The 120,096-nt window shown below is 36.6% G+C and overlaps 6 protein-coding genes across 6 annotated transcripts; 2 read left to right on the top strand and 4 right to left on the bottom strand.

Moving 5' to 3' along the window:
- Positions 1-8,804: 8,804 nt before the first annotated feature.
- On the bottom strand, positions 8,805-21,257 carry LOC128245574 (4-hydroxybutyrate coenzyme A transferase-like). The gene is made up of 9 exons (XM_052963772.1): positions 21,041-21,257; positions 17,638-17,790; positions 16,856-16,982; positions 16,015-16,127; positions 14,849-15,037; positions 12,988-13,203; positions 12,266-12,403; positions 11,525-11,653; positions 8,805-11,019 (listed from the first exon to the last, which is right to left on the bottom strand). Exons 1-9 carry the CDS (start codon positions 21,201-21,203, stop codon positions 10,835-10,837), a joined length of 1,413 nt encoding a protein of 470 aa, XP_052819732.1. The 5' UTR covers positions 21,204-21,257; the 3' UTR covers positions 8,805-10,834.
- Positions 21,258-21,358: 101 nt separating this feature from the next.
- LOC128245573 (4-hydroxybutyrate coenzyme A transferase-like) lies at positions 21,359-48,413 on the top strand. Its single transcript, XM_052963771.1, has 8 exons — positions 21,359-21,636; positions 22,600-22,752; positions 23,499-23,738; positions 25,027-25,215; positions 26,721-26,936; positions 31,421-31,558; positions 34,035-34,163; positions 39,295-48,413. The coding sequence occupies exons 1-8, from the start codon at positions 21,468-21,470 to the stop codon at positions 39,483-39,485; spliced, it is 1,425 nt and encodes a 474-aa protein (XP_052819731.1). The 5' UTR covers positions 21,359-21,467; the 3' UTR covers positions 39,486-48,413.
- Positions 48,414-54,659: 6,246 nt separating this feature from the next.
- LOC128203343 (macrophage mannose receptor 1-like) lies at positions 54,660-62,271 on the bottom strand. The gene is made up of 9 exons (XM_052904724.1): positions 62,225-62,271; positions 61,859-61,945; positions 61,213-61,406; positions 59,832-59,913; positions 58,675-58,830; positions 56,731-56,796; positions 55,763-56,035; positions 55,280-55,429; positions 54,660-54,767 (listed from the first exon to the last, which is right to left on the bottom strand). Exons 2-9 carry the CDS (start codon positions 61,929-61,931, stop codon positions 54,727-54,729), a joined length of 1,035 nt encoding a protein of 344 aa, XP_052760684.1. The 5' UTR covers positions 61,932-61,945; positions 62,225-62,271; the 3' UTR covers positions 54,660-54,726.
- An 8,006-nt stretch (positions 62,272-70,277) lies between these two features.
- Positions 70,278-73,847, bottom strand: LOC128246478 (C-type lectin domain family 7 member A-like). The gene is made up of 4 exons (XM_052964701.1): positions 73,796-73,847; positions 73,280-73,345; positions 71,045-71,316; positions 70,278-70,358 (listed from the first exon to the last, which is right to left on the bottom strand). The coding sequence occupies exons 2-4, from the start codon at positions 73,323-73,325 to the stop codon at positions 70,314-70,316; spliced, it is 363 nt and encodes a 120-aa protein (XP_052820661.1). The 5' UTR covers positions 73,326-73,345; positions 73,796-73,847; the 3' UTR covers positions 70,278-70,313.
- A 14,820-nt stretch (positions 73,848-88,667) lies between these two features.
- Positions 88,668-93,848, bottom strand: LOC128203344 (uncharacterized). The gene is made up of 6 exons (XM_052904725.1): positions 92,708-93,848; positions 91,840-91,890; positions 91,350-91,403; positions 90,798-90,932; positions 90,228-90,284; positions 88,668-89,927 (listed from the first exon to the last, which is right to left on the bottom strand). The coding sequence occupies exons 1-6, from the start codon at positions 93,675-93,677 to the stop codon at positions 89,626-89,628; spliced, it is 1,569 nt and encodes a 522-aa protein (XP_052760685.1). The 5' UTR covers positions 93,678-93,848; the 3' UTR covers positions 88,668-89,625.
- Positions 93,849-94,728: 880 nt separating this feature from the next.
- Positions 94,729-118,853, top strand: LOC128245537 (D-2-hydroxyglutarate dehydrogenase, mitochondrial-like). Its single transcript, XM_052963736.1, has 10 exons — positions 94,729-95,127; positions 96,190-96,284; positions 99,244-99,346; positions 100,094-100,287; positions 100,968-101,136; positions 101,241-101,417; positions 105,577-105,686; positions 113,323-113,494; positions 116,084-116,177; positions 118,331-118,853. The coding sequence occupies exons 1-10, from the start codon at positions 94,857-94,859 to the stop codon at positions 118,485-118,487; spliced, it is 1,542 nt and encodes a 513-aa protein (XP_052819696.1). The 5' UTR covers positions 94,729-94,856; the 3' UTR covers positions 118,488-118,853.
- Positions 118,854-120,096: the final 1,243 nt, after the last annotated feature.

Here is a 120,096-nt window from a genome sequence, read left to right as displayed (position 1 = left end):
AGATGATTAAAATATAATATGTCGTTCTCTCAGCTTAGTTTACCCGTTGAATATAGAGCAAAATGGTTAACCAGTTTATAGTTTGTATATTAAGCATGTAAAAGTGGTTTTGAATTTAATGGTATTTACATGGTAGACAAACCCAGTAAATTTCGACTTGGAAAAATCTGCAAAAAATGCGAAATATAAATCTGTCGTAAGCGATGTGATCCATCAGTATGTAAGATTCAATGCGTTGCAAAGATATCAATTTTATGAAAGTTTTGGACATTTTTTTCTTTGTATCATCTGGTGTCTAATTAATTTTAATAAATGTCTTATTTTGTGGTGGGCTTAACAATATATATATATATATATATATATATATATATATATATATATATATATATATATATATATATATATATATATATGTATGTGTGTGTGTGTGTGTGTGTGTGTGTGTGTGCGTGCGTGCGTGCGTGCGTGCGTGCGTGCGTGCGTGCGTGCGTGCGTGTGTGTGTTAAGCTTTGATTCATTTCCTTCTTTTGACAAGATCACTGTTTTATTTCTATATGTTATTTATGGCTATCAGTAATTAAATAGGAAAACTCACTGCATAAATTTATGAACAGCTTATCAAGTTCACAGGTTAAGTTGGCAAAGTTCTACAATACGTATATAGAGCGTCTCACATGTCATATATCCCATCACAAAGCTTTAAATTGAGAATACGAACAGGACAAATGTTCGAATATCAGCTGATTTAACTGACAGCCTTTCAAATGACTTTAACAAAAGTAAATCAAAATTTTGAAATCAAGCCAACCCAAAAGGGATATTTTATTACATTAGGTGAGGGTAGTTTGAGAATATAATAAAATATAACAGAACATTTATTAACCAGGAGCATAGCGAATCCCTTTGTCGCATATTGTACAAAATATTGTCATTTGTATACATTTTTATAAATCGAAATTACAAAAATATATACAAAATAAATTAGGGGTTGTACAATATAATACGTAATATATGAAATAAAAATGACACTGTTTAAACAATATAGCAAACGATACAAGATATTAAAATAATATAGAGAGATAAGAGAGTTGACATCCAACTTTTCATGACATGTCGGCCATTCAATACGGAAATTATTACGATCGACTTTTCTCAAATGGATGAAAACGAGCCTTAGTTAGTTTATGCCAATTATAGTACATTTTAACGCGTTCAACACATTTCCTATTTTATGAAAAAAAAACAGATGTGATATTTGAATTATATCGTTAATACAGACTTTGCAAATGCTGTAACGCTAATGTTATAGAAAATGAATACCATTTTTATTAAGCTGTAGTAAATTTAGACACTTACGCTTAAAAGATCTAGGTAAATACCATGGCCAAATTTTAATTTGTTTAAACGTCTAATGTAAGCAAAAGACAAACTAAGATAGCAATCTACATGAAAGAAGCCATGAATTTAAGAAATACTTTCCTTGTACAATAGTAAGGCTCATTATGTTAACCTTTGTTTATTTATGTTTTTTTTCCTTCTAAATGTTTAACAATTTATATCGTCATATTTAATTACATAATGCATATTTATTATTATTCCGTTACTCTGTATAGTTGATTTATGTTTTTTGCCACATTTATGTTGTTAATGGTGAAAGGCTATTTTATGCCGATCTGCCAATAAACTTAGAAACTTGAAACTTGTTAATAATAATTTGATAATTTTAACACAACCCTATCAAAGGTGATTTATTAACAATGCTAATCATTTATAAATGCAGTATAGAACGTTATAACAACAACTAGAACAACAGGATAAAGTCAACAGAGACGTTGATGATTTGAATACATAGTAGTAGAATTACATGGTAGTGACATCATTTATGACATAAATGAATTGTAATTTAATAAACATACTTCTGACCAACAACACATCATCAAAATTACACAAGACAACCATTACACAGTATACATTAGCCGAATGTGCAACAACACAAAAAAACAAGATTAAGAATAAGGCCGGCTAAATATGCACATTGTTATAACTCTAATGATAAAACAAACATGTTAAACACTTTGCATCAGTTTTTACAATTTTGCAAAATAATAAGTCCATATATGGACACGTGTGTCTTTGTCAACGGAAGTTAGTGGATTTTTCATTCTACTCCTTGCCAAAGCTGAATGATAACATTGTTATTATCGCCTAAAATTCAAGTATGTATGTCTGTAATTTTCCTCCACTTTTCACGTTGTTCGAAACTGCAATCTTTCTCTTTTTAGTGTCAATAGCGATAGTGGTTGGTTGCGGCATTTTAACTTCGAGCGTTTTAACTTGTTTGGTCAAAGAAATATGCGCAATACAGTTGGTACCTTCACAGCAGACAATGATGCAGTCACTAGGCCCCACAGCTATTCCACGTGGTGACTTGATACCCTCGTGGGACACCACAGACTGTTCAGCGATCGCTTTTCCCATATCGTACAATAGAAGTCGGTTTTTGTATTTTTCACTAATGACTGCGATATCTCTTTCGACTATGAAAGAGGAATCACATTCACCGTATTTGTATTTTCGTTCTGGCAAACTTGAGTGAAAATCCTGTTCTTTTCCATACGTGGTAATTTTTCGAACAGATCGCTGGTCATCGATTGCAGTTCCACAGAGAAGGCCTTTCTTAACCAGACAAAGGCTAGTGAAAGGGTGAACTTCATATACATGCAATGCTGTGATGCTGTTGGTTTTCGAAATGTTGTATAGCTCCAGAACGTCTTGACTACTAACAGCAAATTTTTTTTCATCGAGTGTAGCAACACTGTAGGGAATGGTCGAAAATTTGTGATTTGCAACAACGTCGAGCTTTTCATTGAAGACCAGGCAAGAACAGTTCATCGAATCCACTGCCACCAAATTGCCACCATTGAAGTAAGACATGCTCGCGAAAAGGGGCTCACCAGCATCCCCTCTAAATTTCTTCAGATCGGTCTCCTGTTCAATGCGTAAACGAATCGGTCGGTCGTCGAAGCACTTCGTTATCTTAAGTTTACCCAAGCATCGTTCGTCCTCAATGCCTTTTACTGTGCTATTAAAAGTTAGTTTAAACTCAACGGTGTAATTGTGCGCCGCCTTTTCCTCAAGAGAACTTTTGTACATCATTATTTTTTCGACAGTGTGCAATAAACCACCTCCTCTCGATGTTATATCTCCTATCGCATTTAATAAAGGTTTCACGGATTTGATGTCGCCAATGATAGCACTGCAGTCTCTCATGTTCGAAGCAGTTTCCTGATAATTAGAATCATTGAATTTTTTCATGTCTTGATCGCACTTTGCTTCAAACTCTTCAAACTTTTTGAGCACCTCAGCTTTCAACAATTTAATTTCATTAGGAATAGCATTCGATTGAGAAAAACACTTCGTCTTTCTATCTTCATACTGTTGATTCAGCCTTAACTTGTTTTGTTACGGCTTCCAGTCCCTTTTTAAAGTTATGAATTTCTTTGCAATCTTTGTGATCCTCCGAAATACAGTCGATGCAACACAGTTTGCAATGATCCACACAGAATCGTTTGTATTGCTCATCGTGTTTTGAACACGTGAGCACATCTCTTTCTTTGTCCACAATCTTGTGCTCTAAAACCTCTACGAGTGTGTGAGATGATACCAGACAATTTTTGCAAAACCTTTTCGAACATGACTTGCACTCGATGGTTGGCGTTTTGCCGCATGAGCAATGACCAGATGTAAAACAATATCCCGAATCACTGGAATCACTTGCCCGTTCCATAACTTTGCTATTTGGCTGTTCCTGTCCTTAAACCTTCTATCGCATGAATCGTCCCATCCGCTTCGATAATAAACTGAGCTTACTGTTAGTTTAAACCTTACTGCTCCAACGTACTAACTTAAAATATCTGACTTCGAATATAGAAAGGAAATCAATAGATTAACACTCGAAAGCAAATTAGGTAATTTCATATATCTTTTCAAGGGCTTTGAAGCGTATGACAATATTTATGAGATATCTTCGTGGCATCATGGTTATTATATATGTGATGTTGACATATTCTATAGCCCTGAAATGTTTTATTTTCCATATTAAAAACCAAATGTTTGACTGAAACTTAAGTCAAATTAATTTTGTATCTTGTATTTCAAGCCTTCTTCAAATGAATAGGAGCACGGCGGGTCCTCGTCGCATTTCACAAGACTGTGGCAGTATTGTGCTTTATTCCTTTGATTCTTTTCTTTTTATATTCAGAGTGCCTTAAGGACGTGTTAATTGGATTGTTTAACCTGTATCGAACTTGCCTGTGTGTAAAGAATTGACCACCTTTTAATAATATCATATTCATATTGTCAAAGATGACAATACCTATAGGATCCAAATTGATAGCAAACTGATAGTCACAGTAGACAATCAAAAATAAGAATGTAAACAAACCTGTGAATTGCACATTTCTTCTTCGAAAAAAACCCTGCTATACCATAGATATAATTTATCTTAGAACTCTTCATTTCCTATCTTATGACAAACGTTTAAATGCTGAAGTACATGCTGGATTTATAATCAGATTTTTGGGGAAACAAAACTTACTGTATCCACAAGATATATAAAAGGTTTAACTTGAGGTTAAAATGTAAATAGATACCTATACCCAATAGTATAAAATCACAATTGGCCAAATACAGCACTAAACCAAAATTTACAGCCGGGTAATTCATCCTTACACAACGGGAATGATGTAGAATGCATTGCCGATGACAAATTGTCCGTCGCCAAGGTCATGAGTTAGTGTGACATTTGGTCTCGAGAACAGTGTTTTTGGTGAATGCTCTATACGAATGTTACGTTGTAGACGCAAAAAGCATGGACATACGTCTATGAACAGTTTGAAATACACTGTATGCCCTTTTTTCTGCCGGTCGGCCGGTAGATAACGTAGTATTACTTATATTAAGCTTTTGTGTAAACTGCTGTTCAACAGTATATATCTTCATGTTGTATGAAATAAAGATGTTTGTACTGTATTGCACTGTACTGCACTGTATTGCACTGTGTTGTACTGTATTGATAAACATGTGTTGTCCAAGCAATAACTTAATGGTTTGACCAAGGAAACTTAAGTTGTAGGTTGAACTTGACAAGTAGATGATCCCAAACGTTTCGGTTAGTAGTCAAAGTTCAAGGTCACAGTTAACAGCCTTATGCACACTTTGTCCGTGCAATAACAGCATGCTACAGGACAATATAACTCAACCAATAGGTCTTGACCAATAGATGACACGTATTTTTATTTCATTATTTTAGAGGACCGGAGTCTCTAACTCAAATGTCAACAGTCTTACGAAAGCGTTATCCACACAATAACTCGAGAACGGATTGTCCTAGGACCATCAAACTGGAACACTGCCCTTGACTAGAACATGAGCCCCACTGTTTTGAGATCAAAACGTCAAAAGTCAAGGTCAAAGCCAGCCCCCGATTTTAAAACTTTGTCCGCACAATAAATCGAGATACTACATGCATTAGGTTGTCATTAATCAGTAGTTGACTACTATCGTTTTGGGGGGTCAAAGGTAAAGGTTGCGGTCTACAGTCTTATGAAAACTTTGTTTGCACAATAACTCGGAAACGGATCTTGTATATGTTGTGTTTGAATGTGGTCTTGTTTGTTATTGTTTGAATGAAAAATGTATACTTATACGTTTGTAGAATCAATTGAAGACCACATTTTAAACAAGATAAGTACGTAACTTAATGTGTTATCATCATGAAATAAGTTCTTCTTCTTCTTCGTTTTTATTATTATTCTTCTTCTTTTATGATGTATTGTCTTTAGTTTAATAAACACTTTGTGTTAGGACTTATAAGCAATGAATTTCTCCTTAAAACACGTTTCAATCATGCACATAATTCTAACAAATCCGCGTTCAAAATATGCTGTGTCATTGCATATCATCCGCAGAACAGGAAAATCAAGTCAACTAAATTTGATTTTTTACCTCGCTGTTGTCAGTTAGAAAATTTGGTATGGTCACAATGAGCAACGACAAGGTCAACAGTTATTAAGTTGACTAGCTTTTCCTGCTCTACAAATGGTATGCAATGACAAAATGTGTGAGGTATTACCTTTCACATTTTCAGGGATTGCACATTTAAGAACCCTGTTTTTTGAATGATAAGAACATTTCATATGTTCAATGATAATGAACTTTTTGGTGATATTTGCGGAATCATAATAGTGTTAATGCATTTTTAAGGCGCTATGTTCTTCAGAAGACTGCAAAATGGTTAACAGGCCAAGTTTATAGCATTTCAAGGGCATAAGCATATAGTAAAGATCGAAAAATGTGTAATTTCATTGTTTACTTGTTGCCTTCCGACGTAGAATTTGTGACGCAATTTGTCACGTGGTATACACATACTGTAATTGCCTCCTGTGATTTTACGTGCTGTCGCCGTAGCTAAAACTAACATCTCTGTTATTGTCTGTCACTTGCCAATCAATGTTTGGAAAAAATGTTTATTTAGGTTGTTTGTTTCGCTAAATCGCTAATAAAAGCAAAAGGTATTTTTCGCATTATTTTGTAACGGTCCGCTGTAGGCGGCGGATGTGCGTTCATAGTATCCACTTCTATGTGCTTGCTAGAAAGCTCAGCTGTCCTGTGAGGCATAGTAAGTTGGAACTTCAACAATTTTTCAGAGAAAGCTTTGCATGGTTAATATTCCGTATAAAACGGAAGTACGTTCATACCGGATGTAAACTTGGTTGGTTATATGCAAATTAGCAAAGCCCGGGCTATGTGAGAGTTAGTGTATATAAAGTTTCATTACGCCAGAAAGCTCGGCCATCTGGTGTTTGTTTGTTTCGGTCGCACGTTACAATTTTAATTAAGTGCGTGCCTGTTGAATGTTAAGTAATGGCGAAGTCGTTCGTCGACTGTCAGACTAAGAGATTCTGAATAATGGTGTTCATGATTGTCGCAGATGGATGACTTGGATACTTTTGGTACGTCGCTAATTATTAACGTTATAGCTATTGGATCCTGGTGCATCCCATCCCTGTATTCTCATTCTACATGTTATTATTAAGACCTTCCAAGTTGGTTTGATAGTACCGCTATCCTTCGAGTGAAAATGTGATTTAATTCGTGTTTAGGTCAGCATCTTAAAAACAATTGGGGCAAAAATATTACTTGTTCTTATTTTTTTTGGTTTTTCACTAACATACGAATACGAATTTTATAAACACAAATCCAGAACCTCTGAGGAATTATCAAGTCTCTGTAAATCTAAACTAGGTATTTCACGAAATGGTTAACCAGAGGAAAAAAGGGCTTTATAAAGTTTGAACATGCCTTCGTGTTGATGGACTTGTGGTTAAAAGTTAGTAAATATTTTAGAGCCAATAGTTTATAAAACTGGTTAATATTTTGGTTGGAACACAGATAGCATTTATTTATTGGCTGAATCAATATTTACCATTAACCAAGTGTTTTAATATGCAAACCAGCCGAAATATAACATACGGTAGCCAATTGAATAAAGCTGTTCAACTCTTTGGTTTGGTCAAAGTTAGCAAAAAAATATTGATTGATCAATATTTGTCCAATAATAACTATTAACCATTCAAATAATTTGATTCTACAAACTAGCCTCATAATAACCCTTGGACAACGTATCAAATGTTAAGTGGTTTATCCGTGGTCTAGTGGTAACACATTTGACTGTCAATCCTGGGGTGACAGGTTCCACGTCCCGCCGCAGCACTAAAGGATACTAATCGTCTTCCGGGAGGGATGTGAATCGGGGTCCCGTGTGACAGGGTTGAACATTGGCGCACGTCAAAGAACCAGGGTAGCTTTAAATAGGGTTACATTCTGTCTGTGCACTTTGGTCCAAAAACTGTTTATGTCTTACAATCTTATTGGAGCACTTGCCGAATGGGCCTTGCCCGAGTGCGAGTATTAATAAATGTACACACCTACCTCAAAGGCTAAAACAATTGGCTACAGATAGCATTTCAAGGTTGTTTACAATCGTCTGCTGATATTGGAGCTTCTTGTTATCTGCCTTTCTTTTTGTCCAAATATCATATATTAAATAGTATGATTGTATTAAAAAATCGTTGTCAGTATGCATTTGTTGAACAGTATGCATTCACATATATATCCTGCATATTTCGTACAATTTGTAGATATTCACATGTACATATATTATGTATGAAGATTTTAGTGCTGCCATTAGATATACAGAACTAAAGGAACGAGTGTTTATGGACAGATGAACAACCTTCTTAAGAACATATAAACAAAACCTTCACAGAAAACAGATACAAGAGAACAGACATTCAAAGCTGTGCTTATATATAGCTTATCTGTTGATGAGTCCCCCCCCCCAGAAAAAACTGTTAAAAAAGAGGACCATGATAGCCTATGCTCATATGGCAACTTTTTTTGGTAATTTTTAATCCAAAGCATGTACATTCTACTACTAGTAAAAGCAATATACTGAATTCTCATTCAAAGGGAAGCAATCAGTAGACCATATGTTTTCCTGCTTATTTTAAACAAAGGGCAAAGGGAGAGTAACTACATCATTCCAAGGGCCATAATCCAATCATGCATTGACAGATCTTGCTGTTTAAGGACCCACACTCTCATGGATATCTATCTTCTGTATAAGTTTGATTGAAATGCAACCAAAACCAAAGACTATTTCATCTTCACAAGCAATTGTTTTCGGATGCACGTACAGGCACAAGGACACACTTTGGTCAATAGAGCTAAAAACTGCATCATTACTAAAATCAAATTATTTTTATTTTAATTTTTCACATTCCTGCCCTGGAAGATAATATATAAGGTATATCAGTACATTCTAATTATAAAACATTTGCTTTATAAGCTAATAATAAAAATAACATAATTTAATCTATCATAAAAACAAGGCAAACCATGAACATACAGCCAAAAATACCTTCAAAAACATTGTACCAGTACAACTGATATAAAGTACATGCATTAACACTGTCAGAATGAACAGTTTGACAGAAGCATAATCTCAATAATATCATCAAGTTATAACGGTATAAGTAAACAATTATCTTTAATGCCTTTTTGTAAACACAAGCAGAAGTTGTACAAAGAAAAGGACTTTTAGAGCTGATATTCACTTATGTTCCAAATGCCAAAGAATATGCGGGGGGTTCCAATCAGGAATACTTATGTTTCAAAAACTGTAATTATTTAAGTTTCAGTTATAAAAGCCTACAAACTAATGGTTACCAGTATTTGAGTATATCTAAACTAGATAATTGTTTAAAAAAATCCCAATTTTGTAAAAAAAAGGCCATTTTTTTAAAATACCTGAGAAAAACCTGCAAGGATGAAAGTGCATGTATACACATTTTAAAGACACTTGAACATTAACCATTGTATGTGGTAAAACATAAATACATTTAAATTGGGATATATATGTCTGTATTATCATCCTAGATTAAAATCAGACGTTCACATCTGTCTTTCTTTTAAGCTTTTAGTGAAAAATCAGACAAGCTCTACAGTGAAAAATTAAACAATTACTGACTGGTCTTAATGACATTTTGCCAGAGAAAATCAAAGTCTCTTGTTTGCCATGTGACTCTCTGAACCCCATGAAAATAAAAGAAGTATACTAAGCATATAACAAGGGCAGCACTTAAATGAAAGAAAATAATGTTAGCAGAATGACAAACGTTTAATTTTTTTTTATAATATTGCTTAAAGATATCAGGCTAATTAGTTCATCTACAGCAGACATAGATCCATCATTTCAAATTATATATACCAGCTATATAATAATATACTACTTAGCATTGTTTGGAATTATAAATCATTCACATTTTTATAAAATTTATTAGATATTCAACTAGAATATAAACAATTTTGCTAATTGTTTGCTTCAATGAAATCATGCAAATTATCGATCTTTGAAAAATATACAAAATCATAGTTTAAAAGCGCTTATATGCATTGAACAAATGTAAAAAATCTATAATTCTATCATTTACAATCAAGTAACAAGAATATTAGTAAACAAATAAGGCTATCAGGGAAAGTTTTTAGATTCTCATCCCGATCACTATAATAGATGTGAGGGCAGATTTAACCTTTCATTTTTTAGATAAACAAAAGTTCCACGGAGCGAGCCCTACCAATCATCTGATTTTGTTCAGATGAACGAGGGACATAACTTTACAATAAATGAAACCAGAGTTAAACGCCTTGCTATGAACATGTGTGTAGACAGGTGTATTTTTTCTCCCCTACTTCTAAACTGCAGTAATATTTTCATTATACACATCACATGACAACTGTAAAAGTCACATGATAACTGTCAAAGTCACATGACAGCTGTCACATGACAACTGTCACATGACAACTGTCAAATGACAACTGTCAAAGACATGTGCATATTATCTCTGGTAACATGGTCAAATTTTGTTTTAATATCTTGAACAGTTTTTGAGGTAAAGGCATGGTTTCAGTGTTCGCACAACAGCACAGACAACTCAGACAGCACAGACAACTCAGACAGCACAGACAACTCAGACACCAAGGCTTTCACAATACCTCAGGTTTTTTCGTAAAGAGACCAAATACAAATGATCGAGCAAAACGGGTGTGATAAATTCTAATTTCTACACAGATTCCTTAATTTTTGACCAATTACAGACCAAGGCTATTTTTTTCTGTCAAACAAAAAATGTTTAGACTGACCGGGTACCTAGGGGATGAGACTCTAAATTAGATGGCCTACAAAAAGGTTTAAATTATTATTAAGATCCCCTTAGGGTGATGGCATGCATTTAAATCTTTCAAAGGCAGCTTTTTCCAGGTTTTCCCGCTCATTAGGATGGGCGATTTTAATGAGTTCGTAAGCTCGTTGTCTCAAGTTTTTGCCAAAGAGGAAAGCAATTCCATACTCGGTTACGATGTAATGCACGTGAGCGCGTGTTGTCACAACTCCAGCACCTGGAAATACAAACACATCTTTTGTTTCCACAAACAAGTACAGAAAATTTACAATGTAATTGGATATTCTTATCAAATATTTAATCACAATTTAAAGGAGTTCCTAAGTAATGCATCTGGTGCGAACCCATGCCAGATAAGTCATGAAAAAAATAGAACCTTAATGCCTAAACCACAAGGCAATAAGTACTTTAACAAAAGAGGTGGATATTTTGACCTCTTCACAATACATTGATAACATCATGTGATAATGTCAATCATCCAATAACAAAGCTATAATTAAGTGACCAATTGCGTTGTCAATGCAAATGAAAATTGTGTTCTTCAAACACAATATTTGAGCAAATATCAACATTTGCAGAAGGGTTCCAGCTTTTGGTATCTTAGTTTTAACACTCAAAATGATTTGACATACTTTATTTCGTCATACAAAAAAAGTGGATATTACCAAAACATCAGCGAGTACCTTTAACAGAATATGATACTGAACAAAATAAGAGCTTACCGTCTTTCAGCATGGGAACTATTCTGGATATTCCATCCTCAGTTGTTGATGTACAGGCTATGATAGGCTTGCCTTCTCCATCCAAACTTAAGGCAGCTCCTCGCATAAAGTCAATCTGTCCACCAAAACCTGGAATGAAAATGCGCAGACTTAAAATGAGTAAGTAATCGTCGAAAAAGCTTTAAATGATGATTGAATCAGCAACCCACTAGCCCTATATGCCAATCACTTAGACTTGCAACCATTATTAAAAACAAAAATATTATCAAAATGTCAAATATTTTTTATTAACAGGTCTCTTCTAAGCATTTTGGGAATAAGAACTTTCAAAAATCTTTGTGAAATTCTATTGTTACATTCATCAAATTGGAAATGGAAGAATGATTTAAAACAAAATCCCTGTTGGGAATTGGTCAGCTTGAAGACTAATGCCGTAATGGGCTGCCTAGAAACAGGAGCCCCACAAGAGGCTGGCAGCACTCGCCCATATTATTATTTCTGTCTATAAAGGGGAATAACTTAACTATTATTAAGGCCTGAGTTATGGGCATTGATAAGCCTATTGGCACTTGTAACCTGTATATCAAACCTCATGTAAATATCTTGGTAGCTTTTAAGTTATGGCCAAGTTTTTGCACTTATGATTATACAGAAGAAGACTTGAGGGGTGTCACAAGCTTTTTGCAAGATTGGAAAAAAAGCAGCTAAACAGCCAGAATTTACAATTTCAAAATTACTTACCTGAGTACATCTTGGTACCGATAGAGTCGGAGCACACCTGACCAGTGAGGTCAATCTCCAGGCAAGTGTTGATGGCAGTCACACGCGGGTTTTGGCTGATCAGAGATATATTGTTTGTGAAATCACACTCATGGAAAGCTGAAATGCAAATCATGGATGTAAAATCATGAGCCTTTACCTACCGGTAATTTAACATACAGTCTGGATGTTTACTATCATTTTCTTATATAGACATTACCACGAATGTAAAAGATATTCCTAAATTGGTAAGCCAAACTTTAATAAGTCTCATCATAATTGTTCTTATAATTTTAAATATAATTGCTTAATATGTGATCACAAATTAACTACCCTTATAGCAAACCCTGATATTCTAAAAGTCAAAACGGGCGCCACAACGGCTTATACCAAAGCTCATCTGTTCTTAAATTTCCAGTAAAACAAGGGGCATAACTCAATTATTATTACAGCCAGAGTAATGTGTCTTGCTATCGATGTGCTTATTGTCTCTAGCAACATGTGTACCAAGTTTCATCTGAGTATCTTAAAAGATTTTTTGCGTTATGGCCAGATTTGAAGTGTTTGCCAAGCTGCTGACAACACCGATGTAATCACAAGAGCCTGACTTGTTTTTTTTGAAAAACAGTTGAGCTTAAAATGATCAAAATAATTCTACTTAAACATGTATATTGTGGTTATATATTTAAGTTTAAAGAACATACCAACGAAACAGTTATCATCCAGGAAGGAGTACAATTTCTTTGTGCCCATGGCAAAGCTGCAAACAATCTTCCCAGTCTGGATATTCTTCTTGGCATTTGTGAGCGCGCCTTTTTCCACAAGATTTACAACAGTGTCGCTGATCATCTCGGAGTGGAAACCCAGGTCTTTGTGGTTGTATAGCTTGTGGAGGACAGCATCAGGTAGGTTACCAATACCTGAGACAAATACATAAAATACTGTAGGTTACCAATACCTGTGACAAATACATGAAATACTGTAGGTTACCAATACCTGTGACAAATACATGAAATACTGTAGGATACCTGTGACAAATACATAAAATACTGTAGGATACCAAAACCTGTGACAAATACATAAAATACTGTAGGTTACCAATACCTGAGACAAATACATGAAATACTGTAGGTTACCAATACCTGTGACAAATACATGAAATACTGTAGGATACCTATGACAAATACATAAAATACTGTAGGTTACCAAAACCTGTGACAAATACATAAAATACTGTAGGTTACCAATACCTGTGACAAATACATGAAATACTATAGGATACCTATGACAAATACATAAAATACTGTAGGTTACCAATACCTGTGACAAATACATAAACAAGAGCTGTCGTAAGACAGCACGCTCGACTACGCCGCTTTGACTTAGAAGTGAATACAATAATTATGTATGTGCCTGTTAAAAGCAACAAAAATCAAATTAAAAAGTTAACAGTGACCATAACTCTCGGGGGCCCAAAACACAATCACATGAAAGGCCTCTATTAACTCTTTATATATACCTGGTTTGCTTACAATATGTCAACCCTTACTTAAGTTATTCAATACCATATTTCTATTAAATGTAGCTTTGACCTTGACCCTATGGGCCTCAAAGGCAATCTCATGAAAGGTCTCTATAACCTCTTCCTATATACCAAGTTTGGTCACTAGATGTCAAACCTAGCTAAAATTATTCGATACATAAGGTGACTTTGACGCTGCCCTCCTACCAGCCTGCCCAAACAATGACACAAGTCATTCAAATAACTTGTTTTCCCTTTGTGAAAATCTGGTTAACAATATAAAAATGTGCTTGTCAAAAGAAATAAAAAGAAAATTTAAAAAAAAAGAGTAAATCAAGGGCCATAATTGGTATTTAGGGTTTCAATGGAGTTATGTAACCTTATTGTAAGATGGTCTTCATTAATAGTGCAAAGTATTAAGTCAATTGAATGAAGGGTATAGAAGTTTTTATTAAAATCCAAACTTGACCTTAAACTTTAACCTAATTTCCTAAGTCAATCTGGAGCCATAACTTGTATTAAGGATAATATGGAGTTATGTAACCTCATTGTGCGATGGTACTGAACAACTGTGTGAAGTATTAAGTCAATTGAATGAAGGGTATAGAAGTTATTAAGAAATATCCCAACCTGCCCTTAAACTTTAACCTAAGTTCCAAAGTCAATCAGGGGCCATAATTTGAATAAAGGATAATATGAAGCTATCTAACCTCATAATGCGATGACCCTGAACAGCTGTGTGAAGTATTAAGTCAATTAAATGAAGGGTATTGGACTTATAAGAGAAAATCCCAACTTGCCCTCAAACTTTAACCGTACGCCGACGCTGGGGCGAGTAGTTTAGCCCTCCTTATTCTTCGAGTAGTCGAGCTAAAAACTAATGCCAATGACATTTAACTCACCTTTTTCAAAGCGGCACCATCCTCTTCTAAGTTGTCATGAGTCAGGCAATCTATTGATCTTAGTAGCGCAATTTAGGGCTTTGTTAATAATCCCATATTAAAGTTATGGGCATGATTTCTGGAGAAATTAACCCAACTCACCTGTTTGCAAAGTGGCACCATCCTCTACTAAGTTATCAGCTATGAGACGGGCAATCTCATTGATCTCTGGGGTGCGGATCATTGGGGCGATTTCAGGCAATGGTGCGTCATTTTCCACCATACAGTCTATGTGGGACATGTGAATTAAGCTGTCTCCGAGGGTCCTAGGCATCTGTTTGTTCACCTGGGCTGAAATGTAAGTTCCTGTGTATGTAGTCTTTGACTTTAATTTATAGTATAAAAATGGCATAAAGAAGGAGAAAAAGAAGAAGAATAAAACATGACAAAAAGTAAAAAAAGACAAAGTTAAAAAAAACATGACAGAGAAAGTTAAAATTAGATAGAACTTGCACTGTATAACCTTTAAGTGAATGATGTAGGTAAATGGCTTAACAAAGTGTACTGATTTGAAAACTTTGTATTCATTATAAATATGGATCATCCACTGGTAGCATTCAAACAGCTGAACAAGTATGGGGCTCCTAGGCTCAAGTGTTCATCAGTTATTGATCTAGACATGACCAACCTGTCAACTTAACTTGAAATGCCTGTCTCCCAGCATTCTTTTCATAAGTTCTCGATCTGAAAAGGATGGTCACCACAACCTTGACCTTTAACCCATTGACCTCAAAATCAATCTGGTTCATCTACTGGCCAAGTTTCAAATTCTTGAGCCCCAGCGTTCTTTAGATATTGATCAGAAACTGGTTTCAGCTCAACATCATATACTGATAGTGACCAACATGCCTTACAATTTTGAGGTCCCTGTACCGGAATGTTATTCAGATAATGATGGGAAACAGATTTAAGGTCAATGTAACTGCAACCTTAACCTTTGACCAAGGGCAAACCTACCGATGATGAACTTGTTTGCAAGACCACATGTGTACATTCCATGCTTGAAGAATATGGTCCCTAATTACCCTTAGCGTAAGAAAATCCAAGGAAAGACCTACATATGATGTACATATCCTACTGAAAGGCTGCTGTAGTATAGTCCATGCTTGCAAGATATGGCCCCTAATTACCCTAAGCCTTAGTAAAACCAGGTTAAGACCTACCAATGATGTTTAAAGCATGTTGCCGGGCAGCACGTTTACATTCCACGCTTGAAGATTATTGTCCCTAATTACCTTAAGCCTTATTAAAACCAAGGGATGACCTACCAATGATATATTTAGCATGTTGCACAGCAGCACGTGTACAATCCACACTTGTCCCCAGTGAACAGAAACCATGCTGGTCCGGGGGACTCACATGGATCAATGCAACATCAAGCCTTGAAGTAAGAATATTAGTGTTGTTTATACAGTTGCAATTTGACCATCTTTAAAGATGGATATTTCTTTGATATCAATTCTTTTTTCCCCAGAATCAGCAAGCATTAACAAGCCTTCACATGCTGTTTCCCAGATCACAGAGTTAAAGTTTTAAGAAATTAAATGATGTCATAAACATGGAATACATTTAATAAGTCAAACATTATTCTGATTGTACGAGTATGTATGCATCAAATTTTGCATTTTATCATTTTTTTTAAAATTAAGCATGATATCATGGAAAAAGAAAAAATGTATGTACCTGAATCTAGATCCAAAAGATCAACATTTGGCCCAGTATAAAACTCAATTAACCATACTCACTGTTTATTTTATTTTTTATTTAAATCATTAAGACTGATATTTCAACTAGAGCGCAAGCAACACATTGAATGCCAATGTCAATGCTTGTCTGTTTTTTTCTTCACTCAAACAAGGTACATAATTTAGCATTTATTTATGCCAGAGTTATGGGCTTTGCTATACATGTGTGCATAATTATTGTCTCTAGCAAGATGTGTACCAAGTTTCATTTGAATATAATGAGTTTTGTGTAAGGTTCAAGTTTTTGCATGCTGTATCAGCGAAAGCCAATGATGATCAGGTACCAACAACAACACCAAGACTATGACAATTATTGGTAATCATTTTTTTTCTTCAAAAAATAGACAAGCTAAGAATGTTTTACTTGTAAATTTTCCTATCAAACAGCAGTGGGATTTCACTGAGGAAGATTGGAACAGTGTCTGCTCTTCCTTCGGCTATGGCCTCTCTGCAGTTGGCGCCAATAAATAGAGAGTTGGAGCGAAATATACCTGCAAAGACAACAACCAAATGAACCCAACGCAAAAATGTTGGAAGATTGTCATACATGTTTCTCAAACCTAGAGAGTAAATTTTTGTCAATTATTCATGACAAATATTGGATGACGCATGACTATGACTGACAAATAATCTATGACATTAGCTCTTTCTGAGAACTTTGTGAAATTGTTTATCTAGAAAAACAAAAAAACAGTAAAACAACAACCAGATAACAGTAAAATGGAAGTAAACTTTATTACAAACTATACTTACACTTAAATCAGAGGGTATTGTTTTCAAAATTGTATACACTTACAAAGTTATAAATATTCATAAGGCAAACCTGTTTTGATCTATGACATTTTAATATATTTGAATATGCCAAAACCGAACTCGAACCAGCAACCCTGGCCATGGATTTGCCTAGCAGTGAAACAATGTCAACCTTACTGACTAAACTAGCAGAGCTTAAAGCTAACTAATGCATATACGGTTGACATCGTACCATGGCAAGGGAAAGATGGAGAATTGTTGCACATGCTGATTTATGTAATCCTCATTGAGAATAATACCAGAAATATGTAATAGAGCATAGGATATATTAATTTTAAATCTTTTGTTTATACATAAAGAAATAGCATTGAAACATTATAAAGTTTCACTGACCCTCATACTCCGGATTGTTGTACAAAGCTGGACCAACAGTTGGGATGTGTATTAGTTGTACATCTTTCAGGCCGGCTTTTTTCCCATGGTTAGCGAGATGCTCTAGTAGGTAGTTTGGGGTGGCAGCACAGCCATGGACGAATACCTTGAAACCTGAAAGGGAAAGGAAAGGACTCAGTCAAGATGATTTAACTTCTACTTTTATTCACAGCCACTGAGGTGTTTAAAGTATACAGTAATGTACACAAAGAAATAACTAATGCATCATGAGTTAAGTTAAATATGTCTAATTGAAAGGCGATCCCAATTCTAAAAGACTGATTTTGACAATGCTCCATTATTGTTTTATCCTAGTCCAAATAATAGTACGTTGACGCATTTTATTTACGATATTTGATATGGCAAATCCTTTACGTACAAATTGTTTTGTATCAAAAGAGGGTAGTTATTCCGATCGGGATTCCGGGTTTAAGCATATTGCGTCCACAAAATATCATAAAAACAAGAAATATTTAGGGATGGAAGCGAATATCCGATTATCTGGATATCACACAAGTATTCGGATACCAAAATGGGTATTCGAATATTCGTTAAGAATTAAAATTTCAATGAAATAGCTTAGCAGAGACATAGCAATTGTTATAAAACTTTTCAGATGAAATATTTCAGGTGATCAACAGTGTCTGTCGCGAAGCGGGTATGTGTCACAAATCGTCTGCTAATTGGGTGTTTGCACAAGGCGTGATATTGTGTCCTTGTGCAGCACCTTGTAAAGTTCTGTGACCTTGTTTACAATGACAAGTGTTGTTTTATGATCTCAGATGTGCTTAATTGACACTAGTTGATATTAAACGGATTGATCATTAATCTGTAGGAATTGATCGTCCAATCACAAGATAAGGGTCGTGCAATCAAAGCTATTAATGACCAATCATATTTTTGATGAATATGCATGAAGAAATCATTGCTATCTGAACAATAAATACAAAAACAAATTTGTTTATCTTTTCACTTTTCCATCATTTTGCATCTTGTAATTTCTTTTTCATACCATATGTAAACACGTTTAGTTTATTCGATAAATAAAAAAGTACAGCATGTAAATAAAGAAAAATCAGATCTTCTTTTTGTCTTCTTATCTTTTCCGCAATTATATGCTTTATTACAAAACACTGCAGAAATTGTAGGTATTGCATTAAATCAAACAATGTAATGAAATAAAATTACAATCGACAATCAAATAATCAAAGCGTCATTTAACATGAAACCTGCTGATAAATAACAAACTCGAAAGCACGTGGCAGTAACCAAGCAACCACCTCGGCCGAAGTGACTATCAAATTAGCGAGGTGTTTATGTGGTATTCATCATGAGTTTTATGACGTAAAATGAGTTGTTTAGCTTTAATTATAACATTATAAATTATTAAGACTGAGAAAGAATGAATGAAAAAGTGAAATTGCCATATGACGAATTATAAATTAAGAGGACAATTATGTCAAATAACAGAAGGTGGGTGACATATAATAGGAAATTTACATATTATGAAAACAATTTGATACGAGTATCCGGATGGTATTCGAATACTTGATACGAATATCCGGATACCGATTTGGTATCCGGTTTCCATCCCTAGAAATATTACCAGATTATGTTATTTTTTTATATTAGTTCCGTAAACAAACAAAATAAATATCCAACGAATAATTATGAGTTTGCCGGGTTTTTCTTCATTTCATTCTGTCAAAACATAACGATATATACATGAAGGGCACCTGCAAGGCTGCAGTTAACAATTTTACAACAATCGGAACTCTTCAGCCATGGCCGAGTTGTTACGATTGTATTTACGAGGTCTATCTCGAAGCTTGTCGGAGGTGGCTGAGTTCTTCCGATTGGGTCAAGTTGTTACGCTTGGCATAATTGTTGTCTGTGTCAGTCAAGTTTCGTTTTATTGGAAAGGTAAATCATGTGTTTTAATGCATTTAATGCTTGTTTTGTGCAAAATAGCTTTACACTTACATGGAAAATATGAATATAAACCTTTATTATCCATTTTAAACATAAAATACTTCTCTCAATACAATTTCAATATTTTCAAACACCCCCGTTTTTTGAACAAACCCGTTTAGACGTTAGGGATTAGAAGAATCACGTATAACATGTCTATTATTTTAGACTATGTTTTATCCCTACTGTCTGGGCATTACAAAATATATAAAAAAGCGAGAAGTTAAGGAAGCTTCATACAAGGCCATGGTCCGCCCCTCACTTGAAAATGCAGCCACCGTCTGGGACCCACACCAGCAAAACCACATCAAAGCCATTGAGCAGGTCCAGCGTAGAGCAGCCCGCTTTGTCTTTAACGACTATTCTACAAAGACCCCAGGATGCGTCACCAACATGATAAAAGACCTTAACTGGGAGTCCCTCGAACAGGGTCGAAAACACAGCCGGTTGTCCATGATGTACAAGATCCGCAATAACCTTGTAGACATCAACGCAGACAGGTACCTCCAAAGTGGCGATGCGCGAACCAGGGGCCAACACCGGCTATTCCAGGAGCGAATAACAGACCAGGTACTGGCAAACTCCTTCTTCCCACGGACAGTGCGTGAATGGAACCTCTTACCTGCTAGCACAGTATCTGCGCCCACCATGGATGCATTCAGGTTGCTCTTAGCGGAGTAACCTGACACTTCTTCACTAGACATGACACTGTATATAGTTTTAAAATTTTTAAATTTTAAGACACTGTGCGAATTTTAACATTGAGACACTGTGCGCCACCACAACGCCTAATCTTGTTGAGCTACTTATACTCTTTGAAGAGCCCAGCTCAGTATATGGGAGAAGAAGAGGAAAATGAATTCTGATTGAGTTGCATGGATTACATTACGGTACTAGTGCCAGTATTGAGGAATAGAAAGTAATTCAACGCATTAAGTTTTACATACTGATGTCAACAAAAAAGCAAATTGCAGTGAAGGTCAATGACCTGGCAATGTAAACATAATTATGAAAATACCTCAACTCCTGGGAAGTCCAGTATACTGCTCCAATTTTTTTTTATTTGATCATTTTCAGAAGTAAACTATGGCTTGTCACATCTTTGAAAGTTGATAAAGCGGTAAAGACTAAAATGCCCTACATGTGTACATGTACTTGTCATTTAACCTACATCTGATATGTAAGCTGCATGATTTGCAATAACATACATGTACATATGATAAATACAAGTTATTGGTCGCCAATGGAGTAATAAATATACTGGAATACAGTAAAGTAGATATCTTAACTTTGCACTGCATTATTACCAAAAACTACCTATTAAAGATTAAGAAAATTTACGTGCGTTCTGCAAAAATAAAGTATTTATATTTTATAAACAACGTATCCTCACCGCTTTCAATCGCTTGAACTGCATCTTCGGCCTTTTTCCACGTCGGTTCGCGGTCAACCTGTGGTGTCAAAGCGTTAGGTGTATAAATGAAGAAATTCCGACGCCCGACAACTGATGACACTCGAGGAAACAACCGACAAACGGGTTGAAACATCGCTGACATTTTTAGCCCTGAAACTGAAATTGATGCATTAACAAGGTCAAGGCCGCCAAACAATCAAGGTTACATTCCCGTAGCGATATTCAATAAGCGTCTATCCATGCGACGAATGATTTGTCATGTTTGGCTCCCAATATTAGCACGCATGACATATAAATAATAGTTGAGCCGGGTAGCAACTTCACCTTCCTTTATGTCAATGTAAGGTCGGTTATGTTTTGGAACAAACTCTTTACATTTTCGAGTTAATTCCTGAATTAAGAAGCGATGTCACTCCGAAATTTATCTCGAGTGTTGCAGGGCAGTTGCAGACGGCCCTTATGGAAGAGTGTAGAGCGCGGTTACTACCTATACTCCCCGGAACCCATCCATCCATTACCGGACAGGACCCCTGACTGGAAAACAGCTGAGGAAGCCGTGCAAGTGATTCAGTCCGGTACGCGGTAGGAACAATGGGGAATACTGTAAATTCGGTTGTTTTGACCTTGTTTGATTGCTTTTGTTTTTGCAGAAATATGCATTTGAACATGTGGAAAAATAATATTGTGCATGGGTGCACTAATATACATGTATATATAGCATAAGGTTGATGACTTGTTGTTTGCAGGTCACCACCAGGTCAAAACTAATGACTTTTACGTGAAAGGCATAACAAATTGTTTCGGAATGTTATCAGTTTCCATTTCTGTGTGGTAATGTTTTAACAATCTAATGAAAGCTGAAGTTAGAAGTAGTCCACCAAAATGGCCGTCAACGAGTCTTTTGACGACTATTTTTACTATGACTCGACACAGGGATTCACAAGAAATGTTAAAATAATTAAAAAGTATCCCTGATTTCTCATTATTGTTGCTAAAAACAGAACTAGTCAGACGTCGAAATTAAACTTCTGAATGAACAAGCCGGAATTACTTCATATATCCATTGTACTAGTAGATATTGCAGCAGTGCTTGTCATAAGTTTATCATCAGCGTTCAGTTGTCTTTACAATCAAGCAAAAATGAATTAGTAAAACCAACATGTGGGCTAATTTACTTATTTCTATCATTGTGTTGTATTATCTTGTATAGGAATAAGGGACATTTTGTAATTTGATTTGATTCGGGCTCGGTTCGGGTAACCCGACTCTACCTACGAAAAAGATGCCGACCCTACCATTTTTTAAGTGTGTGTTTCAATTTAAAGTTTAAAACCTTTAAAGCTGTTCACCAAAGTTTTATTCCAATCTTACATCAAGGTGTCATGAAATAACATGTGACGTCTCTAGTACACAATATCCTCATTGGATTCCATCCCAAATAAGTGCATTGAAATGATTGTTTACTGCTTGTATTGGCCTTTTTATGCACATGATATGCACAAAAGTGAAGGTGTTCAAAGATTATTTTCCTCATTTAGGTCAGCGTGTGTTCATCCATGGTGCTGCAGCCACCCCTGTACACCTCATCCAGGCGATGTGTGATCATGGCAAGAGAGCTGACATTCGCGATGTCGAAGTCATGCATATACACACAGAGGGACCAGGCCTGTACAATGAACCGGAATATGATGGTTAGCAGATATTTGTTGTTATAACAGTTAAACTACAGCTTTTTCATGCCTCCTTTTTGTCATGAATTAGTGTAGGTTTGGAAATGTGGATAGTTGGTGGTTATTTGTATCAGTTGGTGGTCAACAATGTTTTGTCTGCACAATAACTTGAGAAAGGACCATGAAACATTAGTGGTCGGTTGCCCTTGACCAGTAGATGAGTAGTAGTTAAGGTCAGTAGGTCAAATGTCACAGTCAACAGTGTTATAAAAGAAATGTTCAAAAAATAACTTGAGAATAGTTTGACCTAGAACCAACAGTGGAAGGTTGCCTTTGACCAGATGATATTACCTATATTTTGTGAGTGTGGGCTGGTCATTAGATCAAAGGTCAAGTTCACCAGTCTTATGGAAACTTTTCCTCATTTCATAGGAAGAATTGTTTTTCTTCCTTGTCATGAAAACTTTGTTCAACCATTTAAAATAAATTCATTTCATCTTAAAACCCCTTGATTCGATATTCTCAGCGTCGCTCAGGAGACATGATGTTCGACAAACATCTCTTGTTTTTGCTACAGCAGGAAGACCAATATCAACATATCCATCAAGCTAGGAATTTAAAATAATGTGAAAACTGGAAACTTGTTAAAAGACTTAATCGTTACAATACATTCATAATTATCTTACCATGATGTGCATTTTGTTTGTTCAAGTAAGAACTTACTTTCATATTCTCTTACAGCAATAACGTATTTACTTGCATTGCAGATATGTTTCGTTCCAATTCCTTATTTGTTGGTGGAAATTCTCGTCAAGCTATCAGAGAGGGACGTGCTGATGCCATCCCTATATTTCTGAGCGAGATTCCCCGGTTATTCAGGCAACGCATCATAAACATAGATGTTGCCCTTGTGTCCGTTAGTCCCCCAGACAAACATGGATTCTGCTCCCTTGGAACCAGTGTTGACTGTACAAGATCTGCCATACAGAATGCTAAGTATATCATTGGTAAGGACTGTTTAGAAATGTTTTACCCTTAACAGTTTAAACTTTTAAATGATTTTCTAGATTATTTTTCAAGCATGAGGCTAGAATTCCGACACACAGAAGTTTCATTTGGTCTGTACTCAAGTCAAAGATATAAGTTGAAAAATATAAGTTGAAATAGAATTTCCCTGTTTTTCTGCTTTATATGTAAAACCAATAATCATGGTCATTTCTAAATACATGTTAGTAAGAATTCACATAAAAAAATCCACTGATTGCTAAAAACCTATATCTAAAAGAAGACATTCATTACATGTGTAGCAATTAGAAATGTTTGGTTTTATTCTCTGTTTGAAAGATAGTCTTGGAATAAAAGTTGGCTTATCAATAAATGTGAAATTTATATTGAGTTTGAGCTCAACATGTTCATCCTGCTCTTAGTCTTCAGTTACAATTATCATGAAAAATAGACTTCATAATTTTTTTATTTTGTCTTGTCAAAATTTGTTGCTTAGTTTTGAATTATGTTACTGACGTTCAAATTACACAAGGTTTAGTAAGTTTTTGATAATAAACTGTCATACAATAAACACTTTCAACTTATAAGTGGCAATGGGGTGGTTAACATAATTGACTATTGATTACTAGATCCATATGATCCAATGGTCCTGGGTTCGATCCCCACTCGGTGATAAAACTTGTTATCAAATATAGCAGATTTTCAAAATTGTTCAAATATTTGTCACTAAATGTTCATCACTCGGTGATAGTACTGGTTATCAGACGTAACAGATTTTTTTTAAATGTTAAAGCTGCACTCTCACAGATATACCATTTTTACAACTTTTTTATTTTTTGTCTTGGAAAGAGCAATTTTTTGCGTAAATATCTGCAAACCAATGATAATTATAAGATTGCTGACAAAAGATCAGAGCGCAGATTTTCATATTTCTGTTAGAAAATTAATGTTTTAAGGCTTAAAGCGTTACTAAGGGTTTAAGAAAAATGAATAAAACATCTTTTTTTTTTCTTAAATATATTAAATCTGCGATCTAATTTTTTGTCAACAATCTTATATAACTGGTTTCCATAAATTTCCGCAAAAATTGGCTCGTTCCAAGACAAAAAAAAAGAGTTGTCAAAACGTTCAATCTGTGAGAGTGCAGCTTTAAAACGGTCACTGAAAGCTTTATAGAGCTTATAAAGTTGAATTTTAAACATTGTGACGTAAAATGAATCTAACCTTTAACATACCTTTAGCTTTGACTTAAACTGATATAAGAAAAAAGAAAATATTGAACCATTTTAGCCCAGGTCAACAAGAACCTGCCCCGCACGTTTGGTGATGGAATTATCCACCAATCTCACGTTGACGCCATGGTCGAATGCGATGATACACTACATGAGATGAAGAGAGTTGAGCTGTCAAAAGAGGAAGTGATGATTGGAAAGCTGGTCGCTGAAAACCTGGTAGAGGATGGGGCCACACTCCAGATGGGTTTGTGATTTTGAAGAAATTGGTAGAATACGGGAGGTTGTTATTATATTTTAAAGATGCACTCTTATACCAAATAATATTACATCATTTATAAAGTTGTTTTAATTTATCAAAAAGGATGAATAAATGTCGAAAACAGTGGTTCTTATGAAGGATACCAAGTTTAATTTTAAAGAAATGAGCATAAAACATGGTATTTCTACCTTATGAGACTATAGTAGACCACAGTAAAAAGCAATCAACAATCATTTAATATTTTTTGCCCTTTCTGCTTTTAGATACACAGTCACAATCTTGTTATCAGTAATTAATATTTTCCATAAATGCATTATTTAGTAAGTAGTTAAAGGTATATCAGTCAAAATTGATTGTTGTTATACATGTGTATGCATGCATTGATTTTGAATAAGAGTGTCACTTTAATCTTCAACTGATCTTTATGTTACCTCTGTAGCATGGCATAATTATAGATAGTTGTTGGCATGGGTGCCTCTTTCAACGGCCCACACTTTCATTTCTGCCCAACACCCATATCGCACAATTAACTCCAGAGATATGGGCTTTGAATTGTAAGAAAATGAGCAAATGTTTTCTGTCAGCTGTCTAACATGAGCATGCATTATCCAATCTTTACCAAACATAAATACAATGTTTTTTGGAGTAATATCTTGACTGAGTTCGACCAACAAGTCAGATGACATTATTAACTGGGGAGTAATGACATTTCTTTTTTTTGTCAAAAAATAACCACTATTACTTTGTCCCCTCCCTTACTTCGGTATTCTTATCTAATATTTTCCAAATTTGGTTACAATGTTTATAAGCACAATCTCTTGACTGACACTTCCATATTGCAATATTATTTCTGAAGAGTACGGTAATGGCCAATCAAAGTGTCAAAACTTCAACAAATTCACTTTAATAGCTAATTTCAGTAAGCAACAGCATACAATCAGCCCATGATTAGATTTGATCCCTTGACCAACCAATGTTTAGTTTTAAGGCTTAAATATTGCTATAAGTTTAAACATATTTTTTTGCATTGCGATACATTTACACATTATTTGATGTCAGATGGTGATAACATTATCAGCAAGGAAACAGAAACAGTGCAATGTAAAAAAGCTTACGTTCATATAAAAAGGACATGCAAAGGACATGCATGCAAACATTGTTATTCATTGAAGTATAGACTGGAAAACAAATCACTCAATGATAAATTTCTAGTGGTACGTATATAATTATCAATGAGGGGATGATGTAGAGGTTAATATTATAATATTAAACAAGAGTGTCATATAATTCTGATATGAGTTGTTTTGACATTATAAAGAATGTTTATGATTGATGTAGAGGTTAAAATCAATACTAAACAAGAGTGTCATATAATTCTGAAGTTTATGATTCAAAACCATTCCTTTTATGAAAGATCTAAACTTTAGCCTAATAATTTCCAGATCATTTTAAGATAATTAAATGTTATTTTCATAAGTGAATTATTTCAGGTATTGGTTCCATACCAGATGCAGTTCTGGCCCAGCTGGGTAACCATAGAGACTTAGGTGTACATTCGGAGATGTTCTCTGACGGAGTTGTGGACCTTTGTGAGAAAGGGGCAATAACTAACAACAATAAAACGATCATGACTGGGAAGATTGTGAGCAGTTTTGCTGTTGGAACAAAGAAGCTGTACAATTTCATGCATAATAATCCGTTTGTAGGTGAGTATTTAAAGGCTGAGAAGTGCCAGTATCTCTATAAAGCTAATACAATACACAATGATACATACTTGTTCTATGGATTTATAAACATAATCAGTGCTAAACTTAAAAGAAAATTGCAAAATAAAGCCGTATAGTTCCCAGAATGCAGTAGTTCTCAGTCAGTTATGATCTTTCCTTCATTTTGGAAACAAGTGTCAAGCATTTTGTGATTATTAATGAGGTGCTTGAAACATCTCTCCAGGTAAAAACACTTTCAAACAGGTAAAGATAAGTTTGAATTAAGTATCCGAAGTTAACCTATGTTTACAAAATCACATTATTCCAACGGGCAGTATTAAAGCCCCAAGTGCAGTAATAGTGCATAAAAATATGATAAAATGCTGATTAAAAGAAAATGTTAACCCAAGGGAGCAAAATCTTGCAATAAACATTTTTTAACATTATTGCAGGTGTTACTCCCCTTGCTATTATTTGATGAACAAGGTACCTGGGATAGTATGAGCATCATGTCATGACGTGTGTGTATATATATATATATATATATTTGTATGTTGTTCTTAACAATGTTATCTTAAGGGGAAAAAATGCTTCAAAGTTAAAATCTGTTATAAACTAGGTAATATCAACTTCAACGCAGATTAAAAAACCTGCTGAGGAGATTTATAACTGTCAAACTAGAATATGACTAACTTTGAATACCTCAGAATCAATTAAAACAAAGTCAAGTGATTTAATTCCATCTTATTTTGCATTATTCAAAAACAAGAAGATCAACAAGTTTACTATAAAGAAACGTTTATTCAGATATTTAAAAAAAATAGGAAAATATTTTAAAATGTCCCAGAATTACTCTCGTACTCATTGATATATACTATTTTAATTGCGTTTAATGTGAATTGAGTGTAACATATACATTGTTCCTACTTAAAAGGTGATAACCCCTTCTCTACATTCAAACCCAAAGCATAATAATGCTTTCAAAAAAACGTATATAAGTTTTAAAACAAAGGGCCAATTGTTTAGAATTTTGTTACAGTTAAAAATGTTGTTGACATCATTGTTGTTTACATTAAAATAGTAACTGCACTGGTATTTTAACGGATACAGTACACAGTTGTAATCTGCTGTGTTTCTTACAAGAAATCGGGTGGACCAATTGAGATTCAAAGTTTTAGAAGCCTTGCTATAAGCATATATATCATTAATATAAACCAAAATATTATCAGATGGCGCATTGTTGCAAGTGATTTGTCATATAAGGGTGAGATGGTCAGAGATTTAAAGGCCTGGCAAAACAGGGAAATCAAAGACATATGAAAGAATCACATATGGGCTTGTCCATTTTTTGAAGAAAAAGATTTAAGGAATTGTCTTATCCTTGGTGCCATCATCATCAGCCTCACTGTACATTAAGTTAAATCTTTGCCTTAACTTCATTAACATTCAACATGTCTGTTATTTTCCTTGCAGACATGTGTGACATGGCCTTTACAAACAACATGTCTGTTATTTTCCTTGCAGATATGTGTGATGTGGCCTTTACAAACAACATGTCTGTTATTTTCCTTGCAGACATGAGTGACATGGCCTTTACAAACAACATGTCTGTTATTTTCCTTGCAGACATGTGTGACATGGCCTTTACAAACAACATGTCTGTTATTTTCCTTGCAGACATGTGTGACGTGGCCTTTACAAACAACATGGCTGTTATTTTCCTTGCAGACATGTGTGACGTGGCCTTTACAAACAACATGGCTGTTATATTCCTTGCAGACATGTGTGACGTGGCCTTTACAAACAACATGTCTGTTATTTTCCTTGCAGACATGTGTGACATGGCCTTTACAAACAACATGTCTGTTATTTTCCTTGCAGACATGTGTGACGTGGCCTTTACAAACAACATGGCTGTTATTTTCCTTGCAGACATGTGTGACGTGGCCTTTACAAACAACATGGCTGTTATTTTCCTTGCAGACATGAGTGACATGGCCTTTACAAACAACATGTCTGTTATTTTCCTTGCAGACATGTGTGATGTGGCCTTTACAAACAACATGGCTGTTATATTCCTTGCAGACATGTGTGATGTGGGCTTTACAAACAACATGGCTGTTATATTCATTGCAGACATGTGTGATGTGGCCTTTACAAACAACATGGCTGTTATATTCCTTGCAGACATGTGTGATGTGGCCTTTACAAACAACATGGCTGTTATATTCCTTGCAGACATGTGTGATGTGGGCTTTACAATCAACATGGCTGGGGTTTTTTCTTGCAGACATAATGATGTTGCCTTTACAAACAACATGGCTGTTATTTTCCTTGCAGACATGTGTGATGTGGCCTTTGCAAACAACATGTCTGTTATTTTCCTTGCAGACATGTGTGATGTGGCCTTTACAAACAACATGGCTGTTATTTTCCTTGCAGACATATGTGAATTGGCCTTTACAAACAACATGGCTGTTATTTTCCTTGCAGACATGTGTGAATTGGCCTTTACAAACAACATGGCTGTTATTTTCCTTGCAGACATGTGTGATGTGGCCTTTACAAACAACATGGCTGTTATTTTCCTTGCAGGCATGTGTGATGTGGCCTTTACAAACAACATGGCTGTCATTTTCCTTGCAGGCATGTGTGATATGGCCTTTACAAACAACATGTCTGTTATTTTCCTTGCAGACATGTGTGATGTGGCCTTTACAAACAACATGTCTGTTATTTTCCTTGCAGACATGTGTGATGTGGCCTTTACAAACAACATGTCTGTTATTTTCCTTGCAGACATGTGTGATGTGGCCTTTACAAACAACATGTCTGTTATTTTCCTTGCAGACATGTGTGATGTGGCCTTTACAAACAACATGGCTGTCATTTTCCTTGCAGACATATTAATGTGGCCTTTACAAACAACATGGCTGTTATTTTCCTTGCAGACATGTGTGATGTGGCCTTTACAATCAACATGGCTGTTATTTTCCTTGCAGACATGTGTGATGTGGCCTTTACAATCAACATGGCTGTTAATTTCCTTGCAGACATGTGTAACGTGGCCTTTACAAACAACATGGCTGTTATTTTCCTTGCAGACATGTGTGATGTGGCCTTTACAATCAACATGGCTGTTATTTTCCTTGCAGACATGTGTGATGTGGCCTTTACAAACAACATGGCTGTTATTTTCCTTGCAGACATGTGTGATGTGGCCTTAACAAACAACATGGCTGTTATTTTCCTTGCAGACATGTGTGATGTGGCCTTTACAATCAACATTGCTGTTATTTTCCTTGCAGACATGTGTGACGTGGCCTTTACAAACAACACTGCTGTCATTTTCTTGCAGACATATGTGATGTGGCCTTTTCAAACAGCATGTCTGCTATTTTCCTTGCAGACATGTGTGATGTGGCCTTTACAATCAACATGGCTGTCATTTTCCTTGCAGACATATTAATGTGGCCTTTACAAACAACATGGCTGTTATTTTCCTTGCAGACATGTGTGATGTGGCCTTTACAATCAACATGGCTGTTATTTTCCTTGCAGACATGTGTGATGTGGCCTTTACAATCAACATGGCTGTTATTTTCCTTGCAGACATGTGTGACGTGGCCTTTACAAACAACATGGCTGTTATTTTCCTTAGTGACATGTGTGATGTGGCTTTTACAAACAACATGGCTGTCATTTTCCTTGCAGACATATTAATGTGGCCTTTACAAACAACATGGCTGTTATTTTCCTTGCAGACATGTGTGATGTGGCCTTTACAAACAACATGGCTGTTATTTTCCTTACAGACATGTGTGATGTGGCCTTTACAAACAACATGGCTGTCATTTTCCTTGCAGGCATGTGTGATGTGGCCTTTACAAACAACATGGCTGTCATTTTCCTTGCAGACATGTGTGATGTGGCCTTTACAAACAACATGGCTGTCATTTTCCTTGCAGGCATGTGTGATGTGGCCTTTACAAACAACATGGCTGTCATTTTCCTTGCAGACATAATGATATGGCTTTTACAATCAACATGGCTGTTTGTTTTTTTGCAGACATAATGATGTTGCCTTTACAAACAACATGGCTGTTAACATGGCTGTTATTTTCCTTGCAGACATGTGTGACGTGGCCTTTACAAACAACATGGCTGTTATTTTCCTTGCAGATATGTGTGATGTGGCCTTTACAAACAACATGTCTGCTATTTTCCTTGCAGACATAATAATGTGGCCTTTACAAACAACATGTGTTTTATTTTCTTTGCAGACATAATGATATGGCTTTTACAAACAACATGGCTGTTATTTTCCTTGCAGACATGTGTGATGTGGCCTTTACAAACAACATGTCTGTTATTTTTCCTGCAGACATGTATGATGTGGCCTTTACAAACAACATGGCTGTTATTTTCTTGCAGACATAATGATGTGGCCTTTACAATCAACATGACTGTTTTTTTTCTTGCAGACATGTGTGATGTGGCCTTTACAAACAACACCGCCGTTATTTGCCAGAATCCTAAAGTGACGGCCATCAATTCATGTATAGAGGTGGACTTAACTGGACAAATATGTGCAGATTCTATTGGAACCAGGATTTACTCAGGTATGTGTACAATATTGTAAGGTTTTTGAAAATCTATAAAATGTATATATAACATTTCATTATACAAGTTGTATCATGTCCTTTTCAGAGTAACTGTATGCCTTCATTTTAAAGCATAACAAATATAAAAAGATCAGATTTGATACTTTTTAAACTTTAAATTAGTTTTTAATACATATATAAAAGTACTTCTTATAAAAGAGTTTAAACTTCACTAATTGATGTGTTTTCAATTTTTGAATGCATGTTCTTACTTTGGCTCGACACTGATGGTGTTTAGCTGACAAGCATCAAGTGTTATAATGTGAAGATTCATAGGCTTATTATTATCATGTAAGACTTCTTTATGTATATGGACACATCAGTGATGTGAATAAATGTGAGTTGACTATGTGTTATAAATGGTATAAGTTGAAAATAATTGCATTGATGTTTACTGCTGCATCCATAAATAATTTCACTTGTTTGCCTTTTTAAAAAAATGTTGTGATATTGTCATAGCCTAGGTGTTGTCACTGGTATTTTTGTGCAAAAGCTAGTTCTAAGATATGATTACTCAAAACCGGGTCAAAACTTTCCCATGAAACTCTGTTTGTATGTCATCAGTGGCACTAAGCATGCTTATCAAGGTAAAAAACTATTGCCGGAATAGCTGCCATGTTACGTCCCTGGGTTTATTTTGAAATTAATCAGCATGATGTACAATGTGAAGCATAAGCACACAACTAATACAGTTCCTGAAACCATACAGCTAACACAGTTCCTGAAACCGTACAGCAAACACAGTTCCTGAAACCATACAGCTAACAAAGTTCCTGAAACCACACAGCTTACACAGTTCCTGAAATCACACAGCTTACACAGTTCCTGAAACCACACAGCTTACACAGTTCCTGAAACCATACAACTTACACGGTTCCTGAAACCATACAACTTACACAGTTCCTGAAACCACACAGCTTACACAGTTCCTGAAACCATACAACTTTCACAGTTCCTGAAACCACACCGCTTACACAGTTCCTGAAACCATACAACTTACACAGTTCCTGAAACCATTCAGCTTACACAGTTCCTGAAACCACACAGCTTACACAGTTCCTGAAACCACACAGCTTACACAGTTCCTGAAACTACACAGCTTACACAGTTCCTGAAACCATACAGCTTACGAAGTTCCTGAAAGCCAATAGCATACACAGTTCCTGAAAGCACACAGCTTACACAGTTCCTGAAAGCAAATAGCTTACACAGTTCCTGAAATCACACAGCTTACACTGTTCCTGAAACCATACAGCTTACATGAGTTCCTAAACCATACAGCTTACACAGTTCCTAAAACCACACAGCTTACACAGTTCCTAAAACCACACAGCTTACACAGCTCCTGAACTTACACAGTTCCTAAAAACCATACAGGTTGTACAGTTCCTGAAACCGTACAGCTTACACAGTTCCTGAAAGCATACAGCTTACACAGTTCCTAAAACCACACAGCTTACACAGCTCCTGAACTTACACAGTTCCTGAAACCATACAGGTTACACAGTTCCTGAAACCGTACAGCTTACACAGTTCCTGAAAGCATACAGCTTACACAGTTCCTGAAAGCATACAGCTTACACAGTTCCTAAAACCATACAGCTTTCACAGTTCCTAAAACCACACAGCTTACACAGCTCCTGAACTTACACAGTTCCTGAAACCATACAGGTTACACAGTTCCTGAAACCATACAGCTTACACAGTTCCTGAAAGCATACAGCTTACACAGTTCCTGAAAGCATAAAGCTTTCACAGTTCCAGAAAGCATACAGCTTACACAGTTACTGAAACCATACAGCTTACACAGTTCCTGAAAGCACACAGCTTACACAGTTGCTGAAAGCACACAGTTTACACAGTTCCTGAAAGCACACAACTGACACACTTCCTGAAAGAACACAGCTTACACAGTTGCTGAAAGCACACAGCTTACACAGTTCCTGAAAGCACACAGCTGACACACTTCCTGAAAGTACACAGCTTACACAGTTCCTGAAAGCACACAGCTGACACGCTTCCTGAAGGCCCACAGCTTACACAGTTCCTGAAAGCACACAGCTTACACAGTTCTTGAAATCACACAGCTTACAAAGTTCTTGAAATCACACAGCTTACACAGTTCCCGAGTGTAAAATTGCTTTGTTATTTCCAAGGCTTTTAGTAAGGTTTAATTCTGTGTGCACAATGTCATTGATGTATTGTGTACAATAAACTGTGTTCGCAAAACTTCATGTAGGCTTTGGAGGCCAGATGGATTTCATAAGAGGTGCTGCATTGGGAACGGATGGAAAAGGAAAACCAATTATAGCTATGCCATCGGCCACCAAACGTGGGGAATCTAAAATTGTCTCCATATTGAAAAGAGGTAATTTTTTGCTTTTAAAAAAAAAAAATGAAAGTTGTTGTTTTATGGTATTATATATTTCTGTAGGATTTGGAGGCCAGATAGACTTTATCCGCGGTGCTGCCCTTGGTCTTGACGGCAAAGGAAAACCCATAATTGCAATGCCATCCACAACTAAGCGAGGAGAAACTAAAATTGTATCGACATTGCAGCGTGGTGAGATAGCTTAAGCACATAGAGGTCTTACTTTGCTTTGCCTATCAATGTGTTTATGCTTTGCCACTGCTCCCAGCTTGTTTTCTATTTAACCATGCTTTGGGCCTCAATTTCATGAAACGTCTGAAGTCACACATAACAAGATAAAGTCTTAATAAAGCTTAAAGCCCAAATTTTTTTTATCTTTTTGGTTAGATTGTGTTTTTTTCCTTTTAAATAGTTTTGAGATCATTATATAAAATTATTTTAAAGATAATAATGATAACCTATTTTTTTTAGGGATGCAAAAAAAATATTCGAATATTCGATCAAACGTTTGGTATTCGAATGTCAAAATCGGTATTTGAATATTCGAAAAATAAGTTCAATAAAGAAAACAGAACACATTTTGCCTTCATCACTGATGTTGTTTATAAAGCTCGTTTATCTTGTTTTTACAAGATTGGCCCCTAATCCCAGAGGTGTGAATGTGATGACTAGACACGCGTCATGTGTCATTTAGGGACATATCGTCAGGTACTATAAAACGTCCCCCTACTATTACAATAACTGGCTAGGAATCGGCTTTAACACCAATGTGTTGTCTTGGCTGCAAATTATGCTGTGCAACATAGCGCAAAACGAGGTGATGATATGAATGCCACAATAATGTACATGTAATATTGTGCTCAATAATGTTGTTGCATATATGTGCTTGAAACTGTTTCCATCTTTCAATACAATTTTCGTGCTTTGAAATGGATTTTAGAATATCTTTCCTCTATTGTTGTACAATAGATAAGTCCAATCCACTTATGTTTTCGTTTTACTATTTTACTAGTTCCCGAGTTGGTTTGGGTTTTCCATAGTTATATTTAGTAAGTTTAGAGGTCAATCTCAGAACGAGGCTGATCATCCTACGGAAAGACCTTCCATTGGCGCAAAACACTGTTTTACTAGGAATCCATCTAATTTCACATTGTTTACAAAAGGCAGCGGAATAATAATAGTAGTTTACTACATCCTCTAAAATATGTATTTCGGTAAACAAATATTCGAATATTCGATCGAAAGAATTACCAAATATTCGAATATCTATTTTGCAATTCGTTTGCATCCCTAATTTTTTTATTTGTAGTCAAATTTATAGGGCCCGGTGATGTTCGAGGTATTAAACATCTCTGAATAAAACACACACCTACCCTCTGGATGTCCATATTGCATAACATTCTGGGAGTCGGGTTATTATCCTTGGACAAGCCATATTTTATTTATTTACCTTAATGCTGCTAAAAAGTGCTTGGGGCCACCCGTAGGGTAACGGACAGAACCTAAACCTTAAATGTTCTTAAAGATGGGGTTACTCCTGGAAATTTGCGATCTTAAGCCTTTCGACCTTTATTGAAACAGGGCCCAAACTGTTAGTAACCATCGAATAATTATTGTGTTCTAATTTTGTACATACCTGGTGTGGCAAGGCAAATGCAATATTTTATGACAATGCAAAATAAAACAAATTGACTAGACAAATATATTTATTCATGCTTTCCATAAAAATACAGAAATGTATATAATACTGGCATGGCACACTTTTATAATCCTAATGCTTGTGCATGGCTCATTATAGACATTGTACACAGACAAAAGAAATTTCATAGAGCATAAAATGTGGAGATATTTGATGACAATGTTACTTTGCTAGGCTATGCTGTAGATTAGAGGAAAGAACCCCAAGTGGTATGCTTGTGACATGTAGATTTCCAGTTATGGTCCCTTAGACAATTTTTTTTATTTTTCTTGAACTGCTTCACATTTTTCTCAATATTTATTAAGCCCCCCTTCGAAGAAGAGGGAGTATATTGCTTTGCACATTCTGGTCGGTCGGTCTGTCTGTCGGTAGGCCTAAGCTTGTCCGATAGAAAACTGGACAATACCTGAACCTATGGTTATCAAACTTTACATGATATTGATTTTAGGGGTCATCGGGTCAACGTTCAAGTCATAATGATCTGTAACGGGAATAGGTTGTCAAAGCTTGTCCCAGTGATAACTCAAGAATGCTTGGACCTATGGTCATCGAGTTAAGGGTCAAGATCACAGTGACCTTTAATACTGAAAGGTTTTCCGGGTGATAACTCGACAATGCCTACACCCATGGACCTTAAACTTGAATTGGAGGTTGGGCCTGACCAGTAGATGACCCCTATTTATTTTAGGGGTCATTTGGTCAAAGGTCAAGAACACAGTGACGTTGAATAAAAAAAGCTTGTCTGTGTGACAACTCGACAATGCCTGCACTTATGGCCCTCAAACTTGACCCTTTGGATTTTGAGGTCAAAGGTCCCGGGGTCACAACTCATATTGTCGTTAAGTTTTACATCATATTTACTTATTCCCTGCTGCTAAGAGGATACATGTTTATCTGCAAATATCAGTCATCATCTGAACATGTTTATTATGCCCGCCTTCGAAGAAGAGGGGTATTTTGCTTTACACATGTCGGTCGGTAGGTCAGTCGGTCCGTCGGTAGACCAAAGCTTGTCCAAGTAATGACTCAACAATTCCTGGACGTATGTTCATCAAACTTGACATGAAGGTTGGGCCTGACCAGTAGATGATCCCTATTGATTTTAGGGATCATTGAGTCAAAGGTCAAGGTCACAGTGACCTTTAATGGTAATAGGATTTAAAAGCTTGTCCGAGTGATAACTAAACAATGCCTAGGCTAATTCCTGGACTTATCGTTATCAAACTTGACATGGAGGCTGGGCATGACCAGTAGATAAGCCCTATTTTTTTTTTTTTGGGGGGGGGTCATTGGGCCAAAGGTCAAGGTAACAGTGACCTTTAACTAAAAAAAGTTAACAAAGCTTCTTCCAGTGATATCTCAACAATGCTTGGACCTATGACCATCAAACTTGACATGGAGGTTTGGCCTGACCAGTAGATGATTTTAGGAGTCATCGGGTCAAATTTTAAAATCACAGTGACCTTCAATGTGAAAACGTTGTTCGAGGGATAACTCTTCAATGCCTGCACCCATGGCTCTCAAACTTCATTTTGGGGTTGGGCTTGACCTGTAGATGAACCCTTTTGATTTAAGGGGTCATTGGGTCAAAGGTCAAGATTGCAATGACCTTCAACGCAAAAAGGTTGTCTGTGTGATAATTTGACAATGCCGGCACCCATGGCCCTCAAACTTGACATTTAGGTTGGGGGTGACCAGTTGATGACCCCTATGGATTTTGAGGTCATAGAGTCAAAGGTCATGGTCATAACTCATATTCATCATTAAAAAGTTGTCATATTTACTTATTCCCTGCTGCTAAGAGGAAACATTTTTATCTGCAAATATCAGTCATCATATGAACATGATTAAAAATTGTACCTACTATCGGCAAACTTTGAATGGTCATAATCTTCAAAATGCCTCGAAGGCATCCAATGTCAATGACAAATCAGCTGTCATTTCACTCCATGCATATTTTGTTCAATTGTCCAAATATTTCTGACAACATGGCGCTCAGGGGGGCATAATATTTGACAAACATCTCTTGTTAAAAACTGTATCACTATCCTCACGCTTTGAATGGTCATAATCTTCAAACTGCCTCAAAGACATCCAATGTCAATGACAAATCAGCTGTCATTTCGGTTCATGCTTATTTTATTCAATTGTCCAAATATTCCTAACAACATGGCGCTCACAGGAGCATAATGTTTGACAAGCATCTCTCGTTTATTTTTTGTCTTGTGAGATAACACATGCAAAGCCTGCATTGAATGTAAAGCTTTTGCTTTTTTCTAACATTTGGGTCTTTTGGGTCAGTTTGGATGTGTTAACATTTCTCTTATAACTACTGCAACATCATTCATCATCTGATTGTTTTTATATAAATGAATAGTTAAAGTCATGTAGCAATCAAAGAACAATTTGATATATTATTCTGTTTCCATACAAAGAATAATACATTTTTGTTTAATTAAGGTTTAACTTTTATTGATATTTTAATAATCAAATTAATGCTTTTGTTCTGGTTACCCAGGCAAGCTTATTTTTTGAGTCCTGTGACCCTTATTAAAAGTTTGAAATTGATAAAATGTGGACGAATACAAAATGTAATAAAAACACAATACAACAGTTTTCCAAAATAGTATTTGACCAAGCCTGGGTTTTTTTTGGTAAACATATAACCAGAACAACAACATTATTTTTGTTTCATTGAGTAAGATTAAGTATTATGCGTACATGATTCGCATGTATGCATTTAAATAAATATAAAATTGCTGCCTTTTCATATATAATTATGCATTTAAACATTGCTAATACTAAGCAAAAATTGTCTTGTAACTTAAAGCTGAACTCAATTACTTTTCAAAACTTTAATTATACTTGTATTTCTCACGGTATGTTTGGGAAACTGTTCAATGGTTCGATATAGGTATTTGACAATTTTACAGATTCATAAATATCCAAATATCTAGATCTTTTTGTAAGGAGCCTCGCTTACAGATTTTGTATTGGCAATAAAAGAAACAACTTACTTTTATGAATAATTAAAGACCAAACAACAAGTGTCGGAGCTACACATTTGAAAAGAATTTGGTAAATCCAATCCTAAAATGATGGAATTTTCAACAGTGTTAACGCTTTTAGGCAAAAGACGAGGTTTTCCTTACACGTTTAAATAATTATGAAGACGAGAACTCTACTTTGAACTTTTGATGAGATGTTTTATCATTGTTATGAGCATTTCATTTACATTTCACATAAACATTATATTTTTCAGAGGCTGACATGAATTAATCCCTTTATGTGATTGTTAAATAGATAACTTTTGATTTTTTTTTAAAAATCTACCATGATGTTGATAGTAAACAATAAAGATTATTTTTTTAGATATTGTTGTTAATTATACAAAGAAAACACCAATAGGATCAATTATAAGGCTTATTCTTGAAGATTATGTTATGAAAAAATTATTTTATTATGATGTTTTTACTTTTTTTGTATTCAAAACCAATAAATTTAATGGTAAAAATACGTAAAAATTAATTTTTTATTTGTAATTTTTTTTAGAAGTTGATGAAATGAATTTTAGGGATGTAAAACATTTATATTTAAATATATTTTGTAAAAATATAATTTCAGGATCTGGTGTGGTAACTACACGAGCCCACGTACATTATGTGGTCACAGAGCATGGTATAGCGTATCTATTTGGAAAGACCTTGAGAGAGCGCGCATACGATTTGATCAGTATAGCTCACCCAGACCATCGGGAAATGCTGGAAAAACAAGCTTTTGAGCGCCTTAAATGTATGCCGGCTCCATTCAAATAAAATATAGATCTGAAAAGTCCATAATGGCATTATTTATAGTTGAAGTAGATTTTATTTTTATAGGATTTGTTCTTAGCTTGTTTGTTTTTACAAATACTGAACTGGAGGTATTCTTATAGCCTTGGTGTTGCAAAGTGTGTGCAAACCTTGAACAAACCAGTCACAACTTCTGTTATAGCTCTAGGTTAAAAATCTTTCAAGAGTTAACATAACATTTATGTGTATCATAATATGAAATGTCATATTAATAAATGAACTCGGCCATGCCACTGGATTCACATATCCACTATGACCCTATACAAAGAAGTAACAAATTCCATAACTCTGGTCTTGCTTTGCCTCTTGGTAGATTATGAAAAACAGAGAAGTGTTTGCCTCCCAGCTTGTGGTGTTCTTGTCATAGTTGTAGAGAAAGTTTGGTGTGAACCCATTCCATTAATTTTGCTCTGAAACTTGAAACCAGAAGATTTGGGAGGTAGAACATTGTTGTATTAGTTATTATGTAGTTGTTACACTTATGTTATAATTCTTATTTAGATTTGACCACAACGAGGGGAAAGCGATATAAGCCAAAAAAATGTTTTCAATTCCACTGCCGATAAAGATAGGGTGGGTTTGATCAGGTTTTATTACTCAGGGTCAGCTGTGTCTAAATAGTATTTCTACCTTTAAAACTGTTTATTGACACTTTATTATGGTAAACTTACATTTTTATTGACTGAAATTCTATTTGCAGTCATAACAAACTATTATATTTTCTAATTATGTCTCCCCCTCTCTGGGGGAGACATATTGTTTTTGCCCTGTCCGTCAGTCCGGTAGTCCGTCAGTCCGTCCGTACGTCACACTTCGTTCCGATCGATAACTGGAAAACCGCATGACCTAGGATCACCAAACTTGGTAGGGAGGTTGGTCATGAGGTGTAGAAGATCCCTATTGTTTTTGGGGTCACTAGGTCAAAGGTCAAGGTCGCGGCGACCCCCAATGTAAAAAACATTTCCGCTCAATATCTTGACAATGGTTTGACCTAGGTTCACCAAACTTGGTAGGGAGGTTGGTCATGAGGTGTAGAAGATCCCTATTGTTTTTGGGGTCACTAGGTCAAAGGTCAAGGTCGCGGCGACCCCCAATGTAAAAAACATTTCCGCTCAATATCTTGAGAATGGTTTGACCTAGGTTCACCAAACTTGGTAGGGAGGTTGGTCGTGAGGTGTAGAGGATCCCTATTGTTTTTGGGGTCACTAGGTCAAAGGTCAAGGTCGCGGCGACCCCCAATGTAAAAAACATTTCCGCTCAATATCTTGAGAATGGTTTGACCTAGGTTCACCAAACTTGGTAGGGAGGTTGGTCGTGAGGTGTAGAGGATCCCTATTGTTTTTGGGGTCACTAGGTCAAAGGTCAAGGTCGCGGCGACCCCCAATGTAAAAAACATTTCCGCTCAATATCTTGAGAATGGTTTGACCTAGGTTCACCAAACTTGGTAGGGAGGTTGGTCGTGAGGTGTAGAGGATCCCTATTGTTTTTGGGGTCACTAGGTCAAAGGTCAAGGTCGCGGCGACCCCCAATATAAAAAACATTTCTGCTCAAAATCTTGAGAACGGTTTGACCTAGGTTCACCAAACTTGGTAGGGAGGTTGGTCATGAGGTGTAGAAGATCCCTATTGTTTTTGGGGTCACTAGGTCAAAGGTCAAGGTCGCGGCGACCCCCAATGTAAAAAACATTTCCGCTCAATATCTTGAGAATGGTTTGACCTAGGTTCACCAAACTTGGTAGGGAGGTTGATCATGAGGTTTAGAAAACTCCTATATTTTGGGGGGTCACAAGGTCAAAGGTCAACGTCGCTGTGACCTCTAATGTAAAAAAATATTTCCGTGCAATATCAGGAGAATGCTTTGATCTAGGTTCACCAAACTTTGAAGTGAGGTTGGTCATGATGTCTAGTTGATTTTGCAATCAGTTGGTCAAAGGTCAAGGTCACTGACCTTGAGGTGAAGAACCGGTTTCTGCTCAATAACTCAAGAACGTTTACACCCAGGAACTTCATACTTGGTATGCCAGTTAGTCATGACTAGTTGATGGCCCCTATTGATTTTGGGATCCATCATTGATTATTTCTCACCTACGACCACACAATGGGGGAGACATGCGCTTTTTCAAAAAAGCAATCTCTAGTTACCGGTACATCTTTCATACTATAAGACCATGTTGTCAAGAACAATGTTCAATAACTAGCATGAATAGCGTTGTAATTTATCAGCACAAAAGTTATAGCACAGTTATGCTCCGCCTATTTGTTACCGTTCCAATATTGGAGTTAATGCATAGACGAAAACAGAGAAAACACTCCATGGTACAAATGTTGCTATAGTTAAAAGGGCATATCTTTTTAGAGTTGTTATAATCATATCCTACATGATAGCCTTCTTTATGCTGTGTATGGTCGGTATTTATAATCATGAGAAACTCGGATGTAAAAATCTATACAGACAGCAATGACTACAAAAATGGATGGCAGTGTTATATAACACTCTAATGAAACATGTGTTTTATAGGTGATTTTTGAATAACATCATGATATAAGGTACTTATCCTTTCAGTTAAAGGTGTGGTTAATGTAAAACAGGCTGTTTATGTTATTTTTACTTTTTTAATGTACATTTAGTGATATTTTAGACTGCATATTAACCATGCAATATCTATTAGGCGATGTATATAGATCAATGTTAAATGACATTGATACATATGTAATGTACATGTTTAGTTTTATTTTGTTATTATTCTTTTATCAAATATGGTTTTTGGTGCATTGTTGGATGTAGAGAAATTCTAGTATAATTTGCCTTGTTTTGAAATGGTTGCCATGTTGTACGTGTACAGTTACTTGTTTAAACTTATTTAATTTTACAACGATTGTGAAACAAGCTGTTGCAACTTATAATATTACCGTAATCACTCTCATTGGCATGATTTTGCTCGGGAGTGTGGTCTAGTGTTGTGGGGGAAACCGGAGTACCCGGAGGAAACCCACTTGTTTGACTTGGTGACCACAAACCAAATGTGCCTAGGCTGGGAATTGAACACAGGTTGCCTTGGTGAGAAGCGAGTGCACTAACCACTGTGCTAACTGGACAACCAGCCTTTTACAGTAACTTGATTGTTAATGTGCACATATCTGCATCTGCAACCAATTTGTTTTATTTAATCGTGTGATGTTTCACCTGCATAGACCATGCTCAAGGTGATTTTAACACAACTGTGAGATTATTCTTTCATAATATCATTTATTAGTTGTTAGGTTACATTATTATTTAATATTGTTAAAGTTTTTTGTGTTGCCTTCAAAGTATGTCAGACATGAATTACTTTGTCTGGCGTTGCCTGCATACTTTTGTTTCCATACTTTTGAATAATGTTTGGTATAGAGCCTTCAAAATTGGTATATACACTGATAAGGCCCAAAGATGATCCCTTTGGTTATGGGTAAATTCCTCCCAAGGACAAGGTCATTGTAAGAATCACTAGAAAAAAACATGTGTGCTTTCGTTTACGATCAATTACTTTTGAGTTATTTGGTGTAACGTCTTCAAACTTGGTATACACACTGGTCATGCCCATAGATGATCCATTGGGCTTTTGGTAAATAGGTCCAAGGTCAAGGTCAAAGTGATATTCATTAGAAAAAAATGGCATTTTTCATTTTATAACTTTGAATGACTTTGTGTCGAGTCTTTACTTTGTTGATAGTACACATTTTAGCCACTTAGTACTTATGATTACAATAATAGTCTTGTCTGCATAATACAGGCATAGTTATGATAGTAGATGTTGCTGGATTGTTTTGGTATGAGCATACTTAATCATTCACTTCGTTGGTATTTTAGAGCATTTTTTTATTGCAGTTTGATCTAATATGTTATTCTATTTAAAGTTCTGTACCATATTGGAAACATAAGTGATTTACATGATCTTTGCATCTAGATTATCTTGTTGAGTTTTGGCTTTTAGTTGACTGCTTGTTCTCTCTTACACAAATGTAGTACAATGCATATACGGGTTGTTTAGTGGTAACTGATCATTTGCTATATAATTTAAAAAAAAGATGCAACTGATTAAAATGATTTTTTTTGTAAGTTGCATTTGTGTGTGTGAACATTTTGTAATAGTTTTGATATCTAGTTGTTAGTATTTTTATGAATGCTGTTATGTTTGGGTTAGAAATTAGTTAATATTTGCCCTTATCCTGATATTAATCGTTTCATCCAATCATCAAGTACATGTACTAGCTATCAAAGTTATTGTGTCAGTTTTCTATTCCCTTTTTAATAATTTCTATAAAATAAACAATAAACTATAAAAAAAAGTCCGTAAAAATCCCTTTAAATATTATGCATTTATTTAAACTTTACTAACTGGTAAACACTGCTTTTCAGAATCGTCTACCTCAAATGGTTTATTATTAGCTCGACTATTCGAAGAATAGGTGGGCTATACTACTCGCCCTAGCGTCGGCGTCGAGATCCAGTTAAAGTTTAAGGGCAAGTTTGGATTTTCACTTATAAGTCCAATACCCTACATTCAACTGACTTAATACTTCATGCAGTTGTTCAGGGCCATCACATGATGAGGTTAGATAACTCCATATTATTCTTTACACAGATTATGGCCCCTGATTGACTATGGAACTTAGGTTAAAGTTTTAGGGCAAGTTCGAATATTTATTAATAACTTCTATATCCTTTGTTCAATTGACTTAATACTTCACACAGTTGTTCAGAACCATCACACAATGAGGTTACATAACTCCATATTATCCAAAATACAAGTTTTGGCCCCTGATTGACTTAGGTTAAAGTTCTAGGGCAGGTTAAAGTTTTAGGGCAAGTTGGGATTTTCACTTAAAACTCCAATACCATTCATTCAATTGACTTAATACTTCACACAGATGTTCAGAGCCATCACATAATGAGGTTAGATAACTCCATATTATCTTTTATACAAATTATGGCCCCTGATTGACCATGGAACTTAGGTTAAAGTTTTAGGGCAGGTTGGGATATTGTTTAATAACTCCTATACCCTTCATTCAATTGACTTAATACTTCACACAATTGTTCAGGACCATCACCCAATGAGGTTACATAACTCCATATCCTTAATACAAGTTATGGCCCCTGATTGACTTAGGTTAAAGTTTAAGGCAAGTAAAAGTTAAGGGCAAGTTGGGATTTTAATAAAAAAGACTTCCATACCGTTCATTAAATGCACTTAATAAAATTTAAAATTATTTACGACCATCTTACAACAAGAAACATTACTCCGTTTTAAGCCCAAATACAAATTATGGCCTTTGAATTTTTTATTTTTTATTTCCTGTGAAAGGCATATTTGTATATTCTTAACCACATTATTCATAATGGGAAATCAAGTTATTTGAGTTGCGTCATTGTTTGGACCGGCTGGTGGGAGTGTAGCATCAAAGTCACCTTATGTATCGAATAATTTTAGTTAGGTTTGACATAAAGAGACCAAACTTGGTATTATTACATCGTAATTGTATTCTAAGTCAAAGCGGCGTAGTCGAGCGCGCTGTCTTACGACGGCTCTTGTATCAACTCTGGTAGAACACATTTTGTTAAAATTTCAAATCATGATATACAGAAGAGAGATAAGAAAAGAACAATTTGATGAATTTCCAATTTGGTGAAACTTGAAGAATTTTAGCCGTATTTTTCATTGAAAAGTTCCTGGTTATAGAGAGGAAAAAAACTGTTGGTTGAGTGGCGGGCAATTTACAATTTTGTGTGAAATTTCATTTTTCGATGTCATATATACAACAGTTTTTATTTGTTCTTAATTGATCAGAATATTTGTCAACATGGTATTTAACAGCAGTGGGAATGTGGGTCCTCTTGGATAAAAACTAGTTAAAATAGTTCACCAATGGTCAAAAACAAGGTCAAACCAGAGAGAATATGGGTCACCATCGGTCAAACTCAAGGTCAGACAAGTGTGAATATGGGTCACCTAGGTAAACAAACAAGGTCAAACCATTGTGAATATGGGTCTCCACGGTCAGACACAAAGTTGGACCAGTGCGAATACAGGTCTCTTCAGTCGAAAACAAGGTCGGACCGGTGTGAATATGGGTCATCATTGGTCAAAAACAAGGTCGGACCAGAGAGAATGTGGGTCACCTTCGGTCAAACACAAGGTTGGACCAGGGTGAATATGGGTCACCTAGGTAAACAAACAAGGTCGGACCGGTGTGAATATGGGTCACCATCGGTCAAAAACAAGGTTGGACCAGAGAGAATATGGGTCACCTTTGGTCAATCACAAGGTTGGACCCGTGTGAATATGGGTCACCTCAGTCAAACACAAGGTCAGACCTGTAAGAATATGGGTCACCTTGGTCAAAAACAAGGTCGGACCTGTGTGAATATGGCTAACCTCAGTCAAACACAAGGTCGGACCTGTAAGAATATGGGTCACCATGGTCAAAAACAAGGTCGGATCTGTGTGAATATGGCTAACCTCAGTCAAACACAAGGTAGGACCTGTGTGAATATGGGTCACCTTGGTCAAAAACAAGGTCAGACCAGTGAGAATATGGGTCAGTAGCATTTACTTTTTCCTCTAAAAATATACATCCTGCAAAATCACACATATCAAAATTAAAAATCGGGCATTAAAACCTTGTCATATGCAAGTAATAACCTTGTTTTATTAAATGCTTGTCATTTTTTTATATCATTTTGTACTTACTTGCATAATCATGTTTTTATGTATGATATAATAAAAATAGAGTTTGGTTAGAATAGTTGAAATCGTAACTATTTCCATAAATTGATATGCCATTTGGCTGTGTTTGTACACTCGTCTGTTGACCTAACTACCATCTCAACAATATATTTCTAAGGTAATCAACTTTGTTAACCATCAAGAGTGAAGATTGTTGATGATAACCTTGCTGATTTTTTTCAGTATTTGTCATTGGCAACATCCAAAAAGTCGAGAGTTATTTCAGTCATGTAAACATGTGTGTATTCTCTGATATCCATTCGGAACTCCTCGGCCATTTTCCATGGAAAACAACCACACTCCTGCTGTATGTGGATGGTTTATGATGTCAGAAATTTCTAATTACACTGCTAGTAGATCGTGTAGTAATTTCAATTTAGCAGTTAAACCTCCAGGTAATATTAGTTAATTATGCAATAAAACACATCACTGGCAATCAATTTAAACTTAGATATACAAAATGCACATTTAAAAAACATAACTATTAATTTATACTACGGGGTATTTTATAAAAAAAATTACCAACTACTTCTACTTATGTTCGGCATACATCTGAGGTTGTTTTCGATGGAGAATGGCCGAGAAGATCCAAATGGTCGTATATCATAATTATCAATTAAGTATGTTATCAATATCTACACATAATCTATCATCTATTTTGTTATTCTAAACCTTCTCATTAGAGTAATATGTATTCTACAGTTTATAAACAAGTTCTAAGTGAACATCATTGATAAAACATCAGCCACTTAATGTCCATGTTTGTTTAATATATTGCCATTAATTGTCCTTTCCTTTTAGTTGTCATTGTGGACAATAAAGATGATATTATCAACTAAATAATGTCTATAGGAATACTTTTGTAGTTTCATCTTCTCTTTTCTGCATTGCTTTTTTATTGTAGTTGCCTCAGGAACACATTCAATTGTAAAAGTATTATACATACAAGTATATGAAAGTTATTATATATGACATGGTTATATTTGTACACAAAGATAAAACATACATAGGAGCCTGTAGGAGTTGCTTTCGTCGCTTCAAGTCACATTGCACACTTGTGTAGCTCCAAAGATATTACCCCCACACACATGAAACATAGGTATATCTGTCAGCATTATGCACCTGCAATTTCTGTCACATTTCACTCAGATTAACAAGAGTTATGGCCCTTGACTTTGTGAAAAATGGTCCGTAAAGTATTCAAGTAGAACCAAAAGTGTTGCACATACACTTGTGAAACTCTACAGGTATGTTGCTCAGTATGAGCTGTTGTATACCTGCCATTTATGTCACTTTTCACTTGGTTTAACAAGAGTTATGGCCCTTGACTTTGTAAAAAGTTGTCTTTGAAGTATTCTGTTGCAAGTAGCGCCAAAAGTGTTATACATTCACTCACGAAACTTCATAGGTATGTTGGTCAGCATGGGCTGTTGTGTACCTGCCATTTATGTCACTTTTCACTCGGTTAAACAAGAGTTATGGCCCTTGACCTTGTGAAAAAAATGTCTTTGAAGTATTCTGTTGCAAGTAGCACCAAACGTGTTACATATGCACTCATGAAACAACAGGTATGTTGGTCAGCACGGGAAGTTTTGCACCTACAATTTCTGTCGCATTATACTTGACAAGAGTTATGGCCCTTGACTTTGTAAAAAGTTGTCTTTGAAGTATTCTGTTGCAAGTAGCACCAAAAGTGTTATACATACACTCATGAAACTTAATAGGTATGTTGGTCAGCATTTCACTCGTGCTAACATGAGTTATGATCCTTAACATATAAACTCATGAGTCTACTGAAATTTAATGGGATTGTTTGTCAATATAGGCCTTTGAACACTTGTCAATTTCCAACATTTCACTCCTATGTTCTTCAACTTGACATTGAACCAAAGTTGTTTGGAGGGAGAGGTTGAGGGTGTCCATCACGACTGTTTCTACTAGTGTAAATTCAAGTGCATGGCATCATATTCTGCTTATAAATGTAACTCTGACAAAACTATGTTATTACTGTATCATTATTCATTTTATAGGTTTTTACAGATCAGTATGCATGCCTTTGTTATAATGTAATTGTGTATTTGTTTATGGCACATCCTTACATGTATTAAAATCTTATACCCAAGAAAGATTCTTTCTTTTCAATGAAAGAGGTTTCTTGATGTACCCTACATTTTTACTAAATGGGACTTTTTCAAAGAAACAAAGTCTAGGTATTAGCATAGCCTTGTCAACTAGGTAACATGGCACATAATGAACTGAAACGGGCCCTCCTGGTACCGCAGCTGGGACACATCAATGGTTTGCCAACAATTGCCCAGTAAACTAGGTAACGTGGCTTATACTGAACTGAGGTGGGACCTCCTGGTACTGCAGCTGGGACACATCAATGGTTTGACAACAATTGGCCAGAAAACTAGGTAACATGGCACATAATGAACTGAAATGGGCCCTCCTGGTACTGCAGCTGGGACACATCAATGGTTTGACAACAATTGGCCAGTAAACTAGGTAACGTGGCTTATACTGAACTGAGGTGGGCCCTCCTGGTACTGCAGCTGGGACACATCAATGGTTTGACAACAATTGGCCAGTAAACTAGGTAACATGGCACATAATGAACTGAAATGGGCCCTCCTGGTACTGCAGCTGGGACACATCAATGGTTTGACAACAATTGGCCAGTAAACTAGGTAACGTGGCTTATACTGAACTGAGGTGGGCCCTCCTGGTACTGCAGCTGGGACACATCAATGGTTTGACAACAATTGGCCAGTAAACTAGGTAACATGGCACATAATGAACTGAAATGGGCCCTCCTGGTACTGCAGCTGGGACACATCAATGGTTTGACAACAATTGGCCAGTAAACTAGGTAACGTGGCTTATACTGAACTGAGGTGGGCCCTCCTAGTACCGCAGCTGGGACACATTAATGGTTTGACAACAATTGGCCAGTAAACTAAGTAACATGGCACATAATGAACTGAAACGGGCCCTCCTGGTACTGCAGCTGGGACACATCAATGGTTTGACAACAATTGGCCAGACAACTAGGTAACGTGGCTTATACTGAACTGAGGTGGGCCCTCCTGGTACTGCAGCTGGGACACATCAATGGTTTGACAACAATTGGCCAGTAAACTAGGTAACGTGGCTTATACTGAACTGAGGTGGGCCCTCCTGGTACTGCAGCTGGGACACATCAATGGTTTGACAACAATTGGCCAGTAAACTAGGTAACGTGGCTTATACTGAACTGAGGTGGGCCCTCCTGGTACTGCAGCTGGGACACATCAATGGTTTGCCAACAATTGGCCAGTAAACTAGGTAACGTGGCTTATACTGAACTGAGGTGGGCCCTCCTGGTACCGCAGCTGGGACACATCAATGGTTTGACAACAATTGGCCAGTAAACTAGGTAACGTGGCTTATACTGAACTGAGGTGGGCCCTCCTGGTACCGCAGCTGGGACACATCAATGGTTTGACAACAATTGGCCAGTAAACTAGGTAACGTGGCTTATACTGAACTGAGGTGGGCCCTCCTGGTACTGCAGCTGGGACACATCAATGGTTTGACAACAATTGGCCAGTAAACTAGGTAACGTGGCTTATACTGAACTGAGGTGGGCCCTCCTGGTACCGCAGCTGGGACACATTAATGGTTTGACAACAATTGGCCAGTAAACTAGGTAACGTGGCTTATACTGAACTGAGGTGGGCCCTCCTGGTACCGCAGCTGGGACACATCAATGGTTTGCCAACAATTGGCCAGTAAACTAGGTAACGTGGCTTATACTGAACTGAGGTGGGCCCTCCTGGTACTGCAGCTGGGACACATCAATGGTTTGACAACAATTGGCCAGACAACTAGGTAACGTGGCTTATACTGAACTGAGGTGGGCCCTCCTGGTACCGCAGCTGGGACACATCAATGGTTTGACAACAATTGGCCAGTAAACTAGGTAACGTGGCTTATACTGAACTGAAATGGGCCCTCCTGGTACTGCAGCTGGAACACATCAATGGTTTGACAACAATTGGCCAGACAACTAGGTAACGTGGCTTATACTGAACTGAGGTGGGCCCTCCTGGTACTGCAGCTGGGACACATCAATGGTTTGACAACAATTGGCCAGTTAACTAGGTAACGTGGCTTATACTGAACTGAGGTGGGCCCTCCTGGTACTGCAGCTGGGACACATCAATGGTTTGACAACAATTGGCCAGTAAACTAGGTAACGTGGCTTATAATGAACTGAAATGGGCCCTTCTGGTACTGCAGCTGGGACACATCAATGGTTTGACAACAATTGGCCAGACAACTAGGTAACGTGGCTTATACTGAACTAAGGTGGGCCCTCCTGGTACTGCAGCTGGGACACATCAATGGTTTGACAACAATTGGCCAGACAACTAGGTAACGTGGCTTATACTGAACTGAGGTGGGCCCTCCTGGTACCGCAGCTGGGACACATCAATGGTTTGACAGCAATTGGCCAGTAAACTAGGTAACGTGGCTTATACTGAACTGAGGTGGGCCCTCCTAGTACCGCAGCTGGGACACATCAATGGTTTGCCAACAATTGGCCAGTAAACTAGGTAACGTGGCTTATACTGAACTGAGGTGGGCCCTCCTGATACTGCAGCTGGGACACATCAATGGTTTGACAACAATTGGCCAGTAAACTAGGTAACGTGGCTTATACTGAACTGAGGTGGGCCCTCCTGGTACCGCAGCTGGGACACATCAATGGTTTGCCAACAATTGGCCAGTAAACTAGGTAACGTGGCTTATACTGAACTGAGGTGGGCCCTCCTGGTACCGCAGCTGGGACACATCAATGGTTTGACAACAACTGGCCAGTAAACTAGGTAACGTGGCTTATACTGAACTGAGGTGGGCCCTCCTGGTACCGCAGCTGGGACACATCAATGGTTTGCCAACAATTGGCCAGTAAACTAGGTAACGTGGCTTATACTGAACTGAGGTGGGCCCTCCTGGTACCGCAGCTGGGACACATCAATGGTTTGACAACAATTGGCCAGTAAACTAGGTAACGTGGCTTATACTGAACTGAGGTGGGCCCTCCTGGTACCGCAGCTGGGACACATCAATGGTTTGACAACAATTGGCCAGTAAACTAGGTAACGTGGCTTATACTGAACTGAGGTGGGCCCTCCTGGTACTGCAGCTGGGACACATCAATGGTTTGACAACAATTGGCCAGACAACTAGGTAACGTGGCTTATACTGAACTGAGGTGGGCCCTCCTGGTACTGCAGCTGGGACACATCAATGGTTTGACAACAATTGGCCAGTAAACTAGGTAACGTGGCTTATACTGAACTGAGGTGGGCCCTCCTGGTACCGCAGCTGGGACACATCAATGGTTTGACAACAATTGGCCAGTAAACTAGGTAACGTGGCTTATACTGAACTGAGGTGGGCCCTCCTGGTACCGCAGCTGGGACACATCAATGGTTTGACAACAATTGGCCAGTAAACTAGGTAACGTGGCTTATACTGAACTGAGGTGGGCCCTCCTGGTACTGCAGCTGGGACACATCAATGGTTTGACAACAATTGGCCAGTAAACTAGGTAACGTTACACATAATGAACTGAGATTGGCCCTCCTAGTACTGCAGCTGGGACACAACAATGATGGACTTTAGCTTCTAATAGTGAAATAAGCTATCTTAATCAAGTAATATAAAGAAGGAGACTTTATTTAAGTGCTTCATTAACAATCTACATTCATGATTTCAGTGTTTGCTATGTTATTTATAAACTCAATACACGCAATAATTGCATCAACACCCTTTAAGCCCCACTTGTATATATCTAAATATGTGAGCACATCATCAAATAGTTCACGTTTGAAAGTTAACAACAATGTCGTTAATCATGTTGTTAACTTTAACAAAGTTCTGAATAATCGGCCCTGCCTCATGAACAAATTAACAATTTCTAGTCCGAAATGATGCATTTTTGGCGTATTTTATTCCTTTTCTTTTCCTATATTAAAATAAAAAGTAATCTTGGACGATTTTTAGTGTGTGGGGGGGGGGAGGCCGGGTGGGCAAGTGGAAACTCTTTTACCGTATTCACAGACAACGTGGTGTGATGACTAGGTAACATGGCACATAATGGACTGAAATGGGCCCTCCTGGTACTGCAGCTGGGACACATCAATGGTTTGACAACAATGGGCCAGTAAACTAGGTAACGTGGCACATATTGAACTCTGATATGGTCTCCTGGTAGTGCAGCTGGGACACCAATGGTTTGCCAAAAATGGGCCAGTTAACTAGGTAACGTGGCACATAATGAACTGAGATTGGCCCTCCTAGTACTGCAGCTGGGACACAACAATGGTTTGCCAACAATTGGCCAGACAACTAGGTAACGTGGCACATACTGAACTGAGGTGGGCCCTCCTGGTACTACAGCTGGGACACAACAATGGTTTGCCAACAATTGGCCAGTTAACTAGGTAACGTGGCACATAATGAACTGAGATTGGCCCTCTTCGTACTGCAGCTGGGACACAGAAATGGTTTTCCAACATAGGGCCAGTTAACTAGGTAACGTGGCACATATTGAACTGAGATGGGGCCCTCCTGGTATTGCAGCTGGGACAAATCAATGGTTTGCCAACAATTGGCCAGTAAACTAGGTAATATGGCACATAATGAACTGAGATGGGGCCCTCCTGGTACTGCAGCTGGGACACCAATGGTTTGCCAACAATTGGCCAGTAAACTAGGAAACGTGGCACATAATGAACTAAGATGGGCCATCATGGTACTGCAGCTGGGACACATCAATGGTTTGACAACAATTGGCCAGTAAGTTAGGTATCATGGCACATAATGAACTGAGATTTGGCCAACCTGGTACTGCAGCTGTGACACATCAATGGTTTGACAACAATTGGCCAGTAAATTAGGAAACATGGCACATAATGAACTGAGATTTGGTCAACCGTGTACTGCAGCTGGGACACATCAATGGTTTGACAACAATTGGCCATGAAACTAGGTAACATGGCACATAATGAATTGAGATTTGGCCAACCGTGTACAGCAGCTGGGACACATCAATGGTTTGACAACAATTGGCCATGGAACTAGGTAACATGGCACATAATGAACTGAGATTTGGCCAACCTGGTACTGCAGCTGGGACACCAATGGTTTGACAACAATTGGCCATGAAACTAGGTAACATGGCACATAATGAACTGAGATTTGGCCAACCTGGTACTGCAGCTGGGACACATCAATGGTTTGACAACAATTGGCCAGTAAACTAGGGAACATGGCACATAATGAACAGAGATTTGGCCAACCGTGTACTGCAGCTGGGACACATCAATGGTTTGACAACAATTGGCCATGAAACTAGGTAACATGTCACATAATGAACTGAGATGGGGCCCTCCTGGTACTGCAGCTGGGACACAACAATGGTGTTCCGACAATGGGCTAGTTAACTAGGTAACATGGCACATACTGAACTGAGATGGGGCCCTCCTGGTACTGCAGCTAGGACACAACAATGGTGTTTCAACAATTGGCCAGTAAACTAGGTAACATGGCACATAATGAACTGAGATGGGGCCAACCTGGTACTGCAGCTGGGACACATTAATGGTTTGCCAACAATGGGCTAGTTAACTATGATACATGACACATACTGAAATGAGATTGGCCCTTCTAGTACTGCAGCTGGGACACAACAATGGTTTGCCAACAATGGGCCAGTCCTCCTGGTACTGCAGCTGGGACATAAGAATGGTTTAACAACAATTGATCAGTAAACTAGGGAACGTTGCACATAATGAACTGTCATGGGGCCCTCCTGGTACTGCAGCTGGGACACATCAATGGTTTGAAAACATTGGGCCCGTTGCACATAATGAACAGTGATGCCCCCCCCCCCCCGGTACTAGGTAACGTTGCGCATTATTTTTGATATGGTGCCCTCTTTGTACAATTAAATAGTTTTCATAATCTGTAGTCCGAAATAGTGCATTTTGGGCATACTTTTTTCCTATATTGACATGAAAAGTAAACGTTTAGGAATACCCTGGATCTACTAGAGTATTGTGTCATTTAAGGAGTGCAATTTCGAGAAAAAAAATATAACTGGCCTATACTGAATTCATTCGCGAAAACGTAAGCAAAAGTCCTGTGTGTATGCTGTGTTAAGTGTGCTCCGTCACAAAGACAGCGCTTCCATGAACTCAAATTTATACTAACTATTTCCTGATATAAAGTCTTGACGTTTGAAAAAATAATAATAGAAATGCTAATATACGGTACGATGACTCGTGTACGGAGCAAACAAATAAACATAAAAACACTTCATTTCTTGTTTTTATTAAGCGTAAATTTATGTCATTGTTTTTACTCGGCCCAATTCAAATGCATCTATCCAAGTACGATAACTCCCGGCATGACTGTGGCGAGACCTGAAAAAAATTTGTCGTCTTATCAAACTAAGTTGTAATCAGCATTTCTGAAAATAACGACCAAGATGGACTTAAGCTTCTAATAATGAGATAAGCTATCTTATTTAAGTAATATAATAGAAGGTGACTTTATTTAAGTGCTTCATTAACAATCTACATTCATGATTTCAGTGTTTGCAATGTTATTTATAGACTCAATACACGCAATAATTGCATCAACACCCTTTAAGCCCCACTTGTATATATCTAAATATGTGAGCACATCATCAAATAGTTCACGTTTGAAAGTTAACAACGATGTCGTTAATCATGTTGTTAACTTTAACAAAGTTCTGAACAATCGGCCCTGCCTCATGAACAAATTAACAATTTCTAGTCCAAAATGGTGCATTTTTGGCGTATTTTATTCCTTTTCTTCTCCTATATCGAAATAAAAAGTAAACTTGGACGATTTTTTTTTTTGGGGGGGGGGGGGGACGGGGGGTGCCGTGTGCGCTAGTGGAAACTCTTACCGTATTCACAGACAACGTGGTGTGATGACGTGCATGATATATCGTCCCACGTGCCATTAACGGTCGGGAACATGGCCACACAATCCTCTCTAGAGTGTAGGTTGGCGCTGAAGTAGTTGGGCTTCCAGTTGGTGTAGACCGGTGCGGTGCCTAGAAGCGGAAAACGTATATAATATCTTTTGAAGATTGCTCATTAAAATTACCAAAATATAAGTATGAATAGTTTCTGATTGAAGGTACATCACTGTCAACGCCCCATCCCACACCCCCACCACCAGAAGTACGACAATCTGGAAACCTATTCCGTAACCGTTTGGATTAACAACAAAACATTTTGAATGTAACTTAAACATTTATAAATAGCGATTTGTCATAGATGGCCATATAGCGTTATTTTAAGGCCCGGTCCGTAGCTATGATTTTAAGGCTCCTATTACAAGCAGTAGTAAGGGAATATAACTGGACGTCCACCAGGTTATTTACCAGCCGATGTCTCGAAGGTGCCTTCAATGTTTCTGTCACTGATGTCCAGCCACACAGAGTCAGTCTGATGGTGTCTCTTCAAGAAACCCTCAATGTAGTTCTGCTCATTGGCGTTGTCAATAAGGAGGACCTTGCCACCGGCGTGGGTGCACGTGGTTTCCGCGCGCGTCCAGGAGCTGGTGGACAGGAGGAGTTCGTAGCAGCTTTGCTCGTACTGGGCCAAAAGATGGCGAGTACTGGTGGCAAGGTGAGATGGGCACAAGCTGCTGTCTCCTGAACATATTCAAGTCCACGTTACAGTGATAGTCTGTTGTACATGGCTATTCATCAAAATTCATACAGTGTTACTTCCCTTACAGTACAGTATTCTCTGCCACCATGCAAATCACGTGACCATTGATACTTAAATATCATATCTGAAAAGATGGTAAATTATCTTTATTTTTAAAATATTTTTTATGTTTTTTTTTTTTTTTAATATCAATGCACCTTGAATAATTGAAATTTGATGAAACCTATCTTAAAAGAGAGAAAACCACCAACATATCGGAAATAAAGTTTATATAGCTGAAATCTAGCTAAACTCGCATTGCGTAGATTCCTCTCAATCGTAACAACTAGGTCATCTCCGGCAAGCTTCGTCATATTTGTTGTATAATGCACGAGGTGTTCCGATTGTATCTATCTCTGCAATATACTTCACCAATCGGAACACCTCGGCCATAATCCAACGGATATTATTAGTATCTTCCATGGCCGAGAGTGTAAGATAGGTTCATCCCAACCCATAGGGTGTTTTGCGGATACGCGGTTTGGGATGAACCTATCTTAAACGAGCCTTTCCCCAAACCTCAGTTAAACAACATATAGTAATAATGTATTTTTATGTTCGTGGGCAAGATAAGGATTTCCAGAATGGGCAAATATTTGGATCAACTTATCTGGAGTGGGAGAAATGATGATCTTACCGTCTGACATAAGGGCAGCAGCGGGGAGAAGAGTTGTGTGATCCATGGAAACGCCAGCAACCGCGTCTGTGAAATTGTGGATGGTCATGTCAAATAACAGTGAGACATTGGAGAATAGGGTAACTCTTGTGTTTGAAAATAGTACGGTATGACCTTAAATACATGAAGGCTTAAAGCTGCACTCTTACAGATTGAACGTTTTGACATCTGTTTTTTTTTTGTCTTGAAACGAGAGATTTTTTTGCGATAATACATGGAAACCAATGATACAATACTGTTGACAAAAATCAGATCGAAGTATTTCATATTTATCATCGGTTGATGTTTTGTGCATTTTTCTTTAAGCGTTAGTAATGCTTTTAGCCATAAATCATTAATTTTCGAACGTAAATATGGAAAACTGCGGTCTGACCTGTTGTCACTCATATCACTGTTTTTCAGATATGTACGCAAAAATTGGCTCATTCCAAGACACAAAATTTCAAAACGGTAAATCTGTGAGAGTGCAGCTTTAAGTACAGACATATTATAACATCATTTTTATAGAATTACTGTACAAAAAGCTTTTTTCAACAACACACTGATAGGTACGAGTATTACTAAGGCGAATATTTGGTTAAATTAAAAAGCATCCTCAAAATACTCTAGTATGTCATTTTGTAGGGTATAGCTAATCATAAAGATTATCACACTCTGATTCACTATGTGTATGTGATATTATCGGAATTGACCAACCATGTATGTAGGATAAAGATTATCACATTCTGATTAACTATGTGTATGTGATATTATCGGAATTGACTAATCATGTATGTAGGATAAAGATTATCACACTCTGATTAACTATGTGTATGTGATATTATCGGAATTGACCAACCATGTATGTAGGATAAAGATTATCACACTCTGATTCACGATGTGTATGTGATATTATTGGAATTGATCAATCCTGTATGTAGGATAAAGATTATCACACTATGATTCACGATGTGTATGTGATATTATCGGAATTGACCAATCCTGTATGTAGGATAAAGATTATCACACTCTGATTCATTATGTGTATGTGATATTATCGGTATTGACCAACCATGACTGTAGGATAAAGATTATCACACTCTGATTCAAAATGTGTATGTGATATTATCGGAATCGACCAACCATGTCTGTAGGATAAAGATTATCACACTCTTGTTCACTATGTATATGTGATATTATCGAAATCGACCAACCATGTCTGTAGGATAAAAAAATATCACACTCTGATTCACTACGTGTGTGTGATATTACTGGAATTGACCAACTAAGCCTGTAGAATAAATATTATAACACTCTGATTCACTATGTGTATGTGATATTATCGGAATCGACCAACCATGTACGTACGATAAAGATTATCACACTCTTGTTAACTATGTGTATGTGATATTATCGGACGGATCACCAATATTTGTAGATGGACGGGCTCGGCCTAGCACTTAAAAAATGAAGAACAGATTAACAGGTTTGGTCACTGGAGAGCAAAACAGTATGTGCAAAATCCACCTATCAAACTTCCAAACTACTTCATATATAGAATCATATTTCGATTACTTCAATGCTACGATTTGCGAACAAGTTTATGTATTAGAATATAACCTACATTTACAGCCAATAAAATTGCAGATGGGCAATCATTAAGTACTAAGATTAATTATTAAGAATTTAAACGTTCGTGGTGGTTTAAAGGGTCCGCCTACTGCCAATCCCCCGATACACACTCCCTGTGTCAGATATTTCGTTGACAATGTGTCAGCAAATGAGGTTGTATTCCAAGACAGGTGACCTGAAGTAGTTTTTTAATGAATGCGAATTGGCTCGTTCGCTTCGCTCAGTCCGCCTATTCTTAATCATTAAAATGTTACGCCTTGTCATCCAACTATTACATAAAACATCCGATCTTACCGTATTCACATACGTAGGCATATGAGTGCGCAAGTGTACAGAAGACGTCTTCCCATTTGCCCTGGTCCTTGAACGACATTGCCACGCAGTCCTCGTTGTAGTGGAAGTCAGGGTTCAGTCTGTCAGCTACCCAGTTAGTGTACGTCACAGCATCACCTATTTCGAAGATATAGAGGATAATTGTTTGTTTCAGTGTGATGTATTTCACCGATTGAGCATCCAAAATCTATGTTCACGAGGTGAAATAAATTGCAATATGACACTGAAACAAATATTTTTATTTTTTTATTATTTACATGAGAAGGTATAATATGACAATTACTTGTAGATTATATTTTTTAAGACAAGCGCACTCAATTATACGTGAATGTGACGTCATGTCAGAAATGACGTTTCAAAACAAAATTTCAAAACAGTGAACTATATATGAAATAGATAATTTCACTGCTTTAAACAGAGACATATCAACTTTGTTACGCTGATAAATCTCTATAAACCACCGGAAAACATATAGTGAAAATTATTCGTTACCATAATAAAGTTCATATTACATGCTCAAAAATATTCGACATGAATTTCCCGTACTGAATATGTGGTTGCACATGGCCAAATGCTTGATGACCTAATCGGTGTTTTAATGACTTAGGCAGCCGCGAACAAGACTGCTTTGTTTGAGATACCAAATCGAGATAAATTACTCCATTCGCATGCATTTGTTTAACACTTTATGATTGAATGGAGATAAATCATATTGCTTTGCAGGCCGAACGAAACAGACGTCACTTTAAAGCTGCACTCTTACAAATTGACAGATTGACCTTTTTAAAAAATTGTCTCAGAATCAGCTCATTTTGTCATCCGTGCCTTCAATTCAATAATATAAGATAACTCACATAAAAAAGATCTTATTTGTTTGGTAAACTGCCGAAAATTGTATTATTCTTTAAGCGTAACTAATTAAAGCTTTTAGCCATAGAACATCAAGAAATATGAAAACTGCGATCTGCTCCTTTTTCAGCTGTCTTTTATCACTAGTTTTCAAGCATTTACGAAAAAATGGCTCATTCCAAGACAAAAATCAAAACAATCAAGCTGTTCGACTGCAGCTTTTAATGTCACAACTGATGATGAATCGACAAGACATGTCTAAAGTTTACCAGAACTCCACTCAAACGTCTCCTCCGTAGTTTTATCGTTCAGTCCAATCCATACATTATCTCCATGGTAAGCCGTCACCACCTGGAAGAGGAGGAGAAGTTTACGCATTATTACACGAACTACGTCAACTATGTATACTATAATTATTATGACTGCGTTTGTTGTGTGTTGCCCTGTATTAGTACCTTATTGATGTTATATGCTTGGCCGCAGTGACAGTACAGCCACGACCGGTCGGCTGCGACCCCCGACAATCACTTGTCGCTTTAATTATAATATAAGAAGCTGTATGTTCAAAATAGTTGTAGGTGATTGAACAGGTGTTGTCGGCTTCAGGTTTTCTACACAGTACCTACACACTTCCCCAACCAAGCTTATCGTGAGTTTTTTATTAATCGGTTATCGGAAGTAAGGCGACAAGTCTTATTATTGATCTTTGTTGCAGACCATCTCAAATAACGCAACTTTTCGTCAACGAATTGGCGAAAGATGCCATGACAACCATACGCCACATGTGTGCTGAACACAGATAAATAACAAGCACTCGACAATCTACCAGCACGTCATTGGCGACGGTGAACCCTCGTATTTCGTTAACCACAGCCTATTCATCATGTTGCTAAACCAGTTTTGTTATCTTGATCTGCCATAGTGGAACATTTTACTCGATATGTAGCCCCTCGAACAATTTACAAAGTGCCGAGATTAATTTTGCAGGAACATGATATTTAACTTATCCTTTATATAGGACGTTTTTAATTGATTTTAAAGAGTGTCAAGTTCTATGCGACGATCGGCAACTTATCGTAACTGATGGCTGCTTATCGTCGATTGTTTGCCAATCAGTTAACAACCAGTTGTCGACGTCCGCGCAAGAGGTACTAGTATGTCATCCGTCTTTTAAATCATTCGATATCATCCACTGACACTCGGCTATCAGTTCTACATCTAGTCGCATTATAAGATGTGACGTTTGTTCGTAGTCGCTAGCCACATCACTTAGGGTCGTCATGTTGTATATATTTGGGCGATTGCTCACACCGTTATTAAAGTTAACACCGTTGTTAACGTCATTTTTGTTAACTTTCAAATCATTACTGCTCTGGAAATTTAATGGATACACTTGAGATCTGCTGTATTTCTTACCAGATCTGAGACGATTGTTTCAGCTGTACTTGTATATATCTAAATATGTGAGCACTTTATCAACTATGTTACGTTTAAAAGTTCACAACGTGTCGTTAATCACATTGTTCTCTTTAACAAAAAAGACCCGAACAACCGACTTCTAGTGTATTTATACACTAACGAGAGCAGCTAAAAGCTTTACCTGCTACACAACTTCACAATATAAATCCAACGCCATAAATTGAAACCAACCTGGAAGATCCTGTCTTGCTGCTGGGCGTTTTCGATATGGGCCAGATGACCACCCCGGGATACACAGTCGTCCTCAGATCTCTGCCAGGGGTGGTGTGTCTTAATAAGCTCGTAGCAGGTCTGATCGATGGCAAAGAGGACACCGTTGTTCGCTGCTGCGTGGGTGTAGGCAGTCTTGCCACAACCGTATGTAGCTAAATGGATACAACCTAACGCGTTATAGCATGACGGGCAGGTGACGGGCATACGCGTTCGCCTGCATCTTACGCTGTGTTTGGTTAACGTATTTAGTTCACGCTAAAATTTGTTTTCAAGGAAATATAATTTTACTTCTTACACAACTAGAGGTATTCGGTCCGGAGTTCAGCAAATGGACTCAGGTGGGAATCCAGGATTCGACGCTTTAGGATGAGCACTCGGGGCGCAGTTTAGGGAGTGCATCGCCTCCGGCAAGAACGTTAAATAACTTACGCTACGTACTTGGTATAGAGGTTTGTATTAGACCCTCGCCCAAGAACATGCTGGCCAACTTAAGTCTAAAATGGTGCTTTATCGCGTAATTTGTGTATATTTTCTAATAAATATATCGTATTTATACGAAATGTTAACTTTGACACTATGACGGGATATGGTAAAATACACTTACCGGCGGCGGTCGTCATTGCCTCACTTAGTGAAACCAGTCCGGCCAGAACTATGAAAACTGTGTTTACCTCCATTGTGACGCTCCTTACTGTGGTATGTTAAAAAATAGATATATTATTAGTTCAACAGTCCGTAGTTAAGTTATTAAGTAAAATTTATTTTTTATTTTGTGACAGTAATTGCAAAAAATAAAATAATAAAATAAGTTTGAAGCGTTTTAGGCAGTCTTGGCGTATCGATACTTTTAAATGATTCTAACGAATACATATAATTGTAAATGATTCTAACGAATACATATCAGCGGACACAAGGTAAAACATGTACAGTTAAAATTCAAAGTAAGAACGTAGTCATATAAAACCGTTACCTTTGCGAATCGCGCGATAACTGATGTGCAAGACTTCCAATCAAAATGTTCGTAAAATGGAACTTACAGATAAGGTACTAGTTGAAGTCGGATTATTTCTATATGTGAACATAAGTGTGGTTCACCTCGTACACGATTTAAGGTCACTGTTTTGCTGACATGAAATGAACTATGCCTCATTTCTATGCCTTATCAATGTCTCGTACGTCTCCTGCCAACAAACAACCAGACATTTTAGAACAACTACATCTTTGAATAAAATCCTTAGACTCGGTTCAATGAAAGTAAACATCAAAATATTGAAACGGGAGGCTAGGTTAAAACGGCCGTCTCTGTTAACTGAAACTTAACATTAATATATTGAAACGGCCGTCTCTGTTAACTGAAACTTAACATTAATATATTGAAACGGCCGTCTCTGTTAACTAAAAACTTAACATTAATATATTGAAACGGCCGTCTCTGTTACTTGAAACTAAACATCAATATATTGAAACGGCCGTCTCTGTTACTTGAAACTAAACATCAATACATTGAAACGGCCGTCTCTGTTACTTGAAACTAAACATCAATATATTAAAACGGCCGTCTCCGTAAATTGAAACTTAACATCAATATATTGAAACGGTCGTCTCCGTAAAATGAAACTAAACATCAATACATTGAAACGGTCGTCTCTGTTACTTGAAACTAAACATCAATATATTGAAACGGCCGTCTCCGTAAAATGAAACTAAACATCAATACATTGAAACGGTCGTCTCTGTTACTTGAAACTAAACATCAATATATTGAAACGGTCGTCTCCGTTAAATGAAACTAAACATCAATACATTGAAACGGTCGTCTCTGTTACTTGAAACTAAACATCAATATATTCAAACGGTCGTCTCCGTAAAATGAAACCAAACATCAATACATTGAAACGGTCGTCTATGTTACTTGAAACTAAACATCAATACATTGAAACGTCCTACTCTGAAACATCAATACATTGAAACGGTCGTCTCCGTAAATTGAAACTAAACATCAGTTCATTGAAACGGCCGTCTCTGTTAATTCGAGGTTAACATCTATACATTGAAACGGCCGTCTCCGTAAAATGAAACTAAACATCAATACATTGAAACGTCCTACTCTGAAACATCAATACATTGAAACGGTCATCTCCGTAAAATGAAACTAAACATCAATTCATTGAAACGGCCGTCTCTGTTAATTCGAGGTTAACATCTATACATTGAAACGGCCGTCTCCGTAAAATGAAACTAAACATCAATACATTGAAACGGCCGTTTCTGTTAATTGAAAGTAAACATCAATACATTTAAACGGTCACTATCGTAAATTGAAACTAAACATCAATACATTGAAACGGCCGTCTAGGTAAATTGAAACTAAACCTCAATACATCGAAACGATCGTCTCTGTTAATTGAAACTAAACATCAATACATTGAAACGGTCGTCTAAGTAAATTAAAACTAAACATCAATACATTGTGTAAATTGAAACTAAACATCAATACATTGAAATGGTCGTCTCCGGTAATTGAAACTAAACATTAATACATTGAAACGGCCGTCTAGGTTAATTGAAACTAAACATCAATACATTAAAACGGTCGTCTCCGTTAATTGAAACTAAACATCAATACAATGAAACGGCCGTCTAGGTTAATTGAAACTAAACATCAATGCATTGAAACGATCGTCTCTGTTAATTGAAACTAAACATCAACACATTGAAACGGTCGTCTAAGTAAATTAAAACTAAACATCAATACATTGTGTAAATTGAAACTAAACATCAATACATTGAAATGGTCGTCTCCGGTAATTGAAACTAAACATCAATACATTGAAACGGTCGTCTAGGTTAATTGAAACTAAACATCAATACATTGAAACGGCCGTCTCTGTTAATTAAAACTAAACATCAATACAATGAAACGGCCGTCTAGATAATTGAAACTAAACATCAATACATTGAAACGGCCGTCTCTGTTAATTGGAGGTAAACATCTATACATTGAAACGGTCATCTACGTAAATTGAAACTAAACATCAATACATTGAAACGGCCGTCCAGGTTAATTGAAACTAAAAATTAATACATTAAAACAGTCGTCTCTGTTAATTGAAACTAAACATCAATACATTGAAACGGCCGTCTAGGTTAATTGAATATTAATATTAATACATTGAAACGATCGTCAGTGGTAATTGAAACTGAACATCAATACATTCAAACGGTCGTATAAGTAAATTGAAACTAAACATCAATTCATTTTAACGGCCGTCTCCGTAAAATGAAACTTAACATCAATACATTAAAACAGCCGTCCCTGTTAATTGAAACTAAACATCAATACATTGAAACGGCCGTCTCCGTAAAATAAAACTTTACAATAATACATTGAAATGGTCGTCTCTGTTAATTGAAACTAAACATCAATACATCGAAACGGCCGTCTCTGTTTATTGAAGGTAAACATCAATACATTGAAACGGCCGTCTCTGTTAATTGAAACTAAACATCAATACATTAAAACGGTCGTCTCTATTATTTGAAACTAAACGTCAATACATTGAAACGATCGTCTCTGTTAATTGAAACTAAACATCAATACATTGAAACGGCTGTCTCTGTTAATTGAAACTTAACATCAATACATTGAAACGGCCGTCTAGGTTAATTGAAACTAAACATCAATACATTGAAACGATCGTGTGTGTCGTATGAGTAAATTGAAACTAAACATTAATACATTGAAACGATCGTCTCTGCTAATTGAAACTAAACATCAATACATTGAAACGACCGTCTCTGTTAATTGAAACTTAACATCAATACATTGAAACGATCGTCTCTGTTAATTGAATCTAAACATCAATACATTGAAACGGTCGTATAAGTAAATTGAAACTAAACATTAATACATTGAAACGGCCGTCTCTGTTACTTGAAACTAAACATCAATACATTGAAACGGCCATCTCCGTAAAATGAAACTAAACATCAAATACATTGAAACGGTCGTCTCCGTAAAATGAAACTTAACATCAATACATTAAAATGGTCGTCTCTGTTAATTGAAACTAAACATCAATACATTGAAACGGCCGTCTCTGTTACTTAAAACTAAACATCAATACATTGAAACGGCCGTCTCCGTAAAATGAAACTTAACATCAATACATTGAAATGGTCGTCTCTGTTAATTGAAACTAAACATCAATACATTGAAACGGCCGTCTCCGTGAAATGAAACTTAACATCAATACATTGAAATGGTCGTCTCTGTTAATTGAAACTAAACATCAAAACATTGAAACGGCCGTCTCCGTAAAATGAAACTTAACATCAATACATTGAAATGGTCGTCTCTGTTAATTGAAACTAAACATCAATACATTGAAACGGCCGTCTCTGTTAGTTGAAACAAAACATTAATACATTGAAACGACCGTCTCCGTAAAATGAAACTTAACATCAATACATTGAAATGGTCGTCTCTGTTAATTGAAACTAAACATCAAAACATTGAAACGGCCGTCTCCGTAAAATGAAACTTAACATCAATACATTGAAATGGTCGTCTCTGTTAATTGAAACTAAACATCAATACATTGAAACGGCCGTCTCTGTTAATTGAAACAAAACATTAATACATTGAAACGGCCGTCTCTGTTACTTAAAACTAAACATCAATACATTGAAACGGCCGTCTTCGTAAATTGAAACTAAACATCAATACATTGAAGCGTCCGTCTCTGTTAATTGAAACTTAACATCAATACATTGAAACGTCCGTCTCTGTTAATTGAAACTAAACATCAATACATTGAAACGGTCGTCTCCGTAAATTGAAACTAAACATGAATACATTGAAACGGCCGTCTCGGTTAATTGAAACTAAACATCAATACATTAAAACGGTCGTCTCTGTTAATTGAAACTAAACATCAATACATTGAAACGATCGTCTGTGTTAATTGAAACTAAACATCAATACATTGAAACGGTCGTATAAGTAAATTGAAACTAAACATCAATAAATTAAAACGGTCGTATAAGTAAATTAAAACTAAACATCAATTCAATTGAAACGGCCGTCTCTGTAAAATGAAACTAAACATCTGTACATTGAAACGGCCGTCTCCGTAAAATAAAACTTAACATTAATAAATTGAAACGGTCGTCTCTGTTAATTGAAACTAAACATCAATACATTGAAACGGCCGTCTCTGTTTATTGAAAGTAAACATCAATCCATTAAAACGGTCATCTCCGTAAATTGAAACTAAACATCAATACATTGAAACGGCCGTCTAGGTTGATTGAAACTAAACATCAATACATTGAAACGGCCGTCTCTGTTAATTGAAACTAAACATCAATACATTGAAACGGCCGTCTCTGTTACTTGAAACTAAACATCAATACATTGAAACGGCCGTCTAGGTTAATTGAAACTAAACATCAATACATTGAAACGATCGTCTCTGTTAATTGAAACTAAGCATCAATACATTGAAATGGTCGTATAAGTAAATTGAAACTAAACATCAATACAATGAAACGGTCGTCTCCGTAAATTGAAACTAAACATCAATGCATTGAAACGGTCGTCCAAGTAAATTAAAACTAAACATCAATACATTGCGTAAATTGAAACTTAACAGCAATACATTGAAACGGCCGTCTCTGTTAATTGAAACTTAACATCAATACATTGAAACGGCCGTCTCCGTAAAATGAAACTAAACATCAATACATTGAAACGGCCGTCTCTGTCAATTGAAACTAAACATCAATACATTGAAACGGCCGTCTCTGTTACTTGAAACTAAACATCAATACATTGAAACGGCCGTCTCCGTAAAATGAAACTAAACATCAATACATTGAAACGGCCGTCTCTGTTAATTGAAACTAAACATCAATACATAGAAACGGCCGTCTAGGTAAATTGAAACTAAACCTCAATGCATTGAAACGGCCGTCTCTGTTAATTGAAAGCAAACATCAATACATTGAAACGGTCGTCTCTGTTAATTGAAGGTAAACATCAATACATTGAAACGGCCGTCTCTGTTAATTGAAACTAAACATAAATACATTGAAACGGCCGTCTCCGTAAAATGAAACTAAACATCAATACATTGAAAAGGTCGTCTCTAATAATTGAAACTAAACATCAATATATTGAAACGGCCGTCTCCGTAAAATGAAACTAAACATCAATACATTGAAACGGTCGTCTCTAATAATTGAAACTAAACATCAATACATTGAAACGGCCGTTTCCATAAAATGAAACTAAACATCAATACATTGAAATGGTCGTCTCTGTTAATTGAAACTAAACATCAATACATTGAAACGGCCGTCTCCGTAAATTGAAACTAAACATCAATACATTGAAACGGCCGTCTCCGTAAATTGAAACTAAACATCAATACATTGAAACGGCCGTCTCTGTTAATTGAAAGTAAGCATCAATACATTGAAACAGTCGTCTCTAATAATTGAAACTAAACATCAATACATTGAAACGGCCGTCTCCGTAAAATGAAACTTAACATCAATACATTGAAATGGTCGTCTCTGTTAATTGAAACTAAACATCAATACATTGAAACGGCCGTCTCCGTAAATTGAAACTAAACATCAATACATTGAAACGGCCGTCTCTGTTAATTGAAAGTAAACATCAATACATTTAAACGTTCACTATCGTAAATTGAAACTTAACATCAATACATTGAAACGGCCGTCTAGGTAAATTGAAACTAAACCTCAATACATCGAAACGATCGTCTCTGTTAATTGAAACTAAACATCAATACATTGAAACGGTCGTCTAAGTAAATTAAAACTAAACATCAATACATTGTGTAAATTGAAACTAAACATCAATACATTGAAATGGTCGTCTCCGGTAATTGAAACTAAACATCAATACATTGAAACGGCCGTCTAGGTTAATTGAAACTAAACATCAATACATTAAAACGGTCGTCTCCGTTAATTGAAACTAAACATCAATACAATGAAACGGCCGTCTAGGTTAATTGAAACTAAACATCAATGCATTGAAACGCTCGTCTCCGTTAATTGAAACTAAACATCAATACATTGAAACGGCCGTCTCCGTTAATTGAAACTAAACATGAATACATTAAAACGGTCGTCTCCGTTAATTGAAACTAAACATCAATACAATGAAACGGCCGTCTAGGTTAATTGAAACTAAACATCAATACATTGAAACGCTCGTCTCCGTTAATTGAAACTAAACATCAATACATTGCGTAAATTGAAACTAAACATCAATACATTGAAGCGGTCGTCTCTGTTAATTGAAACTAAACATCAATACATTAAAACGGCCGTCTCTGTTAATTGAAACTAAACATCAATACATTTAAAACGGTCGTCTCCGTAAATTGAAACTAAACATCAATACATTGAAACGGTCGTCTCCGTTAATTGAAACTAAACATCAATATATTGAAACGGTCGTCTCCGTAAATTGAAACTAAACATCAATACATCGAAACGGCCGTCTCCGTCAAATGAAACTAAATATCAATACATTGAAACGGTCGTCTGTGTTAATTGAAACTAAACATCAATACATTGAAACGGTAGTCTGGGTAATTGAGTATAAACACGCATGCATTGGAACAGCAGTCACTGTATATGAATCTAAACATGCATTTCTGAAAACAGCGGCATCGGTAATTGAATCTAAACACGCATACACTGAAATAGCAGTCTCGGTTATTGGATCTAAACACGCATACACTGAAATAGCAGTCTCGGTTATTGAATCTTAACAAGCATACACTGAAATAGCAGTCTCGGTTATTGAATCTAAACACGCATACATTGACGTTACCACTTACTAAGTGAATTTCGCAAATCATAAGTTGATAACCAGTTGTATAAATATATTTATAGATCAGTGGTAACACGAATCTTATTACGTTAACAGGTTAGTATGTTACTTATTCAGTAAGTGGAATTCGCAAACCATAGCTAGATAGCCTGTTAATGTTGTACAGTTAAAAAAAGGTAACAGGTGGCAGTTCTGGGCACGTTCAAGCCTGTTTTTAGTCTTATGATATTTATCTTACCAAAAAAGTAACGCGAATATTAACTAGATAGCTAGATAGTTATCGCGAAAATTAAGTGGTTAACATGAAAAAATTGCGAACGTTAACAGGTTATCTTACGGCAGTAATATGCCACCATACTATTAATTTTAGTTTATTTTGCTCTTCGCTCAGTATAGGGACGCATCAACAGAGTTGCACCAATACTTATCCTACGATAAACACAACTGAAGCATGTTGATAAACAATTCAAAAACAGTATATCTTTCTCTTTTATTTTAAAAACTAAACAAATTACACTTAATCGGTTATTGACAAAATGGAATCTATCCAAGGACGATGACGCCAGGTAGTTGTGAGATTACTTCTGAAAACATAGACATTCATTTCAAACAACAACACAAACATACAACATGTCTGTGAGTTCGTAAGTTAAATATCATGAAATGAACGATAGGGCTGTTTGAGGTACAGCCTAAATCCATGTAAAGTACATTTAGAACTAGACATAATTTTATTTGCACATATCAGTGTTTTACCCTATCGGGATGGGGCTATAGTGGTCCTTAGACAGGCTGGATCTTGACAGTCGCGGTGGACATCTGACGCATTTCCAAACTCAGGGGTTTTGACAGGTTTCCCTTTTCCCAGCCCCAACCCCATTCAAACATTGGAGTCAAACATTGATTAGAACATTGGCATGCATTGTTTAGATGAATGTTGTTGGTAAAAACCATTTGTGTACCAACAATGATGTTTTTTTAAAAAGATATATCACAATGAAATTAAGCATTGCGATGTTGTGAACTTCACGGACAAAGCAAGGCTTGCATTCAATAAGCATCACCCTTGAATAAATGAAAGCCAATCATTCACAGATGTATTAGTATGCGGAACTGTACCCAACTGCGTCCCACGTTCCATTATGGCTGGGGTAGAGGGCTGCACAATCTGCCTGGCTGGTCACAGAGAAGCCTTGCTTCCAGTTGGTGTACGTAGGCTGGTTGCCTGAAGACGAAAACAAATTGTACTATTCCATACTTATGTGAAAAACTACAGAAACAAGCTCAGTAGCCAAAGGCTTAAACATTAATACAGTTTAATGGCACTGGGTAAACGACAAAGACATAGAACACAAAAACAAAAAATCACAAACAAGAAACATGGAAGAACAGCACAAAACTCCACAAACAGCACAGTGCATACATACTATACATATATATATATAAAAAAACTAGGTATGTTTATCAAGGATTGTTAGGTACCGCCTTGGAACGATTTAAATATTTATTTATTTATTTATTTATTTATTTATTTATTTATTTATTTATTTATTTATTTATTTATTTATTTATTTATTTATTTATTTATTCATTCATTCATTCATTCATTCATTCATTCATTCATTCATTCATTCATTTATTTATTTATTCAATCTATATTTGTCGTTATTGAGTATTACTATGAGGCTTCTTGATCGATCTGGCTAACATATAATTATCAACAGTCCAATATAGTGAATTGCACACAGTGGCTTGATGACAGGATATTAGGGGTGTATGGGATAAACACCCACAGTGGTTTACATACATAATTTCATGATAAAATATTATTGTTAAACATCCCATCTACGTGATCGCTTTAGACCAATCGGATAGTGTCATTTATGTAAGAGTTGATATAGAAAATATTACCGTCAGAGGTAATGAATGTGCCTTGACGTGTTTATCATTTAGATCCAGCCAAACAGCCCCCGTTGGGTGATGTCTCTTCCAAAAGTTATCAATGTAGGTCTGCTTATTGGCGTTGTCAATACGAATCAAATGTCCACCAACTCGTTCACAATTGTTGATCGAATGGGCCCATGTGGTGGGTGAATTTATGACTTCGTAGCAGCTCTGTTCGTACACGGCCAAGATGTGGCGAGTGCTTGTTACGAGACGAGGTGGGCACAGGCTTTTATCCCCTGAAGGTATTGTAAATGGCATGGAAAAACATAAGACAGACAAGTAGTTTCAAGAAAATATATTTATAGCTCGACAACACCAAAAAAAAACCGTTTGTCTTTTGCTGTCGGGCCCAATTTCTCGAACACTCTTTAAGCTGCACTCTCACAGATATACCATTTTTACAACTTTTTTTATTTTTTGTTTTGGAAAAAGCATTTTTTTGCATAAATATCTGCAAACCAATGATAAAAGATTGCTGATCAGAGCGCATATTTGCATCTGTTTTCAAAAATGAATGTTTTATGGCTTAAACCGTTACTAACCGTTACTAACGGTTTAAGAAAAATGCATAAAACATGAATATTTAAACATAAATATAAAAATCTGCGATCTATTTTTTTGTCAGCAGCCTTATATCACTGGTTTCCATGGATTTTCGCAAAAAATTGGCTCGTACCAAGACAAAAAATAAAAAAGCTGTCAAAACGTTCAATTTGTAAGAGAGCAGCTTTAAGTCCTTTGTAGTAGAATTAAGCAGTAATGTATTGTGATACTTTTAAAGATGCACTCTCACTGATTTTTTTGTCTCAGTTTTTCAAATTTACGTTCAATTTTAAGGATTTAAGGCTAAAATCGTGACTAACGCTCTAAGAAAAATGCATAAAACATCAATGTTTTATCATAAATATTACAACCTGCAATCTGATCTATTGTCAGCAGTCTTAAATCACTGGTTTCCATGCATTTTCGTAAAATTGTCGTGTTCCAAGCCAAAAATAAAAAAAGTTGTCAAAACGTTCAATCTGTGAGAATGCAGCTTTAAAGGAAGATCTCTTTATCAAGTTTGCACTCTGTGTCAGGTAAAAGTTTTAGGGCAAGTTATTACTTATATACCCTATATCCAAATGAACTTACACTTCACATAGTTGTTGATTACTCTCACACATTTAGTTACATAACTTCTTATTATTCTAAATACAAATCATAGCCCTTGAACAACTTCAAAAGTTTGGTTAAAGTTCTCAGGTAACTTTTGGTTTACTCAGATCTCAAATACTGTTCATTCAATGGCCTTCATACTTTACAAAATAGCCATCACACAATAAGGTTGTATAACTCTATATTAACCATAAATACATTTTATGGCCCTTGATTGCCTCTATTTGCCTTTTGTATTGATTTTTGACAAGCACATTTTAATATTTTGAACCAGGTTTTCCTAGTGTCAAGTTATTTGGTTATTAGAATAAAGTACGTCAATGTTCGGGCGGCCGACGAGAGGGCGGCGTCAAACTCACCTATTTTATCGAATCATTTTAGTTAATTTTGACATATAGTGACCAAACTTGGTATACAGGAATAGTTTAAAGATATTTAATGGGATTGCGTTTGGGCCACTAGAGTCATGGTCAGGGCCACTGTTACTAAAACTAAAAAATGGTTAATACTGAATAACTTACTAACCCTAACTAACCATAATAAGCCAGGGTGCACATATTGTGACTAAACTTGGTATATAGTAAGAGTTTATGGATACTTTGCATGATATTGCATTTTTGGCCCGTAGGGTTAAGGTCACTGTTACTTAAAATAGAAAAACGGTTGATCCTGAATAACTGTAGTAAGGTTAACAGCTTGAGACCAAACTTAGTTTATAGAAAGAATTTACGGAGACCTTGCATGGCATAGCGTTTTGGGCCCCTTAGTAAGGGTCAATATCAATATCACTGTTACTAAATAAAGATAACCGTTTGGTTTTGAATATCTTTAGTTAGGATTTGACATATTGTGATCAAACTTGGTGTGTAGGAATAGTTAATGGAGGACTAGCATCTGGGACCCATACGGTCAAGGTCACCGTTACCAAAAATAGAGAAAAAACAGTTATAACTGAATCTCAGAGCGGCTTAGTTTTTCAGTTAATATTAAAATTATGGGTTTTTAATTATATAATCAGTAATTTACTAATCTTTAACCTACCATCCGACATGAAAGCGGCCGTTGGGGTCAGAGTGGTGTGTTCCATGGAAACTCCAGCAACCGCGTCTGCGAAATAAAATGGAATTTTATTGCGAATTATTTCAATGCATTCAGATATTAAAGCCCCAAATACATCCAATCTATGACGGTGTTGCAGTCCCAATTACGATTAAGTAATTTACCTTATTCTTAGAAAAAATAAATAGCAATAAATAATTTTTCACTGTGTAAGACATGAAGGAGTCTTAGTGTGTCCTGAAAATCACATCACCATATACTTGCTATACTATCTCAAGGGGCGGATCCAAGTTTCGACGTTAGATGTGGCGTAACTAAGGGACGTTCCCTTTTGACCTGCCCCCTTCCCTCAGAAACGAAATTTATATTGGTTTAAAGTGTTGGCAGGGGTGTTTGGGGGTCCTACCTTAAGAAAATGTTATCAATTTCAAGTCGGAAAAATTTATACCACCATAATCACGTACACAACATATATTCATATATAGCACTGTGTCTCACCATATTCGCAGACATAACCATACGAGTTCGCTAGTGTACAGAAGACATCTTCCCATTTGCCTTGTTCGTTGAACATCATTACCACACAGTCTCCGTTGTAGTGGAAATCAACGTCCAGTCTGCCAGTTACCCAATTAGTGTACGTCACTGGACCACCTGCAGCAGGATAAACCATTGGCATACATGTAAAACAATGAAATAACATGGGCGGACCCAGGAATTGACGTTAGGGGATGCGTAACTTAGGGGCGCCCCTCCATCAAAACCGAAAGTCTATGGCATAAGGTGTTTGCATGGAAATTTGGGGTTACTCCCTCTAGAACAAAAAATGTAGTCGGAAATGCATTATGAGCATATTTTATAACGTTTTCTCCCTTAAAAAATACAGTCAGACGATTTTAGAGGGGGCGCGCGCCGGATGCGCCCCCTCTAAAACCGCTAGTGAATAGTGTTAAACTCTAACCTTTGCTCACCAAAAGATAATTCGTTATTAAATTTTACCTAAACATTTCTGTACAGATTTTCCTCCAACTTGATATTATTGACTCCTGGATGATCTTCGATGGTTAAACAATATTCAGGGTCTTTGAACAGCAAAGTATGAAGTAAACTTTTAAATGTATACATGGCTTACCCGAACTCCACTCAAACGTCTCCTCTGTGGTTTTGTCATTCAGTCCTATCCACGCATTACCACCGACTAGAAAACCTTCACCACCTAAAGAAGGAGCGTGTTGAAATATATACTGTTGTTGTTTGTTTATTTGATTTTTATCAAGGTCTGCCCGCGCCCATTGGCTTCATTATGGCTTGACCCCGCCGTGACGCCATCACGACTAAAATTGTGTTTAATTGCCATTTAAGTGACATGAGATAGAAGTGACAGCAATTCGAAGTCAAATCCAATCATTGAAACACTTGAAGAAACAAAGCGAGATACAAGAGATCGGGGTGCGATACCCTAGCTCTTTGCGAAGAGACCTCTTGGTTCTTTAACGTGCTCGGTGTAAAGCACCGATACACGGGATACAACTTTCCTGGGTTGAACCAGTACTGAGTGCACCACTTTTCCAAGCACTACCCCCTTAAATGCCGAGCGCCAGGCAAGGGAGCTACTTTTACCAACTTTTAACGTCTTTCGGTGTGACGCGGCCAGTGATCGAACCCACGTCCTGCCGCTCCGTAGGCGGACGCCTTAACCACTAGGCCACGGAGACGGTATATACTGTCCCTATGAGATAGAGCTTATATTCATCTAGAATAAATATCACTTTTGATTGAAGTATTCGTTTGTTTTATCTTTAAAGTTCGAGTTGTTTTGATTTCGCGTCTGTTGCCCGTATTATTTCATATTGGACATGTGCATAAGTCTAGTTCACGTTCGATCGTATAAACTACCATATACACTTTGAGATGATCTTGTCAATGCGCGTATTGTACGATTGCCTTTTCGAATTTATATGTGTGAGTAGTGTTAATATCTATTCCGGAATTAAGAGCTTCATTGGTCAGTTAAGACAGAAGTGTATTTGATTTTGCAAGAAAACCTTTCAGTTTAGTTTGTGACCCTTACTAAACAATAAGCTAAATATCCATCGTCGGCAACCGCCGACCTTTCTTCCGTTATACTTTATACATACCGTGGGAAAATTCACTGACAAAATTACGTTTATATGAATAAACATGAGACAGGAGAGACAACTCTTCTTCCAGTGAGATCGCATGTTACAAATAAATAATCTTCAATAACTACGCATTGTCAGTTGTCTCCGCTGGCGAGTGGTCTAAGTGGTTATTTTAAAATGTGTAGTGAGCAGTTAAATTCGAGCGTTAGCCGGAATATTTTTATGGGATAACATAAGTATGAGTGTCTGTGCAAATGTGAGAGTCATAATTCCGCACATGTTCCTTGCGAAACCATGATCATACATTATTTTGGTCGTACGCTTGTTGATTAGATGGCCCTTTGCATCATGGAAGATCGATGGTTTTGAAGCACGTGATACACCCAAGGTGATCCGGAGTTTGTAAGCAATAGAACCAATTCAATTGAGACATTTAATTGACAATAGAAGACACTTTAAACATCATTAATTTTACAAAGTGGTATTCTATTTTCAGGAACCACCATTTATAGTATCCAAAAGCTATGCACTACATGTACATTGAAAACCTAAGTATTAGACGACTTTTGGCATCGTCAGAGCAGAACTTAAAGGAACCTGTTTAATGGAAGCTGTTTTAAGACAGATAGTGTCTAATCACAACCTGGAATATGGTATCCTGCTGCTGGGCGTTTTCTATATGGGCCAGATGACCACCCCGAGAAACACAATCGTCCTCTGCTCTCTGCCAGGGATGGTGTGTTTTAACTAGTTCATAATAGGTCTGGTCAATAGCGAAGAGGACACCCTCGTTTGCAGTTGCGTGAGTGTAAGAAGTCTGTCCGCAGCCGTATGAAACTACATATATTTGGTTAGAGAAACGCTTGTTAATGAAAAAAACTCTTTGTTTAAATGTTGTGATTATGATCAACACTTGGCAGCGCTGCATATTTCAGTATTAATTTTGTTTTCATTTACAAAACGATCAGATGAGAATATGAAGGTTTATTAGCTTAAAATTATATTTAACTAGTAAACACAAGATGAAGAGTTAGTATATATAAGAGAGGTTAATAAACGTTACTTGAACGTTAACGCATTCGTGAAGACTACGTTGTACGTACTTCGTCAGATACGGGAGTAATTCGAAACGTTATGTTTTATGGTTAATATAATGCAAAAAAAATAAATACAGGCAAGCGCTTTGTTTTTACCCGTCTATATATGCCTCATTCTAATCATTGTCTAATTTGTCAGAGTAGTCTGCCCTTTATATACATTCAAGGGCACTGCCACATTCACCTTTAAGGGACTCCCACAGCGCAATACCCTTTCAACTTTGTCTTGCTGCTTTGTGATGATTGCTTCTACTTTAAGAAAGATATTTGTATTTTTTGTAACCAGGAAATGACTTTAACCAATGTTTTTCACTATTTAATTGAATATCATTCTTATTTGAAAATATATAATCAAGAAATCCCAAGACGTTGTTGAGTAGGTAGTGTGGAGCACTTTGACAAAAAATACTTTATGGTTAGAAGACTTTTCCAAAAAATATGCAAATGTTTTTTTTCGGATAAAATTTTCTTTCGTTAAAATGGGCCAACTCACCATAAAACATGTCGCAACGAATGTATGTTTGACTCCTGAAAAAGATCGTTGCTCAAAAAGTAATAAAAACATAACTTTTGAAACATTTTATTTTTTGCCTTCTCCACCCACTGTTGTACTATGGAAGACCCTTAAAACCATTTACAGTGGTACATCCGTCACAAAAGCACTTTTTTGTCACTAAGCCATATGTAAAGGTACCTGCAGCATAAGTATAGGTGACACTATTTATAGTTATAGCATTATTTCATTTGCTTTTGACCAGAAATAACACCTCTTTATTTTTTATTGGCTCCAGCATTTTCATTGTCATTAGTCTTCATTCGAAGCAAAATGTTGCCTTCCGACTTTACAATCATGACGCAATTTATCACATGGTATACACACACAGGGTAATGGGAGCCTAACATACTGGTACTTAAGTTCAACCTCTCAATTGACAAGGCACTCACCGGCGGCCAAGGCACTCACCGGCGGCCAAGGCACTCACCGGCGGCCATACAGACTGAAGCTAAACTGACAAAAGCGATCAGGACTGCGGATAATTTCAATTAGCGCCCAAAATCGGCCCATAAAATGAGAGCTTCGAATTTTGTAACCCTTCTCACGCTATAGTTACATGGGTTACAGCCAAATAAATGAGTTACAGCACAGTTTCTGAAAAGTTTGAAAAAGTGTTTTTTCTATCTGAAATAGCGGGTTACGCGGTTACATTGGTTACAACTGGTTACATCGGTTACATCGAAAATTTTCATCAAAAATCGAGTTTTGAGGTCGACATATGATCAGAGTTAGGCAGTTACATTAGTTACAATGAGTTACAGCAAAGTTTCTGAAAAGTTTGAAAAGGTGTTTTTTTCTATCTGAATTAGCGGGTTACGCGGTTACATTGGTTACAACTGGTTACATCGGTTACATCGAAAATTTTCAATGTTCAACATCAAAAATCGAGTTTTCAGGTCGATATATGATCAGAGTTATGCAGTTACATTAGTTACAATGAGTTACAGCAAAGTTTCTGAAAAGTTTGAAAAAGTGTTTTTTTCTACCTGAAATAGCGGGTTACGCGGTTACATTGGTTACAACCGGTTACATCGGTTACATCGAAAATTTTCATCAAAAATCGAGTATTCAGGTCGACATATGATCAGAGTTATGCAGTTACATTAGTTACAATGAGTTACAGCAAAGTTTCTGAAAAGTTTGAAAAAGTGTTTTTTTTTCTATCTGAATTAGCGGGTTACGCGGTTACATTGGTTACAACCGGTTACATCGGTTACATCGAAAATTTTCATCAAAAATCGAGTTTTCAGGTCGACATATGATCAGAGTTATGCGGTTACATTAGTTACAATGAGTTACAGCAAAGTTTCTGAAAAGTTTGAAAAAGTGTTTTTTCTATCTGAAATAGCGGGTTACGCGGTTACATTGGTTACAACCGGTTACATCGGTTTCATCGAAAATTTTCATCAAAAATCGAGTTTTCAGGTCGACATAGGATCAGAGTTATGCAGTTACATTAGTTACAATGAGTTACAGCAAGGTTTCTGAAAAGTTTGAAAAGTGTTTTTTTCTATCCCAAATAGCGGGTTACGCGGTTACATTGGTTACAACTGGTTACATCGGTTACATCGAAAATTCTCAAAGTTCAACATCAAAAATCGAGTTTTCAGGTCGACATATAATTAGAGTTATGCAGTTACATTAGTTACAATGCGTTACAGCAAAGTTTCTGAAAAGTTTGAAAAAGTGTTTTTTTCTATCTGAATTAGCGGGTTACGCGGTTACATTGGTTACAACCGGTTACATCGGTTACATCGAAAATTTTCATCAAAAATCGAGTTTTCAGGTCGACATAGGATCAGAGTTATGCAGTTACATTAGTTACAATGAGTTACAGCAAAGTTTCTGAAAAGTTTGAAAAGTGTTTTTTTCTATCCCAAATAGCGGGTTACGCGGTTACATTGGTTACAACTGGTTACATCGGTTACATCGAAAATTTTCGTAAAAAATCGAGTTTTCAGGTCGACATATGATCAGAGTTATGCAGTTACATTAGTTACAATGAGTTACAGCAAAGTTTCTGAAAAGTTTGAAAAAGAGTTTGTTTTTTCTATCCTCAATAGCGGGTTACGCGGTTACATTGGTTACAACTGGTTACATCGGTTACATCGAAAATTTTCATAAAAAATCGAGTTTTCAGTTCGACATATGATCAGAGTTATGCAGTTACATTAGTTACAATGAGTTACAGCAAAGTTTTTGAAAAGTTTGAAAAAGTGTTGTTTTTTTCTATCTGAAATAGCGGGTTACGTGGTTACATTGGTTACAACCGGTTACATCGGTTACATCGAAATTTTCAAAGTTCAACATCAAAAATCGAGTTTTCAGGTCGACATATGATCAGAGTTATGCAGTTACATTGGTTACAATGAGTTACAGCAAAGTTTCTGAAAAGTTTGAAAAAGTGTTTTTTTCTATCTCAAATAGCGGGTTACGCGGTTACATTGGTTACAACTGGTTACATCGGTTACATCGAAAATTTTCGTAAAAAATCGAGTTTTCAGGTCGACATATGATCAGAGTTATGCAGTTACATTAGTTACAATGAGTTACAGCAAAGTTTCTGAAAAGTTTGAAAAAGAGTTTGTTTTTTCTATCCTCAATAGCGGGTTACGCGGTTACATTGGTTACAACCGGTTACATCGGTTACATCGAAAATTTTCATAAAAAATCGAGTTTTCAGGTCGACATATGATCAGAGTTATGCAGTTACATTAGTTACAATGTGTTACAGCAAAGTTTCTGAAAAGTTTGAAAAAGTGTTGTTTTTTTCTATCTGAAATAGCGGGTTACGTGGTTACATTGGTTACAACCGGTTACATCGGTTACATCGAAATTTTCAAAGTTCAACATCAAAAATCGAGTTTTCAGGTCGACATATGATCAGAGTTATGCAGTTACATTGGTTACAATGAGTTACAGCAAAGTTTCTGAAAAGTTTGAAAAAGTGTTTTTTTCTATCTGAAATAGCAGGTTACGCGGTTACATTGGTTACAACTGGTTACATCGGTTACATCGAAAATTTTCATCAAAAATCGAGTTTTCAGGTCGACATATGATCAGAGTTATGCAGTTACATTAGTTACAATGAGTTACAGCAAAGTTTTTGAAAAGTTTGAAAAAGTGTTTTTTTCTATCTGAAATAGCGGGTTACGCGGTTACATTGGTTACAACTGGTTACATCGGTTACATCGAAAATTTTCAAAGTTCAACATCAAAAATCGAGTTTTCAGGTCGACATATGATCAGAGTTATGCAGTTACATTAGTTACAATGAGTTACATCAAAGTTTTTGAAAAGTTTGAAAAAGTGTTTTTTTCTATCCCAAATAGCGGGTTACGCGGTTACATTGGTTACAACTGGTTACATCGAACATTTTCAAAGTTCAACATCAAAAATCGAGTTTTCAGGTCGACATATGATCAGAGTTATGCAGTTACATTAGTTACAATGTGTTACAGCAAAGTTTCTGAAGTTTGAAAAAGTGTTTTTTTCTATCTGAAATAGCGGGTTACGTGGTTACATTGGTTACAACTGGTTACATCGGTTACATCGAAAATTTTCAAAGTTCAACATCAAAAATCGAGTTTTCAGGTCGACATATGATCAGAGTTATGCAGTTACATTGGTTACAATGAGTTACAGCAAAGTTTCTGAAAAGTTTGAAAAAGTGTTTTTTTTCTATCTGAAATAGCGGGTTACGCGGTTACATTGGTTACAACTGGTTACATCGGTTACATCGAAAATTTTCATCAAAAATCGAGTTTTCAGGTCGACATATGATCAGAGTTATGCAGTTACATTAGTTACAATGAGTTACAGCAAAGTTTTTGAAAAGTTTGAAAAAGTGTTTTTTCTATCTGAAATAGCGGGTTACGCGGTTACATTGGTTACAACTGGTTACATCGGTTACATCGAAAATTTTCAAAGTTCAACATCAAAAATGGGGTTTTCAGGTCGACATATCATTAGAGTTATGCAGTTACATTAGTTACAATGCGTTACAGCAAAGTTTCTGAAAAGTTTGGAAAAGTGTTTTTTCTATCTGAAATAGCGGGTTACGCGGTTACATTGGTTACAACCGGTTACATCGAAAATGTTCAAAGTTCAACATCAAAAATCGAGTTTTCAGGTCGACATATGATCAGAGTTATGCAGTTACATTAGTTACAATGAGTTACAGCAAAGTTTCTGAAAAGTTTGAAAAAGTGTTTTTTTCTATCTGAAATAGCGGGTTACGCGGTTACATTGGTTACAACTGGTTACATCGGTTACATCGAAAATTTTCAAAGTTCAACATCAAAAATCGAGTTTTCAGGTCGACATATGATCAGAGTTATGCAGTTACATTGGTTACAATGAGTTACAGCAAATTTTCTGAAAAGTTTGAAAAAGTGTTTTTTTCTATCTGAAATTGCGGGTTACGCGGTTACATTGGTTACAACTGGTTACATCGGTTACATCGAAAATTTTCATCAAAAATCGAGTTTTCAGGTCGACATATGATCAGAGTTATGCAGTTACATTAGTTACAATGAGTTACAGCAAAGTTTTTGAAAAGTTTGAAAAAGTGTTTTTTCTATCTGAAATAGCGTGTTACGCGGTTACATTGGTTACAACCGGTTACATCGGTTACATCGAAAATTTTCATAAAAAATCGAGTTTTCAGGTCGACATATGATCAGAGTTATGCAGTTACATTAGTTACAATGTGTTACAGCAAAGTTTCTGAAAAGTTTGAAAAAGTGTTGTTTTTTTCTATCTGAAATAGCGGGTTACGTGGTTACATTGGTTACAACCGGTTACATCGGTTACATCGAAAATTTTCAAAGTTCAACATCAAAAATCGAGTTTTCAGGTCGACATATGATCAGAGTTATGCAGTTACATTGGTTACAATGAGTTACAGCAAAGTTTCTGAAAAGTTTGAAAAAGTGTTTTTTTCTATCTGAAATAGCAGGTTACGCGGTTACATTGGTTACAACTGGTTACATCGGTTACATCGAAAATTTTCATCAAAAATCGAGTTTTCAGGTCGACATATGATCAGAGTTATGCAGTTACATTAGTTACAATGAGTTACAGCAAAGTTTTTGAAAAGTTTGAAAAAGTGTTTTTTTTCTATCTGAAATAGCGGGTTACGCGGTTACATTGGTTACAACTGGTTACATCGGTTACATCGAAAATTTTCAAAGTTCAACATCAAAAATCGAGTTCTCAGGTCGACATATGATCAGAGTTATGCAGTTACATTAGTTACAATGAGTTACATCAAAGTTTTTGAAAAGTTTGAAAAAGTGTTTTTTTCTATCCCAAATAGCGGGTTACGCGGTTACATTGGTTACAACTGGTTACATCGAAAATTTTCAAAGTTCAACATCAAAAATCGAGTTTTCAGGTCGACATATGATCAGAGTTATGCAGTTACATTAGTTACAATGTGTTACAGCAAAGTTTCTGAAAAGTTTGAAAAAGTGTTTTTTTCTATCTGAAATAGCGGGTTACGTGGTTACATTGGTTACAACTGGTTACATCGGTTACATCGAAAATTTTCAAAGTTCAACATCAAAAATCGAGTTTTCAGGTCGACATATGATCAGAGTTATGCAGTTACATTGGTTACAATGAGTTACAGCAAAGTTTCTGAAAAGTTTGAAAAAGTGTTTTTTTTCTATCTGAAATAGCGGGTTACGCGGTTACATTGGTTACAACTGGTTACTTCGGTTACATCGAAAATTTTCATCAAAAATCGAGTTTTCAGGTCGACATATGATCAGAGTTATTCAGTTACATTAGTTACAATGAGTTACAGCAAAGTTTTTGAAAAGTTTGAAAAAGTGTTTTTTTCTATCTGAAATAGCGGGTTACGCGGTTACATTGGTTACAACTGGTTACATCGGTTACATCGAAAATTTTCAAAGTTCAACATCAAAAATGGGGTTTTCAGGTCGACATATAATTAGAGTTATGCAGTTACATTGGTTACAATGAGTTACAGCAAAGTTTCTGAAAAGTTTGAAAAAGTGTTTTTTTCTATCTGAAATAGCGGGTTACGCGGTTACATTGGTTACAACTGGTTACATCGGTTACATCGAAAATTTTCATCAAAAATCGAGTTTTCAGGTCGACATATGATCAGAGTTATGCAGTTACATTAGTTACAATGAGTTACAGCAAAGTTTTTGAAAAGTTTGAAAAAGTGTTTTTTCTATCTGAAATAGCGGGTTACGCGGTTACATTGGTTACAACTGGTTACATCGGTTACATCGAAAATTTTCAAAGTTCAACATCAAAAATCGAGTTTTCAGGTCGACATATAATTAGAGTTATGCAGTTACATTAGTTACAATGCGTTACAGCAAAGTTTCTGAAAAGTTTGGAAAAGTGTTTTTTCTATCTGAAACAGCAGGTTACGCGGTTACATTGGTTACAACCGGTTACATCGAAAATGTTCAAAGTTCAACATCAAAAATCGAGTTTTCAGGTCGACATATGATCAGAGTTATGCAGTTACATTAGTTACAATGAGTTACAGCAAAGTTTCTGAAAAGTTTGAAAAAGTGTTTTTTTCTATCTGAAATAGCGGGTTACGCGGTTACATTGGTTACAACTGGTTACATCGGTTACATCGAAAATTTTCAAAGTTCAACATCAAAAATCGAGTTTTCAGGTCGACATATGATCAGAGTTATGCAGTTACATTGGTTACAATGAGTTACAGCAAATTTTCTGAAAAGTTTGAAAAAGTGTTTCTTTCTATCTGAAATTGCGGGTTACGCGGTTACATTGGTTACAACTGGTTACATCGGTTACATCGAAAATTTTCATCAAAAATCGAGTTTTAAGGTCGACATATGATCAGAGTTATGCAGTTACATTAGTTACAATGAGTTACAGCAAAGTTTTTGAAAAGTTTGAAAAAGTGTTTTTTCTATCTGAAATAGCGGGTTACGCGGTTACATTGGTTACAACTGGTTACATCGGTTACATCGAAAATTTTCAAAGTTCAACATCAAAAATGGGGTTTTCAGGTGGACATATAATTAGAGTTATGCAGTTACATTGGTTACAATGAGCTACAGCAAAGTTTCTGAAAAGTTTGAAAAAGTGTTTTTTTTTCTATCTGAAATAGCGGGTTACATTGGTTACAACTGGTTACATCGGTTACATCGAAAATTTTCATCAAAAATCGAGTTTTCAGGTCGACATATGATCAGAGTTATGCAGTTACATTAGTTACAATGAGTTACAGCAAAGTTTTTGAAAAGTTTGAAAAAGTGTTTTTTCTATCTGAAATAGCGGTTACGCGGTTACATTGGTTACAACTGGTTACATCGGTTACATCGAAAATTTTCAAAGTTCAACATCAAAAATGGGGTTTTCAAGTCGACATATAATTAGAGTTATGCAGTTACATTAGTTACAATGCGTTACAGCAAAGTTTCTGAAAAGTTTGGAAAAGTGTTTTTTCTATCTGAAATAGCGGGTTACGCGGTTACATTGGTTACAACCGGTTACATCGAAAATTTTCAAAGTTCAACATCAAAAATCGAGTTTTCAGGTCGACATATGATCAGAGTTATGCAGTTACATTAGTTACAATGAGTTACAGCAAAGTTTCTGAAAAGTTTGAAAAAGTGTTTTTTTCTATCTGAAATAGCGGGTTACGCGGTTACATTGGTTACAACTGGTTACATCGGTTACATCGAAAATTTTCAAAGTTCAACATCAAAAATCGAGTTTTCAGGTCGACATATGATCAGAGTTATGCAGTTACATTGGTTACAATGAGTTACAGCAAAGTTTCTGAAAAGTTTGAAAAAGTGTTTTTTTCTATCTGAAATTGCGGGTTACGCGGTTACATTGGTTACAACCGGTTACATCGAAAATTTTCAAAGTTCAACATCAAAAATGGGGTTTTCAGGTCGACTTATGATCAGAGTTATGCAGTTACATTAGTTACAATGAGTTACAGCAAAGTTCCTGAAAAGTTTGAAAAAGTGTTTTTTTCTATCCCAAATAGCGGGTTACGCGGTTACATTGGTTACAACTGGTTACATCGGTTACATCGAAAATTTTCATCAAAAATCGAGTTTTCAGGTCGACATATGATCAGAGTTATGCAGTTACATTAGTTACAATGAGTTACAGCAAAGTTTTTGAAAAGTTTGAAAAAGTGTTTTTTCTATCTGAAATAGCGGGTTACGCGGTTACATTGGTTACAACTGGTTACATCGGTTACATCGAAAATTTTCAAAGTTCAACATCAAAAATGGGGTTTTCAGGTCGACATATAATTAGAGTTATGCAGTTACATTGGTTACAATGAGTTACAGCAAAGTTTCTGAAAAGTTTGAAAAAGTGTTTTTTTCTATCCCAAATAGCGGGTTACGCGGTTACATTGTTTACAACTGGTTGCATCGGTTACATCGAAAATTTTCATCAAAAAGCGAGTTTTCATGTCGACATATGATCAGAGTTATGCAGTTACATTAGTTACAATGAGTTACAGCAAAGTTTTTGAAAATTTTGAAAAAGTGTTTTTTTCTATCTGAAATAGCGGGTTACGCGGTTACATTGGTTACAACTGGTTACATCGGTTACATCGAAAATTTTTAAAGTTCAACATCAAAAATGGGGTTTTCAGGTCGACATATAATTAGAGTTATGCAGTTACATTAGTTACAATGCGTTACAGCAAAGTTTCTGAAAAGTTTGGAAAAGTGTTTTTTCTATCTGAAATAGCGGGTTACGCGGTTACATTGGTTACAACCGGTTACATCGAAAATGTTCAAAGTTCAACATCAAAAATCGAGTTTTCAGGTCGACATATGATCAGAGTTATGCAGTTACATTAGTTACAATGAGTTACAGCAAAGTTTTTGAAAAGTTTGAAAAAGTGTTTTTTCTATCTGAAATAGCGGGTTACGCGGTTACATTGGTACAACTTGTTACATCGGTTACATCGAAAATTTTCAAAGTTCAACATCAAAAATCGGGTTTTCAGGTTGACATATAATTAGAGTTATGCAGTTACATTAGTTATAATGCGTTACAGCAAAGTTTCTGAAATGTTTGGAAAAGTGTTTTTTTCTATCTGAAATAGCGGGTTACGCGGTTACATTGGTTACAACCGGTTACATCGAAAATTTTCAAAGTTCAACATCAAAAATCGAGTTTTCAGGTCGACTTATGATCAGAGTTATGCAGTTACATTAGTTACAATGAGTTACAGCAAAGTTGATGTCCAGTCTCGAGACTCTTCAGCCAATTCGCCCACTTATTCAATAGATGTTCACTGTCCAGCCTCTTCAGCCAATTCGCCCACTTATTCAATAGATGTTCACTGTCCAGTCTCTTCAGCCAATTCGCCCACTTATTCAATAGATGTTCACTGTCCAGTCTCTTCAGCCAATTCGCCCACTTATTCAATAGATGTTCACTGTCCAGTCTCTTCAGCCAATTCGCCCACTTATTCAATAGATGTTCACTGTCCAGTCTCTTCAGCCAATTCGTCCACTTATTCAATAGTAGTTCACTGACCAGTCTCCAGTCTCTTCAGCCAATTCACCCACTTATTTAACAGTAGTTCACTGTCTAGTCTCTTCAGTCAAATCGTCCACTTATTCAATAGTAGTTCACTGTCCAGTCTCTTCAGCCAATTCGTCCGCTTATTCAATAGTAATTTACTGTCCAGTCTCCAGTCTCTTCAGCCAATTCGCCCACTTATTTAACAGTAGTTCACTGTCCAGTCTCTTCAGCCAAATCGTCCGCTTATTCAATAGTAGTTCACTGTCCAGTCTCTTCAGCCAATTCGTCCACTCATTCAATAGTAGTTCACTGTCCAGTCTCCAGTCTCTTCAGTCAATTTGTCCACGTTTTCAATAGAAGTTCACTGTCCAGTCTCGAGTCTCTTCAGCCAATTCGCCCACTTATTCAATAGAAGTTCACTGTCCAGTCTCTTCTGCCAATTCGTCCACTTTTTCAATAGTAGTTCACTGTCCAGTCTCCAGTCTATTCAGCCAATTCGCCCACTTATTCAAAAGAAGTTCACTGTCCAACCTCTTCAGCCAATTTGTCCACTTATTCAATAGTAGTTCACTGTCAAGTCTCTTCAGCCAATTCGTCCACTTATTCAATAATAGTTCACTGTCAAGTCTCTTCAGCCAATTCGTCCACGTTTTCAATAGTAGTTCATTGTCTAGTATCTACAGTCAATTCGCCAACCTAATCAACAGTAGTTATTTGCCCGGTCTTTACAGTCAGGTCGTCCACTCATTTAGTAGTAGTACACTGTCCAGTTACTACAGCCAATTCGTCCACTAAATCATCTTTAGTTTATTGTGCAGTCTCTTCAGCCAATTCGTCCACTAATTCAACAGTAGTTCACTTTTCAGTCTCTTCAGCCAATTCGTCCACTAATTCAACAGTAGTTCACTTTCCAGTCTCTTCAGCCAATTCGTCCACTCATTCAACAGTAGTTCACTTTCCAGTCTCTTCAGCCAATTCGTCCACTTATTCAACAGTAGTTCGCTGTCCAGTCTCTCCAGCCAATTCGACCACTAAATCAAAAGTTGTACACTGTCCAGTCAAAATTGCCAATTTGTTCACTTATTCAACAGTAGTACACTGTCCAGTTAAAATGGCCAATTTGTTCACTAATTCAACAGTAGTACAATGTTCAGTTAAAATGGCCAATTTGTTCACTAATTCAACAGTAGTACACTGTTCAGTTAAAATGGCCAATTTGTTCACTAATTCAACAGTAGTACACTGTTCAGTTAAAATGGCCAATTTGTTCACTAATTCAACAGTAGTACACTGTTCAGTTAAAATGGCCAATTTGTTCACTAATTCAACAGTAGTACACTGTTCAGTTAAAATGGCCAATTTGTTCACTAATTCAACAGTAGTACACTGTCCAGTTAAAATGGCCAATTTGTTCACTAATTCAACAGTAGTACTCTGTCCAAATTACAATATGGTAGTTTACAATTTGTGTTTAATTTTAACCGAACTGTGTCATGATTTTTTATTGTTCAACATGCCTAGTTGTTTAGTGGTGCACACTATTGGTGGAAATATATAAAATTAAATCAATGAAAAACAGTAATGATAAGGTTACAGTTCAAATGTTCTAGTTCAGATTAATTTCATATTGCAAAACACTAAGAGTAACATTTACAATATATTTAGCATCCGTTGAACATCCCCTCTCTCTCCCTGAGTGTGTTTGTTTTTGAGTGAACACTTCCATACTAGTTAATAATCCCACACCTGTTTCGTAAGATTAATAAAAATATACGCTGAACATTTTCTTTTTTGCCAAGTACTTTTAATAATTGTACGTAAGTAAGGTTTATTGAGTTGTATTGTATAAGAATAATGTAGGTTACTTTTCTTTTGAGTCGCAATGATAAGAGTTGAACCAAACCTTATCATCAATATCATTGTCCTAACATTCATGACTATAGGGACTTAAGGCTACTAGTTAAAATATTAATTTAGTAAAGTTCAACTATACCTTTTAAATAATCATACAATATTATTAAGTCATAAGAACGCCCGGACGTGACAAAACTAAACTGAGAAATGACGAAGGAGTCGATAATCGCAGGGTTGACTGCACAAAAGAAGTAGTGCTTTATAAGATTTCAGGTTTTTATACTGTATTGGGTTTGTCAACAATTGCTTTTCTTAGAAATTCTGTCTAATAATAATAGTATGTACAAGACATATCCATTTTTGCGCACCTAGTATAAGTGTGCAATTGTATACATGTACATATACATATTATAACTATGTAAATACATTTTTAACTCTTCATATATTAGAGCAAATAAATCTCAATTCAATTCAGTACAGGGGTTATCCCAGAAGTCAAAACATAAATATGAACTTGATAAAATGCTCCGGGATTAAATATCAACGTTCAATCAACTAGATGCACAATCCAACATATTACATGTACATTATAAAAGCTGCAAGTCAACATTCTTGGCTGGATGTTTATCTTTTTCTAGACCTCATAAAATATTCCTATTGCGTAAAAAAGGCGTTTCCCACTTTACTCATCTTGGTAGCAGATATGTTTATCAGCTGATACTAACTAATTCACTTGAACTATTAATAACAGTGTATTTATTTCATATTCTATAAATGACGATAAACGGTTTTCAACATAATTGCATACGGCCTTTTTCACGAGAAATTTTCAACACTGGAATTATTATGCGGGTGCATTTGTCGGGGATGTCACCATCTGTTCATCTCCGCAGGGCGGGGATTTAAGCCGGGATTGGCTAGAACGAAAGTCAAAGTCCCCGCTATTCCCTATAGCTGGGGCGTGGTTACAGTTGACTGGTGCATTATACAAGTTAGGAAACAGTATTAAACCAATCTAAACTACACGCACGATGTAGATATGTAAGCTTACTCACAATGGAAGACTCAACATTGTATGGGAATGTTGTAGCAGTATATATAAAACATTAATACACAATACCGATGAGGCAAACAACACCGAATAATCTGCATTGGCATTTGTCGGATCTACTTTTTCTTTTTAGGCATAGTGAACTTCTTATTGGCAGGTTCTGATACAGTTCCACTTGAATGCTGTGAGTCAGTTTTGGTGAGAATGTCACTCTGCTTTTGTTTAACTTGTTGTTTCCCACCCCTGCCTGTTCCGTGTTTCCTTACAGCATTCATTGCATTCTTAAATCGTTGTTGTCCTAATATATTGTCTTTCACTTCGTCTTCTGTGTGGTTTTGGATCGGTGTAGAGGATACGAATTGCGCATGCGCGGCACCATCAACCACGTGACCTCCATCGAATGGCATTGTGTCTTGCACTGAAAGGACAATTTATTGCATAGAAAATGATTTTGTTCGACATGAATGTGTTCGTAAAAGCAAAAAGCTTATAAATAAATGAGTCACTCAGGTTGTTAAAATTATGTTGTTTTACATAATTAGGATGTAATAAAACATGAATTGCTAAAAGATAATAAGCAGTAATGTAAACAGTATCATAGGGATTTATTCTATAGTAAGTTAAAACAAATCGACGCTGAAATATCGTTATTAATTATAACTATTTATCTGAATATACAATGAATAAATATACTATCAGAAAATGTCACGTGATCTACCTGGCGACAGTCTTTGTATCCCTCTCTGGTGGTGACTCTCTATGAGCGAATCAGCAACTGGAATTAGATTGACTACTTCGTTGGAATCTATTTCTAATTTCATAAAACAAACATCCATTAATTTAAACAACAATATGTGGACTAACGGTATTCACTTTGGCAAATATCACAACCATTTCAAGATTTAGACTTTAGTATTTACCTCAATTAAATGATAGCTAAATTAAATGTAAGGTTAATCAAGTATAAACACAATTTATTTCCAAATTATATCTTTTTCAGAAATGAAATGATGCCATTATCCAAAACCTATAGTTGTACAGACGAAAAAGTAATTAATGGCTCTAAAATAGTATAGTTCAATCCATAGTCATATCGTAGGTTAGTATACTTTAAACATAATTTGGAGTGGACAATACAGTCAAAACCCATTGGCTCGAATTCGACTGGCTCGTATTCCTCGTTGGCTCGAACTAGATGTATGAAAGCACCGATTTCTTAGCTATAAGCTGATTATGTAGAACAAAGTGTATATTGAGTGTGTTTCAACAATTCACAAATTAGATATACCTCCATTTAAATCCCTTCTGGCATCGTCGAGGGATTCTCGGATATGATTGAGTCTGGATGGAAGTGGATTTCCCTCACTCCTTCCTGTAGAGTGCTCGTCCTGTGACAACATGGTCTCGTTTCCCAACATTGGCTCTTTAAAATGAACAGAATAGGAAACCTGAATTAATTCAACCTGTGATCTTCACATAATTTGAGTAACGGTTATAATAATGCGTACAGGATTTGATAGTTCACATACATGTCTATGTTGCTGTATACCGTTCAGGTATGAATGCTTTAGCTTAGAGTATTCAAGATATCCTCTAAAACTTGCTTAATTCTGAGTGGTTTTGACTCATGATGATAATTATTTAAAGTATTCATTGCACTTTTTTTTCTATATACATATATAACTATAATCCTCGCAGAGAAAATGCATCCCCTGGTTGGTAAAAAGGGGATGTGCGTGTGTGTGTGTGGTGGGGGGAACTACATTTGTTTTAACTTTTTTTATTTTAACACATGTGTGTTCTGTGTTGATATCGCTAATATGCATAAGAACACACTTACCAGAATGACTACCATCTTCAAGCCGCAGCAATAGCTTGTACAGGTTGTCGATTTCTAAAATATATATATGTAGTGATATTACCAGGAAACAATTTATGTATATCGAGGGGTGAAAGCGAAAAGGTTCTATCTGCTTCTTTATTTAATGTCACTTAGAACCTTTTCGCATTCACCCCTCGATATGTTCTATTCAGGGTATAATATGAGGACTCATGTCATTTCTAAAATAAACTGATTTCACCAGGAAATACTTGTATTATTCACGTTATCAAATCATGTTTCGTGGGAACTCATACCATCTCTAAAGCATACACTGATGTTACAAGGAAACATTTCGTGTATTATTTATGTCACTAAAACAAGTTTCACTGTGCGTTATGATGTGCATATTCCTATCAAAATACAAAGCATACATTAAGTTAATGATCTAGTACATGATAATGTTACTTTCCGAGAATGAAATAAACCCAGTGAGACCCGGTTCACTTACTTTTGTCGATATTGTCAATGCGTTCTGTGACTGAGTGTTGTCCTCTTGGAACTGAAAGGATAAAACATATACATGTTTATAAGATTGAATGCTTGGTTTGAGCAACACATGCAGATTACCTGGAACGTATTAAAATGAATTTATTTTACGTCGACAAAAGAATGAACAAGCAACATATGCTCTGCCTGCCGGGTTGTTCATGGCTGCAAAAACAAACACACATACAAATTTAGCTTAATACATAGGGTCAATGACCGTTGATGTATACTAAGCATAGTTGAAAGGCTGTGTTAGTATCAAACCCAACACGCTATAACAGTGTGTGTGTATACCACGTGATAAATTACGTCATAAATGCTACGTCGGAAGGCTTTATTTTGCTTCAAATGAAGACCTTAAACAAAGACAACTTTACGATTTATTCACAATTTGAAATGACACATAGCGCAGTTTACGCCGCCTTCAGTCTTTTTGATAGAGAGTCTAGTTTCTTAAAACACTTCGAGAAACCTTTTCACAAAACCGCCGCCTAATGGAGCACTGTCAAAACATTAGTCTGGAAACAGGTTTGTCGAAGCGTTTTAAGGAACTAATCTCCCAATCTCTAATGACTTAATCAAACTCCGTTAATATCCTAAAGGCTAGACTCTTTAATTGGCATAGACTACCCATGGTTTCATTTTAAATGGTGAAGAAAAAAGAAAAGTAATCTTTGTTTTAAGTCTTCATTCGAGGCAAAATGTTGCGTTCCGACGTAGCATTTAAATGACGTTATTTATCACGTGGTATACATACACTTTAAGCAGAGTCCGATTCGCATACAATTCGGCCATCGATATAAAATACGAATTAGAAATTTGGCAATTACCTTTGGCTGGCCGTCCTTGTTCCTGGAAGAATAAACCGTTCTCTATTTCTGCAGCCTCGTGTAGCGTCTTTTTCCGAAACGGTTTGTTGTTCAGGTATACAAGTCCTCTGTTTATAAAGCCCTTAATGCTCGTCAGGTACCTCGCGTAATCGTCTTGTCCTAGAAGTGGTTCCGTATAATGGTACAGCTCCTTTCTCAGTTTGAAAATGTAGCCAATGTCTCTGAACAAATGGGAAGGTATGTGTAAAGGGTCCTTACATGCCTTGTGTAGAACAGTAGCTAGAAGCGACAGATTCCAAAAGCGTATGTGTGAATATCGTCCAGTTTTGGGATACAAGACGGTCATATACGCCCTACCAGCCGGTGTGCTGGTGATGCTAATCCTGTGACGCATAAGGAACCTATCAAATGTTGCATTCACCCTGCTAACATGTTGCACGAGTATTCGTCTGAACACCTCGGCGAACACACAGGAAAGTAGAGACATATCCCACTTTGCAAAATTTGAAAACCCACCATCTGTTGGGTACAAGATGTAACGATACTTCTCTCCGACGTCTGTGTCGAGAAGTTCTTCCTTGTATTTATCCAGGAATCTGTTTAGATCCATTTGTAATGATGCAATGAAACGTAAGAGCAATCTTTTCATCATTCTGACAGCACATCTCATTATTAGAAGCACGATCTTGGTATACCCGGAGTATCCTGTAGAAATCGTTGTGGCCTTCTCTTCAGCTGCATCAAGTTCTTCAATATCTGCTAGTCTGAATGTATTTGTCACAACTGTAGATTGTTTTTTCCTAGGACGAGTGTCTATGAAATCTAAAGGGGCACTTCTCAATGATAAGTTGTGAGTATATCCGCTGATGTCTGGGAATCTGCTGGCTCTCAGTGTTATGTAGTCAGACGCACGGCTGGCCATTGTCTGGTACGATCTCAAATCTGATGCCCGGCTTGTCCGATAAGCCATTACAATTTTAATTATTGTCAGAACTCAAGATAAGGTCGATCGTTTGGCCGCTGTTTATATCGAATTATTATGAAATCACTATAACAGCACCATATTTTAAATTACGTTTTCTGTATAATGTAGAATGGAGTGGATTCATATTCCATTTAAACAAATGATTTTACACACCAATGTCTCATTTCACTGAACGAATGCGGCTAACATTTAGCTTGTAAATTAACTCTAAAGAAAATACATGGCTAATGGGGTGTGCAATTCTTAACAAAGCAATACGTATTATATGTCCAATAAAAACAGGATCGGTAATTTAGGCAATTACGCAATGTCGCATTTTAAATGTTGAACTGGATCATGAGTAGTTGTGGTAATTGTATACGTGTAATTTTAAGCATTAAGTAAGAGACTTGGAGTTGTGACTAACAGAGCAGCCACCGAGAGTCACATGGCATTACAACTGCAATGTCATGTCAGTTGTAGCACACGAGAAGAACAAACGCATATCAGGAGCTTGTGTTATCTATATCCTTTTCTTTTTTCAGCGTTTTTAAACAAATAACAAAGATAGCACTTGACTTCTTGGGCAATATAAGCTTTAGTAACGTATAGTTGTTATTGAAAGTGTAATTAAATGAGGTAGAAGATATATGGTGCTATTCAACAAATACAAAAGTGAAAGTACAACCAAGAAATAAAGTTAATATTTTGTTACAAAAGTTATTCTGCTTAAGTATGAGTAACTTAGTATTATGCTTGGTTATTGTTTTATTATTTTAATTTAAATCGCGGCTCGGATTGAAGTTGCCAAGAAGTTGCCTATCTATTCGGCATAACAAGTTTGCCGAGTTCACCCTATCCCCTAACTCCGAAAACTACTTACTTAGTAATCGAATTGCTTATATAATGTTTATTAGTTAACTGCTGATTCGTAGTTTTCATCTTATCAATATCAATAGGTAATTTTATAAACATGAAGTCAATCATCGAAATGTATAATAGTGTATTGTAGCCTTTCAAGTCATCCTGATTTCACAAAACAATATTTTTTCGCAAACCGTGCTAAATGTCAACAGAATCAGCTGTTGTTGGTCACGGAAGAATTTAGTGTTTAATCGCCGAAATGTTAATGTCAGTTAACTAATTTACCATATATATTTAGGTAACAGGTGCTTAACACAAAAGATGCAACCGAATAGTGTGATTCGAACGTTCAAATGCATAAAAAATGTATCTAAAATTCACAGTGGAACACACAGGTTATTTCATAAATCAACATCAAATGCAATAGAGTTTACAAGCGTTAGATATCCAAACCTTAAAAGAGGCCAGTATAGCAATGTTAGTGATGTAGACATTGCAGCCTTTGAGAAAATACTGCCAGGTGCTCAGCGGGTGATTACAGATGCTTCAGAACTCGAGGGTTACAATACAGACTGGATTAAAACATGCAGAGGTTTTCTTAATTACTTTATACCTAATTTTGGACGATACCTGGTCATTATTTTTATCTCTCATACATACTAAATAAGTATTTTCCTCCGGCTTATTTTGGTTGTTGTTGCCTTCATTTTTTCAAACACTGCCAGCTTGACTGAGCTGGCATTCTAGGGTGCTTTAATTGCTGTGACATTATTTCCTGGCTTTCTACATGTCATAAAACTTATTGCAAGCAGCCTGCTTGCCTAGCTAGTTTGAGACTGTACGTTACAAACCAATTAGTGTTACAGATTTCTATTTATTAAGTTGCATAAAAGGTTTGCAAGAAGTATGAAGTAAGGAGGATACCATTGCTCTGAGGTTGCACGGAAATGAAAACTGTTTTTTTACTTTTATAAGTTTGGCTGGTTGTTTAAACTATTGCTTTTGTTGTTGTTGCAGAATTTTTTTGTTTATACAAACTGGACTTGAAAATCACATAAGTTTTTGTTGGCAAAGTATCCGAAAGGTATATGATTTGGATGCTGGAGTACAATATTAAAAATGGAATTTTTAAATCAAGGAGCCTGGTAGGATGCCTTGAAGCAACACAAATTGGCAAACTCAGGCTTTAAGGAGTCTCAGACTATCAGGCTTCTGATAGCGTGAAAACTGCAGTAAAATTTAAATCAATATTGTGCCATAGAAGAATGGGATTGGACCAAAAGTCCTCCAACATACGTTTGTACTTTTAGAAAATCCACAGGGAAATACTGATTTAAATAAATATACAATTAGTTTACAAATTGAAGGTAAGATACACAGTGATCTTCTGCTGTACCTCTTGAATACTGTTTATACCTCTGCTTACTTACTATATGATAAAAAAATGTTTTTAAAGAGCAAACGAAGCCATTCAAATTGTTTCTTTTTTCATTGCTACTGTGAGATAGAATTTTACAAAAGTACATATGGACATTTTTGTTGCATTCTCAGATGATTCTGAATGTTACATTAAACTTATTTGTAAATCAATACTTCTTTTGTTGTTCTTCTTTTAAGATCATGACTGTTTTTAAAAATGAAATTTACCTTTAAGGAAGAAGTCAAGTTTTGCTCAAACCAAAGGAGACTGAGGAAGTGTCTGCAATTTTGAAAATCTGCCATGAACGAAATCTTGCTGTTGTGCCACAGGTATTTATTGTTTATATCATGTTTAGCTGAACATCTGTTTAAGAAGTATTGTAATATTGTCACTGTTTAAATTAATTGTCATATTACTTAAAAACCTTTATTAGAACCTTATTATAACTAAAGAAGCGTTTTAGATATTATATAAAGTGACACTCTTATTCAAAATCAAAGCATACACATGCATAGCAAACATAAATCTTGACTGATAAAACTCTTAACTACTTACTAAAAATGCATTTATGGAAAATGTTAATATGGGATAACAAGATTGTAACTGTGTATTAAATAGTTTGTATAAATATTATATGATTGGTGAATGCTAAAAGATTTACTATGATTTTCTATAGTCTCATTAGGTAGAAATACTGTGTTTAATGCACATTTCTTTCTATTTAAGTTTGGTATCCTGCATACGAACCTTTTATTTTCGACATTTATTCATCTATTTTTGGAATATTAATACAAAAGTATTAAATATAGTAAATCTTACTTGGGAGTAAGAGTGCCTCTTTAACATGAAATTGGTACACATGACATTGAAGAAAGACAAATAACTCTGGCTAAAATGTATAAATAACATGAGTTATGCCCCTTGATCAACTGAAACAGATAGACGCGCATTTGCATTTGCTTGCTGTGCTCAAATTTCTCCTTTTTCATCTTCACCCCAAAGTTATGCTTTTGTATTAATAATATCAAAATAGCCTTAAACATCATGCTTTTGCTATCGTGAGAAGTTTTTATAGATAACATTTTTGTACTGTTTGACCTGTCTACATTCCTGAATTCATTTGCACCTAGTTACATTTTATTTGCACATATCAGTCATTTTGAAGCCTTCTAGGTAAAGCATAGGGATATGTGCAGATAAGAAGGAATTTTAGTGTGCGTTTTTTATAAATAAAGAATTTTTATGGGTACATCTTTAGGACATCTAGTACATGTTATTTGATCAGTAATATTAAAGAAGAAACTTGATTGCTTTAAGTTTAGAAGTTTTCAAGTTAGAACGTGTTTCAGTCACAAGTCCGTGATCCAGTCACAAGTCCGTGTTTCAGTCACAACTCCGTGTTTCAGTCACAAGTCCGTAATTCAGTCACAAGTCTGTGATTCAGTCACAACTCTGTGATTCAATCACAAGTCTGTGATTCAGTCACAAGTCTGTGATTCAATCACAAGTCTGTGATTCAGTCACAACTCTGTGATTCAGTCACAACTCCGTGTTTCAGTCACAACTCCGTGTTTCAGTCACAACTCCGTGTTTCAGTCACAACTCTGTGTTTCAGTCACAACTCCGTGTTTCAGTCACTAGTCTGTGATTCAGTCACAAGTCCGTGTTTCAGTCACAACTCCGTGTTTCAGTCACAACTCTGTGTTTCAGTCACAACTCCGTGTTTCAGTCACAACTCCGTGTTTCAGTCAATAGCCTGTGTTTCAGTCACAACTCTGTGTTTCAGTCACAACTCCGTGTTTCAGTCACAACTCCGTGTTTCAGTCACTAGTCTGTGATTCAGTCACAACTCCGCGTTTCTGTCACAACTCCGTGTTTCAGTCAATAGCCTGTGTTTCAGTCACAACTCTGTGTTTCAGTCACAACTCCGTGTTTCAGTCACAACTCCGTGTTTCAGTCACTAGTCTGTGATTCAGTCACGACTCCGTGTTTCAGTCACAAGTCCGTGTTTCAGTCACAAGTCTGTGATTCAGTCACAAGTCCGTGTTTCAGTCACAAGTCCGCGTTTCAGTCACAAGTCTGTGATTCAGTCACAACTCCGTGTTTTAGTCACAAGTCCGTGTTTCAGTTACAAGCCCGTGTTTCAGTCACAAGTCCGTGACTCAGTCACAACTCCGTGTTTCAGTCACAAGTCTATGATTCAGTCACAACTCCGTTTTTTAGTCACAAGTCCGTGTTTCAGTCAAAAGTCTGTGATTCAGTCACAAGTCCGTGTTTCAGTCACAAGTCCGTGTTTCAGTCACAAGTCCGTGATTCAGGTACAAGTCCGTGTTTCAGTCACAAGTCCGTGTTTCAGTCACAACTCTGTGTTTCAGTCACAAGTCCGTGATTCAGCCACAAGTCCGTGATTCAGGTACAAGTCCGTGTTTCAGTCACAAGTCCGTGATTCAGTCACAAGTCTGTGATTCAGAAACAAGTCCGTGTTTCAGTCACAACTCCGTGTTTCAGTCACAAGTCCGTGATTCAGTCATAATTCCGTGTTTCAGTCACAAGTCTGTGTTTCAGTTACAAGCCCGTGTTTCAGTCACAAGTCCGTGACTCAGTCACAACTCCGTGTTTCAGTCACAAGTCTATGATTCAGTCACAACTCCGTTTTTTAGTCACAAGTCCGTGTTTCAGTCAAAAGTCTGTGATTCAGTCACAAGTCCGTGTTTCAGTCACAAGTCCGTGTTTCAGTCACAAGTCCGTGATTCAGGTACAAGTCCGTGTTTCAGTCACAAGTCCGTGTTTCAGTCACAACTCCGTGTTTCAGTCACAAGTCCGTGATTCAGTCACAAGTCTGTGATTCAGGTACAAGTCCGTGTTTCAGTCACAACTCTGTGATTCAGTCACAACTCCGTGTTTCAGTCACAACTCCGTGTTTCAGTCACAACTCCGTGTTTCAGTCACAACTCTGTGTTTCAGTCACAACTCCGTGTTTCAGTCACAAGTCTGTGTTTCAGTCACATGTCTATGATTCAGTCACAAGTCCGTGTTTCAGTCACAAGTCCGTGATTCAGTCACAATTCCGTGTTTCAGTCACAACTCCGTGTTTCAGTCACATGTCTATGATTCAGTCACAAGTCCATGTTTTAGGCACGGGCAGTCGCTTGCAAATAAACTGTGTGTCCGTGTGTCAGTCACGGGCAAATATACTGTATGTCCGTGTTTCAGTCACGGGCAAATAAATTGTACTCCGTATTTTAGTCACAAGTGCTTCAGTATACTATTATAAAATCACATTTCCAGGGTGGTAACACAGGGCTGGTAGGGGGAAGTGTGCCAGTGTTTGATGAGATCATCATCTCAACGCAGTTGATGAACACGGTCATCAGCCTCGATTCACTTTCTGGTAAGTGACCTTCCAATTTCGTTTGCACTCTTTGATAGCAAATACTGACATATTCATCGAAAGTACATTTAAAAATTACATTTACTTGAAAATTACATTGACTTAGGATATTAAAGCCCATGTTCATTAGGGTAATTGTACTAGTGAACAATTTCAGGGACGAACTCATCGTTTCTAGGTTTTTATTCTGAACGATTTGTCATAAGAGACTCAAAACCACAAACAATGATTATACGAGTGGCAAGAATGTTCTTTGTCCATATTTAAATGCCATGGTCCCAATTTCTCGAAACTTTTTAAGTCCTTTATAACAGGATTAAGCTAATCTCAATATTTTTGTCTCTATAACTTGTGTATCTTGTTTGGAGATTTTGGAGACTCTATATAGGAATTCTGCTTATGATAATCACAATAAACAATTTTTCATTTATCGGAACTAAATATGTATATATTATGTTTGTATGTATATGTATGTATTTTGGCTAAGTAAAATAAGCTACTGAACCCTGTTAAGGTTAAGATATTTCGAGAAATTGGAACCTGACTACGTCATTCCCTCTGAGTCTGGCCATTCTTATTATGAGAAGTAGTAACAAATAACACCCGCATACTCATAAAAAATAACATGTCTAGAAATGAAAATACATGAACATTGATTTTAATTGCTAACAGCAACAGAAGAAACAAAATAATATCACATACTAGAAAAATGAAGTATTACCAAATAAACTCTAATTCTCATTTTAGGTATTCTGACTTGTCAAGCTGGATGCATTCTGGGAAACCTTAATGATTATGTCTCAGAACACAACCTTACCATGCCGCTCGATCTTGGCGCCAAGGGTAGTTGCCATATTGGGGGTAACCTGGCAACTAACGCTGGAGGTGTGCGGTTGCTAAGATACGGTTCCCTACATGGAAGTGTTCTTGGCCTTGAAGCAGTAAATTTCTTGTGTATTTTGTAACATGTAAAAAGTATTTCAAAACGCAGTTTATTGTAGATGCTAAAAAAGTTGATAAGTCTTGAACTAAAAAGTACTTAACATTTATCTTGATATATGAAGAACAACTCTGATACATATGTGTCACAAGACCTTAATATGCTTTAAGTTTTAATCTTATACGTATTCATATTTTGTTTGTTCGATAAAATGGTTTTGAAATATACAGTTGGCATTTCACTTATACAATTAAAAACTACAAGGACAAGCCCAGTAGCAAAATGTTAACCAATGGCCCTGTTTAAAGACTCAAAGTTCAAGACCTAATAGACAGACACACAATGTGACAACACAACACAGATTTATAGTTGTAACTGCATTAATCTTTAATCTGTATAAACATCATCAATGGTCATACATCGATTGTTTTATTTCCTCAACTCTGTGTAACCTTTCAGTGCTCAATTAAGTTCAAATTGCACTAATATGTAGCAAGCAAAATGCCACTAAAATAATTTTAATTTACAACTCCCCCGGTATACATTAAAATGTCTTTATTAATATATGTTGAAGATACTGTCTTGGCAAGTTCAACATTACAGGGAGTTAGGTTGGGATTTAAGCACTAGTCCGTCATTTACACTTACTAACATAACACACTAATTGTTAATTGTTTCCAGGTATTACCAGACGGTGAAGTGTTGGACTGCATGTCATCATTACGGAAGGACAACACCGGTTATGATCTCAAACAGTTGTTCATTGGCTCCGAGGGAACTCTTGGTATCATCACAGCAGCTTCCATACTGTGTCCGCAGAAATCCCAGGCCGTCAACGTTGCTTTTTTAGGTAAATCTTATATTCCACGTGTTACATACACTGACATTTTAATGAATATTTAATTCACATGTACAAAAATGACTGACGCAAATTTACAAACTTTTTATTTTTAGGTGTGGACAGCTTCGATCGTGTTCTAGAAGTGTTTAAAGAAAGCAAACACCAGTTGGCGGAGATCTTGTCAGCCTTTGAGTTTCTGGACAGTGAAGCCCTCGCTGTGTGTACAGACAACCTGAAACTAAACAGTCCATTATCTAGTCACCCTTTCTATGTGCTTATTGAAACTTCAGGTAGGCGTTTCCTTTATTCATATACTGACAAACCTTACATTATAATAATGTACCAACTAAGTTCACAAAATTTGTAGTTTTATTTTATTTATCTAATTTAAAAAAGAATGTTTAAATCATATAAAACTCTTTCATTATTAAACACAAACGTATAAGTAATACAGTCTTGAACTTGAAAAATCATACGAAGTTATTTAGTACCATCCAGTTGAATGTTTACATGCCTAAGTGTTTGTTCAATGACCGCATCCTTTTGATGTGTTTAAAAACTAGAATGTTTTTACGCTAAAAAGTGAGGTACTTACAATGTTTTGTCTCTAATAATGTACCGTACTTAGAATGTTTTGTCTTTAATAATGTACCGTACTTAGAATGTTTTGTCTCTAATAATGTACCGTACTTAGAATGTTTTGTCTCTAATAATGTACCGTACTTAGAACGTTTTGTCTCTAATGATGTACCGTACTTAGAACGTTTTGTCTCTAATGATGTACCGTACTTAGAACGTTTTGTCTCTAATGATGTACCGTACTTAGAACGTTTTGTCTCTAATGATGTACCGTACTTAGAACGTTTTGTCTCTAATGATGTACCGTACTTAGAATGTTTTGTCTCTAATGATGTACCGTACTTACAACGTTTTGTCTCTAATGATGTACCGTACTTAGAATGTTTTGTCTTTAATAATGTACCGTACTTAGAATGTTTTGTCTCTAATGATGTACCGTACTTAGAATGTTTTGTCTCTAATGATGTACCGTACTTAGAATGTTTTGTCTCTAATGATGTACCGTACTTAGAATGTTTTGTCTCTAATGATGTACCGTACTTAGAATGTTTTGTCTCTAATGATGTACCGTACTTAGAACGTTTTGTCTCTAATGATGTACCGTACTTAGAACGTTTTGTCTCTAATGATGTACCGTACTTAGAACGTTTTGTCTCTAATGATGTACCGTACTTAGAATGTTTTGTCTCTAATGATGTACCGTACTTAGAACGTTTTGTCTCTAATGATGTACCGTACTTAGAACGTTTTGTCTCTAATGATGTACCGTACTTAGAACGTTTTGTCTCTAATGATGTACCGTACTTAGAACGTTTCCGTACTTAGAACGTTTTGTCTCTAATGATGTACCGTACTTAGAACGTTTTGTCTCTAATGATGTACCGTACTTAGAACTTTTTGTCTCTAATGATGTACCGTACTTAGAACGTTTTGTCTCTAATAATGTACCGTACTTAGAACGTTTTGTCTCTAATGATGTACCGTACTTAGAACGTTTTGTCTCTAATGATGTACCGTACTTAGAACGTTTTGTCTCTAATAATGTACCGTACTTAGAACGTTTTGTCTCTAATGATGTACCGTACTTAGAATGTTTTGTCTCTAATGATGTACCGTACTTAGAATGTTTTGTCTCTAATGATGTACCGTACTTAGAACGTTTTGTCTCTAATGATGTACCGTACTTAGAACGTTTTGTCTCTAATGATGTACCGTACTTAGAACGTTTTGTCTCTAATGATGTACCGTACTTAGAACGTTTTGTCTCTAATGATGTACCGTACTTAGAACGTTTTGTCTCTAATGATGTACCGTACTTAGAACGTTTTGTCTCTAATGATGTACCGTACTTAGAACGTTTTGTCTCTAATGATGTACCGTACTTAGAACGTTTTGTCTCTAATGATGTACCGTACTTAGAATGTTTTGTCTCTAATGATGTACCGTACTTAGAATGTTTTGTCTCTAATGATGTACCGTACTTAGAATGTTTTTTCTCTAATGATGTACCGTACTTAGAATGTTTTGTCTCTAATGATGTACCGTACTTAGAATGTTTTGTCTCTAATGATGTACCGTACTTAGAATGTTTTGTCTCTAATGATGTACCGTACTTAGAATGTTTTGTCTCTAATGATGTACCGTACTTAGAATGTTTTGTCTCTAATGATGTACCGTACTTAGAACGTTTTGTCTCTAATGATGTACCGTACTTAGAACGTTTCCGTACTTAGAACGTTTTGTCTCTAATGATGTACCGTACTTAGAACGTTTTGTCTCTAATGATGTACCGTACTTAGAACTTTTTGTCTCTAATGATGTACCGTACTTAGAACGTTTTGTCTCTAATAATGTACCGTACTTAGAACGTTTTGTCTCTAATGATGTACCGTACTTAGAACGTTTTGTCTCTAATGATGTACCGTACTTAGAACGTTTTGTCTCTAATGATGTACCGTACTTAGAATGTTTTGTCTCTAATGATGTACCGTACTTACAACGTTTTGTCTCTAATGATGTACCGTACTTAGAATGTTTTGTCTCTAATGATGTACCGTACTTAGAATGTTTTGTCTCTAATGATGTACCGTACTTAGAATGTTTTGTCTCTAATGATGTACCGTACTTAGAATGTTTTGTCTCTAATGATGTACCGTACTTAGAATGTTTTGTCTCTAATGATGTACCGTACTTAGAATGTTTTGTCTCTAATGATGTACCGTACTTAGAACGTTTTGTCTCTAATGATGTACCGTACTTAGAACGTTTTGTCTCTAATGATGTACCGTACTTAGAACGTTTTGTCTCTAATGATGTACCGTACTTAGAATGTTTTGTCTCTAATGATGTACCGTACTTAGAACGTTTTGTCTCTAATGATGTACCGTACTTAGAACGTTTTGTCTCTAATGATGTACCGTACTTAGAACGTTTTGTCTCTAATGATGTACCGTACTTAGAACGTTTCCGTACTTAGAACGTTTTGTCTCTAATGATGTACCGTACTTAGAACGTTTTGTCTCTAATGATGTACCGTACTTAGAACTTTTTGTCTCTAATGATGTACCGTACTTAGAACGTTTTGTCTCTAATAATGTACCGTACTTAGAACGTTTTGTCTCTAATGATGTACCGTACTTAGAACGTTTTGTCTCTAATGATGTACCGTACTTAGAACGTTTTGTCTCTAATAATGTACCGTACTTAGAACGTTTTGTCTCTAATGATGTACCGTACTTAGAATGTTTTGTCTCTAATGATGTACCGTACTTAGAATGTTTTGTCTCTAATGATGTACCGTACTTAGAACGTTTTGTCTCTAATGATGTACCGTACTTAGAACGTTTTGTCTCTAATGATGTACCGTACTTAGAACGTTTTGTCTCTAATGATGTACCGTACTTAGAACGTTTTGTCTCTAATGATGTACCGTACTTAGAACGTTTTGTCTCTAATGATGTACCGTACTTAGAACGTTTTGTCTCTAATGATGTACCGTACTTAGAACGTTTTGTCTCTAATGATGTACCGTACTTAGAACGTTTTGTCTCTAATGATGTACCGTACTTAGAATGTTTTGTCTCTAATGATGTACCGTACTTAGAATGTTTTGTCTCTAATGATGTACCGTACTTAGAATGTTTTTTCTCTAATGATGTACCGTACTTAGAATGTTTTGTCTCTAATGATGTACCGTACTTAGAATGTTTTGTCTCTAATGATGTACCGTACTTAGAATGTTTTGTCTCTAATGATGTACCGTACTTAGAATGTTTTGTCTCTAATGATGTACCGTACTTAGAATGTTTTGTCTCTAATGATGTACCGTACTTAGAATGTTTTGTCTCTAATGATGTACCGTACTTAGAACGTTTTGTCTCTAATGGTGTACCGTACTTAGAACGTTTTGTCTCTAATAGTGTACCGTACTTAGAACGTTTTGTCTCTAATGATGTACCGTACTTAGAATGTTTTGTCTCTAATGATGTACCGTACTTAGAATGTTTTGTCTTTAATAATGTACCGTACTTAGAATGTTTTGTCTCTAATAATGTACCGTACTTAGAATGTTTTGTCTCTAATGATGTACCGTACTTAGAATGTTTTGTCTCTAATGATGTACCGTACTTAGAATGTTTTGTCTCTAATGATGTACCGTACTTAGAATGTTTTGTCTCAAATAATGTACCGTACTTAGAATGTTTTGTCTCAAATAATGTACCGTACTTAGAATGTTTTGTCTCTAATAATGTACCGTACTTAGAATGTTTTGTCTCTAATAATGTACCGTACTTAGAATGTTTTGTCTCTAATAATGTACCGTACTTACAATGTTTTGTCTTTAAAAATACGACTGTGTTATGTCTTCAGGTTCAAACAGTGCTCATGATGAAGAAAAGTTAAACACCTTTCTCGAAAGTATGATGGACGCGGGTAAGGTGCTGGATGGAACTGTGGTAGCTGAACCGACTAAGATACAGGTTGTTTGCTGTGTAGCGTGGCTGATTTTTCCAAAACCCACAAAGTGTTACTTCTCTTTCAATACAGTAATCACTGCCATCATGCAAACCACGTGACCATAGGTAACATGCTACTATGAGTGTGTGTACTATGGCTACTATAAATATGTGTACTATGGCTACTATGAGTGTGTGTGTACTATGCCTACTATGAGTGTGTGTACTATGGCAACTATGAGTGTGTGTACTATGGCTACTATGAGTGTGTGTACTATGGCAACTATGAGTGTGTGTAATATGGCTACTATGAGTGTGTGTACTATGGCTACTATGAATGTGTGTACTATGGCTACTAAGAGTCTGTGTACTATGGCTACTATGAGTGTGTGTACTATGGCTACTATGAATGTGTGTACTATGGCTACTATGAGTGTGTGTAATATGGCAACTATGAGTGTGTGTACTATGGCTACTATGAGTGTGTGTACTATGGCTACTATGAATGTGTGTACTATGGCTACTATGAATATGTGTACTATGGCTACTATGAGTGTGTGTACTATGGCTACTATGAGTGTGTGTACTATGGCTACTATGAGTGTGTGTACTATGGCTACTATGAGTGTGTGTACTATGACTACTATGAGTGTGTGTACTATGGCTACTATGAGTGTGTGTACTATGGCTACTATGAGTGTGTGTACTATGGCTACTATGAATATGTGTACTATGGATATTATGAGTGTGTGTACTATGGCTACTATGAGTGTGTGTACTATGGCTACTATGAGTGTGTGTACTATGGCTACTATGAGTGTGTGTACTATGGCTACTATGAGTGTGTGTACTATGGCTACTATGAGTGTGTGTACTATGGCTACTATGAGTGTGTGTGTACTATGGCTACTATGAGTGTGTGTAATATGGCTACTATGAGTGTGTACACTATGGCTACTATGAGTGTGTGTACTATGGCTACTATGAGTGTGTGTACTATGGCTACTATGAGTGTGTGTACTATGGCTGCTATGAGTGTGTGTACTATGGCTACTATGAGTGTGTGTACTATGGCTACTATGAGTGTTTGTACTATGGCTACTATGAATATGTGTACTATGGCTACTATGAGTGTGTGTAATATGGCTACTTTGAATGTGTGTACTATGGCTGCTATGAGTGTGTGTACTATGGCTACTATGAGTGTGTGTACTATGGCTATTATGAATATGTGTACTATGGCTACTATGAATATGTGTACTATGGCTACTATGAATGTGTGTAATATGTCTACTATGAGTGTGTGTACTATGGCTACTATGAATATGTGTAATATGTCTACTATGAGTGTGTGTACTATGGCTCCTATGAGTGTGTGTACTATGGCTACTATGAGTGTGTGTACTATGGCTACTATGAGTGTGTGTACTATGGCTACTATGAATATGTGTACTATGGCTACTATGAATATGTGTACTATGGCTACTATGAGTGTGTGTACTATGGCTACTATGAATGTGTGTACTATGGCTGCTATGAGTGTGTGTACTATGGCTACTATGAGTGTGTGTACTATGGCTACTATGTGTGTGTGTACTATGATTACTATGAGTGTGTGTACTATGACTACTATGTGTGTGTGTACTATGGCTACTTTGAATGTGTGTACTATGGCTACTATGAGTGTGTGTACTATGGTTACTATGAATATGTGTACTATGGCTACTATGAGTGTGTGTACTATGATTACTATGAGTGTGTGTACTATGACTACTATGTGTGTGTGTACTATGGCTACTTTGAATGTGTGTACTATGGCTACTATGAGTGTGTGTACTATGGTTACTATGAATATGTGTACTATGGCTACTATGAGTGTGTGTACTATGACTACTATGAGTGTGTGTACTATGACTACTATGTGTGTGTGTACTATGACTACTATGAGTGTGTGTACTATGGTTACTATGAATGTGTGTACTATGGCTACTATGAGTGTGTGTACTATGGCTACTTTGAATGTGTGTACTATGGCTACTATGAGTGTGTGTACTATGGTTACTATGAATGTGTGTACTATGGCTACTATGAGTGTGTGTACTATGACTACTATGAGTGTGTGTACTATGGCTACTATGAATATGTGTAGTATGGCTACTATGAGTGTGTGTACTATGGCTACTATGAGTGTGTGTACTATGGTTACTATGAATATGTGTAGTATGGCTACTATGAGTGTGTGTACTATGGCTACTATGAGTGTGTGTACTATGGCTACTATGAGTGTGTGTACTATGGCTACTATGAGTGTGTGTACTATGGCTACTATGAGTGTGTGTACTATGGCTACTATGAGTGTGTGTACTATGGCTGCTATGAGTGTGTGTACTACGGCTACTATGAGTGTGTGTACTATGGCTACTATGAGTGTGTGTACTATGGCTACTATGAGTGTGTGTACTATGGCTACTATGAGTGTGTGTAATATGGCTACTATGAGTGTGTACACTATGGCTACTATGAGTGTGTGTACTATGGCTACTATGAGTGTGTGTACTATGGCTACTATGAGTGTGTGTACTATGGCTACTATGAGTGTGTGTACTATGACTACTATGAGTGTGTGTACTATGGCTACTATGAGTGTGTGTACTATGACTACTATGTGTGTGTGTGTACTATGGCTACTATGAGTGTGTGTACTATGGCTACTATGAGTGTGTGTACTATGGTTACTATGAATATGTGTAGTATGGCTACTATGAGTGTGTGTACTATGGCTACTATGAGTGTGTGTACTATGGCTGCTATGAGTGTGTGTACTATGGCTACTATGAGTGTGTGTACTATGGCTACTATGAATGTGTGTAGTATGGCTACTATGAGTGTGTGTACTATGGCTGCTATGAGTGTGTGTACTACGGCTACTATGAGTGTGTGTACTATGGCTGCTATGAGTGTGTGTACTATGGCTACTATGAGTGTGTGTACTATGGCTACTATGAGTGTGTAATATGGCTACTATGAGTGTGTACACTATGGCTACTATGAGTGTGTGTACTATGGCTACTATGAGTGTGTGTACTATGGCTACTATGAGTGTGTGTACTATGGCTACTATGAGTGTGTGTACTATGGCTACTATGAGTGTGTGTACTATGGCTACTATGAGTGTGTGTACTATGGCTACTATGTGTGTGTGTGTACTATGGCTACTATGAGTGTGTGTACTATGGCTACTATGAGTGTGTGTACTATGACTACTATGAGTGTGTGTGTACTATGGCTACTATGAGTGTGTGTACTATGGCTACTATGAGTGTGTACACTATGGCTACTATGAGTGTGTGTACTATGGCTACTATGAGTGTGTGTGTACTATGGCTACTATGAGTGTGTACACTATGGCTACTATGAGTGTGTACACTATGGCTACTATGAGTGTGTGTGTACTATGGCTACTATGATTGTGTACACTATGGCTACTATGAGTGTGTGTACTATGGCTACTATGAGTGTGTGTACTATGGCTACTATGAGTGTGTGTACTACGGCTACTATGAGTGTGTGTACTATGGCTACTATGAGTGTGTGTACTATGGCTACTATGAGTGTGTGTACTATGGCTACTATGAGTGTGTGTACTATGGCTACTATGAGTGTGTGTAATATGGCTACTATGAGTGTGTGTACTATGGCTACTATGAGTGTGTGTACTATGGCTACTATGAGTGTGTGTACTATGGCTACTATGAGTGTGTGTACTATGGCTGCTATGAATGTGTGTACTATGGCTACTATGAGTGTGTACACTATGGCTACTATGAGTGTGTGTACTATGGCTACTATGAGTGTGTGTACTATGGCTACTATGAGTGTGTACACTATGGCTACTATGAGTGTGTGTACTATGGCTACTATGAGTGTGTACACTATGGCTACTATGTGTGTGTGTACTATGGCTACTATGAGTGTGTGTGTACTATGGCTACTATGAGTGTGTGTACTATGGCTACTATGAGTGTGTGTACTATGGCTACTATGAGTGTGTGTACTATGGCTACTATGAGTGTTTGTACTACGGCTACTATGAGTGTGTGTACTATGGCTACTATGAGTGTGTGTACTATGACTACTATGAGTGTGTGTACTATGGCTACTATGAGTGTGTGTACTATGGCTACTATGAGTGTGTGTACTATGGCTACTATGAGTGTGTGTACTATGGCTACTTTGAATGTGTGTGCTATGAGTGTGTGTACTATGGCTACTATGAGTGTGTGTACTATGGCTACTATGAGTGTGTGTACTACGACTACTATGAGTGTGTGTACTATGGCTACTATGAGTGTGTGTACTATGGCTACTTTGAATGTGTGTACTATGGCTGCTATGAGTGTGTGTACTATGGCTACTATGAGTGTGTGTACTATGGCTACTATGAATGTGTGTACTATGGCTACTATGAGTGTGTGTACTATGGCTACTATGAGTGTGTGTAATATGGCTACTTTGAATGTGTGTACTATGGCTGCTATGAATGTGTGTACTATGGCTGCTATGAGTGTGTTTACCATGACTACTATGAGTGTGTGTAATATGGCTACTTTGAATGTGTGTACTATGGCTGCTATGAATGTGTGTAATATGGCTGCTATGAGTGTGTGTACTATGGCTGCTATGAGTGTGTGTACTATGGCTACTATGAGTGTGTGTAATATGGCTACTTTGAATGTGTGTACTATGGCTGCTATGAATGTGTGTACTATGGCTGCTATGAGTGTGTGTACTATGGCTGCTATGAGTGTGTGTACTATGACTACTATGAGTGTGTGTACTATGGCTACTATGAGTGTGTGTACTATGGCTACTATGAATGTGTGTACTATGGCTACTATGAGTGTGTGTACTATGGCTACTATGAGTGTGTACACTATGGCTACTATGAGTGTGTGTACTATGGCTACTATGAGTGTGTGTACTATGGCTACTATGAGTGTGTGTACTATGGCTACTATGAGTGTGTGTACTATGGCTACTATGAGTGTGTGTACTACGGCTACTATGAGTGTGTGTACTATGACTACTATGAGTGTGTGTACTATGGCTACTATGAGTGTGTGTACTATGGCTACTATGAATATGTGTAGTATGGCTACTATGAGTGTGTGTACTATGGCTACTATGAATATGTGTAGTATGGCTACTATGAGTGTGTGTACTATGGTTACTATGAATATGTGTAGTATGGCTACTATGAGTGTGTGTACTATGGCTACTATGAATATGTGTAGTATGGTTACTATGAATATGTGTAGTATGGCTACTATGAGTGTGTGTACTATGGTTACTATGAATATATGTAGTATGGCTACTATGAGTGTGTGTACTATGGCTACTATGAATATGTGTAGTATGGCTACTATGAGTGTGTGTACTATGGCTACTATGAATATGTGTAGTATGGCTACTATGAGTGTGTGTACTATGGCTACTATGAATATGTGTACTATGGCTACTATGAGTGTGTGTACTATGGTTACTATGAATATGTGTAGTATGGCTACTATGAGTGTGTGTACTATGGCTACTATGAGTGTGTGTACTATGGCTGCTATGAGTGTGTGTACTATGGCTACTATGAATGTGTGTACTATGTCTACTATGAGTGTGTGTACTATGGCTACTATGAGTGTGTGTACTATGGCTACTATGAGTGTGTGTACTATGGCTACTATGAGTGTGTGTACTATGACTACTATGAGTGTGTGTACTATGGCTACTATGAGTGTGTGTACTATGGCTACTATGAGTGTGTGTACTATGGCTACTATGAGTGTGTGTACTATGGCTACTATGAGTGTGTGTACTATGGCTGCTATGAGTGAAATTAGTGTCTATAACCATGAATGTCATCCCAAAATGCATTTATAATTGTAAACAAAAATAAATTTCGAATAAATTGACCTCGCGCTTAAGCTGCGTGCTTGCTATAAGGCACCGTGTTAGTCTTAAATCATATTTCAATTGGGGAAAAATATACATATTTGGCATTGGGAATGGTTCAGACATTCTGTGAGATGGGCAGAAAAAGGCCTGTCATTTGTCTCATTTTGAAGTATTTTGAGTACCTAATCTGGTTTGATATCGCGTGTGACGCTGTAGATTGTCCACAAAACTGGGACAAGGCATGGCATGCTTAATGCGGAACCCCGATCATGCAATTGTCAAATTAACCTTGGCATTTAATGATAACGTTATTTTTGATATTTTTGAAATGTTTGCCTGTGCCTGTCTGATCCTCGATATTGGTAAAGGCTAAGACTAAAATAAACACGTTGGTTTCAAAAAATAAAAGTTTTCGCTAAATTTGACAAAAAGAAAATATTAACCTACGTTAGCAAATGACTTAAGACGTTTTATGAATACCGGCCCTGGGTTGGTATTCCATATTCTATTTAAGTTTAAAATCTTATGGTCATACATTATTGACTCTATTCACTCTTTTGGCCAATTATTAATAACAATTAATCCGATTAGCTGCATCGTTCTTATATCCAATTAAGACCAATTATTGAATACCGGCCCTGGTCTTGTTCCTGTAGTTCTATTGTTTCATTGATGTTTCAAATGTTGTGAAATGTCAAATGTTTTTTTTATTCATTTGTCAAGTTTATTGTTGCTACATATGACGACATTTAACAATAAATGAATGGAAAATACAGGGATACGCCCAATAGCCAAACATGTTACAAACACCCTGTTTAAAGGTGCGAGCCTTAAGTCTTACACACATTGAGCACGAAAGAAACAGAGAACAAACAACACGCACATACCACACAAGCGTCATACTATACTGTACATATTCGGGTCACCTCCGTTGAAAAGTCAGCGAAACCGGAGGGTTTAAAGTAGTTTATGGGCACCAAACCTCACACATGTCCCATCATTTACGAATACAATACAAGCATAAATTCTTCTACAGCACATCGTACTATGACGTCTTCTTTTGTAAGCATAAAGTTAACTTTTAAAAGATATGCACTTTTATTTGGATGAAGGGAGCCAAAGCGCCTCATGCATAAAGAGTTACATGTACAACGTCTCTTTACCATCCCTCTCATTCATTTAGATTGTGAAATATGTTTGCGAACCTGTTTTAGTTGATTTGGGGCCATCCGGAGCGGGTAGTCGAGGGTCTTTTACATGACGGCTACTGTCGCGAGAACGCAGTCCACTATTTCATTTAAATGGTGACCGATATGTGGGTTCCTGTTACAGTATATTTGGGGCCTTTTCGAGCGGGTCGCCGAGGTTCTCGTGCATGACATCTACTGTTACAATGTATCTCTTCCGCTGTCCGCTTTCTGACAACTTATGACATATGTTCCTATTTCAGTATATCTGGGGCCTTCGCGAGCGGGTCGCCCAGGGTCTCATGCACGACGGCTACTGTTTACAAGTACGATGTCTCTCTTCCGCTGTCCGCTCCTGAGCAACTTATGACAGATGTATATGTTCCTGTTTCAGTATATCTGGGGCCTTTGCGAACAGGTCGCCCAGGGTCACGTGCAATACGGCTACTGTTACAAGGACGATGTCTCTTTTTCGCTGTCCGCTTTCTGGCAACTTATGACAGGTGTATATGTTCCTGTTTCAGTATATCTGGGGCCTTAGAGAGCGGGTCGCCGAGGGTCTCATGCATGACGGCTACTGCTACAAGTACGATGTCTCTCTTCCGCTGTCTGCCTTCTACCAACTTGTAACCGATATGCGGGCTCGTATCGGCTCTAAGGCAACCAGAGTGATCGGTTATGGACATGTCGGCGATGGTAGGCATACTCGCTGGTCAGCTGATCAGTTTAGATTTGTTGAACAGCATACCTACACCTAATCTGTTTTGCAAGTATATTCAATTAGAGAATGTGAATCAATCAATTTGAGTAAGAACCTTTTCTTGGCACACCATGTGTAAGAGGATTTGACGCATTTCCAATGGGAAAATTCCTTAAAACCATGCTCCCTATGTGGCCAAGTTTCTTTTGGAGTTGTGTTTTCAATGAGATGTTCGTAGCGATAAGTTTTTCTAAATTTAGGCTAAAATACTGTTCCAAATTGCTAAAAAAAACTCAAGTACCGAAATAACAATGTCATAATGGGCCAATTGTCCAGAACTGTGGTAAAGTTAAAAACGTTCTTAAAGTCATCGTTGTTAACTTTTAAGTGTTTACTACTCTAGAAGTTTCATGGATACACTTGTCACTTGCTGACTTTGTTACAGATATTTGATAACTGCTTCAGCAGTATTTGTTTTATCAGCACACAATTGAAGATGCCATCTTTCGAAGATAACGCCGATTATGTTATAAACGTTCTGAACATTCGGCCGTATGTTCAAGAAATACATTTTTTGTGGTGTGTAAGCGGCGAGTGCTCCTCTAAGAGAGTTAGTAATTCTAAGATTTCGGAGAAAAGTACACAGACAGAATGTAACCCTGGATAGAACTACCCTGGTTCTTTAACGTGCAACAGTGTAAAGCACTGTCACACGGGACCCCCTTTTAACGTCTATCCCGGAATACGATTATAATTTGTTTAATGGTGTGCAAGGGAATCGAACCTTCGATCCCTGGATTGACAGTCAAGTGTGTTACCACCAGACCACAGATCCGCCACACTATTTTTCTTACCTGATTATCCTTTTTAGCTCGACCTTTCGAAGAATAAGGAGGGCTTTACTACCCGCCCCAGCGTCGGCGTCGGCGTCCGGTTAAAATTTTAGGGCAAGTTGGGATTTTTACTTATAGGTCAAATACCCTTCATTCAATTCCCTTAATACTTCACACAGTTGTTCAGTGTCATAATGAGGTTAGATAACTCCATATTATCCTTTATACAAATTATGGCTCCTGATTGACTTTGGAACTTATGTTAAAGTTTTAGGGCAGGTTGGGATATTTATTAATAACTTCTATACCCTTTATTCAATTGACTTAATACTTCACACAGTTGTTCAGGACCATCACATGATAAGGTTAGATAACTCCATATTATCCGTTATACAAATTATGGCCCATGATTGACTTTGGAACTTAGGTTAAAGTTGTAGTGCCTTGTTGGGATATTTATTAATAACTTCTATACCCTTCATTCAATTGACTTAATACTTCACACAGTTGTTTAGGACCATCACACAATGATGTTACATAACTCCATATTATCCTTAATACAAGTTATGGCCCCTGATTGACTTAGGAACTTACGTTAAAGTTTTAGGGCAAGTTTGGATTTTAATTAAAAAAAATCTATACCCTTCATTCAATTGACTTAATACTTCGCACAATTAATGACGACCATCCTACAATAAGGTTACATAACTCCATTTAAAACCTAAATACTAATTATGGCCCTTGATTTACTTTTTTTTAAATTTTCTTTTGATTTCTTTTGACAAGCACATTTTTATATTCTTTACCAGATTTTCACAAAGGGAAAACAAGTTATAAGAATGACTTGTGTCATTGTTTGGGAGGGCAGCGTCAAAGTCACCTTAAGTATCGAATAATTTTAGCTAGGTTTGGCATCCAGTGACCAAACTTGGTATATATGAAGAGGTTATAGAGACCTTTCATGAGATTGCGTTTGAGGCCCATAGGGTCAAGGTCAATGCCAACGTTATTATTAATAGAAAAATGGTTGGTATTGAATAACTAAAGTAAGGGCTGACATATTGCGAGCAAACTTGGTATATATAAAGAGTTTATAGAGACCTTTCATGAAATTGTGTTTTGAGCCCCCCAGAGTAATGGTCACTGTTTACTTTTTAATTTGAATTTTATTGCTTTTGACAGGCACATACATCAATATTGTATTCACTTCTAAGTCAACGCGGTGTAGTCGAGCGCGCTGTCTTACGACAGCTCTTGTTATAAGGGTTGTCATGAAGCGCCCTTTGTGTGTTCAAGTCTTCCAGTAAATTAAAACGTTTTTCACGCTGTATAACAGTCGGGGCATTTTTAAATATAATAATGTTATGTATTTTTTATGGTGGCATATTACTACCGTACCTGATAGCGGTCGCGAATTGTTTCGTGTTAACCACTTAATTTTCGCGATCTAGTTCACCAAGTTACTCACTAAGTGAAATTTGCAAACAATAACTAGTTAACCAGTTAATGTTGTACAGAGAAAGAGGTAACAGGTGGCAGTTCTGGGCTCTTTCAATCCAGTTTTTAGTTTTATGATATTTATCTTACGGAGAAAGTTTCTCGAATATTAACTAGATAGCTAGATAATTATCGCGAAAATTAAGTAGTTAACATGAAACAATTCGCGAACGTTAACAGGTTATCTTACGGCGGTTATATGTCACCATAATTTTCTGCAACGTAATTCTCCCATTGTCATTCAATGTATTACAGGAAATCTACACTTTAATGTCACTTCACCCCAATACGATCCAGAGGTTATGGCGCTGATCGAGCCGTTCATCTATGATTGGGTGGCAAACTACAAGTAGGTTATCTTGGTATTGGAGTATTTTTTGTTATCTGTTTTATCGGCATGTTTAAGCACATATGCTACGCTGGGAATAAATGCCTTCTTGTTCAATTTAGTTATCATGTGATTCTCACCTTAAAAACCTTTTAACTGACATTCCATATCAGATGATTTTGATTGTTTGGCTGAAAATAGATTGGAAATTGTGATGTATTTTAAAACCAAAAGCTTCAAGATACAAGATAAAAGAGATACAAGAATCTTTATTTAAAGTCGGGTACAGGGGCGTAGCTAGCCCCCTATGTGGATTCATATGTGGATTCATAATAATGCTACAGGGGTACGGGGCATGCCCATTCGGAAAATTTTGAAAAACCAAGGTGCAATCTGGTGCATTCTGGGCGTTCTGAGGTGCTTTATTTAGTACTGGAAAATGGACAATTTTAGGATCATGTAGTCAAGTACGCATACTGCAACTTTGTCTGATTTTTTTTTGTCAGAATCATGTGGATTCAGCCGCGTACGCGCGTATAGGCAGCTACGCGCCTGGGGTATATGTTAACAAGAAACATTAGCTCAATGAGCTATTTTCCGACATGAGTTACATGAAATTTCCTATCTATACTAGTCTTGCTTTCAAGCGAGACCCACTCTTTCCTATTATCATGTAAGGATCCCTATTTCTCCTACTTACTCATGAATAAAACCCTACTATTCCTATTTTATTTTGTAAAAATAGTTGCAGAAATGATATTGTGTTCTAAATTGCCATCAGTATGGCCAAGAATGCAGGAAATGAAGCTTTCAATTTCAAAGAAAATCGGGGGGGGGGCGGGGGAGGGGGGGACTGGAGGACCTCTCTCCTTTTGGCTATCGGTCACTTGAAAGCCTTTACAAGTGTGATAATTAACACTTTCGGATCCATGGGACGCACCCGGCGCGCGCTCCCTAAAATCGCCCATATTTACTTTTTATTTCAATAAAGACGAAAAAGAGTAAAGAAATACGCTCAAAATGCACCATTTCGGACTAGAAATTGTTAACCCCCCATGTCAACACTTTAAACCAAATTCATTTCTAACATCAAATCCTGGAGCCACCCCTGATTAACCGGTGACAATAACTGTTATAAACTTAGTTGTTTGTACAGTATAGCTTAGTTTTTTTTTTATCATTTACATGTATAATCGGGCTCCAATACTACAATTTATATCGAAACTAAGAGTTAACCGACTTTATCTGATCCTATAGACTTACTACTTGACGGCATCATCTGATACCCACGTGCGACCCATTCCGTCACTCAACCTTTAATCGAATTGGGTGTATGTGCCGAAGTGCAAATTACACCGATTCAGAAGTGACTACTCTGACAGTTAACATGTGATTTGTTTTTTGTTAACACGTTCCATTGAATCAAAGTACGATCATATCATATCAGACCATCGGCTACTTTACTTTCCATCTGTGTAGGTTTAAAGCTCAAAGGTTTGTGGTTTAAAAAAAGATGCTTTATACACTTGATCATTTTCACTATTGATTGCGCAACTTGATCGAATACATAGTGGTTACGTTCAACCAATTTTATTTTTATTTTTGAAAAAAAAAGAAACTTTTTTTTAATGTAGTTTAATGTTTAATGCAGAAGTGGAACTTTCATACCACGTATGGTGTTGGCGCCGTGAAACACTATAAATGAGTGTCATTTCGCGGGCAAATCTGTCAATTTAATATAAAATATATAGGAAATTTATTTATTAGTGTTCTATTACCAGAATGGGTCAGTAAAAAGCCATTCGGAATTCCTCGGCCATTTTTATCGAAAACAACCTCGGATGTATTACGGTACATTAGTTAAAGTAGTTCGTATTTTTTTTTAATCATATCATTAAATAAATGTAGTGTTTAAGAGTTGTATTTATTTATCTTATTAAGTTTAAATTGATTGCCAGTGAAGTGTATTATTGCAAACATAATTAAGATTCCCAAGAGTTAAGTCATAAAGTTTAACTGCTAAATAAAATTACTACGCGATCTACTTGCAGCGGACTTAAACGTACCACTTTTTGAGTATGTAAACCGTCCAAATACATCCGAGGTTGTTTTCGATCAAAAATGGCCGAGGAGCTCCGAATGAGTAATAAGCGTCATCACATTTCAATTTTCAGAGGGAGTATAAGTGCAGAGCATGGCCTGGGTTTCAAGAAACGAGAGTACATCTACCATAGCAAGTCCCGGTCGGCTGTGAAAATGATGAAGGCCTTGAAAACCCTGGTGGACCCGAACGGCATATTGAACCCATACAAGTTCTTACCAGATCACTGAATCAGGGGGTTAGAGCCTGGCCGATATTCACGTATCGTCTTCAATGTGACTTTCAGAAGGAATACGTTAAATCTACAAATTATTTTTATTCAATATTTGATATTTGTGTCAATAATTCAAAATCAAACAATTCGTATCATTAACACGTGGTTGACAATTTGTGCTCATAAAGTAGCAATGGTACAGCAAAATAAAACTTGTGGTTGTGAGTCTTCAGTCTTTAATTCAGACACAGGAATTTTGTGAATTTGAATTCTGTACTCGTTATAGATGCTATTGAGTATTGTGGACGTTTGTTGGGTCGACATGAATGTGTGTCTGCTCATATCAAAAAGTTTATGCTTCAATAAAAAATCAGGAGATAAATAAAGCATAAATAACATATATGACCTTAAAAAGTCTCTTTTACTCCCTTCCCACTAAGCCGCGTTCCCACTACGTCCTTGTGAGTTCCCTACACGACATCTCGAAGCTTTTACTACGACTATTGTACGTTCGTGCCACGTTGTAGAAGACCTCGTTCGGTTGTTAATACGTTCTTTTGGTGCTTAACACGTCTTAGACACACGTTTGTATCAGGTTCTTACCACGCCCTGTCAGGTTCTGAACAATGATCATGTATGATGCCCTCATCACACTAGGCCACGTTCCCACAATGTCCAAACAAAATCTGGCAGGACGCAGTCAGAACTTGGTCAACGTAGACGGAAGATAAAGACGTGGTATGGTCTTTATGGATGTGAAGGATGTGAGCGGACTTTGAACATGTTAAAAAAATGTAGTGAGGACGTGGTCGAATCAAGGCGTACTAAGAACTTAATAAGAACGTATTCACGACGGCATGGACGTAGTGACGGCGTAACTAAAACCTAATAGGAACTTGAGTGATGTAGTGCACGCGTAGTACTGGACGGGAAATGAATGGCGTTCTCATCGCGTTTTCTCTAGGTTGTCATGGCGTTCTTGCTACGTCAATGGAGTTCTCACCGCGACCTCTCCGCGCTTTTACTACGACTATGGTACGTTCGTGCCACATTTTAGAATACTTCGTACGGTTGTTAATACAACTGAGTTTTAAAACTGCACTCTAACAGATTGACCGTTTTGACACATGTTTTTTTGTCTTGGAATGAGCCAATTTCGCGTAAATGCCTGGAATTCAGTGATATAAGACTGCTGACAAATGATTAGATCAAAGTTGTTTATATCTAGGTTTGAAAATTGATTTTTTATAGCTAAACGCGTTATTATAATACTAGCGCTTTAAGAAAACTAAATATTTCGGCAGTTTTCAAAACAGTTGAGATCTGTTATACTGTGAGTTATCTTATATGACGTAAATGAAGGCATTGATGGCATTCATCAGGTGAGACCAAACTTAAACAAATGTTAAAATTGTCAATATTTGCATCTGTAAAAGGCATCTTTATTTCAACTCCCTCATAACAATGGGAGGATTAGGGTCAACTGCTTTCAATGAAAAGGAAGTTCATGAAAGAAATCAAATTATGAAGAAAGTAAGCTAACAATTAGAGCCTTTTTAAAAATAAAAGTAAGATAAAAACAAATCTGGCTTCTTAAAAATTAGAACTTAATGCAATTTAAATAA

Source organism: Mya arenaria, chromosome 9 (assembly GCF_026914265.1).
Source record: "Mya arenaria isolate MELC-2E11 chromosome 9, ASM2691426v1".
In the NCBI taxonomy this organism is placed as follows: domain Eukaryota; kingdom Metazoa; phylum Mollusca; class Bivalvia; order Myida; family Myidae; genus Mya; species Mya arenaria.
The sequence above is the reverse complement of the archived record's forward strand: the minus strand, read 5'-3'. Positions and strand labels throughout refer to the sequence as shown.

Bases quoted from the DNA above. Each gene is read 5' to 3' on its own strand.
- LOC128245574 (XM_052963772.1), bottom strand. From the start codon at position 21,203: ATGTCAGCGATGTTTCAACCCGTTTGTCGGTTGTTTCCTCGAGTGTCA. The intron at 16,128-16,855 runs GTAAAACATTCT...TCTTACTTCAAG, and splicing joins TTTGATAGGAAAATTTACAA to GCTTGATGTTGCATTGATCC. The intron at 15,038-16,014 runs GTAGGTCATCCC...CTTACATTTCAG, and splicing joins ACATGCTAAATATATCATTG to CCCAGGTGAACAAACAGATG.
- LOC128245573 (XM_052963771.1), top strand. From the start codon at position 21,468: ATGTCACTCCGAAATTTATCTCGAGTGTTGCAGGGCAGTTGCAGACGG. The intron at 21,637-22,599 runs GTACGCGGTAGG...TTCCTCATTTAG, and splicing joins CGTGCAAGTGATTCAGTCCG to GTCAGCGTGTGTTCATCCAT. The intron at 31,559-34,034 runs GTATGTGTACAA...ATATTTCTGTAG, and splicing joins TGGAACCAGGATTTACTCAG to GATTTGGAGGCCAGATAGAC.
- LOC128203343 (XM_052904724.1), bottom strand. From the start codon at position 61,931: ATGGAGGTAAACACAGTTTTCATAGTTCTGGCCGGACTGGTTTCACTA. The intron at 56,797-58,674 runs GTAAGATCGGAT...ACAATTTCACAG, and splicing joins TGCCTACGTATGTGAATACG to ACGCGGTTGCTGGCGTTTCC. The intron at 56,036-56,730 runs GTAAGATCATCA...GAATATGTTCAG, and splicing joins TGCTGCCCTTATGTCAGACG to GAGACAGCAGCTTGTGCCCA.
- LOC128246478 (XM_052964701.1), bottom strand. From the start codon at position 73,325: ATGGAACACACCACTCTGACCCCAACGGCCGCTTTCATGTCGGATG. The intron at 71,317-73,279 runs GTAGGTTAAAGA...CAATACCTTCAG, and splicing joins GGCCGCTTTCATGTCGGATG to GGGATAAAAGCCTGTGCCCA. The intron at 70,359-71,044 runs GTAATATTTTCT...TTTCGTCTTCAG, and splicing joins CACATTCATTACCTCTGACG to GCAACCAGCCTACGTACACC.
- LOC128203344 (XM_052904725.1), bottom strand. From the start codon at position 93,677: ATGGCTTATCGGACAAGCCGGGCATCAGATTTGAGATCGTACCAGACA. The intron at 91,404-91,839 runs GTAAGTGAACCG...TATATATTTTAG, and splicing joins CATTGACAATATCGACAAAA to AAATCGACAACCTGTACAAG. The intron at 90,933-91,349 runs GTAAGTGTGTTC...TTCATTTTAAAG, and splicing joins TGAAGATGGTAGTCATTCTG to AGCCAATGTTGGGAAACGAG.
- LOC128245537 (XM_052963736.1), top strand. From the start codon at position 94,857: ATGCAACCGAATAGTGTGATTCGAACGTTCAAATGCATAAAAAATGTA. The intron at 95,128-96,189 runs GTTTTCTTAATT...TTTACCTTTAAG, and splicing joins CTGGATTAAAACATGCAGAG to GAAGAAGTCAAGTTTTGCTC. The intron at 100,288-100,967 runs GTAAATTTCTTG...AATTGTTTCCAG, and splicing joins GTGTTCTTGGCCTTGAAGCA to GTATTACCAGACGGTGAAGT.